This window comes from Jaculus jaculus, chromosome 12 (assembly GCF_020740685.1).
Source record: "Jaculus jaculus isolate mJacJac1 chromosome 12, mJacJac1.mat.Y.cur, whole genome shotgun sequence".
NCBI classification, from domain to species: domain Eukaryota; kingdom Metazoa; phylum Chordata; class Mammalia; order Rodentia; family Dipodidae; genus Jaculus; species Jaculus jaculus.
Window position 1 is genome coordinate 36,740,275 of NC_059113.1, and position 142,999 is coordinate 36,883,273.

At 47.1% G+C, this 142,999-nt stretch overlaps 2 protein-coding genes and 1 non-coding gene across 7 annotated transcripts; 1 reads left to right on the top strand and 2 right to left on the bottom strand.

The window, feature by feature from the left end:
- Positions 1–649: 649 nt before the first annotated feature.
- On the top strand, positions 650–30,747 carry Elac2 (elaC ribonuclease Z 2). 2 transcript variants are annotated; one of them, XM_004663112.2, is made up of 24 exons: positions 650–888; positions 1,764–1,814; positions 1,941–2,011; positions 2,714–2,778; positions 4,596–4,653; positions 7,973–8,041; positions 9,245–9,370; positions 11,433–11,491; positions 15,796–15,854; positions 15,945–16,017; positions 17,147–17,259; positions 18,500–18,595; positions 20,964–21,102; positions 21,190–21,275; positions 23,365–23,483; positions 24,605–24,701; positions 26,197–26,335; positions 26,847–26,885; positions 26,994–27,103; positions 28,278–28,377; positions 28,459–28,579; positions 28,823–28,901; positions 29,543–29,687; positions 30,125–30,747. In XM_004663112.2, exons 1-24 carry the CDS (start codon positions 650–652, stop codon positions 30,356–30,358), a joined length of 2,487 nt encoding a protein of 828 aa, XP_004663169.2. In that variant the 3' UTR covers positions 30,359–30,747. The 2 variants fall into 2 exon arrangements, with proteins under 2 accessions (XP_004663169.2, XP_044986580.1); XM_045130645.1 differs by lacking the exons at positions 650–888; positions 1,764–1,814; positions 1,941–2,011; ... (7 more) ...; positions 17,147–17,259; positions 18,500–18,595 and having other exon boundaries at positions 20,996–21,097.
- Positions 30,748–31,404: 657 nt separating this feature from the next.
- On the bottom strand, positions 31,405–112,068 carry Arhgap44 (Rho GTPase activating protein 44). Of its 4 annotated transcripts, XM_045130648.1 has the most exons (19): positions 111,994–112,068; positions 104,526–104,637; positions 101,763–101,839; positions 94,896–95,013; positions 81,117–81,185; positions 78,934–79,015; positions 78,428–78,555; positions 73,924–74,035; positions 73,214–73,295; positions 66,224–66,304; positions 63,118–63,231; positions 62,497–62,588; positions 60,438–60,618; positions 47,515–47,532; positions 46,485–46,721; positions 43,010–43,167; positions 37,918–38,295; positions 34,858–34,909; positions 32,700–32,837 (listed from the first exon to the last, which is right to left on the bottom strand). In XM_045130648.1, the coding sequence occupies exons 1-18, from the start codon at positions 112,032–112,034 to the stop codon at positions 34,902–34,904; spliced, it is 2,088 nt and encodes a 695-aa protein (XP_044986583.1). In that variant the 5' UTR covers positions 112,035–112,068; the 3' UTR covers positions 32,700–32,837; positions 34,858–34,901. The 4 variants fall into 4 exon arrangements, with proteins under 4 accessions (XP_044986581.1, XP_044986582.1, XP_044986584.1 ...); XM_045130646.1 differs by lacking the exon at positions 34,858–34,909 and having other exon boundaries at positions 31,405–32,837; XM_045130647.1 differs by lacking the exons at positions 34,858–34,909; positions 47,515–47,532 and having other exon boundaries at positions 31,405–32,837.
- Positions 68,254–68,360, bottom strand: LOC123453805. The gene has a single exon (XR_006632983.1). It is a non-coding gene; the product is annotated as a U6 spliceosomal RNA (small nuclear RNA).
- Positions 112,069–142,999: the final 30,931 nt, after the last annotated feature.

Here is a 142,999-nt window from a genome sequence, read left to right on the forward strand (position 1 = left end):
TTCTTTGAGGTAGGGTCTCGCTCTAGCCCAGGCTGACCTTGAATTCACTTGTAGCCTCAGGGTGGCCTCGAACTCACTGTGATCCTCCTTCCTCTGCCTCTTGAGTGCTGGGATTAAAGGCGTGCGCCACCACGCCCTGTTTAAAGCTTGTTCTCTTTAACCTCTGTTCTGTTCTTTCCAAACGCCACTAAGTGCAGTCGCTTGAAATGTGCTCACACGGAGTTCCACGGACACCAAGCTACCCGGTTTATTTCTCACATTTAATCTTCACAATCACCAGGCACACACACCAAACCGTTTAGCCTACAACCAATCGCTCAGCGCTGCTTTTCCCGGAAGCTTCCTTCTTGCGAATGACAGTTTCCGGGGGGGGAAAAAAAATTGACACACGGAAAGCCAGAGCAGGGCCAGGTCCGGGTTCTCTCTCTCACGACGCTCTAGCACTCCCGTACTCTATGGCCGCCGCAGACTGACAAGCCCCGAGCGGCCAGGCTCTTCTCGATTGGATGCGTAGCCTGGCGCGGGCGGGGCCTCTCGTGTCGCGGAACGCTGATTGGCTGATCTCGCCACGCTGGGAACAGGGGCGGGGCTTGTGACACGCGGACCGAGCCCGTCCCACAGCCTTCCCAGCCCGGGTGGAGAGGCGCGCATGTGGGCGCTGCGCTCGCTCTCGCCCTCGCTGCTGCGCTCGGTGGCGGGGCGCACCATGTCGCAGGGGTCAGCTCGCCGCCAGCGGCCGCCCAAAGACCCCCTGCGACACCTGCGCACGCGGGAGAAGCGCGGCCCGTCGTGGGGGCCTGGGGGCCCGAACACCGTGTACTTGCAGGTGGTGGCGGCGGGCGGCCGGGACGCGGGCGCCGCGCTCTACGTCTTCTCCGAGTACAACCGGTCAGTGCCGCCCGGCCCCTGCTGTGTCCCCTCGCGGACCTCCCGGGCCCCACCGTCCCCTTCCCCCCGCGTGTGTGTTGTGGGGCGGGGGCTCTCACTCCTGCAGGGGGTCATGGCCTTGGGTGCATGGGGCATTCCAGAGTCCCTACCTCCCTTTGTCCATGTGGTTTTCGGGCGTCCGTACAAAACTTAACTAGAACCGCACTCCCCCCGCCCCCAAAGCTGGGGCCTCATCGTTGGTGGCTGGTGTGGGTAGGTCAGGTCTCCCATCCCCACCACCCTCTGTGAGCCTCCATTCCTCCAGCCCTGGAGCAGAAACGCAGCCCAGTGTGGAGTTTTCATTGCTTGGTTGGCCTACAGTGAAGTTTTGTTTTGTTTTTTTTAATTATTTATTTGAGAGAGAAAGAAGAAGAGAGTGGAGAGAGAGAATGGGCGCGCGGGGTCCTGTAGCTACTGCAAACAAACTCCAGGACCCATGCTCCACCTTGAGCATCTGGCTTATCTGGGTACTGGGGAATCGAACCTGGGTCCTTAAGGGGTTTGCAGGCAAGCACCTTAAACGCTAAAGTCATCTCTCCAGTCCTACAGTGAGGTTTTTTTTTTTTTTTCTTTATTTATTTGAGAGTGACAGAAAGAGAAAGAGGCAGAGGGGGAGAGAGAGAATGGGCGCGCCAGGGCTTCCAGCCACTGCAAACGAACTCCAGACACGTGCGCCCCTTGTGCATCTGGCTAACGTGGGTCCTGGGGAATCGAGCCTTGAACCGTGGTCCTTAGGCTTCATAGGCTAGCGCTTAACCGCTAAGCCATCTCTCCAGCCCCAGTGAGGTTTTTTTTTTTTTTTTTTTTTTTTTTTAATGGTCCTGTTTTGCCCATAGGTATCTCTTCAATTGTGGAGAAGGCATCCAGAGACTCATGCAGGAACACAAGTGAGTCAACGCTTTGCTTCTGGCCTGGAGATGATTATGGGATTGGAAGCTGAGGTGAGAGGTTTTTATAGCAGAAGTGGTGTTTGGGCTGTCCATTTCATCTTGTTGAACCATTTTCTCTCTCAGACTGAAAGTCGCTCGGTTGGACAACATATTCCTGACTCGGATGCACTGGGCTAATGTTGGGGGACTGTGTGGTGAGTGCCTTCTTTCTGGACTCTCAGGCTGCAGGGAAGTCTGTAGGGTTGTGCCAGTTTGGAACTCCTTTTGCCCTTCTCAGTCCTGGGCAGCTGGAATACCGTGTGTGCCAGCCAGTCAGCTGGAATATCACTGGCTGGACTCAGATTTTGACAAGTTTCTTGGGTTGCTGGTTCAGAGATCAACTGGCCAGTGTAGTGGTGGTGGCTGAAGTAACTGTATTTACCTGAGCACCACCAGCAGCCATATGCAGACGGCTCCTGTGCAGAGGATCTCACTGCCCATGGCTGTTGGCTGGGGAAGGCCAAGATTGTGTTATTGCCAGATTCTGAAAGCCTAGTGGTGGTGCTAGGAAGGAGTGGTATACTGGACTAATGTCCATTTTCAGAGCTGAGCCTGGGGTGATGCACACGAGGTGCCTGGTGTACAAAACGTAGTCTTCTCACTTGTACTACCCTGAGAATGAGCATCTCCTTACATTTTTCATGCCGGGTGGCTGGCCCCTCGCCCACCACAGAGGGGCATGGGGAAGGTGTCACATCTCCTAACTTTGCTGGCATCACTTCTGTGCATGTATTTAATTGCCTCTTGATTGTGGAAGCTGGAGTGAGCACATAGGTAAATGACCGGAGAAGCACAGGGGACGGGCAGTGCATACAGGCCAAGTTGATAAGAGTTCTGGTTTCACCCATCCTTTTTAGGAATGATTCTTACTTTAAAGGAAACCGGGCTTCCCAAGTGTGTGCTTTCGGGACCTCCACAACTGGTGAGTCTCCCCTGACTCACCAACCAAATTCAGCTCCTCTTAAAATGTTAATAAGAATTTTCGTTTCTTCAAGTTAGTCTTCTGCCCTTGGAGATAGTGAAGTAAATGTGGCTGCTTTCATGTTACGTAAATGTAGATATGACCTTGAATGAGGGGTGTTGCCTCAGAGGCTAAGTTTCTTTTTTTTTTTTTAAATATTTTTTGTTCATTTTTTATTTATTTATTTGAGAGTGACAGACACAGAGAGAAAGACAGATAGAGGGAGAGAGAGAGAGAATGGGCGCGCCAGGGCCTCCAGCCACTGCAAACGAACTCCAGATGCATGCACCCCCTTGTGCTTCTGGCTAACCTGGGACCCGGGGAACCGAGCCTCGAACCGGGGTCCTTAGGCTTCACAGGCAAGCGCTTAACCGCTAAGCCATCTCTCCAGCCCAGTTTCTTAATTTATAAAATAGCTATACTGTTGGAGATGGAAATAGGCAACACTTACAAGGTACTCAATTACTTTATTAGGTGTTTGGTACCAAGGTATGTATTTACTAATGATAGCTTTCATTCTTACTAAATTCCATATCTAATTTGTCTCCAATGTAATCCCTGAAATTTGTATGTTAATGTCTCCCCCATTGAGGCTTTCAGTCTGGACTATTCAACAGTATCCTTGCACATTCATGCCTGTCTCCTGGTGCTCATCTACCACATAGCAGCCAGATTGACCTCTTTATAGCATATCTACGTATGCCACTTTCAATGAGAGTGCTTTACAACTCTGTTTTAAAATATTTTTATTTCCTTTTATTTATCTATTTGGTTTTCTTTGTTTCTTTCTCTTTGTTTTTGGTTTTTGATGTAGAGTCCCACTCTAGCTCATGCTGACCTGGAATTCATTATGATGTCTCAGGGTAGCCTTGAACTCATGGCAATCCTCCTACCTTTGCCTCCCAAGTGCTGGGATTAAAGGCGTTTGCCACCACACCCGTCTTATTTATTTATTTCTTTATTTGAGAGAGTGAGATGGGTGCCACTGCAAATGAACTCCAGACATGTGTCAATTTGTGCATCTGGCTTACATGGTTCCTGGGGAATCAAACCTGGGTCCTTTGGCTTTGCAGGCAAGCACCTTAACCACTAAGCCATCTTTCTAGCCTCTTCACAGCTCTCTTTACAATACAATCCACATACTTTGATAAGGCTTACAAGGTCCTTAGGCCTGGTCCTTGCTTACACTTCTGTCTGTGTAAAAAGCTGGTACTGTGAGGTCCAGTGCTAACCCACATGTCCATCAATCCTTGAGTTCTCCTGTATTCTCCCTCTCTGCCTTACTGAGCTGAACCTTCGGGGCTGGGATAAAAAGTCACTTCCTCTGGAGCTGTTCCTCAGCTCTCCTGACAGGTTGGTCCTGACTAAGTTTCAAAGCACTTAATTGCTATGAAGTAACATGCAATTGTTACTAAGTTATTTATGCTATCATTTGTTTTCTGTCTGTTTGTTTTAGGCTCATAGATCAAGGATTTCACTTTTTTGTTTGGACTCCTTAAACCTTGGCATCTCACATATGCTAGATGCTGTAAATACCTGTGTAAATGGCGTTCAAAATCTGCTGTGGTTTTGTGTGGATATATATTGATGCATTGCTCTATTCTATATTTAAAAAGAACTGTATCTCATTACCCATAAACCCATGGGGAATACCAGCAGTCTCACTGAAGAGGGCCCTCAGTGGAATGGGGCAGGGAGGAGGAAATTTATGGTACTGACATATGATGTGTCCATACAAAGTATATACTTAATAAAAAACTACCTATTTTATTTTTTAGGAAAAGTTCCTAGAAGCTATCAAAATATTTTCTGGCCCATTGAAAGGAATTGATCTGGGTATGTCCTTGACTATGATTCATTGTCATGTTTTTTCTTATATACTCCCTCCCTGCTTCTCAAATAAGAATCTATTTAGCACTGTTTTTCTTTTTCTTTTTTTTTCTTTTTTTTTCTTTTTTTTTTTGTTTACAAGGTAGGGTCTTACTGTACACTTACCTGGAATTCACCATGTAGTCTCAGGGTGGTCTCGATTTCACAGCATCCTCTCATCTTTGCCTCTGGAGTGCTGGGATTAAAGGCATGCGCCACCATGCCGGGTGGTCTAGGTTTGATTCTCCAGCACTCAAGGAAAGCCAGACACAAAGGGTGGCACATGCATTTGGAGTTCATTTGTAGTGAGGAGAGGCCCTGGCATGAGTGCACATGCACACTTGCTCTGTTTCTCTCAAATGTATATATATTTTGTTCTTCCTTTATTTATTTTGAGGTAGGGTTTTACTCTAGCTGAGGCTTACCTGGAATTGACCATGTAGTCTCAGGGTATTTTTTTTTTTTTTTTTTTGAGGTAAACCCAATAGACTAGATGCTTTTTTTTTTTTTTTTATGAGAGAATTGGTGTGCCACATTGTGCAACTGGCTTATGTGGGATATGGGGAGTTGAACATAGATCCTTAGGCTTCATAGGCAAGTATCTTAACTGCTAAGCCATCTCTTCAAAGCCCTCAAATAAATTTTCTTTTCTTTTTTTTGGATTTTTGAGCTAGGGTCTCAGGTTAGCCTAGGCTGACCTGGAATTCACTGTGTAGTCTCAGGGTGGCCACCATTTCACAGCAATCCTGTACCTCTGCCTCCCAAGTGCTGGAATTAAAGGCATGCACAAGGAAGAAATCCTAAATAAAATAAAAAATTTACACTGGGCATTTTGGCACGTTTCTTTAGTTCCAGCACTTGAGAGGCTGAGGGAGAAGGATCAACATGAATTCAAGGCCAGTGTAAGGCTAAAGAGTGAGTACCAGGTCAGCCTGGGCTAGAATGAGACCCTGTCTCACAAAACAAATAAATGGGGCTGGAGAGGTGGGCCAGTAGTTAAGGTGCTTGCCAGCAATGTCTGAATAACCTTGGTTTGATTCCCCTGTACCCACGAAAAGCCAGATGCACAAAGTGTTGCATGCATCTGGAGTTTATTTGCAGTGGCTACAGGCCCTAGTGTACCCATTCTCTCTCTCTCCTTGCAAATAAATAAATAAATAATATATATAAATTTGTGCCAGTTTTTGTAGTTGAGGTGAAAGATTCCTGTGGTCTCACGTTCATGTTTGATAACTTAGAGCTCTTACATTAGAGTGCAGGGTATTTGTTTTTAGAGGGCATTCATCAATGATCATAGCACGCCTCTCCATTCACCTATGATAAATTTAACACATTGCTGGAAATACAGATTATTTTAAACTTAACTTTTATTTTATCTTGGACAAGTTGATGTATTTATAGAATACATTTTATTTATTTATTTATTTTGCTTTTTTTAAATTTTTGGTTTTTCAAGGTAGTGTCTCACTCTCTAACCCGCAATTTAGGGTGGTCTCGAACTCTCAGTAATTCACTAACCTCTGCCTCCCAAGTGCTAGGATTAAAGGTGTGCGCCACCATGCCTGGCTGGATGAAGACTTCAATTGGATACTTTAGTTGTTTCACCTTAATATGTGCCTTGGATGGTGGAAGCTAGCTTTTCTTGGCATCCTTGAATCCACACAAGTGTCATATTTTATTCACTTGGTTACGTGTGGTGTGTGTGCAGAGTCTCTTGCTGCTGCACATGAATGCCAGACACATGCCCCACTTTGCATTTGGCTTTCTGTGGGTGCTGAAGAATGGGCAGGCTTTGCAAGCAAGTGCCTTTAACCACCAAGCCAACTCTAGTCCAATGTCTGTGATCATATTCACCACCCCCATTGTCTGCTCTTAACCCCTTTCTTCCTGACTAGTCTCCTTCCTAATTTCATGTCTTTATCTTTTTTGGTGACCTACTAAGTTAAATTAGGGCTGCTCACATGAACATGGGCTTTTTAATTAATTAATTAATTTTTTAATAAATTGGAGCATAGACTACCTACCAGTGGCTAAACCACTGAAGAACACGAGTCCTGTCCCAGCAGTATGAATTGCCAATGGCTTCTTATGACGGAACGTTGGCAGGCTCAGCCTTGTGCAGGAAGCCAAAGCTGCTGTGGCTTCAAGAGCGCCATGGCCATGTTGTGTGCAGAGACAGTGTTCCACAGCACTTCTCTCTGTCCTCTGGCGAGTTCCCTCTTACTTCTATCCCTTGTCAGGGGTGTTCCCTAAGCCTCGTACAGGTAGACGTACCTTGCCTGGCAGGTTCTTGTGGAGCCCACAGAGTCCATAGTGGATAAGATAATTACTGATGCCTTTTCTCCCCAAGCAACCTGTACAGCAACTTCTGATGTTGTGGAAACTAGCCAGCAGGCAGGAAGCTTCCAGCTCATTTCCAGCTCAATTTCTCTATGTCCTGCCAGTTTGGTTTGTTTATTTCCTAAAAATCTTAATCTATTCTTAGTCTTGAGTTTACTTGAGAATTCCCATAACTTCCAAGGCAAGCGGGCCATGGTGACACGTGCCTTTAATCTCAGCATTTTAGTCCCAGGGAGGCAGAGGTAGGAGGATCACTGAATTCCAGGCCAGTCTTGGACTATTGGACTACAGAGTGAGTTCCTGGTCAGCCTGGGCTAGCATAAGACCTTGCATTGAAAAAAACTTAAAAAAAAAAAAAAAATTCCAAGCCAGTTAGTTGCTTTGGTTAATGATCTTTCAAAAAAAAAAAAAAAACCAAAAAACCTCTCCCTCTATTTATACACACACACACACATACACACACACACACTTTTTTGGGGGGGTGGGGTTTCAAGATAGGGTCTCTATATTCTCAGGGTGACTTTGAACTTACAGCAATCCTCCTACCTCTGCCTCCCAAGTGCTGGGATTAAAGGCGTGCACCACCACACCCAGCTATATTTGATTTTTTTGAGGTAGGGTCTCACTTAGTCCAGGCTGACCTGGACTAAAGCTCAGGCTCCTGAGCTGGGATTGAAGGCGTGCACCATCACACGCGGCTGTAAATTGTTGTTGTTGTTGTTTTATTTGCAAGCAGAGTGAGAATGAGAATGGGCATGCCAGGGCCTAGGGCCACTGCAGATGAACTCCAGACACATGTGCCACTTAGTGCATCTGGCTTTACTTGAGTACTGGGGAATCAAACCTAGGCCATTTGACTTTGTAAGCAAGTGCTTTAACCACTCAGCCATCTTCATTTTCACCCATTTTTATTAATACAGCACCTTCTTAACTTGTTTTTCCATAGCTGTGCGGCCACACTCTGCACCAGAATACAAGGATGAGACCATGACCGTCTACCAGGTCCCCATCCACAGTGAGTGTGAAATAAAGACTTGGGTGCCTTGTTTCGTGTGCTGAGCAAGGTTAGGAATTAGCACTTGGATCCTGAGCTTAGGAGCTCACCCTTCTGTGGACCAGTGTGTTGATCTCGTGTGAGTTGCTGGGAGTGACATTGTATAGCATGCTGCCCGAAAATTGGTTGCACCCAGGTTTGCACCTTCAGTGCCATTGTGTGAATGATTTTAAAATAAAAGCCAGAATCTGCAAGAGATGCTTATTGGGGGCTGAGAGGAGTTTGGAACAGAGATGTTTTGTGTGTTGCTCTGGTCCTTGGGTCTGGTTAAGTAGCTTGTCAGTTTTAATCTCCATGAGCAGAGACAGCCTGGTGGTAGGGACGTTGGTTTGACACTGCTAGATGGCATAGGTTTGCCCGAGGTGGAAGGGCTACAGAAGAACACCATCGGAGGCCAGATGCAAGGCTTACGCTGGCCATGGACAGAAGACGGGAGGCAAGGGGTGAGCTGTGGTCTCCAACCATAGCAGCCGTGTTAAGGTCAGTGAGATGATGTTCTGAGGATTTTCCTCCCTTGCCTCATTCCAGGCTGTGTGACTTCTCTGACCTGACTCCTGGTGCTCCCGCCCCTCGGCTAGAGTTGGCTCCCTCGATTGCTTTCTTCTAGTATTCTCTTCCTTCCGAAGCATCAGTTTTCTTTTACGTGTTTTTCATATAGCAAGTGCTTGCTCAGATTTGGTGACTGATGTTTTTTTTCTTGATGACCATGGCCATGTATGAATGATATGCCTTGAGCAGACTTGCTTCTGTCGAGCTAGCATCTGTGCCTCAAGTTTCTTGGAATCACAGGATTTTTCTCCTTCATTTGGTTCATGAAATAGCTGCAAAGTTTTGATCCTTCTCATGGAGAGAGGTGTACTTGAACCTGCATTACCAAAGTTGATGGTGATGATTGATTGAACCAGTTCCAGCCTGCGGGCTTTTCAGTCACCAACACTGTTAGTGCCCTTCTGCGGGCAAGGCTCTGGGACAAGCAGAGATACGTAGCTGAATGAGGCATAAATATACAGAGACCAGGAGGGCTAGTACCTAGTTATTTACCACTGTAGAAAAAAAGAGTGCTAGTTTGATTGGCATTCTGGGGTTCCCACCTGAGGATGTCTGGGCTGTGCTGTGGATTCATGTCTTGTGGTGTGGAATTTGATAGTTTGCTGTACTGTCCAGGTACACAGAGGTGTGGGGAACACCAGCCATCGCAGAGCCCAGAAAGGCCTGTCCACAAGCCCAGTCCAGAGCAGTCGTCATCAGACTCCGGATCGACTGACAGTGAGAACCTTCCAGATGGCAATGGTACAGACTAACTGTGCTGGGGAGGGACTTAAGTTCTTATTGCTGTACTCTTTTTAAATATTATTTTTAAATAGTAGTTGTGTTTGTTTTAGGGTACAATAAGGTACACTGATTTGTGTAGAAAGATTCAGTTAAGCCAGTGAACATGACTGTCATCTTTCCAAGTTGTATTTTGTGGTGAGGATGCTAGTGATTTATTATTTAGGCTCCCTCCCTCCACCTCTCTGCCGCCCACCAGGCATGGTGGTGCACGCCTTTAGTCCTAGTTCTTGGGAGGCAGAGGTAGGAGGAGCACTGTGAGTTCGAGGTCAGTCTGGGGTGACAGAGCAAGTTCCAGGACAGCCTGGGCTAGAGTGAGACCCCTACCTCAAAAAAAAAAAAAAATAAAGCTGGGCGTGGTGGCGCACCTTTAATCCCAGGAGGCATAGATAAAGGGATCACTGTGAGTTTGAGGCAGCCTCAGACTACATAGTGAATTCCAAGATAGTCTGGGCTAGAGTAAGACCTGCCTTGGGGAAAATTAAATTAAATTAAAAGCCATTCGTGGTGGCACACACCTTTAATCCCAGCACTTGGGAGGCATAGGTGAGTTCGAGGCCACCTGAGACTACATAGTTAATTCCAGGTCAGCCTGGGCTAGAGTGAGACCCTACCTCATAAAACCAAAAGTAAAATGAAATAAAATAACCCCTCCCGCCCACATACATTGTGATGATCTTGACCCTGTGCATGCCAGGCAAGCCTTCTGCCACTGAAACACATCTCTGACCCTGCTTAAGCAACTTTGAAATGATGCTCTAACTGTGGTCATGGGACAGCAGATCACTAAGGCTGCTTAAAGCCCAACTGAAGCTTTTCTCTTTAGTTAGCATCTTCCCATCACCATCACTTTCCCATCCCTAGCCTCTGGTCACCAACTCTGTGAGACATTGGTAATTTTAGATTTTACCTAAGGGTGAGACATACCTGTCTCTGCCTATGACCTCACTTAGTGTGTCTTCCAGTTCTGTCTGTGGGGTTGACCGTGACAGTTCTTTGCCTCGTAGTTCTCGATGCTGCAGTTGTCATGGTAAGAAAGTTTTATGTGCAGGTAGATGCCTCTTCCTTGTCACGCAGCTCCCTGGTGTGGGGAGGGCGTGTGACGTGACAGTCCTCAGTGCTAAAGGCCAGCTTGCAGCTTGTGTTTGGTTTATCCAGAGGGCCGGGCCTGGCAAGATCTTGCCTACAAAGTGCTTTTGTATTTTTCATTAATGAAGCAGTAAAATGCAGAAACTAACTGCTAGGCTGACAAGTCACTGAAAGAATCAGCCTCTCTTCTCTTGAAATGAAAAATACTCCAAGACCCCCTGACTAGAAGGGTGGGCATCAGAGATCATGTTCCCCAGTGTTGAACACAGCCTGACCGGTTCCTCCGTGTCCTGTGTGTTGACCAGTCACGGTACAAGGGGTATAGATTGACACTCTTCCATTCCCTTCAGGCCTTTTAGCTGTTTCTTATTTTTGATATTCTTTTATATGTTTAAAAAGCACATTGCTACTTATTTTTTTCTTGGCTACTAGGTCATTTAAAAATAATTTTACTTGCCATTCTATAGAATTTTCTGTTTTCTTGCCTTTCCCTTTTCCTTTTCTTCCCTTATCTATCTTCCTTCCAAGAGTTCCGGGGGTGAACTTGGGCCCTGAGCATGCCAGGTAGTGTTTGCCCACTGAAGCAATACTTCCACTCTCCCTGTATTTTTTATTTATTTATTTATTTATTTATTTATTTATGAGATCTGTTATCTGAGGTCATTTTCAACTTGGTGATCCTCCTGCCTCAACCCTCCAAGTAGCTGTGTCTCCAGGTCCAGCCAGAATTTTTCATTTTCTATTCAACCACATCTCCGCGTAAGTAGGGTAAATAGAGGAAGTGCTGTTCGAAGAACAAGGTGTCCTTTAGCTTGTGCCCTGCGCTGCTCATGTCCACTTAATGCTCACATGAGGAAAAACGAGGTACCAGGAGAGTGACCTGCGAAGCCTTCGCGTTTGCTTTGCGACATTGTGACGATGTGCTTCTCCTCAGGTGTCAGCAGGAAAGCAGGTGGCAGGGACCCTTCTTTGGTGGTGGCTTTTATATGTAAGGTAAGAGTCACTTCCAAATGTGGGCAGTACGTGTGTGGCCAGGGGGCACACGTTTGGCCCAGGACTTTCCATGAGCACCTTTGCAGTCATTTGCAAGTAGCCACTCCTGAGTTACCTGTGCTGAGAAGTGCAGCTCCGTACTTTTCAAAATCCCACGCGTGCTTTTCCTCCCAGGTCTCTCTCAGCCCTGCCAGTGTGGGTTCTTGTCAGAAGTCCTTGTTCGTTTTCCTCCAAGTTCGTGGTTCACACTCCTGCAGCTCTGCTCTGGTGTTTCTGTCAGATTGACTTGACTTTATTTACTTTTGTTTGTTTTTGAAGCAGGATTTCATTGTAGCCCAGGCTGGCCTAGACTTCACAAGGATACACCAACTTGAGCTTCCCGGAGTGTTGGAATTAAAGTCGTGTTCACTACACCTGGCTTAATTTTTTTTAAATCTGTGTGTTTTTTGTTTTTTTTTTAATTTGTGTGTTTATGGGTTCATCGGGGTCTCTTGCTGAAGGTTTTGCTCCTGGCTTTACCTGGATACTAGGGAATAGAACCTAGCTTGGCGGCAGGCTTTACAAACAAACACTTTTAACCACTGAGCCCCAACTGATTTTGTTTTGTTTATCAAGATAATGCCTCACTCTAGCCCAGGTACCCTGGGACCAAGTAACTGTAAGCTGCTTCTTTTTTAAAATTACTTTTTCATTCATGTGTATGTATTTATGCAGTTTGTGTGCTGTGTGTGTGCATTTTTGTGCACATCTGTGCACATGTGGAAGACAGAGGACGATGTCACGTGTCTTCCTCGTTAGTTCTCTACCTTTTAATTTTTTTCCTTTACCTCATTTTTTAAAAAAATTAAAATTTTATTTATTTATTTGTGTATGTGTGTGTAAGACAGAGAGAAATGAAAATGGGCACACCACAGCCCCTAGCCACTGCATACTCCAGGCACATGCACCACCGTGTGCATCTGGGGTTGTGTGGTGCTGGAGAAGCAAATCCCAGTCCTTAGGTTTTGCGTGCAAGCATCTTCATTGCTGGGCCATCTCCCCATCACCTCCACCTTATTTTTTGAGACTGGGTCTATCACTGAATATGGGGCTCACCGACTTGTCTAAGATGAGCTAGCCAGCAAGCTTCAGGGGACCTTGTGTCTCTGCCCTCAGAGCTGTGCTGATGGGCGTGTGAGGTCTCGTGGCTTTGATGGGAGTGCTGGGAATCTGCTCTGAACTCAGGTCCTCGTGCTCGTGTGGCAAGCACTTATCCACTTAACCCTCTCCAAGTCCTGCCCTGGCTTTTCTGTCTCCTCCCTTTTCTGCTCCTTCTGCAAATGAGCACCAGACACATGTACCACCTTGTGCACCTGACTTACATGGGTACTGGGGAATCAAACTTGGGTCCTTATCCTTCGCAGACAAGTGCATTAACTGCTGAGCCATTACTCCAGCCCACTGAGCAACATTCTTATTATTTTTTGAGGTAGGGTTTCACTCTAGCCCAAGGTGACCCAGAATTTGCTATGAATTCTTAGGGTGGCCTCAAATGCATGGCAGTCTTCTGCCTCCCAAGTGCTGTGATTAAAGGCATGTGCCACCATGCCTAGGCTGAGCAACATTTTTGAGGCAGGGTTGCCCAGGCTGGCCTTTAACTGGGTGTGCTTTGTTGGGCTCCTCAGGGCTATTTTCTCTGGCTCAGCCTGTAGCCCTATGTCTCTCTTCTAGTAACATTATGCTTTTCAGTTAATGGTTGGAAAGCAGTACACTGAGCTAGCTCCTGTTCTAGGGGCTTAAAGAAAGAAGCTCTGAACATGAGGCCCGAGAAAGCCATGGGGCTGCTGGGGCCTCCTTGCTCACATCCAGGTTATCCTCCATTTGCCAGATCTCCGAGCTAAATTCTGCATGTGCTTTCCGCATGCAGACTCATTTGGTGTGAGATGAGAACGCTTATGGGTCAGTGGAACATGAACGTCTCTGCGATGTCTTATGTGCATGCTTAAATTTTTATATATATATTTATTTGCAAGCAGTGAGGGAGACAGACAGAATGGGTATGCTGGGACCTTTACCATTGCAAACAGACTCCAGACTCATGTGCCACTTTGTGCATCTGGGTTTGTGTGGGTACTGGAGCATCAGACATGTAGGTAGCAGCAGCCTTTGCAAGCAAGCACTTTTAACCACCGAGCCATCTCTCCAGTCCTTCAAAAATTTTTAATTATTTATTTGCAAGAAGAAAGAGAGGTGTACATACCAGAACAGACCTCAGCATGCACCATTTTCTGCATCTGGCTTTTCGTGGGTACTGGGGAATCTAACCCAGAGCATCAGGCTTTGGAAACAAGTGCCTTTAGCCAAGAGCCTTCTCCCCTGCTCGAGGTACACACATTAAGCCTGCAGTCTTTTCTTTAACTAGGTATTCCCTAAGATGGGAAAGCCTAGAATCCTGAGACTTTGGAATCCAGTTTTGGGACTTGGCCTTAAGAGTAACTTTGTTTTTTATTATTGAAAACTTCCATAATTATAGATTATAAACCATGATAACCACTCTCCATTTTCCCTTTCACAGCTCCACTTTTCTTCATATCTCCTTTCCCTTTCAATCATTCTCTCTTTTATTTTGATGTCATCATCTTTTCCTCCTATTGTACTGGTCTTGCATAGGTAGTGCTGGGCACTGTGAGGTCATGGATAACCAGGCCATTTTGTGTCTGGAAGAGTGCATTGTAAGGAGTGCTGTCTTTCCTTTGGCTCTTACATTCTTCCCACCATCTCTTCCTTAATGGACCCTGAGCCTTGGAAGGTGTGATAGAGAAGCTTCAGTGAGCACTCCTCTGTCACTTCTCAGCACTGTGGTGCCTTTTGAGTATCCCAGAGGTCACTGCCATCTGAAAAGAGAAGCTTCTCTAACCACAACTGAGAGTAGCATTAATATATGGGTATGAACATTAAGAGAAGTGCTCACTGGGTAGTTGGGTGAGCATTATATATGTATTTAGCCAGACACCAGCAGGAGTTATACCCTTAGGATTCGTGACTTACCCTGTCAGAGATTTTTAGTATCAGGGATGTATTCCCTCCCATGGAATAGTCCTTCAGTCCAGTTAAGACAGTGGTTGGTGTCCCCTATAGCAGACTTGCCACTAATGCACTCTCAGTGACCTTGTATCCCAAGCATGTGGAGGCTCAAGCAATAGGGTCTTCCTGTAATTCTTGGAGGGTATCAGGGACCTCCCTGACCAATAATGCACTAGAAGGCATCCTACCCTTGGCACTGAAAATTTAGTAGTAATCTACTGTAATCAACCTGTGGCTTCAGTTTGCACCATTGAAGAGTAACTTCTTAAGTCCAGGAAGTTAAAAGGAGCCTTGCTAGTTTATCAGGATTTAAAGAATACAGTATAGGTCAAGTTGAGTCCAACACAGCCCTTGTAACATCCACTCTGACTTTTTTCTGTTATGTTGAAATATGTAGATTCCAAAATTGTGTAGGCAGGAGTTTCAGTATAGAGCAGTGATGATGAGGGTTTGTTGTGGGTTGTTTGCCCTTCGGAAATTAGAACTTGTTTTAATTTTTTCCCATCCAGTATAATAGCAATAAAACTGTACTGCCTGATATTTAAAAAAAAAAAAACCCAGGAGGAAGAACAGCCCCATGTGTTCTGTTAGCCTTCTGGTGTGTGTCCCTGGAGCATAGTGGGTGCATCACTTTGGTCCTTCCCCGGAAAGGCAGAGCTGCAGTGTTCCTTTGTTCCTTAGTAAAGGTTGATACTATGGAACTCAAGTACCCTTGTATTTCTCCTGAAGCATCCTTATTACTAACTTTGATGTGGAAAAGAGTTACATTTTAAAAATAAGATTATACAGTTAATATTTTACTTATTAGCGAGAGAATGAGTAAGAGTGTGCGGGCCTCCTGCTTCAGCCAGTGAACTCCAGGTGCATGCGCCACTTTGTGCATCCAGCTTTATGTGGGTGCTGGGGAGTCAAATCCCGGATGCCTGGTGTTGTAAGCAAGTTCCTTTAACTGCTACACCATCTCTCTACCCACGAGTTACATTTTACTAAATTCTAAAAATCAATATTGGGAAATCAGGTATTGTTGGGGATTATTTCTAAAGCATTTAAAAATAACTTCTAATATCGTACACTTTCTTAAAACTGCATTTAAATGAATTGTAAGAAAATAAAAATAAAATTGGATATACTTCTAATGAACTTGGTTAAGGGGGGGAGGGGAAATAACCAGAGAAGAAAATTGATTAAGACCTAGCTTCTTCACCAGCCACTGAAGTTCTATTTGCATCCCTGTGTCACAGCTTCATTTGAAGAAAGGAAACTTCTTGGTGCTTAAAGCAAAGGAGATGGGCCTCCCTGTGTGAGTTTTGGGAAGAAGCTGTTGGGGACCCCCTGGGGTGCCCTTGCTCTTAGGGAGAAGGCCTTCACAGAGCACCTCCTTCTTTTTCAGTGGGACGGCTGCCATCGCGCCCATCATTGCTGCTGTCAAGGATGGCAAGAGTATCACTTATGAAGGGAGAGAGGTGAGGCTCTTGGTTTCTATGATAATTCACAGATGCAGGTGGAGCCTGGAACGCTGGGCAGAGCCACCGTCACCTTGGGCCCTACCAGTGTCATTTTTCTCTTGGCCACACAGTGGAATGCTTTGAAATATTTATTTATTTATATGAGAGCAACAGAGAAAGAGAGAAAGTTGTGCACCAGGGCATCTTGCCTCTATGAATGAGCTGTAGGCATGTGTGCCATGTTGTACATCTGGCTTACGTGGGTACTGGGGAATGGGACCTTGGCCTCAGGCTTTGCTAGTAAGCACCATTCACCACTGAGTCATCTCCCCAGCTCCGTGCACTTCCCATCCAGACTTGTATCACACATTGGCGCTGTTGTGTCTACGCAGGTCATTTTAACCTGCACAGGGCCCTACTGGTTCTCGTCTATAAGGCATGCGTGATTTGCCTCCTATTGAGCAGAGCAGTGTCCCAAAACATACAGGTGAGCTTTGTTTGGACCGCCTGAGGAATGCCACTGTGTTCTTTCTTTTTCTAGATGATTTCTCTCAGAAAAAGTATCTGGAGGGCTGAGATGGCTCCGTGGCAAAGGTGCCTGCTTACTTGCCAAGTCTACTGGCTTAGGTTCAATTCCCAAGCCACCCATGTAAGCCAGACTCAAAACATGGTACAAGCATCTGCTGTTTCTTTGTAGCAGCAAGAGGCCCTACCGTCCTTTCCCCCAACCGCACCACATGTCAAAAATAGGTAATACGCTAGGTGTGGTGGTGCACACCTTTAATCCCAGCACTAGCAAGGCAGAGGTAGGAGAATCACTGAGTTCGAGGCTACTGTGAGACTGCATAGTGAATTCCAGGTCAGCCAGGGATAGATTGAGACCGTACCTCAAAAAAAAAAAAAAGCCAATACAATTTTTTTTTAAAGGTGTCTTGCACGTCAAGCCCCTTTCTAGCACTGTAGGTCTGAAATGTTTGGGTAGCTGCCGCTGTTTTAGGGTGAGCCGCGAGCAGCAGCCCTCAGGGCAGGCCCGGGCTTGGGCGCTAGTTGTGCAGCAGCTGCCGCCTTGAAGGACACTCGACTCGGGCTGACGTGAGAGTGCTGTGGGAACGCGTCCTACCCCACTGAGCCACCGTCTGATTTGCAGATTCTGCCGGAAGAGCTCTGTACTCCCCCAGAACCTGGCCTCGCCTTTATTGTGGTGGAGTGTCCAGATGAAGGATTCATCCAGCCCATCAGTGAGAATGACACCTTTAAGAGGTAATGATGAAGGGCTGTGGGTGGTGGCAGAAGTGAGCTGTCCCTGCTCAGGACCCTCAGCCTGGTTTGTCCTGCAGACTGAGCTGTGTCTCTGGGAAGGCTGACTGCCTTGATCCTACTGGCGGGTTTGCACTGTATTGGTAGTTAGTGGGTTCTTCATGAACTCAGTGGGCTGTAAACAGCACAAGCCACTGAAGACTAGCCAACAACTTAGATCGAGAGAGCCATGAGAGAGAAATGGGGAGGAGACGAGAGACAGAGCTAGATCTAAGACTAAAACGTATTCTAGAATGAATGTCGCAAATCATTTGCCTTTTATTTACCAGTACCTTCACTCACCTGTATCAAGCCTAATGAGGTAAGGTAGAGTTTTTGAGGCCATGCGGGCAAACAGTGTAATAGGGACATTCTCAGTCCTTCGAAAATTACAACCAGTTTTATGGTTTAGCTTTAATCATAGGTAAAATTCCCTTCCCCCGTTTTGTCATAGTGTTGGGGAATGGCCGCTGAGCAATGTCTCCATCCCCTGGTTTCATGAGACAGAAGAGCATGATGTAAGCTAGGCTGCCTGTGATCTCCTGTCCTCCAGCATTACAGGCACATAGCACCACATTTAACCTTGGGATGTCTCAGCCACATGTCTGCATTTCACTTACCTTCCCATCCTTTTTGTTTTTAATTTCTTCTTCCTCCTCTCTTTTTTTTTTTTATCGTCACCTGGTCTTCCCATCCTTACTTATGTCTCTCTGACATTTTCCTCTAACTGGAGTGGCACAGACTGTTCCAATTAAGTTTTAGGCAACAGAGCTGCAAGTCACTGATGTGTCATTGGGGAGCGCTGTGCATGTGTGCAATGGCAGTGCTAGGAATAATCAAACAGCTGCTGAATGAGGATACCTCACCATGTTGCTGGGGTGCTGTCTAAATTGTGGGGTTCCAGATGATTTTCATTTTCTGTCATGGTGTTCTCGTCCTCCGGAAGGCAGACACCCATGTGGGTGTGGAGGGCAGGAGCCTGGAAAATGGACTTGACTAATGAAGGGCTTTGTGGAGGACACACTGCCAGTGCTAGGCCCACTGTCTTGGGCATCGCTGGAGCAGCTCCGTGAGACCGAGCATGAGTATCAGGGGGTCCTGTACAGCAGTGAGTGGCCCACTCCATAGCTGTATCCATCTCCTCTTGTGTATGCCTGAGTGTGCATCCCTTTGTAAAGCAAACCCCATTCTTTCTTCTACCCAGGTATCAGGGAGAGGCCAATGCTCCTGTGGCCCTCGTGGTTCACATGACTCCAGAATCTGTGCTTATGGACAGCAGGTACCAGCAGTGGATGGAGAGGTATGGAGCCCAGCCCGGGGCATGGTGGGGGGGCAGCTCTTCTAGGCAGTGGTTTATTAACTCCCTCTTTCTCAGCTAAGTTCTGCAGTACTGCCTGCCTGAATTTTCTCTGGGATTCCTGCATGCGAATACTGAGAGGTCCCATTTGTACCAGTAGGTGGCGCAGTGTCTGCATGTCGTGCTTGTACCAGGCTCCTTGGAAAGTTTCACATCCTCTACACTCTGGGTGTCTTTGGGTTGACCGGTGTTCATGTCTACCCTGCAGAGACTTGTACATGTAAAAGAGTAGCAGTAGCTCTTGCTGGCTGGGTGAACCCTCCATGTGGGCACATTTTGGATCATGCTGTGACTTACTCTTTGAGCAAGCCCTTGGGGAAGATGTTCTCTAAATTTAGTAATAGAAGCAGAGGGCCATGTACTCTTTCCTGGGCCCTCACGGCCTGAGAATGGCATTCGAGGAATATTTGTCAATGTTCTCAGGGTGAGAGGTGAGGGTCTAATTTCTTGCTTCAGGTGGATGTCCAGTTTGGCCAGCACCATCAACTGAATAGGTGGTCTTTTTTTCCAGTGTATGTTTGTGATACCTTTGTCAAAAATTAGGTGGCTGTGTCTATGTAGGTCTACTTCTGTGTCCTTTATTCCTTTGTTTCTTTTTTAAATTTTATTAATTTGCAAGTAGAAAAAAAGAGAATGAGAATGGGCATGCTCAGGCCTCTGGCCACTACAGATGAACTCCAGATGCATGCATCACTTCGTACATGAGGCTTACGTGGGCACTGGGCTATTGAACCCGGGTCATCAGGCTTTGTAAGCAAGTGCCTCACCATGCAGCCGTCTCTCTAGCCTCCTTTATTCTTTTCATTGGTCTGTGTGACTGTTTTGTGCCAGTACCGTGTTGCTTGTCACTGTGGCTCTATATTGTAATTTCTTACTTTTTTTTTCCTATTTTTAAAGAGTCAGAGAGAAAGAGGCAGATAGACAGAGAATGGGTGCACCAGGGCCTCCAGCCACTGTAAGTGAACTCCAGAAGCATGGGCCACCTTCTGCACCTGGCTTACGTGGGTCCTGGGGAATCGAACCTGGGTCCTTTAGCTTTGCAGGCTAGTGCCTTAACCTCCACCCAGTCCCTTATTTTATGGTTTTTTTTTTTAACCTTTTTTTGTTTTGTTTTGTTTTTATCGAAGTAGGGCCTCACTCTAGCCCACGCCGACCTGGCACTCACTGTGTGGTTGCAGGCCGACCTTGAATTCACCACAGTCCTTCTAACCTCTGCCTCCTGAGTGCTGGGATTAAAGGTGTGCACCCCCACACCCAGCTATTTTAACCTTTTATTGACATACATACATATGCACAATGTATCCTGATTATAATTCCTTCCTTTGTCCCTCCCCCCTCCCCATTGACCCCATGCTTCTTTCTATTACATCTTCTATTTTGATCTTTTTGTTTTTGCCCTCATTATGCAGGTCTTGTGTAGGTACAACAGCCACTGTGAGGTCATAAATGCATCTGTCACTCTGTATGATAGACAGCATTTCAAAGCACTCCTTGCCATCTTCTGGCATGTATATATATGCATATATATATAAATAAAATATAATTTGGTTTTTTGAAGTAGGGTCTCACTCTGGTCCAGGCTGACCTGGAATTCACTAAGACGACCAACCCCCCCCCCCCAGCATATTTGACTAGGTTTTCAGTATCCAACATGAATTCTTCCCATGGAGTGGGCCTCAAATCCAAGCACAGAGCAGTTTGTTTCTCCTGTAACAGACATGCTGCTCTTGGATCAGTGGGCACAGCTTGCTTGGTTGGCCAACCCTGTGGCCAACTTGCAGGGTGTACTGCTAGTTAAGATGGATGACTTTCCCTCAGCATGCTGTGTGGCACTTTGCAGCACTGTGGCAGTGGTGAGCAGAGAGGAGGCTAGGGCCAATGGAATGAGGCTTCAGGTCTCCCCTCAGCCTCCCTACCACTTTGCCTCTGCCCTCTACAGCGCCGTGGTCTTCTGCTTGTTGGTGCTTTGTCTTCGCTCGTGTGGGCTTGAGTCATGTGTACATTGCCTAGTTTCCTCATGGCTTTTTGTGTTGCACTCTGGTCTTCATGTGGTCTTCAGACGCCTATCTGAATCTCCCAATTCTCCTTGCTTTTTACCCACCATTTTTTGCACCTCACCCCAAGGTAAACACAGTAGGGGATTCTAACACAGAAGGAGCAGGATTATGTTTATCCATGTAGTAACCACTTGGCAAATGAGAGCGCTCTCTGAGCACTTCCTCCACATTAGGGCTGTTCATCTCCAGTGCCGTCTGCAAGGTGCAGTGATTCCCTGAAGCATGGTGTTCATGAATGGTCTGTCTTCATCTAGGTTTGGGCCAAACACCCAACACTTGGTCCTGAATGAGAATTGTGCGTCCGTCCACAACCTTCGCAGCCATAAGATTCAAACACAGCTCAGCCTCATTCATCCGGACATCTTTCCCCCACTCAACAGCTTCCACAGTAAGGTAGCTAGCTTCCCAGCTCTGCCCCAGTCTCTTAGCTCTTTCTGTTCTTGGTTTTCTTGTCATGGGCCTTGTTTCTGTCTCTTTTAGGAAGAAGGCCCTGTGCTTAGTGTGCCCACGGTTCAGGGTGAATGCCTCCTCAAGTACCAGCTCCGCCCCAAGAGAGAATGGCAGAGGTAGGCGCATTTCTAAACCTACAGAACTGTGTTGCCAAACCTCCTTGTTTATAAGTGGTCAGGGGCAGATGTTTTAGGAAGCTGGTCTAGTCACATGGTGTCTGTCACAAGTTGTAACTGCAGTTACAGCATATAAGAGGCAGTCAGTAGTAATGGGATTTTTATTAGCAGTTCAGATGGAAACGTTTGTTTATTTAGGATATTTTCTGTTTATAGGAACAGTAAATGTCTTATATAAATCTGTGACTAGAACTCTGGTTCCCTGCATAAGGATGACACAAATTCATGAAGCATTCCATGTTTTTTGTGATACATTCCTACGATAGTTCTTTTTAAAATATTTTATTTATTTGTTTGCACACACAGAGAGATAGAAGAGAGACAGAATGAGTGTGCCAGGGCCTCCAGCTGCTGCAGACAAACTCCAGATGCACATGCTACTGTGCCTCTGTCTTTCCGCGGGTCCTGGGGAATCCAACTTGGGTTGTTAGGCACGTGCTTTAACTGCTGAGCCAGCTCTCCACCCCTCATTTGATATGATAACCATTCTGCCCACTTTGTGCATGTGGCTTTACAAGGGTACTGGGGAGTTGAACCCTAGTCATTTGGCTTTGCAGGCACGCACCTTAACTGTGGAGCCATCTCTCCAGCCCCCAGCGTTGTGGGTTTTTTTTTTAGGTAGGGTCTCACTGTAGCTCAGAGTGGCCTTGAACTCACAGTGATTCTTCTATCTCTGACTCCTGAGTACAGGGATTAAAGGTGTGTGCCACTATGTGTGGTTTTCTTTCTTTCTTTCTTTCTTTCTTTTTAAGGTAGGGTCTTACTCTAGCCCAGGCTGACCTGGAATTCACTGTGTAGTCTCGAACTCAGGACTCATGGCACTCCTCCTACCCCTGCTTCCCGAGTGCTGAGATAAAAGGCATGCAACACCGTGCCTATCTCCCCAGCATTTTTTTTCTTTTTCTTTTTTTTTTTTGGTTTTTCAAAGTAGGGTCTTGCTCTGACCCAGGCTGACCTGGAATTTACTATGCAAGCTCAGGCTGGCCTCCATGGCAATCCTCCTACCTCTGCCTCCCGAGTGCTGGGATTAAAGGCATGTGCCACCATGCCCAGTCTCTTTTTTTTTTTTTTTATTTCTTTTAAATATTTATTTATCTGAAACAGAAAAAGAGGCAGATGGAGAGAGAGAGAGAAAATGGGCACACCAGGGCCTCTATAGCCACTGCAAATGAACTCCAGACATGTGTGCCACCTTGTTATCTAGCTTATGTAGGTGTTGGGGAATTGAAACTAGTCCTTAGGCTTCATAGGCAAGTGCCTTAACCACTAAGCCATTTCTCTAGCCTGCCCCCAGCATTCTTAACAAGCAATGGTAGCATACTTCAGGCCATGGGTAGCTAGCTGTTCAGGCTGGAGAGCTTGCTGTATTCCTTCCTCAGTCTGACCACCTTTGACAGTGTCATTGTTGTGGCCTGCCTAGACCTACTGAGCTGGGATCTGGAGAGGTTGGTTTGGGGCTCTTTTCTATAAGGTCCCAGGTGGTTTTCCTGCTCAGCCAGGTTTAAGAGCCAGTGGTCTCAGTCATCAGTACTTAGTGGTGTTAGGACCAGCATCCTCTGGGCTTGTTCGGTATGTTAGCTCTCGGGCTCCACCTCAGAGCTGCCCTGTAGGGTTCTCTGTTTCGCCAAGGCTCACTGATTAATTGTGCTGATATGCACTTCAGTCTGAGAGTCACTTGCTGGTGTCCCTGCTTCTCAGCTGAGGCCATTACGTGTGGGGGCACTGGTAATATCTGGAGAGAAGTGTAGTTGTCATGGCCTTGGGTGGGCCTAGTGGTCCTGCACAGGATACTTCACTGTGCAGAATCGGCATTCCTGCCCAGAGCCTGGTTGTTAGACTTGGGGCTGAGAGAGGTTGTGAGGGCAGGAGTTATTTAGACCCCACTTAGCTGAGAAGGTTCCAGAGGCAGAACAGAATTGCCCTGGGTCATCTTGATCTGCAAGAACACTGTACATCGGTTTATTCTGAATATCTGCATCAGTATTTGCCATGTGGCACCTTGGGTCACCAGAGATCCATCTCTCTGCAGGGATGCTATTCCTTCTTGCAATCCTGAGGAATTCATAGCTGAGGCCCTGGAACTCCCCAATTTCCAGGAGAGTGTGCAGGAGTACAAGAAGAGCACTTCACACAGCCGAGCTCCAGCAGGTGAGCAGAAGCCCCAGGTGGCCTCTCCTGAGATCTGTCCTCCGTGGTCCTTGTCCTAACCTTAAGCAAGGAGTGGACAGATACTGTAAACTGATTTTTGTAACTTAAAATGGGGGTGGGTCAGAAGGACTTGAGAATTCCAGGGCCTGTGTCCCACCCAGGCCAGTTAACTCCAGGTGTTGCTTGGGAGTGCTCAGGCATTCTTCAGAGGGGGCATGGAGCTCTGTTCACTTGGGATCTGGGTCCATGGGAGATGGTGGCCATGCCACTCACTCACTTGCTTTCATCCATCATGAAAGCAATTAGGGAATTTTGTGACCACTGCCTTAGTTTTTTCCTTATGTTTTCAACTAGTAATAGGGAATGCTGGAATAGAGGGAGGATTGGGTTTTATTGCAAACGGATGGTCTTTAACCACCTACCACCCTTTTGTCTCTGAAGAGCAGCAACAAGGTAGGCCCCCAAGGTAGCCAAACCTTCATCTCTTCTCAAGTCGAAAAACATAATTTCCAGGAGTTGCTTCACTTCCTGCTTAAGATTTCATGTCTTAAGACCTGTTTAGGCCAGGCATGGTGGTACACGCCTTTAATCCCAGCACTTGGGAGGCAGAGGTGGGAGGATCGCCATGAGTTCATGGCCACCCTGAGAGTACATAGTGAATTCTGGGTCAACCTGGGCTAGAGTGAAATCCTATCTTGGCAGAAAAAAAAAAAAAAAAAGAAAACCTGTTTAGTTCATGGCCTGCTTGCATGTATGCTGCAGGCTGACTAGCCAAGCTGGGTGAGGCCTAAGGAAAGAAAGGGACAGGGCTTCAGAATCCCTTGGTCTTTCTGGATTGGCTGTGCCCTGCCCTTCCTCAGTGGAGACCTGGCATGGTGTTCCTGTCGAGCACAGTGGGGATGGTCCATATCCCTGAGGTGTGTGATCTGGAGGCAAGGTAGGCCATACCCCTGAGGTCAGTGAGGAGAGGAAAAGACTGAGAAGTTGTTTTGCTCCTCCTATATTCCTTTCTCCCAGCAATCAGTGGGCCTCACATGGTAAGGGCAGTCAGTGCAGCTCCTGGACTCTGTTGCTTGTCCAGCGCAGGTGGAATGCTGGCTCACTCTCCGTGTACTTTCCAGAGGAAAGGAGCCAGTATCCAGAAATCATCTTCCTTGGCACCGGGTCTGCTATTCCAATGAAGATCCGCAATGTCAGCTCCACTCTTGTCAACATAAGGTATTGATTATCCTTGTTCCAGAAGCGTCCATCCACCAGAGAGCTTGCTTTTTAAACAAAAGTCTTGTTCTAGGTTGATTTGAAAACAGTGGCAGAAACCCATTCTGCCATCTTGGCCAATGTCACAGACCAGAGTATTAGGTCTTGCTGTTTTTTTTTTTTTTTTTTTTGAGACAGGGTCTTGCCATGTAGAGACTGAGCTGTCCTTGAACTTGTGCTTGCCTTCTGAGTACTGGGCTCACAGCATCTTGCAGCCTCAATAGTTACCTTTTACCTCTAGGAACCGCTCAAACCCATCCCATTAGGACTTCTAAGGAAAAGAGCAGGGAGGGAGGAAGGGATGCTGATGTGACTGGCTGGGAGTCCCATGCTCAGAACCGTTCCTTGTTCCACCTCCGCAGCTTGTAGGTTGCGGGTCTGAGCTCCAGACTGGTGTCTTAATTTGTTCCTTGTATAGTCCTACCCCCTTGTTGCTGACGTGTTTAAGAGCTTTGGGGTTTTGTCCATTTGCTTTATATTCAGTCCCCTTACTGGGTTCCCCTTGACAAGGTTTTGTACTTGATTCCTGGGTCTGCTTGGGGTCATTTTCTGCAGACTGTGTTAGAGGCGTTGTGAAATGTGCATGGCGACTCAGCACTGTGCTCTGCTCCTCAGCAGGTTGTGTGGGTGCGGTCCCAGGTCGGCTTTCGTCTCCACTGACGTTGGAGGCGCTCATGGTGTATGACACAGCCCAGTAACGCAGCACATGTGCAGAGCAGTGATGGTGAACCTGAGGTCTGAGTTTGCACTTGTAGGACATGCTTTCCACAGGCAGTTATGCAGTCAAGTGGTCTCTCCTAGGGCTTGTGGTCCCCAGACTCTAAGCCTGGCTCCTTGACCCTATGAAGCAAAGTGTGAGGCAGGAGCACCAGCTCTGTCCATGAGGGCCCTTTCCTTCGAATTGAACTGTGAACGGGTATGACCCGCCCAGTCCTCATGGCTTCTCCCAGAGAAGGAAGATGTTGCCCTTGACCTCTAAACATGCATTGGAGAATAGTACCCTATTCTCTCCCCACGAGGAGAGCTCTGCACCTGAACGAGACTGCCCAGCCGACAGCTCCCACTGGAACCTGGAGTCGCACCTTCCCAGAGAACATTCTCACAGCCTGAGGACCACTTAGAGAACACAGCTGAACTCTGGCACTCTCAGCAGGGGCAGATCCCTCTGGGGAGGAAGCTGAGGTGTGCTGTGTGGCTGCGCATTGACCGACCCAGGCCTTGGACATGCCATGTGTTCTTTGAGGCTGAGCATTGTATAGCCTGCATCCTTACAGGGCTTCTGGGCTCTGTGGGTGACTTCATATAGAGAGGATGGCTTGTCTAAAATAATCTCTATTGTTAACTTAATTGGCTTTTTTGTGCGCTTGTCAAAGGTAGCGGTAGCTTCGGAAGAAGTAGTAATTCCCACAGCTGCTGCCGTTTCTGCTGTTGCTGAGTGTCTTGCTGTCTTCTGTAGCCCAGACAGGTCTCTGCTGCTGGACTGTGGTGAAGGCACGTTTGGGCAGCTGTGCCGGCATTATGGAGATGAGGTGGACCGAGTCCTGAGCACCCTTTCTGCTGTGTTCGTGTCCCACCTGCACGCTGACCACCATACGGTGAGCACAGGGCAGACCTCAGCCTGCACTTTGGCTGTTGTCCTTGTTGCCCAACTTGCTCAGGGCTTTCGATAGCCAGTCTCGTTGGGAAAACACCTTTGTAAAACCCCAGGCTCAATGAAAATGTCTCCTGTTTGCCTTGCCAAGCAGTAGCAGCAGTAGTTGACGTTACCTGACTTTTCTTAACTCTTGCCTTAGCCAGCCTGCCCAGCAGAAATTGGCCAACTGTGGATGCGGCTGTTAAGGCCCAGTCCCATCTCCTAGGGCTTTCTGGGTCTTAGACCATTACCCTCTTTCTAACACAGGCCATGTTACTTTCTCTTATAACATTGCAAAAAGTAATGGGTCAGCATATACCACCCCAACCGCTGTGTGGGAAGGGCTGGGGATCAGCAGTGAGCTGGAAACCTCTGGGAGGTAAGGACTTCAGAGCGCCGACGAGCGCCGACCTGGAGAGATGACGGAGCTCCTGGCCTGTCACTAGCTTCCTCCTTTCTGCTCTCCTTTCCAGGGCTTGCTGAACATCCTGCTGCAGAGGGAGCGCGCGCTGGTAAGTACAGCCCTTGGCTGATAGTTGGACTGCTTACACATCCTCAGCCACATCTGCCTCGTCAGACGTATGCTGTCATCTGTTGACTGCACTGGGATTTTGTTTCAGGCTTCTTTGGGAAAGCCATTCCAACCTTTGCTGGTTGTGGCCCCCACCCAGCTCAGAGCCTGGCTGCAGCAGTACCACAACCAGTGCCAGCCAATTCTGTACCATGTCAGGTGAGCATCAGCGCATCCCAGGCTGTCAGAGTCCACTGCCGCCTCCTTGCAGGTAGTTGCAGTTGACCACAGGACGGGCGATGATGACCTACAGCCTCGCCCATTTCTCCTAGTGGCATTTCTTTCTTTCTTTTCCCTTCCCTTTTCCTTTGCTTTTTTTTTTTTTTTTTTTTTTTAAGGTAGGTTTTCACTCATTTATTTGAGAAAGGGGGGCAGATATAGAATGGACACGCCAACAAACTCCAGACATGCACCATGACCTTGTGCATCTGAGTTATGTGGGTCCTGGGGTATCAAAACTGGGTCCTTTGGCTTTGCAGTCAAGCACCTTAACTGCTAAGCCACCACTCCAGCCTTTTATTTTTCATTTACTTTTATTTTTTTTTAATTAATGACTTCCATGATTGTAAACAGTATCCCATGGTAATTTCCTCCCTCCCCCACTTTCCCCTTTGAAACTCCACTCTCCATCATATCCCTCCCTTTTAATCAGTCTCTTATTTTGATGTCATGATCTTTTCCTCCTGTAATGATGGTCTTGTGTAGGTAGTGTTAGGCACTGTGAGGTCATTATTTTTTATTTTTATTTTTCGAAGTAGGGCTTGCTCTAGCCCAGGCTGACCAGGAATTCACTATGTAGTCTTAGGTTGGCCTCAAACTCACCATGATCCTTCCACCTCTGCCTCCCTGAGTACTGGGATTAAAGGTGTGCGTACCATGCCCAGCCTCCTTGTAGTATTTCTTAGTTCTCACTGCAGTACTGTACTACTTCCTAGACTTGACCGGTATCTGCTAAGGAGACAGTTTTGGGGTCAGGTACCTAAATGGTCTAGTGCTGAGATGGCCCACTCCCAGAGGTGGGTGATTGGGAATTGGCTCAGCCCACCACACATGGAAATATGGGAAAGGAGCTCGTCTGCTTGAAGCTACCTATTGCTTGTTGCCTATACTGTCTGGGCCCAGGTTTCTTACAGTGAAGTGGGCAGGGTGGGTGTGTGGCTTAATTCTGTATTTGATCCATTTCCCTTTCTTAGTGACTGACTTAAGTCATATTTCTGTATTAGAATGATTGGAGACTCTCCAGCCCAAATCCTGGCTGGATTTTGATGCTAGGTGTTGAATGATTATTTGTACAAGCTCACTGTAGTTCTAAAAATATTTTGTTTTCTCACAGTGTGATTCCTGCTAAATGCCTTAAGAAAGGGGCTGAGGTCTCCAGTCCCACAGTTGAAAGGCTGATCAGTTCCCTGCTGGAGACATGTGGCTTGGAAGAGGTGAGGGGCGCAGCCATAGGTCTTACGGAGGGCGGGGGGGGGGGGCAGTGGAGCTCGAGTCCTCCATCCCTGCTTCTTCAGTTTCAGACCTGCCTGGTCAGGCACTGCAAGCATGCTTTTGCCTGTGCGCTGGTGCACCCATCTGGCTGGAAGGTGGTCTACTCGGGGGACACTATGCCCTGTGAGGCTCTGGTCCAGATGGGTGAGTGAAGGAAGAAGTGAGCCTTACTCCAGTGCCATGGAGGTGCATGGGATGCAGTGCATGCAGATGGGTATGTGGGTGGACCGAGGGAGCCTACTGGTTCCTGCCCAGCTGTCTGCTAATGCACAGACAAATTACTAGGCCAAAAAAGCCAAGTGTTTGTATTGGGATACAAACACTATGGTTGCCAGGGCTGTGAGCACTCATGCAGAGGACTGCCTTGATGCCCATCTGTCTGTCCAGGGAAAGATGCCACCCTCCTCATACATGAAGCCACTCTGGAGGATGGCTTGGAAGAAGAAGCGGTGGAAAAGACACACAGGTAACTGTGCCCCCTAGTCCTCGTCACACAGTCCCTCTTGACAAGTGAAAGTGGAGCAGCCTCATGCCCACTTTGGACAAAGACAGTGCTCCTAGTCATATGGCACTGGCTGGCTTCCTGACCCCATGTTGGCTCTCATGGACCTCTGCCTGGTTTTGCAGATACCTTAGGCAGAGTTCTCAAGTGAGGTATGGAGTCTTTTGAAGGAAGTCAGCTGGAGTTAAACTGTGTCACTTGATGGAAATGCCAGGGAAGTAGGGATCGTGGCTGAATGTAGGCTATTTTAAGCAGAGTCCTGGGGTGCAGCGGCAGGCCCCGAGGAGGGCAGCACAAGGAGAGCTGCTTGAGCCCCATAGCCCTGCTCCTTCAGGTTCACACCTTCTGGTCATGTACTGCAGACAGGCTGAAGTGTTTACTCTGCCCTTACCCCCAAGTACCCTGCAGTTTCCCCAGTGCCTGCCCTGACAGGCTGAGCTGGCACAGACTGCAAGCCTCCCCCAGGAAGTATGAGCAGGCTTAGGTCCTCAGGAGGCAGTTGAGGATCCCCACCCGCCCTTCTTCAGTGCCGTGAGCCACAGGCGACCAGGGGCTGTCGACTACTGCCCTGAGGCTCAGCGCCTCTTGCTTTTCTCCACCTGCAGCACCACTTCCCAAGCCATTGACGTGGGAATGCGGATGAACGCGAAGTTTATCATGCTGAACCACTTCAGCCAGCGCTATGCCAAGATCCCCCTCTTCAGCCCTGACTTCAATGAGAAAGTTGGCATCGCCTTTGACCACATGAAGGTCTGTATGGCACATGGGCAAGGAAATGGCCCTCGCCTCCTTTCTGGCCTGGGGCCATCCAGAAGAAAAAGTTTTTCCATTAACCAGCTATAACCAGCAGCAGACTGATGTGCAAGATCCATGCCTACAGGGTCTTCCTGTCTTTGTCTCCCTGGAGATTCCTGAATCTCTTCAGGCCTGGCTATTCCCATGCTTTTCCTGTGAAGAGGAGAAACATGAGCCAGATCTGGTTGTTAGGAGCCTAGGCTGCATGCCTTTCCTTTCCTGAGGCTCCTCCAGCCTCCTGCCTTTAGCAGGGAGTCAACCCTTCTTCAGCAGGCTTGCCCCTCCTCCCTCCAGTAGCCTTCTCCTCAGTTCCAGGGTGTGTAAGAAAAGATGACTCCTGCTGTGTGCACCCTGCCCCACTCAATGTGTCCCCCTCCTGTCTGGCTTTCTAGGTGTGCTTTGAAGACTTCCCAACAGTACCTAAGCTGATATTCCCCCTGAAGGCCCTGTTTGCGGGTGACATTGAGGAAATGGAGGAGCGCAGAGAAAAGCGGGAGCTGCGCCTGGTACGAGCTGCTCTCCTGTCTCAGCAGGCTAGCAGCTCAGAGGACAAGGAGCCCCAGCAGAAACGAGCCCACACAGAGGGGCCAAGGAGCCCACAGAGCAAGAAGGTCAGAGCCCAGTGAGCGTCTTAAAGAGCTCCAGACTGAAGGCTGTGACCTGCCTTTTGCGGCACTCAGATCTGCTCTCATCCTGGTGGGAACTAGAGCACATGGTCCACCATGAGGCAGCCCGTGATTAGAGTGTCAAGTTCTGCTGTGGCTTGGGCTGGTGCCATCTGCCCTGCATGCCAGGTGCCTTGGCACAGCAGCAGAATAATGCTCATCTGTGGAAGACAGCAGTTAAGCTGGTTCCAGCACAAGTCGCTCTTTAATGAAGTCATAGAAATTAAGCAGTGGTTCCCTCTGCATGCCAGAGTCAAGCCAAGGGAAAGTGATGTTGGGTGTAAGTGTGCCGGACTCCAAGAATAGTGTTTCCAAAGAATCAGATGCAATAAAGCTGAGTTGGAATCCGAGTCCTCTTGTTTCACGGCAGTGCTGCTTGGGCACCCGAAGTTCTGCGTGCGGGTTACTCACTGCCCATGATGCCCCAACGGCAGCACCACCTATCACTGTTAAAGTCCTGACAGATGCCCAGCTGCACTAGCCAATCACAATTGTTTCACCCATTTATGGAGAATTGGACCACCCTAGCCAGTGCAGATACCAGATGCAAGTTTTCATGCACTAGGTAAACATTACTGAAAGTGTAGAGGATTGTCCCATGAGGTTGGTGTTACAGGTCTGTGATGGCAACTTGTAGATGTTTGAAGTTGAATCTAGTATTGGTACATTCTACCCAGAGTATGAGTGTCACAGTAAGGACTTGGCCTTTCCTGACGACAGCCGTCAGACTTGCTGTCGAGGCAGCTTGGGACAGAACTGCTGACAGCTTTATTATTAAAGCAAGAACATGGGGCTGGAGGGATGGATTAGCAGTTAAAGTGCCTGCTTGTGAAGCCTAAGGAACCAGGTTCGACTCCCCAGAACCCACGCAAGCCAGACGCACAAAGGGAAGCATGTGCACGAGATGCACACGTGTCTGGAGTTAGATTTTAGTGCCTAAGACTCTGGCATGCTAATTATCTCATAAATAAAGGATTTTTAAAAAAAAGTAAAAACTTGTGCCATGCTCAGGGATAATAAATCTAGTTTAATAACATAACTTTTGACAACAATTTGTACATGTATTTAAAGATAACCTTCAACCCCCAGGCTCTATTACAAATTGGGGATTGAACTGCCCTTGCACAGGAACCGAGCAAAGCTGTAACATCAAAAGTCTGCAAAACCCCACTCAGAAGGGTGACTTTACAGTGTTGGGAAAAATAACTAAGCATTTAGGTTTTTTTCTTCATTGTACACCTGTACACTGGTTTAGATTGAATGGCTCAAATTAAACAAATATAGATTTAATATATACAAATATTATATCATGTATAGTTATATCTATTTTAAAAGGATAAAACTTTTGACTTTGCATGCATGGCCCAGATCTGTTCCACTCAATCCCCAAGTGCAAACTGGCTCCCGCACCTCTCTGCACACCCTCCCCAGGGCTGCATGGGCTTGGTGAGGATGACTGAGGGATGCTGGTGAGCAGAGCAGAGCAGGCCGCAGGGGCCAGGGTCACTTCCTCTACCTGTTTTGGGGAACAGAATTATTGCTGGTCAGCTGTGACCTCCAGAAGAAGAGGGGCTCCAGGCCCCCATATGCCTCCTGAACTGGGTACCTGTATGGGCAAAATTACTCTTAACTAGTGTATTTAGGGGACATGGAGAGGTACCCAGAACCCTATAAACATCTCCAGTCATCAGGGATATCAAATAAAGAGCAAAGGGAGACTTTTGTCACATGGGGAGAGCCAAACTACCAGAAATGGAGGTGTTAAGCCATTTACTTTGGAGCTGGAATTGTGGGTAGCCTACATGGTCATCTTGGCTGGCCCACCCTCTGGGATTAGGCAGTTCCAGATCTAGCCTAGCTGTTAATGGCGCCCGTCTGCCGCCCTGCTTCCCCTCTGGCCCTGAAGCTGACTCTACTACCTGAGGTCACTGTCCCAGGCAAGGCAGCAGCACTCAGGTGTCGCCAGGTATCTCGACCCTCTCCTGCACCCTCACCTTGCCAAGGACATTCTAAAGGTCCTTGGATGCAAAGGCGAATACTGTTTGGCGTAGAGACTAAAAATGGGTCAAAATAGGCACAAAGTCAAAAGGCAAAGGTCAAACAAAAGGCTTAAGTCACCACCCGAAAGGAACAAATGAAATCTGCACCAACATTCGCCACACAGATGGGAGAAGGCTCTCCTCTGCCCCACTCCACCTCGCAGCAAAGGGCCAATGGAGAATCCTGGGCAGGCCTGGGGACACTGCTCCTGGCGGTGAGTCTCGGGGGCCCATGAATGTATATACAGGTGTCAGGGCAGGTTAGAGGGCTGTGCTCTCAGACTCCTCCTCTGAGTCCCTCTTGTCAGTCACCGAATGCCGCCGTGCATGCTCCATGGGGTTCAGGCGGAGCGTGGACCCCAGCTCTATGTGGATGGAGGGAACATCGAAGTGGACAAGATCTGCAAGGTGGCAGAGAGAGAAGGAAGTGAAAGGGCTTGCCCACAGCAGCCAATTGGAGGCAGACAGCATTAGAAGCAGGGTAGCCTGAATGTTCTAGGGCTAGTTCATCAGAGGCTGGGCGCAGCATGAGCAGGATGTGGCTGGGTCTGCCGTTTCTGCTTTGAAGGCTCTGCCCCAGTCCCAGACAGCCCAGCCCCCGCACGGGGTCCTGAGAAGCGGGTGTGCTAGGGCAGGCCTCAGTGATGTCTTTGGGAGTCTATCTCAGAATGTCATCAGTCCCTCAGTGTGCAGGGCAGGGTGTGAGTATAGAATAAACAGAGGGGCTTTAAGTCTGTGCTCAGAAACAGCTGCCTTGGTTGGCAGCTCACAGATACAGAATGGAATCTTCCTCAGGATGCCAGTAGGAAGAGGAATAACGTACAAGAACCCCCTAGATTGCATCTTTATGAGGTACACTAACACATTCATCCTACCAGGGGCAAGGATGTGTGTACCAGAAATGACAGGGCTCAGCATCTACACATTGGCAAAGTTCTTTTGTTTGTTGATTTTTTTGAGGTAGGGTCTCACTCTAGCAAAGGCTGACCCAGAACTCACAATGTAGTCTCAGGGTAGCCTCCCAAGTGTTAGGATTAAAGGCGTGTGCCACCTCGCCCGGCTTGAGCAAAGCTCTTCAGAGAAACAGGTTTAGCTTAACATACCAACACACCCGACTGAAAGTGGCCCTGAAGCTGCAGACACCATCCGCCCGGCAGACCCTGGAAGACTCATCCTGAGGCCCCTGGACCCTTTTCTTTTCGCCATGTCCCCCTGTTTTTTATTTTTTGGTTTTTTGAGGTAGGGTTTCACTCTCTCCTTTTCTTCCTTCCTGCACCCAGCTTGTCAACCTAACCTGGACACTGAATTCCAGATGGCAGAGGAGCAGCCCTGGGCCACACTCAGCATGCTAGGGTTGGTTTTGGCCTTTTTTTTTTTTTTTTTGACTGCTGTAAAACAGATGTTGAGACTGTGGAATACCACCATACCACGTGTACAGACATATGCTTGGACACTGCTCTGAAAGACATCTTGCAGACACACAAGCTCTTGGACAAAGCTCCCTCCCTCCGCTAGTCCTCAGGAGGCCATTCCAGCTGGTCTGTAACTGGTTGCCTGGGGCTCCGAGGCTCAGTCCAACCAGTGCCAATTGCTTCCTTTGCAGCAGAAAGGAAGCTCTTAATGTCTCCCAGGAAACCTGGAAGCTGTGTCCCCTTTCTGCACGGGTGGTGCGGGCTGCCTGGGGCTGCCCTACCGAGCCAGCCCCCTGCTTGCATGCAGAACCATGACTCAAAGTGGGAGGGGGCTGCTGGCTCACTTTAGCCTCACCTCATTCCTTCAGGGTTTTCTTATATTCTTACCTCAGTTTCAGGTTTGGGCAGCTATTCTTTACAGAAGGAAACCAAGTAGATACTGGTAGAAATACAAATGCTCCAAAAATGTTCTACTGGGTTGGACAGAGAAGATGTTTATCTTCTTTTGTCCCAGGGTAGAATTTCTGCTGTCAGTGGAGCTCTGAGAGCCTGTGTGGACTCAGTCACAGACCAAGATGGAGGCCCTGTGCCGAGCTGCGCCTGGTGAGTCTTCGTGGGGCTACTTTCCCAGGCAAAGGGGTACACGGGATGATCGATTGCCAGGCACTGGGCACAACGGCTTCCAGCAGTTACGTATGAAGCACAGGTGATCTGTGCACTCTCAACCAGGGGAGAGGAGTACAAGTAGGGATGGGGAGAGGAGTCAGAAGGGGAGCGAGGCCCCATTGTAGGGTTTCTCTGACAGCCTCCAACAAGAAGAAAGAAAAGACAAGCCAGGGGCCTCGGAAAGCCACAGGTTCTTGGGTTAGGTGGCCCTCGCTAAGACAGGAAGGCATGAAGCAGGCATGCTTTGGTGGCTCTGAGTGACATGCAGAGAGGAGGGGGATGGCAGGTAGAGGCTGGCCAGGCAGCTGGGGGAGTGGAGTGGGGTGAGCTGGGTCCAGCTTACCCTGAAAATTCCCCTCACACGTATCCAACACTGCGTCACTCATGTCACACAGCTGCAAGAACATAATGGTAGAATTCGGAGAGAGAACACACACGGAAGACCAATGTGACAAAAAACGCTGCCCACAGCCACAGTCCCAGGTGGGCCACACTGACTAGAGTCTACGCTGTCAAGAGACCTGTACAGACAGGACAAACAACGGTCTGCTGCCCAAAGGACATGAGAACAAAACAGGGACACAGGGCCAGGATGTCACAGTCTGAAGTTAGCAGCCTCTCAGACTAGGCCACAGGAAGTGAATTTCCATGCCTGGTGAGTCTCAGGGCACTCTCTTCTTGCCTTCCATTGCCTCCTGGTGGCCCTAAACTTGCCACGCTGCTCCTTTCTGCTTCCCTGAATGGCATGCTATGCCTCGTGGGATGGACCATGCCTGGTGTCGCTGCCTGGGGTGGCTCAAAAAGTTGTCAGCCCTGCAGTGCTGAAGGAGCAGCCCCTTCCCCCACCCACCACCCAATTGCAATACTGGCTTCCAGGGCCAGTGAGGGCAGCGGGTCTGTCCCCTCCATCAGGGCTCACCTGGGAAACCCCCATCGTCCTAGAGCACTTCCAGGGCAAGGCGGCTCACTGCCGTTCCTTAGGGGGCAGTTGCCTTACGTTTTGAATGAGCTGCAGGGTGTGGTATCAGTGGAGTGCTCAACACTAATCTTGTTCTGCACTCAGTGGCCAAGTCACCAGATGGCTCTTCCCCATAATGTCATAATGTTGAAATCTCCTGACCCATCACACACACTTGCAAGTCTGACCAGCATTTTCACCGGTGGACAGGAGCGTGACTCCATAGACTGTGACTGTCATCTCCTCTGGGCTGGGAGGACGTGGTGGGGAGAAGGCAGTGTCTCTTTAAGACACCCCTGCACCCGAGGTAGGTGATACTTGTGTGAGTGTGGTGTACTATAGATGTAGGCATGTGTGTGTTGGGGATTGAACCAAGTAGAACATATGGTCTATCACTGAATTATACCTCAGCATTGTGGTATGTTGTTTGTATGTTGTATGTGTGGGTATATGATATATCTGTGTGTGTCATGTGTGGTGTATGTGCATGTGCAATGTGTACATGTGTGTATGTAGGTTTTTGTGTATATGTAGTGTGTATATGGGTGATATGTGTACATGTATGTGGTTTATGTATGTGGCAAGATATGTTTGTGTGCTGTGTGCACGTGCAGCCATGTGATGTGTATGTGATGTGTGATATGTGTGCATGCTTGCTCTACATCTGAGGAATGCGTGTGTGGCAAAAATATATATACATATATATCTATATATCGAATACATATCAAATAATACTACATATATATCTAAGTACACAAATATGTGTGCATGTGTTGTATGTATGACAATTGGTGTACGCATGAAAACGTGGTATATGCACATGGGGGTGTGTGCAGAATGTTGTACACATACAGGGAATGCATGTATGGCATAGTGTGTGTGTACTATGTGCACAAGTGGGCATATAACATGTATATATGAAGTATGTGACATGTCTATGTAAATGTGGTGCATGTACTTGTGGGCATGTGGGGGTGTGTGCCCTTGTGTGGTGCATGCACTCGGGGATGCGTGCACTTGGGCTGTGTGTGTGCACTTGTGGGGTGTGCATAGTGCACTTGTGTGGTGTGTACACTTGAGGGGCGTGTGCACACACTTGTGGGTGTACAATCACTTGTGAGTGTGCAGTGCTATTCACTGCATCTCAAGCTGCCTCGCCTTCTGCTACCAGGAACAGCACTCGACAGTGGTGCTCAGGTTCTGTCCTGTGGGGAAATGGATTGACCACTATTGGAACATGCAACCCAACACTACCTGGGTCCCTGAATAAGGAAAATACTCACATGACATTAGCAGCCACCACAAATCTGCCCCTACCTACTTTTATAATTGTATTTGGTCACAATGTCTGGGGAAACATTTCAAACATGTCCCTTATTTCTTCCACAATGAATGGTCTTACAAAATGTGGTGTGTATGAATTCATGCTTATAAACTTTATTTTATTTATTTTTATTTTTGAGGTAGATTCTCTCTCTAGCCCAGGCTGACCTGGAATTTACTCTGTAGTCTCAGGGTGGCCTCCAACTCATGGTGATCCTCCTAGATTAAAGGCATGTGCCACCATGCCTGGCTTTCATGCTTATAAACTTTTTCTGGGAGAAGGAAAACAGCCCATTCTTGTTTTGAAATTTACAGCAAAACTCAGTCAAGTAGTTGTGGGTTAGCCGAACTAGCTGGTGGAGGAACTGAGGCAGGGAGAAGGGGACATGTGCATTTTCTGAAAGTGATCCCTCTTTCAATATGTATGTGTAAGTAACTTTTAAAATTTATGAATTTTTGTTTCTTCAAGGTAGGGTCTCACTCTAGCCCAGGCTGACCTGGAATTCACTATGTAGTCTCAGGCTGGCCTTGAACTCACAGCGATCCTCCTACCTCTGCCTCCCGGGTGCTGGGATTAAAAACATGCACCACCACGCCCAGCTTAAATATTTTGTTTGTGTTTGTGAGAGAGTGCATGCATGAGTGTGTGTATGTGCGTGCATGTGTGCCAGAGTCTCTGGTCACAGCAAATAAATGCGGTACACGTGCCACTTTTTGTGCCCGGCTCGCAAGTACACTTTTCTAGCAAGGACTATTTCGCTAGCAGGGAACAATCTCGTTGGTTCTCAGCCTTCTCCTCCACGCAGGCTGGTACTGCTCAGCTGCTGGGCTCCGTCCTTAGCAGCCACCACCTCACCTGTGCTTTGCTGGCAACTGTAATCATAACCAAGCCCCGCCCCGGAGCACTCCACCTGCTACAGCTATGGAGACAGAGCCCTGGGTTTGCGGGATCAGACTAGAAGAAATCCCATGACTGTCCTTGGGGGGCAATTTCCCCAGAGCTGCTTCTCACTGAAAAAACAAACCTGGCAGGAGGCTGGGGCAGCAGCACAGGCTGCTACAGGTGCCACCCCTTCAGCCTAAGCGTCACAGGAGTGCTGCCGACGCCCGGGGCCTGGTTACCTGTAGACATGCTTTCCCCCGGAGACATGCCGTCCAGCATAGGGTGCTCCGTCGCCTGCGGACTGGAAGCCGAGAGGCTGACCGTGGGAGGCTGAGGCGGCGGCAGGGTGGGCCGCTGGCGGGGCTTAGGGGTGGGCCGGGATTTGGCTAAAGTGCTCGTAAAGACGGAAGGAGAGGCCAGGGGAGGGGCTGCAGCAGGGGACAGCTGGCCTGAGGCCAAGGAGTACCCTGGCGGGTAACTCAGTCCATAGGGCGACGGGGTGCTCGGTGGGGTGGGAGACAGGCTGACCGGAGATGGCTGGCCGGCGGACTGGTCAGTCACAGCCCCTGGCTGCACGAAGGGGACCTTGGGAGGAATTGGTGCCAGCTTCTTTGAAACTGAAAGAGAAAACACAACACAGCCCATGGGGGTGGCCCGACAGCGCGTCTTCATGGCTCAAGGGGCCACTACCTCCTGTCCCGTCGAGAACAGCCGATACAACTTCTAAAAGCAAATGTAGCCGGGCGTGGTGGCGCACGCCTTTAATCCCAGCACGCGGGAGGCAGAGGTAAGAGGACTGCTATGAGTTCGAGGCCGGCCTGGGACTACATCGTGAATTCCAGGTCAGCCTGAGCCAGAGCGAGACCCCACCTTGAAAAACCAAAAATCAATAAATAACAGCAAACGTACAGCTCCAATTTCCTTTAGCTCTCCATGGATTCCTGTCATGAGGACAAGTCTCCTTCAAATGGCAGCAGGTGACGTCCTGGGAGAAAGGTGACATAACCACACTCTGGGGGTGAGTCAGTGGGGCTGGCTGTACCAGGGACAAGTCCAGTTCAAGGCGTCACTGCAGAGCACTGACGGGAGGTTGGGGTGTCCTGGGGCAGGAAATGACCTTGGTCTGAAGGGGCACATGATGAGGTGGCCTCTGCCTTCCACAGTGGCACATGAACAAATGCTGTGGTTATAGAAATCCCTGACCCATGTGCTCAGGGTCCTGCCTCAAGCGTGTGCTTGTTGCTCAGACTTTTGTAATTTTTTTTTTCAACTGGCAAATAGCATTTGTACTTTCTTATGGGATACAGTATTGTAATTCAAAACACGAATACAATGCATAATGATCAAATTATAGTAATTACCATTTCCATGTCCTCAAATATTATCACTTCTATGGGCTGGGAACTTTCCAACTCTTCTCCTCTACTGATTAGGAAATGTGTAATTAATTGCTGGAAACAAACTATGGTTACCCTAGTGTGCAACAGAACATTATAACTACGCCCCCACTGCTGTGCTTGGGCACTGGCTAATCACTTTACAGTCCTTCCTCCACTTCCCAACCCATGGCATGAATTGTTTTTACTTTCAAGAATTGTGCCCTGTATTGTGCATGTACTGATTAAATTTTCTGTGTTTTCTTTTCTTTTTTAAAAAAAAAATTTATTTTTATGAGAGAGAGAGAGAGAATAAGTGCATCATGATATCCAGCCACTACAAATGAACTCCAGACACATGTGCCATCTTGTATCTGGCTTACCTGGGTCCTGGGGAAATTGAACCTGGGTCCTTTGGCTTTGCAATCAAGCACCTTAACTGCTAAGCCATCCCTCCAGCCCTGTGTTTTCTTTTTATGCAGTGCTAGGGATGGAACCCAAGGCCTCACTCATGCCAAGCAAATACTCGACCACTGAGCTACACCCCAGGCTGACTTGACTTTTTTTTAAATTTTTTTGTTCATTCTTATGGATTTATTTGAGAGTGACAGAGAGAGAGAGAGAGAGAGAGAATGGGCATGCCAGGGCTTCCAGACAGTGCAAACAAACTCCAAATGCATGTGCCCCCTTGTGCATTTGGCTAACGTGGGTCCTGGGGAATTGAGCCGCGAACTGGAGTCCTTACGCTTCACAGGCAAGTGCTTAACTGCTAAGCCATCTCTCCAGCCCCTGACTTTACTTTTGAAGGTCATTACTGTCCCAGCCTCTGTTGTGTTGCTTTCATTTTCCTCTAGATTTATTCCAGGCTGTGAAGGATGCCCAGTGCCTTGAATTGAGAATGAACTGGTACTGACAACAGTCAGGCATTCAGGAGACCCCGCTGGTGGACAGAAGTCCCTCATAAGAACACGATCACCAGTCTGTCATGCCTAAGTGAGGGCTGGCTATGGGTACCAAGAAAGCGTCTTCCCAGATCTCAGAGGTATTGGGGCATCTTCTCTGACCACTGGCACTCTCTTCATACCTCGTGTGTTTCCCAGGCTTGTCCAGCTTCCAGTGAGGATGATAAAAAGACATGATCCCTAGATTTGTTTTTTAAGTTATTTGTTTGCAAGGAGAGAGGGGAAGGGAGAGGGGGTTAAGACAGAGAGAGAAAACGAGGAATTTCAGGCCTTCTAGCTGCTGCAAACTCCAGATGCCTGTGCCACCCTATGCATCTGGCTTTACATGGGTACTGGGGAATTGAACCCGGTAGTTAGGCTCTGCAGGCAAGTGCCTTAACCACTGAGCTATCTCTCCAGCCCATGCTGTGTAGATTCTGTACCTACTTGGGATCAAGTTTGTATGCTGCAATTCACCTGCTATATACCCTGAGGGATATTCATTTAACCCTCTTCTAAAAACAAGTAAGCCTCTTCTATACAATGGAAAGAATATTTTTCTTCATACCCTTGTAATACTTAACTGGGATTGTGTAAAGCACCATAGAGTCATGATCTATCTTTTAAAATTTATTTATTTAAAAAACTTTTTATTTTGTTTTTTGAGGTAGGTTCTCACTGTAGCCCAGGCTGACCTGGAATTCACTATGGAGTCTCAGGGTGACCTCGAACCCACGGTGATACTCCTACCTCTATCTCCCCAGGGCTGGGATTTAAAAAGTGCGCCACCATGCCTGGCTATGATCTATTTTTTTTTTAACAGTGGATATTTATTAATTTATTTGAGAGGAAGCAAGAATGGGCACACCAGGGCCTCTAGCTGCTGCAAACAAACTCCAGACGCATGAGCCACCATATGCATCTGGATTACGTGGGTTCTGGGGAATTGAACCTAGGTCCTTAGCCCGTTGGCAAGTGGCTTATGCACTAAGCCATCTCTCCGGCCCTCGTGATTTTGTTTTAATTTTTTTGTTTATTATTTATTTATTTGAGAGTGACAGACAGAGAAAGAGGGAGAGAGAGAGAGAGAGAGAGAGAGAGAGAATGGGCACGCCAGAGCATCCAGCCACTACAAACAAACTCCAGACATGTGCGCCCACTTGTGTATTTGGCTAACATGGGTCCTGGGGAATGGAGCCTTGAACTGGGGTCCTTAGGCTTCACAGGCAAGTGCTTAGCTGCTAAACCATCTTTCCAGCCCCCTCATGATCTTTTAAAGACTTTTTCCACCCTTCCTAATCCACCAGGATGTAACTAAGCTCCTGCTGCCATGCATGGACCTGCTCCAGGGCCCAGGCCTTCCTGCCATGATGAACCGAAAGCCCTCAAACATCAACAATTTAAAAAGTCCCTTCTCCCTTAAGCTGCTTCTGTTGTTCATTTAGAACGAAATGAGGGCTGAAGAGATGGCTCCGTGGTGAAGGTGTTTGCCTGAAAAACCTAATGGCTTGGGTTCGGTTCTCCGGTATTCATGGAAAGCAAGATGCACAAAATGGCTCATACATCTGGAGTTCCTTTGCAGTGGCTGGAGGTCCTGGTGCACCCATTCTCTCTGTCTTTCTCTCTCCTCTGTCTGCTTGCAAATAAATAAAATTTTTTTTTAATTTATTTGAGAGCGACAGACACAGAGAGAAGGACAGAGAGAGGGAGAGAGAGAGAATGGGCGCGCCAGGGCTTCCAGACTCTGCAAACGAACTCCAGACGCGTGCGCCCCCTTGTGCATCTGGCTAACGTGGGACCTGGGGAACTGAGCCTCGAACCGGGGTCCTTAGGCTTCACAGGCAAGCGCTGAACCGCTAAGCCATCTCTCCAGCCCTAAAAAAAATTTTTTAAATGACACATGACTTTGGATGAGAGAGAGGCTTTGCTGAGGGATAAGTGACAGAAACAACCCCAGGAGGTTCTGACGTGCTGCACATGCTCAGTGGCACCCGGCTCATGAGGCGCTGCAGCAGTGCACGCCTGCGGCTCTGGGGAGTGACTCTCTGGGCCTTTACTGTGCGTTCCAGTGGCGACAGGTCAGTGCTACAACTCTCAGGAATCCCAAATGTTAGTCTCAAAGTCTGGAAGTCAGGCCTGGAGCTGAAACAACCCAGACTCCGTCCTCTTCGTCCCCTGTGCACAGATGGGGAGAGGCAGCCAGGCAGGGTTGGCACTAGAGGCTGGGCGCTGATGTACATGTCCCCGGGAAGCTTTTTATTCTTTAAAAAGATTTTTATTTCCTTATAAGCTGAGAGAGAATGGAAAAGAATGAGAATGGGCATGTCTCCTGTCACTGCAAAGGAACATGTGCCACTTTGTGCATCTGGCTTTTATGTGGGAACTGGGGAACTGAACCCTGACATTCGGGCTTTGCCAAGCAAATACCTTCAACCACTGAGCCACCTCTCCAGCTCTTGTGAAGCATTTAAAATATTTATTTATTTATTTTTATTTGGTAGAGAGTGAGAGATTGAGAGAGAGAAAAAGCGGCAGGTAGAGAATGGAAGGTCTTCAGCTGCTGCAAATGAATTCCATATGCATGTGCCTCCTTGTGTAGCTGGCTTACCTGGGGTCTGGGGAATCGAACCTTGGCCCTTTGGCCCTGTAGGCACGTGCCTTGACCACTAAGCAATCCCTCCAGCCCATTGTAAGCTTTTTAAATGCTGGAAGTAAGACCTGGCAAGTCATGGAAGACATATGCCACCCTGGATGCTCTCTGTGCTGCTAAAATCATTTGCTGTATCAAAGTATTGTTCTATGGCTGCCTCTCACGGACACACTTTTCACAGGACCAAACTGAGGAATGATGGCGAGTTGATGTTTCGTGTAGTTGGCAAATTTCTCCAAATGCCCAGACTATGAATATGTCACAAAGCAACAAGGTTTCCAAATATCCATGCAAATGAGAGGGATTAGCTTTCAGGAACCCAACAGCCATCCCCGCCTAAGTCTGGCCATAGGATGTGACCTACCTTTCCGGAGGGTGTGAGGACTCTGCTCTGCAGGTAGCTGGCTGGGGCTGGCACCTGGCTGTGGCCCCAGCTGCGTCCCTGGGCAGGCTGTCCCCTGGCCGGAGCCTGGACTTCCTTTCTGTCCAGACCCTGGAGATAATTCCTTGCCTTTAGATGTGCTGAAACACAAGCAGAAGACAGGGGAGCCTTGAGCACAGTTCACTTCACTGTGGTCGCCAGGTGTCTGGGGACAACTATACAAGTCTTGTCACAGCACAGCTATCTCGGTTCAGACCCTCTCTTCCTGGAGCCTTGATGGCCTGGGTTCCAATCCCAGCTCTATGGCACTTGGCACTCAGTGCCAGCGTCCTTTACCACACCTCTCCCTTCAAGCGAGGAAAGGGCACGCAGGCGGACCCACTGTATACTGTCAACAACCAGGGAATTGTGGGACTTTCTGGTACTGGAACACCTGAGTGTTCTTGGTCCTTCCACCATCACCGCAATGCCAGAGAGAAGGGGACTTCCTAGACTCGGCAGGGCTGATGATTGCATCCCTGCTAACCCTGTGGCTATGGCTTTTCCACTGTTAGCTTGGAGCCTCTACCACAGCTCCAAGCACAGGAGGACTCTGGGAGCCATCCTTACACTCAGGGACAGGCCCAGCAGAGAGATCCAGGCTGTGCTGTTTGATGGGGCCAGTTCTAACCCCACTCTTTCAAACCTGGAGGATCCCTGGCCTCTGGAGTCCCTGAGACTGACAAAACGGTGCATCCAAGGTCACCAGTTCCCAAAGAGGATTCACCCTCCACGAGGCTCTTCATCTCTCTCCCAAAGATCCAGTTCCAGTCAGGAGACACCTCACTGAACTCTGCTGCGTGGGCCAAGGGCTACAAAGTATCACAGACCCCTGGTGCCTCCCACGTGCCATCCACAGGAGATATCGCTAATGGCTCCACATGCCACCCTGGGCTTCTTCCCTCTGTTCAACAAAATACTCCAGAGAGCATCCAGTGAATCCAGGCAGGTGTCCTGAAGTGTATTGCTGCGCATCATCACCCAGCTGTATTCTGTCTGATTCTGAGGCCATTATAGGGTGTGGCTTGGGGGGGGGGTATAGCTACCCAAACCTTCCAGCTATAGCCTATTTCTTCAATCATCTAGAAAACTCTGGATGTAAATATGAAGGAAATACCAGCGGGAGGATGGCACCCTCGGCCACTGTGATCTGCTAAGGAATGACACCAGGGATGTGGGAAAGATCTCCAGTGTAACTTTCCCAACAGAAAGAAAGAGAGTGAGAAAGGAAGGAAGAAGGAGGGACTGGAGAGATGGCTTAGTGGTTTAGGGACTTGCCTGCAAAGCCTAAGGACCCAGGTTCAATTTCCCGGTACCCACAGAAGGCAGATGCACAAGGTGGACCATACGTCTGGAATTTGTTTGCAGTGGCTAGAGGCCCTGGAGCACCAATTCTCTCCCCCTCTCAAATAAATAAAACATAAAAAGAAAGAAGGGAGGGAGGTGGAAGGAAAGGTCACAGTGTTGATGACAGCACTTTTTTTTCCTTTGCAAGATGAGATTTGCACACCGTTCTACCCCAGTAAAACAGAAGAGCAAAACTATTGTGCTAATGAAAAACCACAAACCACAGCCAGGCCCGACAGAATGAGTTCCAGAGAGACCCTATCTGGGCGGGGCGGGGCGGGGCCACGTCACACAAGCTGGACAAAGACTTGCCTCGCTTTCTTCCTCAAGCTCGAGGCACCTGGGAAGGAATAAACATCTACCCCCGCACCCCCTGCCTTCACTTCTACTCACCTCTGCCACCCCCCACAGAATTTAAGACAGGTCAGTCATGGCGATGCGACTAAGTGCCTGGAGGGCGCGTGGCAGAGCTTGAGGGGGGAGGATGGCCAGTGTCCATGTCACTCAGTGAAGTAGGGTACTGAGGTGAGTTTTCTGAGGACAGGGCCTGGGCCAGAAGAGTAGGGAGGGCCTGCTACCCTCCAGGGAGGACAAGCTGTGTCCAAAACCCAGCAGTCGGGGGCACCACCACCTGGTTTGCGGATGTGCAGGAAACAGATAATCTAATGGAAGACCTATGTGTCCCGAGAGGAATCCATCTGGGGTAAGAAGAGCCAGAACAGGACAACAGAGCCTATTAGTACCCAAGGAAAGAGACACAGTAGGCGCCCGGGACAGCAGAGTGGCACGGCCCAGCCTTTTAGTAATCTGCACGCGTGGGTAACGTCTTCCAACACAAGGGACCCTGTGGGGCCACCCACCCCTAACAGCCCTGGAAGGCCTTCAGAGCCTGCAGGGGGGGGGGGCGTCCTCAACGGGCCTTTTATAAAAAGATCAGTTATACAGCACACACTGTTCTATGAAACGGAGTTTCCTAAGACAGGAAACATGGGAGAAGAGGTGAGTGCCCTGTGGAGGATCGTCTCAGCCCATCTGGCTACACGTCCATTCCAGCCCAGTCAGCCCATCTGGGCCACTGCCCTGAGGCTTGGCTTCTCCAGACTCTCAGCACGCAGCAGATGTTCCCTGAGCTGCAGTCATCAGTACCCAACCCGGCACACTACAGTCTTCGTGGCTGTTGCTTTTCTCCTTAGTCATATTCATGGGTCACAGTTCTACTCATTACAGAAAGGAAGGAGGAGGAAAAAGATCTGTTAACGCATGTAGGGGGTCAGTGTGTGTGTTCTGGGAAAGACTGAGTTAGAGGTTTGGCTATTCCTCCTGACCACGGGGACATACGTGTCTCCCCCAAAAGAAGGCGTAGCCGCCTGGCACTTAAGTTCTCTCAAGGGCTGTTTGAGAACAGATAGAAACAAACTGTTCTGCAAAGAAGTTCTCAAGCGCAACTGCCTGTACCTCACCATGCATGGTGTCCTTCTGTCCTTCCCTGTGCCATTTATGCTGTCTGCTGTGACCTGTCAAGTGTCTGCTGGCTCGCTGGAATGTGAGATCTAGGACAGACATACTACCTTACTACCTCTGGACAGAGAAAGTTCTGGTAATGATCGCAGAAGGGGCCGTGGAGCGCACTTGCTCTGCGTCTCTCCCTGTAAGGACGGCGCAGCAAGCAAGCCAAGGGCATCCTCCCCCTGCCCCAGGCTGCCACCTCCGCTCTTCTGGTAGGGGATGGCACTCGTTTTAGCAGCAAAAACAGCCTGCAAACGTGAAGGCGGAGGAGAGAAGGGGAGAAATGCTTAAAGTATAACGTATTTCGACCCAGGGAACTTATAGAGGCTAGGAAGAGGGGACATGGATGGTGGGAACTTACATCCCCGTAATGCTCCTTAATAAAGTGCTGCTTGGGGCTCTGCATGGCAATCAGGGATGCTGCCGCAGCTGTTTGGGTACCAGCAGGATGCAGGAAGCCAAAACACGGATCCTTAGAGGCGAGGGCCGCGCGGCATAAGCGACTGCAAACGCCTGGACATCCCTGCAACGCGCGCCAGCCCCCCGGGGCCGAGGCCCAGCTTACCTGGGGCGCTCGGCGGCTGCAGGCTGCAGGCTAGCGGCAGATGGAGAGAGCGCGGGCGCGGGAGCAGGAGCGGCAGGGCTGTCTGGGACCTGCTCCGGCAGGGGCGATGGCAGGGGTGTGGCCAGCTCAGCGGGCGGGGCAGGAGGCTGCATGGAGGGTGGGGCACAGGATGCTTTCCGACCAGCTGAGGAGCCTCTTCGAGCCACCCAAGATGTATCCATGACCCTCACACCCATGCTGGCGAGGGACACAAAGACATCTGCTTACCCACACGTGACGGGGGAAGGGCTCCCTCCCCCACGAAGCAGAGACATTCAAGCAGTCTGGGCTAGAAGAGCGGCAGGCTTTAGCACCCTCTTGGGCCCCCGGCGGGGTTTGGAGGGGGAGAAATGGTCATGGTGGGAGGGCACAGCCAGTGAGACTCCAGCACCCAGGCTGCGGGTGATCCAGCTGACTCCCGAGCCCAGCAGCCCAGGCCTGGCATGAGTGGCTCTCCCACGGTGCACAGCGGGGCACAGCCAGCAGTTTGTGCCTACAAGCTGTGCTGCCGCCCTTCGCCAAAGCCAGCCGGCCTAAGAAGCACCCTGGGTGTGGAATCCAAGCTGTCCTCAGAGGACGGGGCCTACTTGGGGGGCACAGAAACAGTGGCTACTCCCAAGTGTGACTGGGAGGCAGGTGGGGCAGGGACAGACTCAGCACCGGTCCAGAACAGGAGCCAACCAGCAGAAGACCCCGGAATACACATCCTTACTGTAAGGCGGGGGTCTAGCCCCAGCTCCACCACTCCTGGGGACCCTGGCCAAGGCACAACCTCTGCAGGCCACACCAGCTTGTCTACACAGCGGGGAAGGAAGGGGCTGCTCATGCCTCTAGGCTCTCGAGAGTCCATTTTGATGATGGACACACAGCTTCAAGTTAAGTCGGCCAAGCAACCAAACACGTCACATTCACCCTCTTGCAGAGCTCACTACGACACAGCTCGCTTTAAGAGATTTGAACATGGCCTTGCAGCTACCAGAGGATACTGTACCTTTGGATTTTCCTAAGGCTGCAGGGACAGAAACATACAGATATTAGTGTCAACAAAGCTACACCTCCCTTTGGACATAAAGGTCGTCTGCATGGGGTCTTCTGCCAAGGTCAAGTCCTGGCATAGGGCTTTTGCGGTGCCATGGAACTATTTCAGTTAAGTTGGTTTCTTTTATATCTGTAGAGGCTCTAATCGGATGGGTGAACAGAAAACAGCTGCAGGTAACTACTCTGGGACAGGGGAGGAGAGGGAGCCATCATGGAGTGAAGTGGGTTGAAGTAGCCACATGCCCATCTCTAAGTGACGAGAGCACAGAGGCCGTCAGTGCCCTGTCTTTTGGTCTAGGAGGTACCTGGTCCTGTGTCCCTGGCAAGGGCTTCACTCATGAATGCAAGGACTCCCATTTCTAGTGTGAGAGAAGGCACAGGCACTTGTGCAGGGACAAGCCGCACTCCGGGCCAGCAACTGTCTCTAACCTACGGAGCGTGGTGGGGCAGAAGGATAAAGACCATTGCGTGATCACCACGTGATCATCTTCCCGCTGGTGGCAGAGGAAACACCAGGCTATCACACCCTGACGTTCTCTAAAATGGCCACCTTGTAGAGGTGCAGCAATAGTTAAAGAAGAACTAGTTTAAGCATGGGGATCAGCGAACAGTCATACCAGGTAGGATGTGGGTCTCTCACGACAACGTGCCTCAGAATGGACCTGCATTGAGGGGTGCTGTGGAGGAAGGTTGCTCACACGAGCACACCCCGGGCTGGTGACAGCTTTCTGACCTGTGCACGCATGGTGCCATGGCTGGTGTCTCTCCTCACCACCGATGGTTTCCAGGAGGCAGCTTGGAATGGAGGGAGGTAGGGGAGAGACACCTTTTTCTAGGACCCACTGGCCTTCAAGACATGCTGCACTTGGGAACCTTCAGCAGGGTATCTGGTAAACTTCTTGTGTGTTTGGGGGGGGGGGTTCACTGAAGTCTCGGCCAGATTCTAGTGTGTGCCCCCTGGGATCTGTTCACAGAAGCCTGGGGGAAGTTGTCAAGTTATGTTCTCGGGCTTCAGAATTGATCAGAATGAAGAGAAAAAGAGGCTTTCCGTGCCACAGGGAAACAAAAGTGACCGCGCTCGGTCGCTGGTGTGCACGGGCACTGCAGTCTGCAGGAAGAGCCTTGAGGGATGGAAGACCCTCCTCTCTGCTCTTCCTTGCCTTGCCCCCTTCCACCTGGGAAGACCTTTCCTGTACCCAGACTGGAAGGCTGGGCCTCAGGACCAGGGTTGGGGGAGGGCACCTTCTATGTCAAGGGTAAGTGCCACTCCAGTGAATCTCAGACCCCAGGCTACCTGGTGATCTGGCTTATCCATAAAAGGAGCCAGCTTGGGCACTGGTTAGGTACCGAGTGAGCTTTGCTAAGTATCCTTGACAAATGCCAGCACCTGAGAACTAGAGGTGACTGTAGACTCTGCCATTACAAGAGGCTGTGCCTATCGCAGTGACTGACAGGGATAGCAGCATGTGCTCAGTGAATGCATACAAGGGCCACTGACATGCTCCAAGTTACAGAAATCTCCCAAACAACTCAATCACAAAGGCAGCAACTACGGAAACATAGCTGATGTATGAAGAAACAATTTGCTATTTTTGAACGTCTGAATGGCTAGATAAACCTCAACCCAAAGGCAGAAATTACAAAAATGCTCAGAATGTTGCTCCAAAGGGGCTATTCTCAGATGACGGAATGTAAGTAGAAGCTAGTACTGACAGTTCACTGTTGTGTCTCAGAAAGAAGTGCTTGAGGCTGACTCAAGGAAGTACGCATGTTTCTTAAGAGATGAACGTAACAGAGGTAGACATCATGGAAAACTGACTCCAGTACTGGCCATTGTGGAGGTCCCAACTCCCCCTTGGCCTTTGCCTCTCGTGAACATGGAGAGGGACTTAGCGTCAGATACTTCAAGTAGATTATTGCAGGTATAGGCTAATGTGCCCAGCCATTTCTGAGGTTCACTATAAATCACTGTGGATTTTTCCTGAGACTTTAAGAAAGAATAGGTCTGAAAACAACCAAGCCCCCAGTCCCAGTTAAACCATGGATTTGGCAGGGACTCACCAGAATAAACTGGAAACCTCTCTCCTGCCTCCTTCATCCAGGAGGACCCTTTTCCAATACTGGATGTGGTGACAGACGTGGCCCTTGTCTGGCTGCCTGGTGTGGAAGTGGAGTGGGGATTTGATGGACTATGGCTATGTGAAAGATGGTGTGCAGGTTTGGATTCCTCTAGAGGTAGAATTAGTACAAGGATCCTTTGAAGAAACAGATGTCATCCCAAGGACTCTGACTCTCACAAAAGAAATGTGATGGAAGAGCAAGCCTGATCCTTGCGCCTCCCTGGCTGCCAACTTTGCCACGTGCACGACTGCTTTCACGTGCACTGCTTCTACACGGGACGCAGCCAAGAGGGCCGGCATTGGATGGGAAGCTGAGAAGATGCTGACGCCATGTCCTTGAGCCTCTAAGTCTGTGAGCTACATAACCTTTACTTTACATATTACCTAGCCCCAGGTTTTGTGTTATAGCATCAGAAAGGAGCCAATATAGATGAACTATAAGATACGTCTAAGAAGAGGTCTGCCTAGCTAAACGACTGTATTTTATGGGATAAAAAGTTGAGGAGTCAGAAGATGAGAGTTCATTCTTTCGGCTTGTGTTGTCTGTGGATGAGGTCATGACTCCACACTTCTAATCAGTACAGCACAGTGGGCCATTTGGTATGAGCCTTAGGTTTCCCAGTTCCTAAGGACATGATATAGGTGAATCACCTCTGAGCATCTTGTATGAAATGAGATGTCATCCTTTCCCATGAAGCACCGAAGGAACAAGTGGAGCCATATAGGTAAGGTCCTCAGCTCCATGAAGACTACCAAACAGGATGAGCATCCTTAATGTGGAAACGCAACATGCAAACACTTCAAGTTCCACAAGTGGAAGCTTCCACTGCTGACGTCAGGTGATGACTGGTAGTCAAAACATAGGTGCCCCAAAAGTGTGCAAGACCACCTCCAGGTGCTGTGCAGGGTGTATATAAGACATGAATTTCATGTTTGGAATTCAGTCCCATACTTAAGATATCTCATATTTTCTGGGCATGGTGGGGTACACCTTTAGTCCCAACACTAGGGAGGCAGAGTTAGAAGGATCACCGTGAGTTTGAGGCTACCCTGAGACTACACAGTGAATTCCAGGTCAGCCTGGGCTAGAGTGAGATCCTACCTTGAAAAAACCAAACCAAACCAAACTACAAAGAAAGACATCTCTTATTTATAAGGAAATATTCAAAATCTGAAATATTTCTGGTCCTAAATATTTTGGATAAGGGACACACAATCTTGAAGAAGTGTCAACAGGGATAGCACTTGTCAGTATAGACACCAAGTATATATGATTTTATAAAAACCTAGTTGTAACAAGTGAAAAAGGGCCTTAGTCCTTGCCTAGCATGTTTTCCTGGGTTCAGCCGTCAGCAACACACATACACACACACACACACACACACACACACACAATTTGTGGCAGGCCAGTTAATGGAACACAGCTGATCTGCTTGCATGCTTCTTTACACAGGAGCTGTATTTCTTTGCATAAAAAGAATTTTGGGCTGGAAAGATGGCTTAGCAGTTAAGCGCTTGCCTGTGAAGCCTAAGGACCACAGTCTGAGGCTCGATTCCCCAGGACCCACGTGAGCCAGATGCACAAGGGGGCTCACGCGTCTGGAGTTCGTTTGCAGTGGCTGGAAGCCCTGGCACACCCATTCTCTCTCTCTCTCTCTGCCTCTTTCTCTATCTGTCACTCTCAAATAAAAATAAACAAAAAATTAAAAAAAAAAAAAAAAGAATTCTGCTTCCATGGGCTGAGGAGATTGCTCAGTGGCTAGTGGGGCTTACTCATAGAGCCTCCCAGCTCAGACTTGATTCCACAATGTGGTGGTTTGAGTAGATGGCCTCCAATATATATTCAGTGTTTCATTAGTTTGTAGTTTGGATCTGCAGCCACCTGGCTGGAGGAGATGTCACTGGGTGGATCTTAAGGTGTGGTGGTGGGTCTGAAATTCCAATATAAAGATATGCAAAGTGCCTAGTTCCACCTGGAGTTCCTGAAGTGTGCTCTGTGGCTTTTGCTTATGGCCTCCCCCCGCCCTCCTCTTGGACCTGTGATAAAAGGCCAGCTGCTTCTGACCATTATGAAACTTCCCCTAGATCTGTAAGCTTCAATAAATATCCCTTCCTCCATAACTGTGCCTGGTCTGGAAGTTCACCTCAGCGAACCTGAAGCTGTCTGCTACACCCACTATCCATATAAAGCCGGATGCTCCTGCAATCCCTTGCAGCAGCAAGAGGACTTGGTGTGCTCGTTCTCATGGCCCCGCCCCTGCTTATGCGCGCGCACGCGTGCACACACACACACACACACACACACACACACACACACACACACAAAGAATTCTGCTTCAAATTCAAAGATGAACCATATTTATTAAAGGGGGGGGATTCTGTGCAAGTGAATTGGGGAAGCATGAGGTGAGCTGGGAAAGATACCAGCTACGTGGTTTTACAAATTTTTGTTTTTCAGTTTTTCAAGATAGGGTCTCACTGTAGCCCAGGCTGACCTGGAATTCACTATACAGTCTCAGGATGGCCTTGAACTCACAGCAATTCTTCTATCTCTGCCTCCCCAGTGCTGGGATTAAAGGCATGTGCCACCATGCCCGGCCTTAAATTTATTTTTTATTGACAACTTCCATAATTATAATCACTAAACCATGGTAATTTCCTCCCCCCCACCCCAACTAGGTTTTGAGTCTGCTATCAGACCTCTTTCTTTTCCATCAGTGGCCCCAAATCTCAAATTTGGGTGGCCTCTGTCAAAGTGGGGAATGGAAGTGGATACACGAAAGATAGGTAACTTCAGGGTCCCTTTGTTGTGAGGGCTCTGATGAGCTACATGAGGCAAGATGGGTGTTTGAGGGAGGGATCCTAAAAGCTCACTTAGAAGATTCCAGAATTAGAAATGGAAAAACAAAGAGGAGAGTCAAACAAATTCTCCTGATAGGGTTTGGCTAAATAGCTCCCAAAGGTCTGTGTGTTGAAGGCTTGGTCCTCAGTCTGTGGCTGTCATTAGCGGTGCTAGGGACCAGTAGAAAGAAGTTAAGGTATTAGGGGCATGGCAGGATAGGGTGCTGCCCTTTCTCTCTCTCTGCTTCCTCTGCCATGTGCGCCCACCACGAGGTTCTGTTCTGTCTTAGGCTTAAAGGCTAATGAGCCCAGTGACCACAGACTAAAACCTCAGGTGATCCACAATAAACCTTTCTTTTCTTTCTTTCTTTTTTTTTTTTTTTTTTTTTTTTTTGAGGTAGGGTTTCACTCTCCCTCCAGCTGGCCTGGAACTGTTTGAACTCACAGATTATCCTACCTCAGCCTACAGAGTGCTGGGATAAAGGCATGTACCACCATTCCTGTCTCTACAGAAGTCATTTCTAAGTCATGGAAGCTAACTATAACCTTCAGATGTTTTTGGTCAATTTGGTTTAGTGTATTTTATGTTGCAGAATTAATTCAGGTGAGTATGTCCCAGCAGAGATAGGTTAAAAAAACCAACAACAAAAAAAACAGCTGTGATCACGTTGAGCGTGGTGGCGCATACCTTTAATCCCAGCACTCGGGAAGCAGAGGTAGGAGGATGAATTTGAGTTCAAGGCCAGCCTAGGATTACAGAGTTAGGTCCAAGTCAGCCTGGGCTAGAGTGAGACCCTACCTCATAACAAACAATTAAAACCAACCAACCAAACAAGGAAACATTTGTCATATTGAAAAGGTAAAGGAAAGGCTTGATCAGGATGCCTTGTTCACAGAAATGTGGCCCCAGGTGAGTTGCTACCCTAAACATATGAAGATATCATTAGAAATCTGGTGTATGGCTCTTAAAGAACTGCCCCTCACACCACACACACACACACACACACACACACACACACACGGGGCTGAGGAGCTGCTAGTTTTCAGCACAGTGCCCAGCTGAAGCATGAGGCGGGGCCCTCAATTTCTCTCCAAGAGGATGGTTGGACTTCCTGCAGTAGAAGCCAGGTTCCAAGGCTGAGTGTCTCGAGAGATGCAGGAAGACTCCGCAGCACTTCTTTGGATCCAGCCTTAGAAGTCCCAGAACCTGATTTCTGTCCCAGAGTGAAGTGACTCACGAAGACCAGTGCAGATGCCAAAGGAGACCCCAACGCTCAATGAGGGGAGAGCAAAACTGGCGGCTCCCATCGTGACCAGGCTGCTACTGCAGTCGCTGGCTGCTGTAGTCTCCTGCAGCTGCTAGAGCAAGTGCCGCGAAGTTGGTCAACGGCAGAAACACATCCTCTTACATTTCTGGAGTTGTAGCATCTGGAGAGCTGTGTCCCCCTCCTGTGATCGTGGGGACAGTCTTACTGTCTGGCTTCCAGCTCTGGTTGCAGCTGGCATTTTGTGGTTTGTAAAGACTGCCTTCAAATCTGAGTTCTACTTTGTTTCTGGTGGGGGGTGGCAGTTTTGAGGTAGGGTTTCACTCTGGCCTGGGTAGACTTAGAATTCACTATGGAGTCTCAGGGTGGCCTTGAACTCACGGTGATTCTCCTACCTCTGCCTCTCAAGTGCTGGGATTAAAGGTGTGCACCATCGCACCCGGCTGAGTTCTACTTTTAAATCCTGTCATTGCAGTCAAGCGTCGGTCCCTCTCTGGTAAGGATCACATGTAATGTAGGGCTCCTTCAATCCTAGTAGGGTTCTTGTTTTAATCACCTCTACTACAAAGACCATTTGCTCTCTCTCTCTCTCTCTCTTTGAGGCAAGCCCAACAGACTGGACTATTTTTTAAAGTTTATTTTTATTTCTTTCTTCTTAAAATATTTTATTTTTCTTTATTTGAGAGAGAGGGAGAGAGAGAGAGAGAGAGAAAATATAGGCAGGGAGAGGGAGAGAATGGGTATGCTGAGGCCTCCAGCCACTGAAAACAAACTCCAGATGCATGTACCCCTTTGTGCATCTGGCTTACGTAGGTCCTGGGGCATTGAACCTGGGCCCTTTGGCTTTGCAGGGCGGTGCCTTAACCACTGCACAATTTCTCCAGCCCTGGCCTATTTTTCTTTTTAATGCAAGAAAGCGAAAGAAAGAAAGAGAATTGGCACACTAGGGCCTTCAGCCACTACAACTGAACTCCAGCAGTCACCTTGTGTGCATGCGTGACCTTGACCTTGCACACTTGCATCCCCTTGTGCTTCTGGCTGACACGGGACCTGAAGAGTCAAACATGGGTTCTTAGGCTTCACAGGTGAGTTCCTTAACTGCTAAGCCATCTCTCCAGCCCAAAGACCCTTTCTTCTAAATATCATAACTGATGCAGGTTCTAGTAACTGTTGGAAGCCCATTGTTCTGTGTACCGTGCAATGATGAAGAATGTGAGCTACTGAACCTGACTCCAAAATGCGCTCAAGAAACTCGGCTGTTGCGAGCTCAGCACTAAGCGAGACATCTGTACCATCCCCTTCAAGCCCCAGGGGCCATTGCCAAAGAAGAGGCAGAGAGAATGCAAGAGATGAGTGTTGGGAGCTGCAGGTGGTCTTTAATCTCTTAACACAAAGGCCTAATCATATAGCCTAGGTGAGAAGGCGCCAGACACAAAAGCATTATTTAACACACAGCCTAGGTGGAGTGGGCATCAGACACAGAGGCATTACTATATGGCCCTGGTGAAGCTGACCTTGGGCACTGAGGCATTGTCGAGAAAGTTTTATCTTCTGTATATAAGCTTGTGTCTGCCTGAATAAACCTGAGTCTTGATCAGAACTTGTCTTGGCTCCATTCCTTGTGTTCTTGTCTCAGATCCATCCCCACTCCCTCCTTCGAGGCCTGTTTCGACTCTCGTGCTGCAGGCCAGCACAATAAAGGACAAAAAGTGTTTTGGATTGCTGCCTCCTAGACATGATATGGTCATTGCATTCATGACCTCACAGCAGTTGCCATTGCCTGCACAAGACCTGTATGATATTGGGCCTATCAACATCCCATCATGGATAATAGAGGAGGGCAAAACATCAACCACTGGGGTGACTCAAAATGCACCACAGGCTGGGCATGGTGTCACATGTCTTTAATCCCAGCACTCAGGAAGCAGAGGTAGGAGGATTGTTGTGAGTTTGAGGCCACTCTGAAATTACATAGTGAATTCCAAGTCTTCCAAGTCAGCCTGGGCTAGAGCAAGATGCTACCTTGAAAAACCAAAAAAAAAAAAAAAAAAAAAAAAAGACAAACAAAAAAGCAAAAAAAAGCCTCACCACAGTGCTGAGAAGTAGGGACAGTGGAATGTTCAGCAATGAGGCATCTCTATCACACCCTCCAAGTCTTCCACCATGGTGGAAAGAATGTAAGAGCCAAAGGAAGTGAGGGACTCTTTAAAACACAACCTTCTAGACACAAAGTGGCCTTGATATCATGACCTGACAATGGCTGGTACTACCTACATAAGACCTGCATAATAGGAGGGAAAAAAAATGATGATATCAAAATAGAAGGGAGACTAACATGCAACTAAAAGGGATTTATTGGAGGGAGATTTATAAGGGGGAAGTGGGAGAGGATTATGACCATGATATAGTGTCTATATTTATGGAAGTTGCCAATAAAAAGTTCACAAGAAGACATCAGAGCTGGAGAGATGACTTAGTGGTTAAGGTACAGCCTGTGATGCGTAAGGACCCAGGTTCAATTCCCCAGAACCCATGTAAGCCAGCCAGATGCCCTGGTGCAGGAGTCTGGAGTTCCTTTGCAGAAGCTAGGGGCCCTGGTGTACCCACTCTCTCTCTCTATCTCTCTCCCATAAATTAACAAAAAAAAAAAAAAAAAGACACCAAAGCAAGAAAAGGGACTAGTTGGAAGGAGCTGGAAGAAGGATGGGAAGGTGGGGTTTGAGAAGTTGACGGGAGGGATTATGATTACACATTACATATGTATGAAAACTGTCAATCAGAGCTGGGTGTGTAGGTGCACGCCTTTGATCCCAGCACCCGGGAGGCACAGGTAGGAGGATCAAACTGAGTTCGAGGCCACCCTGAGACTACAGAGTGAATTCCAGGTCAGCCTGAGCTACAGCAAGATCCTACCTCAAGAAACAAAAAAACAAAACAAAACAAAACAAAATTGTCAATAGAAAAGTTGAAACAAACTCAACTTGCTGTGTTACTATGAATCAGAAATCTTTCAAAGCCAGAGCCCAAACTCTTACAAGAAAGAAATTACCGTAGATGACACTAGGGTACAGAAACCATTAGCCAAGGAAACATCGCTGCGACTGATGGAAAATTTAGCACTTTTGTACAATTTTATCTAGTTTATTTGTTCCAAATTTTCTTTCTTTTTCTTTCTTTCTTTCTTTCTTTCTTTCTTTCTTTCTTTCTTTCTTTCTTTCTTTCTGTAACAGCTTTTTTTTTTTTTAATTTTTATTTATTTATTTGAGAGCGACAGACACAGAGAGAAAGACAGATAAAGGGAGAAAGAGAGAGAATGGGCGCGCCAGGGCTTCCAGCCTCTGCAAACGAACTCCAGACGCGTGCGCCCCCTTGTGCATCTGGCTAACGTGGGACCTGGGGAACCGAGCCTCGAACCGGGGTCCTTAGGCTTCACAGGCAAGCGCTTAACCGCTAAGCCATCTCTCCAGCCCCTGTAACAGCTTTTTAAATGCTGTACAGTTTACATTTTCTTTTTAACCTGGCCCTAAAATTCTGTTAACACAAATTTTATTTAATTTGCTAGCATTTCAGTGGGTAATAAGAAGACTTTACAATATTGCTCAAAAGATTTTAAAAGCTCAGGAATAAGGACAAGGGTGAGAACTGACTGACAGAAGACAGATGTAGACATTCCTCTCTCCCCAAACAATGCAATACGTAGGTTTCTCTTTCTTTTAAAGTCAGTTCAGAACTGATTAACATGTTCATTGTATCTAGATACCTGTTGCTGGGCCATGTCATTGTGTTATGAACATCACAGAATATACTTATAAACTGTGGTGGCAATGACATCACAAGGTGGCTGTCACATATGTCATCTGTCACTGCCCAAAGACAACTGGTTGAGGGTTAGTTGAAACTGGTAAGTTTGCCACCTAATTTAATATGGAATACGAAATTTTAAATGTACATCATGCATTTTACTTTGTGTTCAACAATAACTTCCCTAAGCCCTAGCAATTTCAACTTTAGATCAGAATGTCACACCGGATGGACAGCTCATCCACAAAGTACTTGAGCAATGGACTTCAGCAGAGATAAGGCAACTGATTAAACCATGCCTGTGCAAGCTGCCCCATCTGCTGGAAGCTCTAGGAGGCCAGGGCGCTTGGGAAAACCCAGTGATTCTGAGTAGCTAATGACCTCATCCGGGGCACATGGATTGCTGTTGGGGAGAGTCAGACCAGGTTTGGCAGGAGAGAGGAGGAATACTATGATGTGGAAACACTTGGGGCAAATGTAAGGTATTCTGTATTGGCCTGTCTCACCAGCATCGACTCTCCAGGGCAGCTCAGCAACAGGTCACAAGGATGCACTACCAAGATGGAGATTTATAAACAAATTCCAATGTATTCTGTAGCCCTAGCTGGCCCCAAACTCACAGCCCACTTCCCCAGCTCTATTAGATTCTAATTTAGCTCCTTTTTTGTAAAATTTTTTAAAGAGTTATTTTTATTTATTTATTAGAGACCGAGAGAGGGGGGAAGGGAATGAATGGGTGCACCAGGGCCTCCAGCCATTGCAAATGAACTCCAGACACATGCACCACTATGTGCATCTGGCTTATGTGGGACCTGGAGAATCGAACATGGGTCCTTAGGCTTCGCAGGCATGCACCTTAACCATTAAGCCATCTCTCCAGCCCTCCTTTTTGTAAATTTATGATTTTGTTCTTCTACACGTCAATGTCTAAGAATTTTTGTCATAAGTCTTTTTACTAGACAATATACAATAGCAACACACACACACACTCCTATGCACCTCGCACATGCAGATGGCTCATGAATAAGGGACAAGGGACCTTGGTCATTTGAAGATGCCACCTCCACCATCATTACAGGATATAGGCTTAGGATTCCTCTGCCAATTCCAGTTCCCAATGTTAACTCCCATTCAGAAAGTGGAGAAGGGAAAGTATGACTCATACCTCTATAGTCCCTCCTAAGCCCTTTGGGCCATCTGCCTTTGAAACATCGTTCTGGCTCCTAGTGAAGGGGAAATTTACAGCAACTTGACTTCCTGCTACCTGAGTGTCAGAGACTCCCCCTCAGTCTACACACCCCCATCTTTCCTCAAATTTTCTTACATGCTAGTAGATTTTAATTCCAAATCAATTTTACTGAACTGACAAGGCAATCCACTCCTCCGGCCCGATGGACTGAGGTCTTTTGCTGTCCCTCGCCAGTCCCCGGCCGCCGGCTGCCAGAGCGGGGCTGTTCCTCCCCGTGACTCAGCAGAGAGGACCATGGGACCTGTTTATGCCTACTTTCCTCGCTGTGAGAATGCTGCTGTGTAGTTACATCTCAGGTAAGCTGATTTCTTGTGAGTGTGGGGAGGGTTGGACATACTTACACACAAAGTGAGATGTGCTTATGAGCACTGTAACTGCATCAAAGTAGGTGCAAGTATCAGCAAGGATATGAAAAGACCTGGGAAAACTTAGGGAAGTTTTACACTTGGATCACATCATGGCTCAGGTTTCCTTTCTACCTTCAAGATACTGAACCCTGGGATGTGAAGCCATGCGATCGAGGTACTTCTAAGCATGGTGCTGCTGAACACACCTCCCGCCAAAATGAAATAAAGCTGCCCAAGAATCAAAATATATTTATGCATTGTGTTTTCCTGGAATTGTTATATTTTTAGAGATTTAGTACAGCACCTGGCATATGTAGCGTATGAGTTGTACCATTGAGTTACAATCCCAACTCCACATTTATGCATTTTGAATCCAAATAAAAACCTTATGGGCTGAACATGTAGTTCTGTTGGTAGAGGGCTTGCCTGGCACATGAGAGGCCCCAGGCTTGGTCCCCAGCACAACAACCGAGTGCGCTGTGCATGTCTGCAATTCGAGCAGTTTGGAGGATCAGGAGTTCAAGGTCACCCTCAGTGACACAGCCAGGTCAAGGTCAGCCAGGACTATATGAGATGCTCCCCCCAAAACAAAACATAGGAGTGCTCTCCCTCTCTCTCTCTCCATATGTGTGTGTGTGTGTGTATGTATGTATGTATGTGTGTGTGTGTATATATATATATATATATATATATATATATATATTTAATTTTTAATTTTATTTTTTGGTTTTTGAGGTAGGGTTTCACTCTAGGCCAGGCTGATCTGAAACTCACTACGTAGTCTCGGCAATCCTCCTACCTCTGTCTCCCAAATTTTTTTTGTTTTTGTTTCTGTTTTTCAAGGTAGGGTTTCCCTATAGCACAGGCTGCCCTGGAATTCACTATGTAGTCTCAGGGTGGCCTGGAACTCATGGCAATCCTCCTACCTCTGCCTCCCGAGTGCTGGGATTAAAGGCAGGTGATGGCCAGGCGTAGTGACACACAACTTTTATTTCTGTGATAAGAACTAACAATACTGACGACAGTCACGCCAGCTAAGCAGGCAGTACTCACCTTCATCACAAAGGGAAGCAAGCCAGAGACTTGTCCCAGAGAGCGCAGAGGACGCCACCCACGGGATCACACAGCTTGGCGGCTCAAAGTCACCTGAACTGTCACAGTAAGCACAGCCTTCCTGCCAATCGTGGATCTCTTATGTTCCCACCCACAACCTTCCCAACTCCCAATATTGAAAGAGGGGCACTAGCTCATACCCATCCTTTTTGTAAAACTCCAGCATCATGTTATCCGTGGCGACGCTGAGGGGCCGGCGGGCCTGCTCTGGCTGGCGCCGGTCGGCAGGGTCCATGTCTGGGGAGGGCATTGAGCTGTAGTTGGCATTATGATTCACGTGGACTGGACTCCCATAATTGCCTGTAATGTTGAACTCTATCTCTGCAGGGAAGAAAGAATCAGTGATGTGATCTTCTGGCACGTCATACTCTTCCTGAACAGAACAGGGCCTCTTCTCTTTACTCCACCCTTGGAAAAATTCACCTCATAGCTGTGCACCAGCTGATCTCTCCTGGTGTTTCCTCATCATACCAATAGACCCAAAAAGAAAAATACTTGTGATCACGTACTTGTATTATTAAAGTAATGCTCATTCCTATTAAGAAATAAGACAACACAGGAACAGAGGACATTTCTTTTGTTTTGAAAAAGAAATCATTTCTCAAGTCTCATATTTTGTAGTAAAACACCAACACATTCCAAATTAAACTAGGCATGGCCATGGCGTTGACATTTGAGAAGTACGAGCCAATGGAATTGTCTGAGCAAATGAGACAATATCTGTGAGTGATAATAATGTCTTACTGTACAGCCAGAGGCTACAATAAGAAGTTTACAATCACAAGAGACTTCACGGACGTTTTTGCTGGCTCTCAGATAGACAGAGCTTCTTCTGGCCAAAGGATGGACAGTTCTCTGTACAGTCTTGTCTCTCTGCCTGCTGTGGTAATGACTGAGCACACCCTCACAACCTACAGATTAGTGGCTTCAATACCATCTCTTCAATACCATCTCCGGTAGTTGAACCTGAAACCTACTACCTTGATAGTGTTTTGTGTTATACCCAGACTTCTTTTTTGTTGTTGTTGTTGTTGTTGTTTTGTTTTGTTTTGTTTCAAGGTAGGGTCTAGCTCTAGCCCAGGCTGATCTGAAATTCACTATGGCATCTCAGAGTGGCCTCAAACTCATGGCGATCCTCCAACCTCTGCCTCCTGAGTGCTGGGATTGAGGGCGTTTGTCAGCCTGACAGTGCTTTCAGGGCAGAACACACAGGGAAAGAGATAACCCAACTGCCTTGAGGTCAGATCGGCACTACCTGATGAACTCTGGTGGCGAGCGCACAGAATCAACACTATTAGGTTCACACACTAGTTAGCAAACTGTTTCTGCCAAACTAACCCTTGTCATTTAACATACACTTCACCTGATGTACCACAGCTCCATCTCACCACTGAGAATCACACGCATAATGATTCTTCCATGACACAGAAACTCCCTCACAGGAAGCTGTCTCAAGCGCCCAATTTTGAACTAAAATCTAAAAAAGTGTCTTGGGGTGCTAGAGAGATGGCTTAGCATTTAAGACACTTGTCTGCAAAGCCTAAGGACCCAGGATTGATGCCCCAGTACCCATGTAAGCCAGATACACAAGGGGGGGACACATGCTTCTGGAGTTTGTTTGCAGTGGTTAGATGTCCTGGTATGCTCATTCTGTCTCTCTCTCTCTGTGTCTCTTTTCTCTCTCTCTCTCTGCTTGTAAATAAATCATTTTTTTTTAAAAGTATCTCATTTCTTTGGAGCTCCACCCTTGCATGCCCAGGGGCAACTCAAAGGGCACCACTTAGGGCAGTGAGAGCACAGTACTAGGTGGTGTGTGAGCCCTGTCCACTTCTGGCTCAGTCTCTCTCTTTTTGTCTACAAACTGAAGCATTTGCATCTTAAACTGTGGACTCTCTCTCCTTTCTGCACCAGCTTTCCAGGATTCGCACGCTTGCAAACACCAAGTTATGGAGGTTACCCAGGGTAACGCATGGACATGCCGAGCACATACCAGGAGCAGCCGCGTGCCCGAACTTGCTCTGAACATGGAAGAGGGAGGGGAAGCAGCCTTGACTCTAATGCCTGGTACGTGCGCAGGATAAGAAGACCACAAACAAAGCCAGCAGAAGCCCGGGCACAGTCCGCATGGCTTCCCAGGCCAAGAACTTCTTGCTTCCCCCCTCTGCTTGCTCCGCCACACGCGCGCTGACACGCACGTACCCCCGGGGAAGAACCAGTCCGCGTGCTGGATGATGGGCTCCACAATGCCAACGATCTGCAGGGAAACCGTGGTCATCATCTCGGTGATGTTCCTGTGAGCACGAAGCAGGGGTGTGGGTCACCAGCAGGCCCGGAGCTCCAGGATCCCTCGGATACCTAGCCTGTGAAGGGGCCCTCGACTGGAGGCCTGCCAGGCCCCAGTTTATGAGCCACTTTCTTACAGGAAGGACACTACCCTTCTACCCATGCTAAGTGGGCAGCATCACTGTGAGCCCCTTTCCCGACAGTTCTCCATCTTTTTGAATCTGGATGCCAGGAGACATCCTCTTACAGAGCGGGGCCCAGCGGCATTGGCCTTGCCTAGTCCTAACACGAGCCCTGGCCCCTCCCTGTTCTCAGCACTGACTTAGGTGAGCTCACAAGAGACCCTTCCTTCAGACAAGTGGCTCAGAGATGACCAGTGACAAACAGCAGCAGTTTCTGCAGCTCATCCTGAGCCTACAAGAGGAGCGAGCCAGGATAGAACTGGGTCTTGAAAACTAGCAGGTCGAAGATGATGAAGGCCCTGGCTCCTGTGGCAGCCCACCTGTGTACCCCAGGGCCTCTTGTCCCCGTACTCACCCTTCTGCTTGTGGCCACAGCAGGTTGGGTCCCAAGACAATCGCCATGTTACTGGGAGTCATCTTGTTTATATCTTGATATTCTGACAGCTTGGATAAAAATTTGATCAAGTATCTGAAAGAAAAGCAGAAGGACTAGGCTTAATTAGGGTTCAACACCAGTCACGTGCCCCCAGCACTGTGCAGAAATAAATATCTCTTGTGTAGCCTGGGACTGACAAAGGGCCTTGCCTATCCTGTAGAAGAAACAGTAGGTATCATGAGGCAGGAATTCTGGATTCTCTAAGACAGACTCAGCTCTCAGTCAGATTTTTTTTTTCTTTTGAGGTAGAGTTTCTAGCCAGGCTGAACCTGGAACCCACTATGTCGCCTCAGGATGACCTTGAACTCATGGCAATCCTCCTACCTCTGCCGTCTGAATGCTGGGATTAAAGGCATGAGCCACAATGCCTGGTTCCTTGATTTTTTTAAATATATATTTTTTTCTTTTAATGTTATTTATTTATTTGCAAGCGGGGGGGGGGGGGGAAGAGTGGAGGACACAGAGAGAGAACAGGCACGCCAGGGCCTCCAGCCACTGCAAATGAACTCCAGATGCATGTGCTGCTTGTGCATCTGGCTTCCGTAGGTCCTGAGGAATTGAACCTAGGTCCTTTAGCTTCACAGGCAAACGCCTTAACCGCTAAGTCATTTCTCCAGCCCCCCCCCTTTTTTTTTAATCTGACAGAGTGTTAGAAAGAGAGAGAGAAAGAGAGAGAGAGAGAGAGAATGGGAATGCTAGGGCCTCGGCCACTGCAATCAAATTCCAGATATGTGTGCCCACTTGTGTGGATATGTGGCCTTGTGTGCTTGCATTACTTTGTGTGTCTGGCTTATGTGGGACCTGAAAAGTAGAACACGAGTCCTTAGGATTCACAGGCAAGTGTCTAAACCACTAATCCATCTCTCTAGTTCTCAGTCAGATGTTAACATCTGTTTCCATAAGCATAAGCCAGAAAAAGTCTCTGTCTTTCCTTGTGCTTCAATACACCTGCTGACCAAAGTGAGCCTCATCCAGTCCTATCAACTGCCACCCCCTCTGCGTGCAGACATGATCATCAAGGTGTCTGGGGATGGGGACATCTAGAGGATAGGGGTGGGATGCTTAGGAATTCTCCTCAGTCAGCTTCTGGAAAGATCCAACGAAGGAAATATTAAACATATTCACAGGACACAACCATGAACACACTAGTACATGAACACCCAGAGCAGCATTATGCGTGGTAGCCAAAAAGTGGAAACCATCCAGATGTCCGTCAAGGTACGGATGCTTCAATGTAGTGCATTATGCAGCCATAAAAAGGAAGGAAGAACTGACACATTCTTTCACAAGGAAAACCACTGGGAACATTTCAGTACCCAGAAGGAAATACACACTAAAGGCCACATATACTGCTATTTATGTGAAATGTCTAGCACAGGCAGAATGCACCATTAGCCTCTATGAATTTGACCACGCTGAATACCTCACGTGAATGGAATCAAGCACTGTCCTTTTGCCCAGTTTCTTTAATCTACCACTCTCTCCTCCAGGTCCCTCCATGTTGAAGAGCTGCCAGCATTTCATGTGTTACTGTGCAAACACTACATTTGCCTAGGGACACTTGGGTTATTTCCATTTTGTTTACTGTTAATCGTGAATGTAAGAGTACAAATATCAAGTTCTAGAGTATAAGATAATTCTAGGTTTAATATATTTTTTACAACTTTTGTTTATTTATTTCAGAGCGACAGAGAAAGAGGCAGACACAGAGAGAGAGAGAGAGAGAGAATGGGCGCACCAGGGCCTCCAGCCACTGCAAACGAACTCCAGGCACACGCCCCCTTGTGCACCTGGATAACGTGGGGAATCGAGCCTCGGACCAGGATCCTTAGGCTTCACAGGCAAGCGCTTAACCGCTAAGCCATCTCTCCAGCCCCTAGGTTTAATTTTTTTTAAGAACTATCATATTGTTGCTCCTAAGATTTTTTAAATATTTTTATTTATTTAAGAGAAAGAGGGAGAGAGAGAGAAATATGGAGATAGAGATAGAGAGAATGGGTGTGCTAAGGCATCTAGCCACTGCAAACGAACTGCAAATGCATGTGCCACCTTGTACACCTGGCTTAGGTGGGTCCTGGGGAAATCGAAACTGAGTCATTAGGCTTTACAGGCAAGCAACTTAATGGCTAAGCCATTTCTCCAGTCCTTAGGAACTTTTTTTATTTGCAAGTAGAAAGGGGGAGATAAAGAGAGGGGATAGGGACAGAATGAACTCCGGACCTATGTATTGCTTTGTGCATCTTGCTTTATATGGGTCCTGGGGAATTGACCCCAGCCCTTCAGGCTGTACAAGCAAGTGTTTTTAAATGCTAAATCATCTCTCCAGTCTGCTCTTGCAATTCTTAGCAAGGAAACAAAAAGAATCAGGCAGATGACAGCAGAAGCTGAAGATCCACACCCTAGGAAGCAGAGAGGAGAGGCAGCAAGGCCAGAAGGAGGCTGAAACACAGTGTGATAAGGAAGGTGTGAGAGCTAGGAGCAGAAGCTAGCCCTGGGTAAGAGATCTACAGGAGAAGTGGGAGGAAAAGCCAGGTGGTCCCAAGAACAGAGGCAGACACGTGGGGACAGCAGCGCCTCATGGATGGCTGCCTGTAGAATCCTCTTCCTCGCCTCCCTTCCTGTGACTAGTTCAAGGTCAAGCCGCCTCTTCCTGCTCAGGCTCTGAGCAGCTTCTTGCAGAATCCCATAAGTCCCCAATGTTGTAAAATGACTTGCATTATTCCTTGTTCCTTACAAATTGAGGAACTTCACAAAATTCCCCTCTGCCTGGGGGCAGGGGGGGGGGCTCCAGTGACTGGTGGCTTGAGTCCCTTTTCTTATCAGCAAAATGTGGGAACTATCCCTGCCTTATCTCATAGGTCGAGGCCATGGATGCGGAGCCTGCCTGTACACCACAGTGCCACCCCGTGGACCAGGTCATCGGACCATGCAAGGTAACAGGACCTCGGGTCCCACAGAGGCCACGCATGCCAGTGTGCAGTATGCAGGGACCTGTCATCAGACCCACTGTGAACGGCCTGCTTACCGGATGTTGTTATGATTGGCCTTGGGCAGCTTCTCGCAGGCGTTCCACAGAGCCTGGAGCCTCTTGTCTTGCTCCTGGATACTGAGAGATGGACAGGAAAAACAAAACAAAACCCACAAGTTGAGCATGACTTGATGAAAACACTCATCGATCAACAACCCTACTAACCAGCCAGCGACACTCAGGACAGGAAGGAGCACACAGCTGCAGCGCACCTGGCCATGAGCCCTTGTTCTTAAAAGTGCTTGGTGACTATCAACCCCCTTCTCTGTGCTCCTTCAGTCTCACTCTGTGTATCTTCACGAAACTCTTCTGCGCAGATCACAGGTAGTAAGGGAAGGTATGACATGGTAGCAGTGAGGGTCTGGCGGTTTGATTCGGGTGTAAACTTAGGTGTTCTGGATGTTAGGTTCCCCAGCTGATAGCAATTGAAAACTAAAGCCTCCTGGAGGAGTGTGTTGTTGGGGGCAGGCTTATGGGTGTTACAGCCAGTTTCCCCATGCCAGTGTTTAGCACACTCTCCTGTTGCTATGGCCCATCTTATGTTGGCCAAGGGGTGATGTCCACCCTCTACTCATGTCGTCATTTTCTCTGCCATCGTGCAGCTTCCCCCTCAAGCCTGTACACCAAAATAAACCTCTTTTTCCTACAAGCTGCTCTTGGTTGGGTGATTTCTAACAGCAATGCAAATCAGACTGCAACAGTAAAGTGGTACCGAGGAGTGGGATTGCTGCTAGACACCTGACTGTGTGGCTTTGGCCTTTTGGAGCTGATTTTCAAGAGGAATGTGGAAGGAGTTGAAATCTTGGCCTAAAAGATACCTTGCAGTGCTGTAAGTACAGCTTGATGGACTATTCTGGTCACAGTTGAAAGGCCTGAATGCAGTAAGAACCATGGACTGTGAGATTTGGCTTATGGGGGTGAGAAAGAGCTTTGCCTGGACTGGGCTAGCAGTTTGTGTGGGAAGCTTGCTCTTATGCCTGGGTACTGAGAAGTTGTGCAGGGTTGCTTTGTCTAGAAATGAACTGGTGTGAGCAGAGGGATATGGCACAGAAAAAAAAAAAAAATCTTTGGGTGAACTATTACCCATTCAGCTGCAATTGAGAGATTGCAACCTTTGAGACTGGGCTAGCTGACCTGCACTGGGGCAACCGGAAGAATGTTGATTCTTTTGAAGGGGCCTGAGGGCTCAATGAGTGTCCTGTTCTTCAAAGTCTGCTTTATTCCCCCCTGAAATAAAAAATTGGCACCCTACCTGGCATTGTGGACTATAAGAAATGCAGGAGAGAGAGGGTCATTGGGTTTGTAACATGGTCTTGTGTTTTGGAAATGGCCATGGGCAGTGTGAAGCAGGTTTGCTGGTTGCCTGCATGGAGACCTCATGGGGCCATAAGAATGAGCCCTGGATTGCAGTGGAGACCCAGTGGAGATGCCGGGACCATGAGATGGCTGCCAAGGAGCTGCCGGCCCCGGTGAAGTTTTCCAGGACTGTGAGTAGCCTAGCTGGAGGGGTGGAACCGTAATACTAGAGACTTGTTGCTGGTTAGAATTATGGGACTTGGAGATTTGTCACTGGCTAGAGTTGTTGGGCTTGAAGCTACAGAGTTTGATATTTGCCCTGGTTGTTTTAAATCATGTATTGGCTGAATGTGGAGCTTCCCGTCTTGAGTTTGTGAGTGAAACTAAACCTCTTTTTTTTTTTTTTTCGCCCCCCACAAGCTGCTCTTGGTTGGGTGATTTCTACCAGCAATGTGGACTTGACTGCAACAAAGGGCAAAGGCCTAGAGTCCCGCGGAGGAGCACAGGAAGGCGGGGCTGTCAGGAGGCTGCCGGCTTGGAGCTCAGCCCTGCTGCACACGGCAGTGGCGCTCTCACGACGAGCTCAGTGGATGTTTCAACTACACGCCCACATTCTTGGACAAGTGATGCTCGGTAACAAAGAAATCTGACCTTTCAAAACTCAGCTTAGGGAATGGATGACTGTCACTAGTTGAAGAATCTTCCACTGCATAAAACACTTTTTTTTTTTTTTAAATATGGAACGCTTCACGAATTTGCGTGTCATCCTTGCGCAGGGGCCATGCTAATCTTCTCTGTATCGTTCCAATTTTAGTATATGTGCTGCTGAAGCGAGCACAAAACACTTTTCTTTTTCCTTATAAGCTTCTCTGAATGAAAACAAGCAAACATACATATGTGGCGGGGAGAAGGCTCAGTGGATAAAGTGCTCGCTCTGCAAACAGGAGAACCCGATCAGAGTCGGCTCTGCAAAAGGAGGCTAGCTTTCCAAAAGCGGGAGACTCATAACCAATCCTAAAATGCCACATGCTCCTTTGCCAGAAAGACAATTCCTCCTGGGGCTAAGGAGGTGGCTTAAAGCGCTTACTTACAAAGACAAATGACCCACGTTCAGTTCCCAAGTACCCTCGTCAAGCCAGATGCACAAGGTGGCACATGCCATTTGCAGTGGCTAGAGGCCCTGGGGCACCCATTCTTTATCTCTCTCTTTCTCACTGTCACTCAAAAAATAAAAATAAAAATTTTCAAAAGCAATACAAAGGATAGTTCCTTCTGTTTCACCCCCTATAAAGGGAGTCACTTTGAAATCCATTTTGGGTTGTTTTCTGTTTCTTTGGCATGTTTCTGCTTATAAAACCAATTGTGCAGCAGTTACTCTCTCATCACAGGGACAAAACTACCTGACCAGAAGCAGCCTATGGAGGGAAAGGGCTTTCTGGCTTGCAGGTTCTGTTTTTAATATTTTATTTATTTGGGTGGGGGGAGAGAATGGGTATGCCAGGTCCTCCAACCACTGCAAACAAACTCCGGATTCATATGCCACCTTGTGCATCTGGATTATGTGGGTACTGGGGAATCAAACCCAGGTCCTTTAGCTTCTTAGGCAAGTACCTTAACTGTACAGTTTTGAGGGGAAGCTTCACAGTAGCAGGGAAAACATGGTGTGCCTGAGCAGGAATCCTGGGACTCATCTTCACAGCAGCCGGAAGTGGAGAATGAGCTTGCTACAAACACTCGGTGGGGCTGGGCTCAAAGCCTGCCCCCAGTGACACAGGCCCTCTAGCAGGGCTCGAGCTCCCAAAGGGTCCGTCCATGAGCTGGGGATCAAGTATGAGGCCTGATCACAAACGCATGAGGGGAACAGCTTATATTCTGCTTAGCGCACTGAAAGACTCTCTTGTTTGGAACCAAGTACTGCCTAGTTCTAAAATAAATGGGAGATGAAGCTGGGCATTGGGGTGCACACCGTTGGTCTCAGCACTTGGGAAGCTGAGGTAGGAGGATCACCATGTGTTCAAGGACAGACTGGGGCCCTGGCATGCCCATTCTGTATGTTTGTCTGTCTCCTTTCTATCTCACTCTGCTTGCAAAGAAACAAATGAAATATTTTATTTATTTATTTATTTTGAGGTAGGGTCTCACTCTAGCCAGGCTGACCTGGAATTCACTATGGATTCTCAGGGTAGCCTCACACTTATGGCAATCCTCCTACCTCTGCCTCCCGAGTACTGGGATTAAAGGTATAAACCACCATGCCTGACTTAAAATATTTTTTCAAAGTTCACAAAAAAAAAAGGAAAATGAAAGTCAAGCTTGTTAGACTAAATTTATCTTCTGATAAATCGCAGAAGATATCTGACCTCTCATTCAATGAAAATCAACAGACTTATTGAAATAAGTCTCTTGTGTGCCAGTCACCACCCTAAGGGCAGGCACAGTTGAGCACTCAGCTATGCCAACAGCCCCAAACATGGACTATCTGCCTTGTGTGACAGGCTGGTTGGGGAAGGCTTCTCTGAGGAAGGTGCTGGCCAGGCAGCAGTCTCGGGGAACACTCCCTCAGAGGATCAGCCAGTGTTTCTGCTGTGAGGAAGGCTTCCTTGGCCTGGAACTGGGTTCACTTTTGTACCCTCCTGCAGACTCTGAGCTATCCTTTGCCTTACTCTGCCCACTCCAGCATGGGGGCACTCAGTTATGGGGCTTGCTGAGATGTGCCCTCAGAGCCTCAGTTAGTCCTTCACTGTCCCAGTTATCTCTAATTTAGACTTGCTCCTTTGATGGCTCCTTCTGCCTCTGTCCTGGATCTGCTCATGTCCTGCTGGGTCTGCCTGGAACACAGTGTCCTGTTCAGGTGAGAGGTGCCCTTGCAAAACAGCTTCATCACAGAGCTGACGTGATCCACCCAGCAGCCTTGGGTGCTTTGAGATACCACGGAACCCTGACCAATTCAATCCAAATCTCTGAAAGTCAGGTCCAGACCCTGGTATCCTTTAAGAAGTGTCGCAGGAGACCGATGCACGGAGGGTTGGGAACAATTCGTCTAAGTGAAATCCCTTTCTTTATATGATGAGACTATACAGGACAGACACCGCCATTCACCAAGAATCTTCAACATTATCAATGGTTATCATCCAGAAGCAAAAGTCAGCTCTCATTTTTCTGTGGCTCAAAAACACTATTTTGGAGTCTCGTGGATCATTTGGGCCTTGTGATGGGACCAGACTTTGTAACTGAAGTGAGACTGGAGTGTCTTATCAGGTGGGCAGTGGCACACTCTGCTGTTCATTTCTCATCAAGAACACTTACCTATTCTGTGAAAATCCAGGGACAGTTTCTACAAAGGACACATTCTTCCCCAATATGCCAGCCTTGTTCTACAGAGGCACCCAATGCCATGACTGTGTGCATGGAGCCTGGGCCTCCTTGGATTCAAATTCCCACCCTGCCATGTGTTAGCTGACAAACAACCCACCACCTCAGCCTTTTCTGTACCCCACATTCCTCATTTGCAAAGTGGGGGAAACAGTCCAACCCATGTCACAGTGCTGCTGTAGAAATTAAAAAAGAGTCAAAAAAAGAATTATAAGGTTAAAGCAATGGCAAGCCTCTAATAAGAACTCAACAGAGTACCAATTATTAAAAGCATCCATGGGGGCTGGTTAGATGGCTTAGCAGTTAAGGCACTTGCCTGTGAACCTAAGGACCCAGGTTCGATTCCCCAGGCCCCACGTAAGCCAGATGCACAAGGTGGCACATACATCTGGAGTTTGTTTGCAGTGGCTAGAGGCCCTGCCAAGCCCACTCTGCCTCCCCCTCTCCCTCTGGCTCTGTCTCAAAAATAAAATAAAAATAATAAAAGCATCCATGGAACCCAGCATCCACTGGTCTTGTTAAGATATTAGAACCATATATTCAGCATTGTATGTGCTCTAGTCTACTTTGGGGGGGAAAGTGTCATACAATGTGATTGGAGAAGGCTTTCTCTGACTTAACACACTGAAGACTACCTTCACTGCCAGGTCTGCTGGGCCTCTTCCAGGCCCCAGTTCTTCAAGACATAAAATGATCAATAATAAACATCTTTTGTAATGGATATGCTAATCACCCTGTTTAATCATTGAAACATCACGCTATATGCCAAACATTTGTAGAATTATTTTGTCAATTAAAATGCATAAAGAAAAAAATGCATAAAGAAGGACTTCAAAAGGTAAGCCATCAACATTGTTGTAGGTTCCAGGGTTCTTTCTAACAAGCTAAACTGGCTGCCCCAGAGGACCAAGTCCCATGAGTAGAGATTACTAGAATCATGGACACCTTGGCTCCCCACTCCCTGCCCTCAGAGAACATTCTCCCCGTCTTTCCTCTCTTCCACTTGGATGGTCTCTGCTCTCACCTCCTCCACCTGGCTCTGGTGCCACTCTCCAGCCTCCATGTTGTCCATTTTCCCACCACACAAGGTTACTTGTAGTTTTAAAAGATAGCTTTTTCCCATAGCCGGAGAGGACATAGGATGCCCTCACCAACACACGCACAAACCAGAGCAGGCTGCCAGGAACGGGAAAGTCAAATCACACAGACAGCCATGACTCGTGACTCTGTTTGCCTGCAGGCTGTGCCAGTCTCTGGGCCTGTGTATTCTCCATTATTTACTGCCCACATGTGATGCCCTTATGTTACTACTTCGTTAGTTGTTGCTAAAATACTCTCATTACAGGCAAGGGCAAATATTCTACGACTACCCTTGTCCTACTCTTTTCCTCAAAAGAACTCACCGTCACTGAGTGAGTGAACCTTTTTTGTTTGTTTGTGCTTTGAGGCAGAGTCTCAATGTAACCCAGGCTGACTTGGAACTCACGGCAATCCACCTACCTCTGCCTCTCGAGTGCTTTAGACTAAAGGCATGTGCCCACCATGCCTGGTTCATATTTTTGTTTTTTTGGGGGTTTTTTTGAGGTAGGGTCTCACTCTGGTCCAGGCTGACCTGGAATTAACTCTGTAGTCTCAGGGTGGCCTAGAACTCATGGCGATCCTCTTACCTCTGCCTCCCAAGTACTGGGATTAAAGGCGTGCACCACCACGCCCAGCTCTGGTTCATATTTTTAAAAGTTTACAGAGATTTTATTAAATTAAGAGAAGGAAAGAGAAGAGAGTATAAAGAACTCCTGTCCATGTGGGATAAAGTCTACCTGGAGACCCAAATTGGGGTAATTTATAGGTTCAGAATGGGGGCTCAGTTAACCAGCCCTGATGCCAAGCTTCATATTTTTTCATATTAGCTGGAATGGCTCTATCTACTGTTTAACTGCCTCGGAGCATGCACAGTGCCCTTATTCCCTTACCCAGTGAAACTCTGGTACCGTCTAGGCTTCTGTTACTCCCAAATAATGCTGCAACTGATATTCTTCCATATGCCTCTTTGGGAAGATGTACCAACAATCCTTCATACTGGAAAGTAAGAAAAGCGGTTCCCTCCTACGACAAAGACTTCTATACTTGCAACAGATACAGCCAGCCTTTCGTCTGAAGGTTCTAGAGCATCTGCAGTTCTGTCCACCATGGATGTTGTTCTACACGGGGTGGTGCATGGTGGTTGCATCTATACTGAAAAACGTACCTACGCCAAGGGAAGAATGAATGCATTTCCCCATAAACCCCAACCCACCATGCACTCCGACACAAGGCACTCACTTGGAAGCTTGGATCCATTCATCATAGAGCTCAAAGGTCATGAGGGGCTCTGGCAACTCTCGAAGGTAGGACTTCAGAGCTCCTGGGCATAAGCACAGTGTTGACAGTGAGCTGCTATGGCACAGTGGGGATGTGGAGCACCAGCCTGCATCACCCACAAGGACACCATGTGCGGGCATGACTCCATGACCAACATGACTAGATCAGTTGTGGGGCTCAGCAGTGGGACCTGGACTTGATCACTTCCCACCCCTTTTTCTTCACATTACCCCATTTTCTTTCTTTCTTTCTTTCTTTCTTTCTTTCTTTCTTTCTTTCTTTCTTTCTTTCTTTCTTTCTTTCTTTCTTTCTTTCTTTCTTTCTTTTTTGGTTTTTCGAGGCAGGGTCTCACTCTGGTCCAGGCTGACCTGGAATTAACTCTGTCATCTCAGGGTGGCCTTGAACTCACGGCGATCCTCCTACCTCTGCCTCCCGAGTGCTGGGATTAAAGGCGTGCGCCACCACGCCCGGCTACATTACCCCATTTTCAACTGGACCATGGGGTCTTCCTTCAAGGGTCAGAACAATCAGGCCTGGAACAAGCCCCCCTCTGCTCTCCCACAGCAGACACATTTGTAATCACTGGCTCATGTGTCCCTGACATGGAGCCGTGCCCGTCCATGCTCATCCCTCCCTGCGAGGCCTTGCTCAGAGGTGGTGGGGGTGCGCACCTGCGATGGCGTGGGGGTCGGCTGAGTACTCCTGCACGTCCACCACGCAGCAGTCCAGGGCAGCTTTCAGCTTCTTCAGCTTCGAGGCCGAGGGAGCTACGCGGAAGAGGCCCTGCCAACAGGACGGACAGTCAGTGGGTGGCTGGCCGCACCGCGCGTGAGAGCAAAACAGAGAGCCAGGGAGCCCGCTCGCCCTCCCCCCCGAGCCTCCGCCGCGCGTCTCATCCCACGCGGCTTTCTGCTGTTGCCTCCTTTGCCATCCTCAGCGTGGGTGCTCACTGCACTAGTTCAGTCACTGTGTGGGGTGCCTGGACCCCGGGCTCTCTGACGTCATGCTCATACACACTTCAAACAAATACTGGGGAGGAATCTGCCTGACATCTGGTCAGATGCAGAGGTCTAATCAGTTCTATAGTGAACGTGCGTGCATGCGTGTGTGCACAAGCGTGTGTGCACGTACATGCATGGATACACACTGGGAGGTACCAAATAAACAGTCAAATGAAGTCTATGTCCTGAGGCGGAGGGCACAAAGGTTGGTATCTGAGGCAAACATCGGGTTCCATTCCTAGCATTACTTGGGAATCACTACCACTTCACCTGTACCTTGTAAAGCATGCAGAGAAAGAGAAGGTAAGGACAGGGGTGTGTAGAAGATGAATACTGGCCCCAACTGGAAAGGAACCAGGACTAGGGAAGCGAGACATGAATCCCTCTGGGTTTCTGCAGTATCTCCTTAGCTCCTTGCAACTCGTAATGTACCTCCTGGCCTAGGAACAAACTGGAAGATGTTCCTTGCTCTTCTGCTTTTCGACAGCAGCTCACCCTTTGAAGTTCCTTTAGGACGGAATGCCTCTGGAGCTCTGGGGCTCTGGGGCTGCAAAGTTGGCTGTTCCCTTCTGGGTGGTGGATATGCTGGACAGATGTACATAGCAATCTGGCACATGTGTCAGGAGGTTATGCGAACATGTTTGGAGTAATGTGATTTATAAGATTGCTATGATGAGGTGGGACAGGCATAAAGCACATAAAAGGAGTGGCTTACAAGTTCGTAAAGCCATGTCACAGCCATTCAAGAGGAGCCTCACTTAGTATTAGACAATACCAAAGAGAAGAAAATAAGCCAGATGTGGTGAAGCATGCCTTCACTCCCAGAGGTAGAGGTAGGAGGATCGCCGAGAGTTTGAGGCCACTCTGAGATTACCAGGTCAGCCTGAGCTAGAGTGAGACCCTACCCCAGAAAACAAACAAAACAAACAAACAAACAAACAAAAAACCCACATAAACGAAAACCACAACAAAAAAGAAGGAAATAGAGCTGTCACATACAGTAGTTCTCCCTTATCTCTACTTTTCCTTTCCACAGTTCCAGTTACCCATGGCCATTCCCAGTCTGGAAACACTATACGTAAAATTCTAGAAATGAACAACCTGTAAATTTTAAATAAGTTTGATAACAACTTCTTGTTACAACCATTCTCTCTTGTTATTGTGCCTGATTTCCAAAGTAAACATTCTCGTAGGTGTTCATGTACAAGAAAAAACAGTAGGTACAGGGCTTGATGTTATCCATGGTTTTGGGAATCCTCTGGGAGTAGGAACACATCCCCTATGGATACAGGGGAGCAATCTCTATAAGCACTTAAGGTTGGGCTATGTAGCCAAGTGGACTGTCTCACTGAGAGATACTTACTAAGGTAGCTGGTGGGGCCAGTGTCGAGGGATAAGGGGAATTTGCCTGAAAATGTTGGAGAATGATAGCAAACACAGGAAGGGTCTGAAGCACAGCTCAAAGAGACGACAGCACAACTCTAAGATGGATAGAGAGCAGGGCAGTGTCATAGTCAGCTTTACGTTGAGGTGAACTTCCAAACCAAGCACAGTTGTGGAAGGAAGGGAATTTATCTGAAGCCTGCAGATCCAGGGGAAGTTCCATAACAGCAAGAGAAACTGGTCCCCTTTCACGGGTCCACGCCGAGAGAAGCACCACCACCACCACAAACAGAGAGGCTCCAGGAACCCAGGCAGAACTCAAGTCCTCTTTAGTCTGGAATTCTAGAACCACCTCCACACCTTGGGCCTGGATCCTAGGATCCACTCACAGTGACACCTCCTCTAGCCAGGTAAGCTGGAAATCCAAGAAGCTTTATTAAAACTTCTGAATCAGATGGGGGACATCCATTCCAACTACCACAGCAAGCACCCATGCTCAGCTGGGAATGCTGAGTGCCCTGCGGTCCTGGTGAGAAGATAGCCTCAGTCTGTAGCCTGGCTAAAGAGGCTGAGGCTAGGGACCCTGGGGTGGGGATAGAATACTTCAAGAAGAACAGAGAGGAAGAAAGTAGTGGCAAGGATGCACAGACCACAAGAGTTACTAGTTTTTTGTCGTTGTTGTTGTTGTTTGTTTGTTGAAGTACAGTTTCACTCTAGTCCAGGCTGACCTTGGAATTCACTATGGAGTCTCAGGGTGGCCCTGAACTCACAGCAATCCTCCTACCTCTGCCTCCCAAATACTGGGATTAATTAATTAATGCACCATTCCTGGTGCATTAGTAGTTTTTAAGGAATATTGTGATAAGGAGCTAGGCAGCATAAAAAGGGAAACTGAGGAACCAGGAAAGGATCATGAGGTCATGACAGAGTTGAAAGAAGAGACTCTTTCTGAGGTAGGAGCAAACCCAAACACAGCCGCTGCTAAATAAATAAATAAACAAACAAACAAACCTAATATGAAGTGAGGGGGAAAAAGGTGAGGAGAGTCTAAAGGTAGAATGGCCCAGAAAGGGCACAGAGTAGACAGGTGGGGACAAGATAGAGGACCTAGAGGTCCATCATCCATAAGACAATTTATGCTGAACTAGATAGTTGATGGCGCTAATAAATTACTATTACTTGTTACATATAAGAACTGTAGCCACAGTTTGCTCCAAAATACTCAAGGCATGGATTAGGGGCATGGGAAACCAGAGGTAGAGATGACTGCTGGGTGACAAGACCAATTACTTTATGTGAATTTTTCCATAGGTGAAAAAAAACGCCAAGCCAGCTGGGCATAGTGGCATAGGCCTTTAATCCCAGAATTTGGAAGGCAGAGGTAGGAAGATCACCATGAGTTCAAAGACAAAGACACCCTGAGACTATATAGTGAATTCCAGGTCAGCCTGAGCTAGAGTGAGACCCTACCTTGAAAAACCAAAAAAAAAAAAAAAAAAAAACAAATAAAAATAAAAATAAAGTTCAGAAAAAAAAAAAAAAAAGATAGCAAAGCCAGGCGGCGTGGTGGCACACGCCTTTAATCCCAGCACTTGGGAGCAGAGGTAGGAGGATCCTCATGAGTTCAAGGCCACCCTGAGACTATATAGTGAATTCCAGGTCAGCCTGGGCCAGAGTGAGACCCTACCTTGAAAAACCAAATAAATAAATAAATAATATAAAATAAAGTTCCAGGCCAGCCCGCACTAAAGATATAGTCTCAATCAAAATAAAACATGGAAAACATCCGAAAATTAACAAAAAAATAGGGAAGGAAAAACCCAGCTGACCTGTTCCATAAAACTATTTTTTGAAGATCAAAAAGACCTTATTTTTCATTGATAACAACTGTGAAAACTGTAATTATATAAAGAAAAAAATTAAACCAAATATATTTGTCTTTCTCCTTCTGTTCCCTTTGAATATCCAGCATCCAGATCACATTTGTCCCAGAGGAAGCAGCCACACTCATGTGAACACCTTTGGCCTGCCGAGATTGCCCTATCTGATCTTGCATTTAAGGATTACAGCCTGTCCTGGATTAATGATGCTCATGGCACAGATGCCAGGCCCTTAAGTTTATAAGCCTCATATGCCAGTCTTGTGTTTTGCTTAGTAATAAATACATAGCCTGCCTCAAATCAATAGTGGTTGATCAGATCAAAGGAGGATGAAATAAAGTTGTTAAAATAGTCCATGGATGAAACCGCAGACTTATATCCTGACAAAAATTAACACAGTAAGAAAAACTACAGCCTCCCACTCATTTCTCATAGACCGATTTTTACAGGTGACATAGAAAAATACTCTCTAATGTAACTAGACATCAAATATTGACACAATGGAATGGTGGCATAAAAGGTTAAGTGCTCCATTTTGAAGCTTGGAAACTTACTAAGCAAGAGGAAGAGGCGGCAGAGGAGAAAGGAGGTAAGAAAGAAGGTAAGATCAACAGTAGTAACAGCGGCAGCAGAATGCCACAACTACCAAAGCACATCAACACGCTGAAGCAACGGCCAGAATACGGCTAGACAGGGCCACCCTTCCACAGCCCTCAGCTCTCCCTGTGAACACGAAGACCTTCAGGAAATGCACGGTCTGTCAGCATCTACAGACAGACAGAGCCATAGCTCCTGTCTCCATGTGCCTGGTATCAAGGGCTCAAGGTTGGGGTGTAATAGGAGAGACACCCCATAGGCTCTGCCTCCCAGAACAGCCCCACTAGGCACCGAGTTCACCACGCAGTACCTACCTCCTCCTGCATCCCGCACTCCAGCAACATCGTCACGCACGCCTCGATGGGGAAGGCAATCTCACGGCCGCTGATGGTGAGGTGCTCCTCCAAGGGCTTCCCGAAGGAAGGCTTCTCCACCCAGGCCTCTGAGGCAAAGAAGGCAAGAGTGCATTGAGACAGCAGCTCTCCCACACTTGTCTAGATTCTTCTTAGAATGCCAAAGAAATGGAGGTGTAGGTGTGCCTCCATTCTTGTGGCTGTGGGGAGGAGAATGACAGAGACCACTGGAGAGGGTGGATGGGCAGCCAGTTGCATCTGGCACCGCTGGGGGAAATGTGCCACCCTCATCCATACACCCTGGGCTCGTCCCCATTGACACGCGCTGTGTGGGAATGAGCTCAGCTACACGTCACTGGTCAGCACCAGCCTGTGACAGGTCTAAAAGCGACCTGACCAGCGAGCACAGGCGGGGAGGTGATCTTGGCTGGGAAGACCTCCTTGGTCCAAGGAAGGCTTGCACGCACCTTGCTGTGCTTTGATTTGAGGTAACACAGCCTGCAATAGTGTCAGCGATTTCCTGTGGTACTCGGCTTGCACTTCTATTAGCTGAGGAGACAGAACAAGCATCACCATTGGCTGGACGGAAGGACCACTGCTGGTTCTGCTGAAGGCACTCACGGGAAGCAGACAGAAGCCCCCCCACCCCAAGCCTTCCTCCAGAGGGCATGCTTTAGACAGTGTGGCAGAGGGAAAACCCTAAGGGAAACTGGGGAGGCGGAGAACCAAGGAATAAGAGAGGAGTCTGCCCTAAGCTGGACTAAGGGCCAGGGAGCTCTCTTTAGATGCCAGCACGCCTCACCTGGCACCCATCCTCAAAGAAACAGGCAGCAATTAGAGGGACAGCTACAGGTGAGTATAAATGGAAGACACGTGCAGAAATCCGTCTGCCTATACAGACACAGGTTAAAGCAACCTGCATGTGTCCCGGCTTCTGCAAGGTAACTGAACACGTAAGTGACAGGAAAGGCAGCTTGAGTCATCCTTTCTCAAATACGGGCGGGGCTGCGGTGGTCGTGATGCAGCGCCAAGAACCACCGCGTTCAAGGTGTGCTGTTGCTCTGCGCTGTTAGTTAGAACCAGCCCCCATGCTGCCCAGGCCAAGGAAAACTCGTGAGCGAGCGTGACTTCATTCCTCTGATTTCCCTTCACCCCATGGGTAGAGGGCGAGTCGCTGTCTGAAAGCCCGGCACGGAGAGTAAACGCTTATAACTCTAACATAAAACTGGCAAGGACCTTTGTAAAAGGAATCCGAACACTGAGTTAACAGGAAACGTCTAGGACGCTTCAGTGGTTTCCCTTGGAATGTCAGTGATTTCACCAGTTTTAGGGACTCCAAGCATCACCTTCATGAATAAAACCAATGAAGTGTATTTGAAAGCGTACTACTGTTTTAAAATGGACTTTCCCCACTGGGAGTGTATCTGGAAGCGCTTTTGCAGAGTGGAACAGACAGTCTGTGCTGCTAATGGTGATTGGGAACTGCTAACTGCCCACAGCTGTTCTACCAAACTTCTACCAAAGCACTTTGAACCACTCAGTCCCTCTCATGCTTTCCTCCCTCCTTTCCCATCACTATCCTGATTATAGGTTTCAGTTTTAGTCGTCTCAACTTTCAAAGCAGGTAAGCTTAATTGCTGTTCGAGTTCTGCTAATGCATTTCTGTTTGCTGTGTTTATTTTTGTTTAGTTCCTCCCTGCCTCCCCCCGCCCCGACTTGCCTTGCATTTGCCTTGGTAAAATGGTAGTCCCGTGGTAGCACTTGCTTGCAAAGCCTACCAGCCTGGGTTTGAATGTCTAGTTTCTATGTAAGCACTTGCTTGCAAAGCCTACCAGCCTGGGTTTGAATGTGTAGTTTCTATGTAAGGCAGATACACAAATGGTGCCTGTGTTTGGACTATGTTTGCTGTGGCATGGGGCTCTAATGCTCCCCCCCCCAACTCTTTCTCTCTTTCATGCAAATCAATCAAACAATCAATCAGAGCTAGGGTTCTCAGCTAATGATCTGAACTGGACTATTTAAGTTTAGATGACTCCTATCCCACTTCTCAGCTCTAAATGTGCTTCACTGAGGAGAAGCCAGCTAACAGGCTGATTCGGACAAGCTCAGGCATGTTCAGGAGGGTGTGGCTGTAGACACAGGCTGCATCAATCATTATTTATCTACTTGCCACTGAACTTGGCAAAGATCTGAAATAAACACAAATATTCCCTCAGGGTGAGATAATTATCTGTGCTACCACAGAGGAAGGGTTCTCAGCACAAGTCTTCCTGACATTGCAGTCTGGTTGACTGCTGTAGGGGGACACACTGGAGCAGGCTTAGCAGCCTTCCTGGGCTCCACCTCCCTCCAGCTGTGAAAGTGTTTCCGGATCCTGCCAATGTCTGCCAGGAAGGGAGCAAAGCTGCTCTTGGCTGAGATTCTCTGCCACAGACAATCAAGGGGCGGAGTTAGGTTTGGAAGAAATCCACACACAGAATATGGAAGCCAGAATGCATCCAGAGATGATCCAAAGGGGGGGGGAGGGAACCACAAACACCCCAGCCTTTCCCATGATGTGTCCACCCATAGCCCAGAGACCCTCCTTCCCTTCCAGTTCACACCATGAAACCTACAGTCCCGCAACGTTCTCAGCTTTATAGACACTTACCGTTTGAAAGTAGTTTGCATAGTCAATTTCTTTGGCCACAAAACTGTACATGTCTGCGGAGAGCTGGTCCTGCACAAGGTGAAATGTCAACAAGGTAAAACATGAAGCAAGAATGGCTAAGGCCAGGGTCCACTCAGCATGGGAAAGGGGGGCATTACGTGGCACAGGGGCTGGGAAAATGGCTCAGCAGTTAAAAGTGCTCGATTTAAAGTGCCAGTCCCTGGGGTTGATTCCCTAATGCATAATGCCAGATGCACGTGCATCTGGGTTCATCTGCAGTGGCAAGAGGCCCTGGCGCAACCATGTACACACACACCCATTATCTCCACCCTCTCTTCTTGAAAACTAAATAAATAAGTAGTGGCACATGACAAGCATTTCCCATGGGACTTACAGGGTCCTCAGCCATGGTTGAAGAGCATGACTGAGTGTGAAGAGTGTCCCAAGGCTTTTAACTCCTGGGCCAGTGAGTCTAAGCTGGTGCAGGGAAGGGAAGCGGGAGGGCCTCCCGCGCATCCCTGCAGCTTGGGCCACATACACACCTCTGCTCTCCTCCCAGTGCCCTGCCATCCCTTGGGTAGCATCTCTTTCCTGCTCTCTCTTGTTCTCAGTACCACCTGATGACCATCGGCATGTAGAAACCCTGGATAGGCGGGACTGCAGGCAAAGCACCTCTGATTCAAAATTCGGCCCTCCGGACTCATGCCACGTTGCACACCATCTATGGTGTTTCCAGTTTTAGTCATTCAGCCCTCCATCCACTTGGCGGCAATGACCTAATGCCGCACTGGAATGTATCTGGACCTTTTTGTCTTGAGAAGATTGGATTTCAGGTCCAGAGAAACACTCAAAGAACGGTGTGATAAATGCACATTTGAGTATGACACAGACTCCTCTGCTGGTTGTTTTTTTTTTTTTTTTGAGTAGGGTCTCGCTCTAGCTCAGGCTGACCTGGAATTCACTATGTAGTCTCAGGCTGGCCTCGAACTCATGGTGATCCTCTTGCCTCTGCCTCCCCTATCCCAAGTGCTGGGTTTAATGCGCCGTGACATCCAGCTAAATGTATTTTTGAGTATGTCATGTGCGTAAGTCATCTGGCAGCCAGAGGGGCTCATGAGCACCGGAGCAGGTGCTTGCTGAGAGGAGCCTGTGCCCAGGTGAGGTAGAGGAGGCATATGAAAGCTGACTTGGATATTGAGCCAATGGCAGTGGCAGCCAAGAGCCTGCTCATGCTCATGAGACCTCAAGCAGTTGGCACCAATGACAGAGCTCTCAGCCTCTGGCTGCCCACTGAGCTAGCTCCCCGTAGGAACAGAGGGACGGGCAGGATCAGTCAGTCCCCTTTGTGAGCTCCTTCATGGGTCTGGGAACATCATTAAAGAGTTCTTGCACACCAGGCAATAGAACTCACTCACAGAGATAGCAGAGGATTCGTCCTCTGAAGGACTCTCTTAGGAGCTCATCTGCACTGACATGGATCAGGCTGGGCTGTGCCCGATCCAGATTCTGATCACAAAGAGAGAGGTGAGTTAGCATTGACTCAGCACTGTCCACATGCCAGCCACAAGGCCACAAGGAATTTTCAGCTAGTTGTTTCAGGTAAGGTTGCTGTTTGTTTGTTGTCCCCCCTCTTGAAAATAGCCCTCAAATAGTCTACCACCTGAGTCAGGGAAGATGGGAATAAATCAAATAGTAACTTTATTTATTTGCTTTTGGTGGAATTGAGTCTAGGATCTTGCATAATGGTAGAGAAACATTCTACCTCTCAGCTATATTCACGGTCCCTTATGTAAGAATTAGGTTTCTAATTATGGATCAGCATATTACAGGGTTCAAGGATCTTTCCTGACTGTTGAACACTGTCTCAGTATGTTCAGCAGAACAGGAGCTTAAAAACCATTTGGTATGGGCTGAAGAGATGGTTTAGTGGTTAGGACACTTGCCTGTAAAGCCAAAGGTCCCAGGTTCAATTCCCCAGGACCCATGTAAGTCAGACATATAAGGTGGTTCTTGTGTCTGGAGTTCATTTGCAGCAGATAGAGGCCCTGACAGCCTATTCCTTTTTCTCTTCCCCTCCCTCCCTTATTCCCTCTCTACTTCTTTGTCTTTCTCTCAAATAAATAAAATATTTTTAAAAACTATTTAATAAATGAAAAACAAGGACATGAAGTCCCAGAGAAGGCAAATTTCCCAGGCTCATTACCACCCTAGCTCTCTTTCCCTGGTCACCTCTTAAAACAGCTTTGCAGGCTGCCAAGTCCCTTGAAAGTTTAAGAGAAATGATTACATCTGGAATCCACCTTGAATGCCATCCCTGCAGGGGGGTCTGTGAGGAGATAGTCACAGGATCACTAGAAATGCTGCACGGTGGCGCAAGTCCTCTGATGAATGGCCTGGCTGGAGAAGAAAGGAGGAGAGCCCCCAAGGGTCAGCTGATGGTTCAGCTATGCATTTATATGTCATTCTCCCTCGACTGCCACAAGGCTGAGAAGCAGTCAATTTCCCGACAGTTGATCTTCAGAAATCAGTATGTTCTATCACGAAGATGAAAAGATTTATAAAGGCAGGATTGGATCACTATATCATTAAGGAACAGTGCAGATTCTGAAGATCCCTTGTTGTAGACAAGAAATAAAAGTGGAAACTAAGTCCATTTTCTACTTATCAAAATCATTCGTAAATTTTCCATTTTTATAGAGAAAACATAAACCTCTTACATCAATATGATAGGTGGTCTTGGTTGTCAACTTGATTGGATTGAGAGACTACACCCACAGATAGTTCTAGAGGGAAAGACTCTCATAAATACATAGTTCCAGAGGGCAAGACTCCACCCATAGATAGATAGTTCCAGAGGGTAGAGAGCTCCAAGAAGGAACAATGGAAAGGCCACTTGAAAAACATTCATCTGCACCAAAAGAACCTGTGAGCATTCTGCTCTAGCAGGGCTATCTAGATAACTAAGAGTTCTTTAGACTGCTGAGGTTGCTGGCTTTATCAAATGCTACAAATATTCACCTCAAATGTGTAATTTGTCTTCTGATGCATTACAGCTCTTGGAGGTCACCATATATTTTTTATAGTTTTATGTTGCAGAAATAACCACTGGAGATTTTTGTTTGTTTGTTTGTTTTTTCAAGGTAGGGTCTAGTTCTTGCCAGGCTGACCAGGAATTCACTATGGAGTCTCAGAGTGGCTTCAAACTCACAGTGATCCTCCTACCTCTACCTCCCTAGTGCTGGGATTAAAGGTGCACATCACCATGCCCAGCTAGATTTTTCTCTTTGAGATTCTGCTTTGGTTATGTGCTTAGAGCTTCTTAACCAACCATATATATATATATATATATATATATATATATATATATATATCCACATATATGTCCAGTAAAAGAGCATTTAAATGTTTAATAAACTTGGAATTTGTTTTAGTACTTATCTCAGACACTGATTTTTTTCTCCACAAAGAATTAATAAAATGTCCCAGGATTGTTCATGAAGAGAATAGACTGGATTAGAAATGCAATAGTTGGGCTGGAGAGATGGTTTAGCGGTTAAGCGCTTGCCTGTGAAGCCTAAGGACCCCGGTTCAAGGCTTGGTTCCCCAGGTCCCACGTTAGCCAGATGCACAAGGGGGTGCACGTGTCTGGAGTTCGTTTGCAGAGGCTGGAAGCCCTGGCGTGCCCATTCTCTCTCTCTCCCTCTGTCTTTCTCTCTGTGTCTGACGCTCTCAAATAAATAAATAAATAAATAAAAATTTAAAAAAAAATGCAATAGTTACTACAGAAAATTTCTAATATTACTGGATACTCTTCAGCCTGCCCCCTCCAATTTGTAAACAGTACTTAAATTTTAATTATTTGGCTCTATATTTTAAAAGATACTAATTCAAAGCTCTAAGATTTCTCCCAAATTTAAAAATCTTTTATCACCATTTGTAAATTTTACTACAAATATGCCTGCTTACCATAATACAACCAAATTAATTTCAAGAAACTCAAACATTTAAAATAATGACCTACCATCCAGGATCATCTCTCAATTTTATAGTTTTTTTTTTTTCTGAAATTCCTTAGCAACATTGCACCATTATACTTCATGATTTTACAGTACAATTTGGAATCTTCTGACATGGGAGGGGGAGACATTTTTTTAATGGTATATCCACAATAAGTTGACCATAACAAAAAAAAAAAAAAAGAAAAAAAAAATAAGTTGACCATGCTCTGGTCAATAACCACCTGTGCTTATTAACTCTTTGAGTCACATAAAGAAGACATGGAAATAGAAGGCAGATGAGTTGGCAAGAGGCAGGGAACCAGTGGGACTTGGACGGGTACAAGTGAAAACAGTAGGATGAATATAATCAAAACACATTATATACATGTGTGAAATTGTCAAAAAATAACAACCAACCAGGCATGGTGGCGCACGCCTTTAATCCCAGCACTTGGGAGGCAGAGGGAGGAGGACTGCCCTGAGTTCAAGGCCACCCTGAGACTACATAATGAGTTCCAGGTCAGCCTGGGCTAGTGTGAAACCCTACCTCAAAAAACCAAAAATAAATAAATAAAAATAATAATAAAATGGGGAAAATCTCTAATATATTGGTCACAAGTATTTTTAAATATTTTATTTATTTCATTATTTATTTGAGAGAGAGAGAGAGGGAGAAAGGCAGACAGAGAGAGTGAGTATGGGCACCAGGGCCTGTTGCCACTGCATATCAACTCCAGATGCATGCCCCACTTTGTATATCTATATTTTTTTTTCATGATTTCAAATAAAATCTCAGTTTTTATTTGCTGACTTTTCTGAGTTCGTCCAGTATGTAAGGAGTTCAGCAGTACTTTTACAAGCAGGACGCGGAACAAACAGAAAAAGCAACAGTTCTTCTAAGATCAGTGTAGTAAGGCCAGGACACTGCTGTCCCCACACTGGGGGTTGTCAGAGAAGCAAGCAAGGAACCCCATCTACAGGACCAGGAGTCCCAACAGAAACCTGTGCTCTCCTGGTCTGCAGCAAAACTCGAGCTGGTGGAGGCTCAGTGTGGACAAGAGTGGACAGAGGGCCAAGGGGGCTACTTAGGCCTCCAGGAACTCCACCAGACTCTCATGGTAAATTTCAGAGAAACATTCTCTCATAAACATAAACCTCTTACATCAATATGATGGGTGGTCTTGGTTGAAACTATGCAAGTCCCTTCTACTCTTAACAGGGCCGGCCTTTGTGGGAAATTAAGTTTAAAGGGCCCAGACCCTACAGCCTAACTAGCCCAGGAGAAAGGAAATCATAGACAGTCTAGTCATTCTGTCCCACGTAAGAGAGGAATAAAAATCTCAGAGGCACTGGTGAAATTCACAGCTCAGAGGCAGATGCTCTCCAAAAAGCTGGCACCCGTCGTAGGACTACAGACTTTTGCCTTCCCCGGCACACGGCTGCTCTGTTGTTAAGGCCTCATTGCCATACTTCTTAGTTGGTGAACCTTCAGCCATACTTTAAAAACATACTGAAAGATAGTGCTTCCTGCCCCAGACTGAAGAAACCAAGTAAGATTCAAACCAGAATCATGCAGAACAGCAGTGTTGAAAATCAGTCTAGGAGTCGGAAAAATGACCTCTAATTAGCATGGTAAAAAATTGAATGAAAAAAATATGCAAGGACAGAAGGAAGAAGGGAGCTAACAGATGGAAACACTAAGAAAGACTCAAACAGAAATGGCCAAGGTCAGGCTGGGTGTGGTGGGACACACCTATAGCCTCAGCCCTCTGGAGGTAGGGGCAGGAGGAACCAAGTTCAAGCCTAGGTGGCATGAAGAATTCTCTGTCAGCCTGGGTTACCTAATGAGCTCGTGTCTCAAAACACAAACAGGAAAAAGAAGGAGGGAAGGAATAGCAAAACAAAGCTTCAGAGATCAATAGAATCTGAGCAGAAACGAGAGCAGCGCTGATGACTCACTATGCACTCAGCTGAGCAAAGACTCGTGTTGAGGGGATGACAACAGAAGCTTCAGGTCAGCTGGGCACGGTGGCTCGCACCTTTACTTTCAGCACTCAGGATGCTGAGGCAGAAGGATTCCTGTAAGTTCATGGCCAGTGAGCTCCAGATCAGCCTTGGCTAGTGTAAGACTGCTCACAAAAGGAAAAAAGAAATCCCCTAAACTGGAAAGCTAAGAAAAAAAGGGAACAAAGTACTTAAATATTATGGGACAACTAGATCAGTTGTTAATATCGGCATAATGAACATAAGGGTTGAGCATCCTTATTCAAAAACCTGAAACTCTCCAAAATTTTAATCAATTTTGAGCATCAACATGACCTCCTAAGTGGAGCAGCCTACACATGACCACATGTGACAGATCACAGTTAACACACAAATACACTAAAATACTGAATAAAAATTCCCTTTGGGTAATGCTTACAAGGTATATATGGAATATAAGTGAATTTTGTGTTTAGAATCTAGTCATAGCATCAACATATGCCATCATATATATATATAAATGAAAATATTTCAAAATGTGAAAATATCAATTGAAAATGTTTTTATTTAGTCCCAAATATTTTTGGATGATGGCAGGTGGCAGAAAAGAGAGAATAGAATAAAGTAAGCTTTAAAGCAGCAATTGCTGTGAATTTTCCCCAGACTGTCAGAAACCAATCCACAGATCCAGGAAGCTCAGAGAACATACCTACCATGTTCAAACCTCATATGATCACACATGGAAGAAAACCCTTGGGGTGGGAAGGAAGCCAGATCAAGAAAAGTGTCTTATCTATAGGACAGCAAATGTAAGAATTACAGCTGAGCTTACCTCCGAAGTCAGGCAATCAAGAGTTAAGAGCATGAAATATTTAAAGTATAAGAAAAAAAAATGAAAATGCTAACTTAGAATTCTATACATTAAAGTTATCTTTCAAAAGTGAAGAAATACAGACGTTCTCAGACAATGTGGAGGCTTGAATGTAGAATATCCCCCATTAGACTCCTGTGGTTGAATACTTAATCCCTCCCCGGTGCTGCTGCTGTTCTGGAAGGTTGTGGAAGCTGTAGGACCTGGCTGGAGGAGGTCTGTGGCCAGGGGCAGGTCCTGCAGTGTTACAGGCCAGCCCTGCTAGACCTTCTCTCTGCTTTGTCTCTGCCGATGTGACACGCCCTGCCGTGGTGCAGTGCATGAACATGTGTGTGCACATGCCCCGCCCATGTATATGCAGAGGCCAAAGGAGGGCGTCAGGTGTCCCCATATTCATTCACATCTTTCTTTCCTTGAGACCGGGTCTCTTCCCAACCCAGAACTGTTGACTGTAAGGGAGGTGAGTCCCAGTGATTGATTCTCCACTCCCGACCCCTCACCCCACTTGGGTGACCCTTATCTGTTTTTCTACAGAGTTCTGGGGAGTCAAACCTGGCAGTGTCTGGCCAAGAGGCCCTCATGTTTAAGGGACTAGCATTCTTACCTGCTCAGCCATCTACCCAGGCCTGAGGACTATTTTTTTTAATCTTTAAAATTTTGGCTATACCTTTCCTGCCCATACTGAAATAATCTTTTCCGAACCTAAATTCTGTCTGCTGTAAACTTCATGACCGAGCTACCTGCGGGCTGGGTGGAGAGGAGCCGGCGGCACCATGGGAGGGTCCTGCAATTGAAGTCATGGCTCCAGGGTGATGAGGAAGATGACAAAGCCTCCTTGCACTGTGTCGTCTCACGCTGGGCAGGTGGCATGGCTATGCCCTGCCTCCATGTTACTATTCCTGACTAGACAGAGAAGGTCCTCATCAGTGGAAGCCGCCATCAGCTGGATTCCCGTTGGGTGTGGTTATTCTTACCCTTGGATCTCATGAGACGGATTCTGCTTGCAAAAGCGAATCCAAGTATCATCAGTGCTCCGCAACTATTCTAGAACCTTCTATTTTGAGGAAATAGTGGTCCTGCCAGGATCTCATGCACTTATTTCCCACAACATTATACTAATTTTTTAGTAAGAGGAATTGCAGGTCCAGACTGAAACCTGTTTGCCCATGTAATAAGAACGTGTGTTTAAGTCAGACTATGGGGGAGACAACGTGGGCTAGATATTATCTTCCAGGTACCACTCTTCCTAGACTTAGTGAGGCAGTTAGGGTGACTGGCCCCCAACAGCAAAGGCAGGAATATTCTTAAGTCTGCCCTTGCAATCTCTACGTTGCTAGAGATCAAAAGATGAACTGACTTATCTCTTGCCTAAAGGAATTCCCTAGATCTGTTTTTCCACAAACAGCCTGAGCCCCTCCTGGGAGGGAGATTCCTTTTCCTAGAATTTATATCTAACCTTGACATTGTGGTTGGTCAAGCGCAGCCCCCAGAACTTGGCATCATGTCTGGCCTCTTCCTGAGCCAGCCTCTAGCCCAGAGCAATCAGCTGTCTCTCAGGCTCACCTGAGCCAAAAGGCAAAGCCCCCCCCCCCCCCGCCACACACAGTAAGGTTATAAATAGATGCTACCAGGGGACAAGTTCTCTTGGCTGGCTTCCTAACTTCAAGACTCTGATAAGCTTCCCCCGACTTGACCAGTTGGGCTGAGAAAGGGGAGACCCCCTTCCCGCCATGGGCTCCCTACTCCCTCCCACCTTTCACAGGGGCTTCCTTCTGTTAGTCTGTCAGTCTAATAAAGTTTCTCTAAGCCTTACCCTCTGATCTATGATTTTTAATTCTTTAAATTTGTAAGACAAGAATCTGGGGTACCCTAAAGTTATTGGTGTGTTGGCATACTGGAGTATTGGCAAGGAACCTCCCCAAATATTCCCATTTCTCTGGGCTTCAAGTAGCAAAGATTATATGGTGGGGGATAAATTCACAAGAAGAGAAAGAAGTTAAAAGAAACAGAGGGAAGATAAGGAAAGGTGGGTTTGGTGAAGATAAGAATTTAAGTGATGAAAACAAGGAAGGTGAAGTCAGTAAATAAATACCACCGCCCAGAGAAACTCCAGGACTGCCCCCAGGCTGCGCGGCACAAAACAACACTGGTACTGCACCACCAAGTGAGCGCATTTCCCAACCATCTCTTTTCACTGGTCCTTCCTTGTTTCAGGTCCTCCTCCACCTCCTCTCCTGGCAGAGGATTAGCAGACGCACCTCCCTGGAGTGCTGGTGAGGAGCTCTTTCACACAGAGCCCCAGGAAGAAACAAAGGCAGACAGCAGTTGTGAGCAGAGCCTGTCTGTTCTTGAAATATGGAAGTAGGGTAGGGATGGGATGGCATGCGTTTCTACATGAACATAGGCAGGGGATCGGGCATCTGCTGTCCCCTGAGGTCTCGGCAGGTCCCACTCTGTGGAGCCCTCTCTGACCGGCTTTTCCAGGTGGCTAAAGTCTGCTCCGAACATAGAGTCCTGCATGGTGCTCTCCGTGAGTTCCTCTCTAAACAAGGAGCTACTCAACTTTGAACCACACACATTCATTTTGCTCATTTGCCACAAAGCCGAGACATATGAAGCTTATCTGTCGAGGAAATAGAAAACCATGAAAAGATAAGAAGTCCATTCAGTGAAGGTGGAGACAGAGGAAGACCAAGGGTATTAATGATAGCTGACAACCAAAGAAGTAGAGATAAGTCAGGAGACAACATTAAACAAATAACAACAACAAACAAACAGTGCTCTCAAGATCAGCTCAGCACACAAGACTCCCTGGGCCACAGTGTGGGTTAGTTACGGGGTCTGACCATTGCAAAACTTCACAGAATTAAATTTCTATTGCAGACTATCAGGGGAACTGTGAGAACGGCAGGGCAGCCTTAGTAAATACTACTTGCTGTGAAGGCACTGTGATGAATAAGTTCTGTGGTCAACTTGATCAGATTAGGAATCCACAAACTCTCCTCTTGAGTGGGCCTCTGAGGTTGCTTCCAGAAAGGCAGGATTGACTGAAGGAATAACTTCTCCAGAGTGAGTTGCCCTCCTGGAGGTGGGCTTTCTGTAAGGAAGCTCTGAGAAGAAATAGTCCCTGCTTCTCACCTGGCTGCCTGTGTTTCTTGGTGAGTGCCTTCACCTGCACACTCATCTATCCTGTTTGCTGTTCTTCCCAGGCATTGGAACCAAGTTTCCTCAGCCTTCCAATGTGGAATGAAGACCAGCGGCTCTCCAGGAAGCCTCCAGGTCTTCAGTGCTGGACTGGGTCTGCTAAGGCATCCATGTGTACTAAGCAGCTATTGGGGTTCATTAACTCTCAGATAGATATTGCTGGACTGCTGTAAGCTAATCCAATACATTTCCCTTTATTTTTAAAATTTTTTTGAGGTAGGGTTTCATGCTAGTCCAGGCTAACCTGGAATTCATTATATAGTCTCAGGGTGGCCTTGAACTCATGGCAATCCTCCTACCTCTGCCATACCTGCCGACATTTCCTTTTTAATACCAATTCATCCTATTGGTTCTCTTCCTCTACAGAACCTTAATACAGTCATTATAATAACATTATACACTATTGTGGGTTAATAGACACAGAGTCACAAATAAAACAGAGGAATAAGGCGGCACTTCCAGTGGAAGTACGAATTTAATAAACAGTGCTGGCACAACTGATTAGAAGAAAACCAAAATCAAAGGCATCTGCCACATGCACATATAACAATTAATTTCTGCTGTCTTAAAAATACATAAGAGAGGTATATATAAGCTGCATTAAAACATTCATATGAAAGTATAAAAAAGTGATGTATCCTTTGAGTAGCACATACCTAACAGACCATACAGAGCTTTTGCAGGCAAAGAAAGTGTATGCAGAGGATTAGGTTTTGACGGCAAAAGCCAATGAAATGCCTGCGACCCAACAGAAGGAGAAAGGCCAAGTGTTTCTAATGTATAGGAAACTTACCTAAATCAATACTTTAGAAAACAAGAGACATACTGCACCAATTGCCAATATAAATAGCCAATTCCACAAACTTGGAAGGGATATCAACAGATGAAAATAGTTCAAAATTACATGAAAATGCATCAATCATGGCTAATAATGAAGAAAATTAAAGCTACAACAACACAGATACATCTTTCTTCCCCACCAGACTGGCAAAAACTGAAAAGGAATACAGAGCCTAGATAAAGATGAGGAGAAAGTGTGAATTTTTACATTGATTTTCATTGAAAATGTAAATTATAATCAGCTTCCCAGGGAGGTCAACTGTCAAAATGTATAGAGTTTGACCTAAAAATGTCATCTTGTGATATCTACCTCACAAAAGAAAATTTACCAAGGTATAATTACATTGACATGATACTTACAGAATCATTTAGAAGAAGGGTAAAAATAAAACCAAAATACAACAGCTTGGGCGGGAGAGATGGCTTAGCAGTTAAGTGGTTAAGCGCTTGCCTGTGAAACCTAGGACCCTATTCCCCAGGACCCACATAAGCCAGATGCACAAGGGGGCGCACGCATCTGTAGTTTGTTTGCAGTGGCTAGAGGGCCTGGCACACCCATTCTCTCCTTCTTTCTCTCTATCTGCCTCTTTCTCTCAGTGTTGCTCTCAAATAAATTAAAAATAAAATAAAATACAACAGTTTGAATGTATCCTCACAGGTAAATAGCTAAGTAAGTCATAATGAGTGCATGTTGTGTGGGTATATGTATGTATGTATATAAGTAAAACTATATACACATATATTTCTCTGCTACAAAATATTTGGGTACTTTATAAAAAGATTCAATTAATGGGCTGAAGCAACGGCTTAGTGGTTAATGTGCTTGCCTGTGTAGCCTAAGGGCCCATGTTCAACTCTCCAGATCCCACGTAAGCCAGATGCACAAAGGCGAAGCAAGCACAAGGTTGCACATGCCTCCTAGGTGGCACAAGCCTCTGGAGTTCAATTGCACGCAGCATCCCCTCTCACCACCACCTTCACTGATCCGTGAGAAGCAGCATTTTAAAAGAAGATTCTGAACTGAATGATGCAGGCCGTGGGAGACAAGGAATACATGAGAAAAAGTGAAGTGCAGAGTGGAGTTAGACGTACAATGTCACACCAGCTAGACATTTGCCATCAGTCAGGAGGTAGATGACAGATTAGCTTTACTCACAACGAACCTGGATAGGAAACACTTGTCTTACTTTGCTTGGTTCTACAGGACTACAGCCGGGGAGAAATGAAATTTTCAAAAATCTTTCAATGTTTCTAACTAATTCTAAAGAAAAATTCTATCTGATTTTGAATGTCCTCTGGATAGAAGTACGAAGACACTTGCTTAGGGTGGTTATAGAATAAGCCAATGGAAAAGCTACCAAGAGAAGGCCACAAAGAGGAGACGTCCACATGCAAAGTGGTCACTTTCTTCTTAAAAAAATTATCTGTGTGTGTGTGTGTATGCGCATATGCTTGTGGGCATGGGTACACCAGGGCCTCTTGCTGCTGTGAACTAACACCACATGCTTGCACCACCCTTGACAACTGGTTTAACATGGATAGCTTGCGAATTGAACCCTGGCCAGCAGGTTTTGCAAACACACTCCATTAACCACCGAGCCATCTTCCCATTCTTCAATGTGGTTACCTTCTTTAGCACTGCATGTTAGGGCAGGCCAAGGATGCAGCTCAGTGGCAAGTGCTTGCCTTGTGTACAACAAGTCCCTGGGTTCAATCCCCACCATGGGAGGGAACGCAAAATCCCCGTGTGCGAGTAGGAAAGCAGGCACATAAAGTACTTAGAGAAACCTGATCCTTCTGCTCCTTGGATCCAAATGTAGTTGTGGTTTCCTTGGGAAACCAAACTGACACACGTGTATGCAAACAGATGTACATATGCACAAGGGTGGCACAACTGGTGTGTGACTAATGAAGTCCTACAGAATGTGCGCAGGGAATGTAGACTGCATGGGTGAGTGCAATGTAGGACATCATCCCACAGGTACAAGGTCCTGGTTCTTAGAATTATGCATTTTCTTGGGCTGGAGAGATGGCTTAGCGGTTAAATGCTTGCCTGTGAAGCCTAAGGACCTTGGTTCGAGACTTTTTCCCCAGGACCCACATAAGCCAGATGCACAAGGCAGTGCATGTGTCTAGAGTTTGTCTGCAGTGGCTGGAGGCCCTGGCGCACCTATTTTCTCTCTCCCTCTCTCTCTCTATCTGCCTATTTCTGTCTGTCACTCTCAAATAAATAAATAAAAATAAAAACAAAAAAGATTATATTAAAAAAAAGAATTATGCATTTGCTCTTAAAAGCAGGACACAGATGGGCATGGTGGCCACACCTTTAATCCCAGCACTTGGGAGGCAGAGGTAGGAGGATCACCAGGCCACCCTGAGACTGCATAGTGAATTCCCAGTCAGCCTGGGCTAGAGTGAACCTCTACCTTGACAAACCAAAACAAAAAAGCAGAATGCTTTTTTTCTGTGCCACCACATGGCTAGTATTTCTACTTCACACACAGGGTCTTCCCATAGACACAGATAGCTAGAGTGATTTATGAAATATTAAAAGGCAAATGAGAAAATAAACAATTTAATATAACACTGAGTCAAGGTCCAAAAATAGTCTCAGGGGTCCTACAATGCACTCCATGGGGCTCAGATATCAAAAAGGTTCCCAGAGAACATGCAGATCTATGCTGTGTCCCCGTCTAGATCATCATCGAAACTCTAACTCTGCATCTATCCTGCACTCTTTGGGGACATGAGCAAGCAGGTTTGGTAGCATTTACTTCAACTAGACTCACTGTTAGAGTTTAAGAAAATCTAATGAACAAAATTGGTACCCCAAGGGCTCCCCAGGCTGTCCAATAGAGAGATAGGTACAGAGAAAGCAGGTACCCTGCAAATCTCCACTCGGTTGGCAGCCTCCTCCATCTCTTCCCGGAGGGCATCAGCTTTGGCACCTGCAGGCTGTAAGCTGCTGGACAGCCCTGAAGACTTGGAAGTCTGCTGCCACCTGATGGAAAACCAGAGAAAAAGAACAGATGTGAAACAAGTAAAGCCCCCGGGATATCTATCCTTGCTTGCTGTGAAAAAATGCCTGGCTACAAAGACGACACAGAGAACTGCACACCATTGCCAGAAAGGACCAGGAATGAGAAGGCACCAGGAGAATGGGCTCACGTCTCCACCTCGTAACTGCCGATGAGTGCTGAGGATCCTTTACACAAAGGATAAACACCCTAGTGTGCCACCATTCCTTGACTGCCTTCCAAGTGACAAAGTCAAGTGGCAATCACTATTGCTATCTACTTTTCATTGACGAATCATAGTTGTTCACACTTACAGAGTCCAATGTGACATGCTGATACAGACCCGTGATGTGACCTGATTAAGTCAGCCTAATTAGCATACTCATTGCCTCACTTTTTATCAGGAGATATAAAAATTTAATTTAATCAGGCTCTCCATAACTGTTTTTGGCTTTACATTTTTTTAAATTATTTCATTTATTTATTTGAGAGAGAAGAAGAGACAGATATAGAGAGAATGGATGCTAGGACCTCCAGTGACTGCCAATGAATTCCAGACATATGTGCCACCTTTTGCATCTGGCTTATGTGAGTACTAGGGAATTGATCTTGTGTCCTTAGGCTTCCCAAGCAGGTGCCTTAACTACCTAACCCATGTCTCCAGAACTTTTTTGGCTGTTTGAGGTAGAGTCTCATTCTAGCCAAGGCTGATCACTACATAGTCTCAGGCTGGCCATGAACTCACAGAGATCCTCCTACCTCTGCCTCCATAGTGCGGGGATTCAAGGCGTGCGCCACCATACCCGGCAGGCTCACCATACTTAATGTATTTTATATTTCAAAACACGTATTGCTGCACCACCCTGTGTTTCAATGGAGTTCCTCATGGGTACCTGGGTTTAGAGATTAACCTACTTGGCTGAATCCAACAATGATGCTAAGTAAAAAAATCTAAAAACAAACCCGGAAGCAAAAAACCTCCACTGTTGAGCACAAAGCAACTTCACATCAACACTCAGGTACCTGTTATCTTTCCATCAACATCTATCTTTGCAGAGAGAACCCTGCCTTCTGAGGAAGTCACTCAGAAAACATTCAGGGGAAAGTGATGATTCTTCTGGCTGTCAGGCCATTATCAGGGACTCACCAGAAGTGAGCCCTGAGAGAAGGTTCCCGTAAGCCTAGAAGGTAAAGCAGGCCTCAGCAAGCTTCTTCTGGTGAGCCTATGAATCCATGGGGACTAGCAGGGAGGAGAAAAAAGCTGAATAGGTTGTCATCTTAAAAATTAGCCTATCGAGGAGTCTTTTATCTTCTACTTGTAACACAGAAATAGGAGACCGTTGTATAGCAAATTCCTCCAAACCGAAATACTCCCTTCTGGAGGGAGGAGGAAGACTCAGGAGGTCAAATGTGGAACAGTTGAAACTTAGAGTGTCACAGGACCACCGCCCAAGGTTACAGGAGCATAAACTACTGTTGAGGGGCAGACTCTGACCAGCACTGTGTAGTAGTTTTCTCTGAACTGAAATCTTACCTCCTGGAGGAAAGATGGAGGTTGGGAAGAGAAGGTCAAGTGTGGGTGAGCTGAAAGTTAAGTTTGCAAGACCCTTCCCTAAGGCTACAGGAAGAGTGAATAACAGATGAGACTCTCCGGACCAGCTGGGCTGCCTTAGTGGGAAGTCACACGGTGAGTGTGGGCGTGTACGGGAAGTCACACAATGAGCTCCAGAGACGCAGCTTCCCTGAGTTGTCACCTTTGAGTCACCTCTGTGACCCCTCACCCTGTTCTGTAACTAACCCATGAGCTAACGAACTCTCTGGTTCACCAAAACCGATTGTGATGCAGTCACACACTGTTCTGTGCTCTGTATCATATCTGAGGCGACGATAAGTATCCTTAAGGAAAAAAAAAAAAATACACCACAGAGAAGTGGAGCTATGGGTAGGCTGAAGGAAGCACAATAGGGCAATCAGGATAACGTGTGGCAGTCAAGCCTGACTTCGGTCTTGGGAGGTCAGGAGGGAGGCGGGGTAAAAAGCAGGAGAATCTGTGGGAAGTGGCCTGCCTGAGATGGAGCAGGGGACAAGGTCCAAGGAGGAACTTATGTGGCAGAAGTAGGAATGTGTACAATGGGGGGGGGGGCTGTAGCCTGGCCCTGCTTCTAGTCAAGCTCTGCATCCTGACTGGCAGCAACCCCCTCCCTCACAACTCCAGCGGCACAGCCACGAGCTGCCCCCGCCATCACGCTTTCCTCACCACCAGCGACTGTATCCTTGGAACTCTGAACCAGAATGGATCGTTCCACCCCTAAATTACTCTTTGTTAGGCATTTGGTCACAGCAACAAGCAAAGCCGTCAATAGAGAACACTGGGGGCAAGAACTGGAGTCACTGCTGTAAGAATCCTCTAGTTAAGCTCTCTCTGCTTCCTGACTGGCAATGTGATGTCGCCAGCCACATGCCCCCACTCCCGCAGCCACGAGCGGTTCCTGCCGCCATGCCTTTCCTGCCAGGATGAACAAAGCCCCCCGAATAAGTCTTTCCCCCACATAGGTTGTTTCTTTCGGGTATTCTGTCACTGTGATGAGAAAGTAACTATCTCCAGGGCCCGAGTAGTAAATACGAATGAATGCATACTAGATCAAAAGCTAAGAAATGTGTTAAATCATGGGTGAGAGGATGCTAACAACACTTCCCTAGGCTTTTAGGCCACTGATGTCACCACTGCAAACAAGACTAGGCAAGACGGGCCGTGGCTGTGACTCAGTAGTTACTCTTTGTTTTATAGGAAAACCAAATAAAAAAATGTTTGAGGAGGATCTGAGAACATACTTCACTACTAACATCCAGTCTCCTGGCCAGAGCTCTGAGCTAGAAATTCAGGTTTACCTTGTGTAAGCAAAGAAGGGGGTGGGGGGAACAAACTCTGAATAAAGGCCCATGCTTTTATAGAAGGAAATGACTCCCAAAGCCAAGCAACAGGGTGTTCACCTCATCAAAGCAATGATAACTTACATGCAAAGTTTACATGACTCCCACACCACAGTACTTGAACACTTGTATCATTGGATGCAGTTTTATGCAATACAAAGGCTTTGAAATACCAGAAAACCCATATTCCTCATTCATCTTGCTCTCTATTCTGTTAGATATATGAAGGAGACTACCTCAGAGGAACATCTGGCTCTTGTCAACAGCTCTCCAATCCCTCTTCCTTTCCCACAAAGGGATGGCAGTCTTCTACAGCCAATAGGATCTGAGTTGTGATAACACTGGTTTTGTTTTCACCCATTTACTTTTAAGCGTATCTGGTATTTGTAGTAAATGGCATTACTTTCCAAGTTTTGGTAGTGCCATAAAATTTGTTTTTAAGAATGTACTTATTTTCAAAAAGTAGTCATCTCTTAAAAGGATGTACAGAGCCAGGTATGGTGGTATACACATTTAATTCCAGCACTTGGGAGGGAGAGGCAGGAGGATCACCATGAGTTTGAGGCCACTCTGAAACTACATTGTGAATTCCAGGTCAGCCTGAGCTAGAGTAAGATCCTACCTCAAAAAACCAAAATTAAATTATTCTTTTAAAAAAGGAGGTGCAGACATAACCCTATGAGCTACTCAACTGGCCAGCCAGACAAGATGTGCCCACTAGTATATCTGATGTTGAAATGACCAACTGCTCTCTGACTGGATTTGTGTCCTGCTCCACTGGAGGAAATTTATGCCTGGTCCTGAAAACCAAGAACCTAGTCAAAAGCCTAAGAAGTTGGAAGGTCATAGGCCCTAGGAGGGAAGCTACAATGGTTATTTGGCTAAGTGAATATGTTGTTCCCATAAACTTGCTCTTAAGATATTTGTTTATACTTAGAGATTACTGCTGCTCTCACCCTTGGTTTGAGAAGCTTCTTTATGAAGATGACAGTAGGGACACTTAAAACTTGTCCAGGTGCAGAAAATAAATGACTATGAAGTGCTTAGCACCAAAGGAGACACCTCTTTCACACTCTCTCAGGCTCAGGGAACATTGCAGGAGACTGGGAAGAAAAATAATGTAAGAGCTGAAGGACGGGGAACAGTGCTTTGGACATGAAGACATCATGAACTCACAGTGATTGTCACTCCCTATGTAATACTGGGCCCAGAAGCACGGCACCATGGGTCATGGAGAACGGCCAAAGAAATGACATCAAAGGCCAGGTGTGGTGGTGTACGCCTTTAATCCCAGCACTTGGGAGGCTGAGGTAGGAAGATCGCTATGAGTTCAAGGCCAACCTGGAACTGTAGAATCACTTCCAGGTTAGCCTGGGCTGGAGCAAGACCCTACCTCAAAAAAAAAAAAAAAAAAAAAAAAAGACATCAAAATAGAAGGGGGACTAGTTGAAAATAAGGGGTCCAATAGGAGGAGGATGGGAGACGGGGACAAAGGATAGTAATGGAAGGGAATCATGACCAACTACATTAGGCACCTGTATGAAAATTGTCAAGAAAACGTTTAAATTAAAAGATGTTTAGGCACATCTGGCAAAAATAATTCAGGTGGACTAAGACTTGGGATCCACTAAGTAAACTAATGAAGTTCTTGTTGCTCTAGTGATTTAACCCATTTTATTTCTAGTCGGAGTGCCGTGGCTTACAGCTTTTATTCTCCCAGCTGTAGAAACCTTCCCGGGGCACCAACTAGTTATAGTACAGGCTTTTTGTTGAAAAGCACTTGGAGAGTGATGTGACACACATTATATCCTTGACACTCAAAACTACCTCCTCAGGTGACACACACTGTCACTCCCTGGCACAAGTAGGAAACATTCTGGGACGTTAAGTGAATCAACCAAGGCCACAGGGAGTAGATCTGGATCTTTGTTCCTGACTGATTCTGCACTTCATATAGGTCTGTCTCTGTCTCCCTGTCTCTGCACACTATTGGCTAAACTGCCTAGCCAGAGAGCTCTAGGGATCCACTTATCTCCACCTCCCAGTGAGATCAAATGGTATGTGCCATCATGACCAGTATTTTACGTGGGTTCTGAATACTGACCCATGCTTGCAAGGCAAGTACTCCATCAACTGAATTACCTGCACAGCCTCCATCGCAGGATTTTAATCCCAAATCCCAAGAGCATTTGGCTTTGCTTCTTTATTTCTAGGAACTTGAAATGAGATATGGAGTCTATTAAGATTGACCAGACGAGGGTCTAGGGAAATGGCTCAGCAGCAAAAGGTGCTTGCTCTGCAAGTCTACGGACCCAAGTTCAATCTCTGGCACCATGGAAAGTTGAGTGCCAAGCCGCACTTGTATCTGTAATCTCAATGCACTTATAGCAATGGAGGTGGGGGCCAAGAGAATCCTGAGCCTTTAGGCCAGCTAGTCTGACGAATCCAGCAGCAAAACCAAGAGAGACCCTGTGGTAGTTTGAATGCATGGCCCCATAGATTCAGGTGTTTTATTAAAATTGAGTTTGCAGCCTAGCAGGTAGATCCTGCTACAAAAGGGCGTGTCACTGGTGGAGGTCGGCATTCCAGTGCAAAGGTATGCTGGGATGGCTTGAGCTCTGGGGGCCTGGCTTGCTGCTTTGTGGTATTTGCTGGCTGGTGATAGTTTCTCTGCTTTTACTTATGAATGGAAGCCAACATCTGTCATTGATCTTCCCCTAGACCAGTAAGCTTGAAATAAATCCCTTCTTCCCATAAGACTGTGTTTGCCTGGATGCTCATCCCAGCATTGTGGAGCTGTCTGCAACAGACCTGATCTCAAGCAAGGTGGAAGAGGAGGCCAGTGCTCTGACCTTGCCCTATGACCTCCACACACATGGTGTGGCACACCACACACAAATAAGTAAAATAAAATTGATGGACAAGGAGCCTATGGCCAAAGCACTCCCCTCCACCTCAATATGCATGAACTTGTATTCTTTCAACATACATACATATATATAAATACACATGTACACGTGCAAACACATACAACACCGTAAGCATGAAGGGCCCATCTCCACATTTCACAGCCACAGTCAGTGACATCGTGGAGCTGCCAGTGCCTGCCCGCCGAGACAGGAAGATTGTCTACCCTGAGCAGCATGCACCATAGCCAGGTGGGACCTTCGTCCCGTTGGAACAGCTTCAGCTCTGCAGAAGGGCCACAGCGGGGGTGGGGAACTCTACACCACCCACTCCAGAAGGTAAACACGCCCCTGCATTAGCAATGCTCCTCTTGTTGCAGACATGAGGTGTACCATCTGACCACCCTCGCCTGTGTGCCTCTCCCCAAGCCAGGTGGCCTTGACTAAGCCCGTTTCCCTCACCTCAAGGCCTTCGCACTTCCTGCAAAGGTTCACACCAGCCCTCCACCTGGCTGCCTCATCATCATCACTGAAATCTCACAGCAAGGGACACCTCCTCAAGAAAGCTCTCTGTTTAATGCATCTGATGCAGACACATCTGTATCCATCGTTCCTTTCCAAAATTACCCTGTATTCTTTTCTTTTTTTTTTTCTTCTTTTCTTTTTATAACGATGGCTATCTGAAATTGTCCTGTTGCGCAGTGTCTTCCTCCAAAACTCAACTGCAGCCTCCATAAAAGTAGGGACCCATGTCTCTGGTCACTGCTATTCTTTGCAGTGCCTGGCACACAGTAGGTATTAAGAAAAACCTAGTGAATGAGAACATTCGCCCCCACACCACCCTCAAACATCATGGTCCCGTTAAAGAAGCTGAGGAGGAGCCAGAGAAACTGCACCTGGTCCGGGAAGAATCCATGTCCAGCACCAGCTTCGCTAGATGTTTCCTCTGTTTTTGAATGTTCGGGATTTCCACCTGTGGGAACAGACGACGAGACACAATAAAACTGCAGGTCAAGGGTTGTACTGCAAGAACTCGGCTCCAGAGTAATTCTTTAAGAACTAAGATCGGGCAAATGTGTGGCAAGCTATTTCCAGATCTTTTTGTTATTGTTGTTGTTTTTTCAAGGAAGGGTCTCGCCCTAGCCCAGGCTGACCTGGAATTCACTATGTAGTCTCAGGGTGGCCTCAAACTCATGGCGATCCTCCTACCTCTGCCTCCTGAGTGCTGGGATTAAAGGCGTGCACCACCACACCCAGCTTTCATATCAGTTTTGTCCTTGTCACTGTCTTGAGGCGTAATTGTTAAAAGAGGAATTACGTTTCCGCTGCACAACCTGATAATTGGATGTGTATATACGATCAAGTCAATGAACATAACCACAACCTTCTAGAGTAGCCCATATGTTAACATGTATTTGTGTGTGTGTTCAAAAAAAAACGGGGCTGGAGAGATGGCTTAGTGGTTAGGGTGCCTGCCTGCAAAGTCTAAGGACCCAGGTTCAGTTCCCCAGTACCCGTGTAAGCCAGATGCACAAAGTGGCACATGTATCTGGAGTTTCTTTACAATGGCTAGAGGCCCTGGCACACTCATTCATTCTCTTTCTCTCTCAAATAAACAATAAATAAAATAATAAAAACCACATCTAAGAGTCATGTTCATAGGGGATTTCAAGTTTGTGGCATGATCTAGTCACCCCACACTGACCACTAAGTCTCCAGCATATACCCGGCAAACAGGAAGTTCTGGATCTTTGACCAGCATTGTATGAAATTCCTGATTGCTTCCCTTACATATGCTCTGGCCTCTTTGCCCTGGACATTCAGCAGGATCCTCCCCAACTGGGGTCACCTCAGAGTTCTGCACATCACTGCTTGCCTGGCACGGGCCACACTCCTGTTGCCTCACACCCACCCCCTCCCCCAGGCAGCAAAACCCAGGCTCGCTCACTTCTGCATCTACTTCCAGGTTCAAAAGCAGGAGAAAGGAATGGAGCCCACCAGTCAGGTCAGAAGCAGACTTAACAAAATGAACAGTGGAGGATGGAGAGAATGCCAACAGGATGCATGTTTTCTATTTACAGAAAGCAGGCATGTTAATATATTTATAGAAATGAAGTAAACAGTGAGTAACCATGGCCTCCTTGCTTTGTCTCAGCAACGACTTCTTCCATGTTGGTGGTATGTACATGTTCTTTTTATAATTTTCTTTCTAAAAATGACTTCCTTGAAGATTCCAGGGCAAGAATTTGGTTGCAGGCCCAGCAAAAGTAGGGCAGGATATAAGAATTAAAAAGGAAAATTGGCCATCAATTGGACTAAAAAATCACGTGGGGCTGTGGAGAAAATGTAAGGAAACCCAGTGTTCTTTGAAATGCTTCTACTCACTCGGCTGAGCTGGAACAGAGTGAAACACCGACTAGTGACTTCACACAGGGAGGAGGAGAGTGACTTCCCTGGCAACCAGAGCTTGCAGAGCTCCAAGGCAGCGCCGGACAGTCACAGAGGCACGCGTACAAGTCGCACCAAGGAATTCTGGGCTCTGCCTCGGGGTCAGCTTGCTTCTGGGGGTTGCTTCAGGCTTTTGCCAGAGCCCCAGTCACACTCTGAGGGGCGGGTGGCTTCTCATGAGTGGTCCTGGCCAGGGGGAGACCTGAATGATGGCAATGGGTCAATCGACTCCATCCACAGGGTGGGATCTGAGAGGCCCACAACTTGACTGTCTATATCAAAGCTTCATATTGATGACTTTTTCTCTCTGATTGCCTTTAGGTACAGAAGTAATTATTCATCCGTACCTCTGTCTGAGAAAATGGACCAAGAGATGTGGAGGTGCTAGAGGTGGCCTAGGGACAAAACCAGACACGGTCCAGGGCAGAGCTGCAAAGCCTCTAGTCATGTGGACTATCAAACTTTCAATTTCAATTAGCAAAAATTGATTGAAATTGAAACAGCCATGAAAAACTAGGAGTACCAAACTACAGATGCAGAAGTTCCGGTTCTTGAGGGGAACTCCCACGCAGGACACTAGTACTTTACTTATTTATTTATTTTCGAGGTAGGGTCTCACTCTGGCCCAGGCTGACCTGGAATTCACGATGTAGTCTCAGCGTGGCCTTGAACTCACAGAGATCCCCCTACATCTGCCTCTCGTGTGCTAGGATTGACGGAGTGTGCCACCACGCCCGGCACTAGTTGGGTTTTGTACAGCTGGTGGAAGACCACTGAGGGTCTGGGGCTGGAGGCCCATCAAGCTCCCAACCACGCCTTGTCTCTGTGGATGGGAAGCAGCACTAAGACAGCCTTTGAAGCACACAGTTTAATCCGGTGTCCTTTAAACCCCAAAGACAGAAGTCCATCACATCAGCCACAGGGGCCTTACAGAGAATCTTGGACCAGGTTCCTAGACTACTGATCTTGGGGTGCGGAAGAGGGTGACATCTTTGCCCATCAGAATGTCCCACGGAGGAGACTGGGTGAGAGAAGGCGGCAATAGGCAGCTGAAAGGCATGCCCTATTGAGGAACCTTGGTTATGTCATGAGTTATGGTTCCTGATGGAAAACAGGACCGGGGAGAGGGATGGAAACAACGTGAGGCTGGAAGGAGAAAGAAGGATTCTGTTCTCGTCTGGTCTCCAGCCCAGCCTCATGCGGCTTCTTACCTCAGCCAGCAGAAACAGGGGCTCAATCACGTCCCTCTCGACTTGCAGCTCAAAGTGGATCAGCTCTTGAGCCAGCTTGTCCTCTGTCTCTCCACAGAGCTTCAGCATTTTCCTGCAACCAGGGCGGGAAACCATGCTGAGAGTACTGCAAGACCACACCGCCTCCATTAGCTCCATTGCCTGCCTGCCTGCTACTACTAGAATTTCCCAAGTCACAGTATGAACAAGCTGGTGGACTTCCATAGCTGCCAGTGGCTGAGCTGCTCCAAGGGTCTCCATGTCTCAAAAAAACTCTTCCAAGCAGTGCTGAGTACTCAGCATGCGCCTGGGATCAAGCTGGATGGGCAGGGAAACATACCAGAAACAAGGACACAATCCTCTCACACATTCCTAAGTGACACCCTGGGAGCCCTGGAGAAAGCCGACTTAGAGCAACCTCCTAACAGACCACCATCTTGAAACATACCCAGAACTTAATTCTGAAGGGGGCTCAGAGAAGGAAAACGCTTGCTCCTTCCTAAGCCATGAAAACGTAATGAGAAGCACTGAGGGAGTTCCCTGCCCATTTACGTCCCCCTGGTGTCAAGTGCTGTGCGTTCCTTTCCTTGTTTCCATGTACCTGATTAGACCTGAAACACAGCCATCACCACACCTGATGTTAATGAACTTATCTTCTCCCCCCTGCCCTCCGGAGGTAGGGTCCCACTCTAGCCCAGACTGACCTGGAATTCACTACGGAGTCTCAGGGTGGCCTCAAACTTGTGGTGATCCTCCTATCTCTGCCTCCTGAGTGCTGGGATTAAAGGCGTGTGCCACCACACTAGGCTGAACTTAACCTTTTAAAATATTTTTTGGTGTTTCTCATTCTATCCTAGGCTGACCTGAAATTCACTATGTATTCTTTTTCTTTTTTTTTTTTAATTTATTTATTTGAGAGCGACAGACACAGAGAGAAAGACAGATAGAGGGGGAGAGAGAGAATGGGCGCGCCAGGGCTTCCAGCCTCTGCAAACGAACTCCAGACGCATGCGCCCCCTTGTGCATCTGGCTAACGTGGGACCTGGGGAACCGAGCCTCGAACCGGGGTCCTTAGGCTTCACAGGCAAGCGCTTAACCGCTAAGCCATCTCTCCAGCCCCACTATGTATTCTTAAGGTGGCCTTGAACTCAGGGTGATCCTCTGATCTGTCTCCCAAGTGCTGGCATTAAAGGCATGTACCACCATGCCCAGCAACTTTGCTTTTCAAGTTTACCTCTTCTGGACCTGGGTCAGCCTTCACTTTCCCTCCTGTCCCCACCACACAGCTATCTGCCGGTACCGCTGGTGGAAGACCACTGAGGGTCTGGGGCTGGAGGCACATCAAGCTCCCAACCACGCCTTGTCTCTGTGGATGGGAAGCAGCACAAGTGCCACACAGCATTTCTGGGATTCCCTGTTCCTCTGCCCTAACTCATTCATTATGAAAGCACATTTGGCTTTAGCTTACTAAAAAAGTACAGCTCCAGATGTTATAACAACAATTCCCCCAGCTCACATAGGACAGTGAATTTTTTTATTTTTTATTTTTTATTTTTATTTGTTGGTTTTTCGAAGTAGGGTCTTGCTCTAGCCCAGGCTGACCTGGAATTCATTATGTAGTCTCAGGGTGGCCTCGAACTCATGGCGAACCTCCGACCACTGCCTCCCGAGGGCTGGGATCAAAGGCATGTGGCACCACGCCCTGCTGGACAGTGAATTCTAGGCCAAGATTCCCTCCAGAATGGGCAGGTACAGCTTTACCCCGCTGGCTTCCCTTGGTGCTTCCCTTGAGTCTGGAGGCATTATAGAACTTTTTATCAAAGTTGCCAATAAAAAGTTAACAAAAAACCCAATAAACAAAAAACATACACACAACGTTTTTCTCAAAGGTTGTATAATTTTCTGTCTCTAGTGTTTGTGATATTAATAAGCCTCGGCTAGGGTTAATTTTTCTGTTGTCTTGGGAGCTTAACAGGTCCCCTCACAGCCTAAGTCCTCTGAGCCTGGAAAATGCAGCTGGAAACTCCTTTTTAGAATAATAGTAATAACTCCCTCTTTCTGTTTCTAACTTCCCTCACTGGCCATAATGACTTCCTGAATTGGTCCTTTTATTTTCTTTCTTTTTTTTTTATTTTTTATTAACATTTTCCATGATTATAAAACATATCCCACGGTAATTCCCTCCCTCCCTACCCCCACACTTTCCCGTTTGAAATTCCATTCTCCATCATATTACCTCCCCATTACAATCATTGTAATTACATATATACAATATCAACCTATTAAGTATCCTCCTCCCTTCCTTTCTCCACCCTTTATGTCTCCTTTTCAACTTACTGGCCTCTGCTACTAAGTATTTTCATTCTCACGCAGAAGCCCAGTCATCTGAAGCTAGGATCCACATATGAGAGAGAACATGTGGCGCTTGGCTTTCTGGGCCTGGGTTACCTGACTTAGTATAATACTTTCCAGGTCTATCCATTTGGTCCTTTTATTTTCTAACATGGCCTGATTGTTATGTCTTTGTCTTTTTGCCTGGCTTTCAGGTTGATGCCTCACAAATCGTCTGCTGAGAATTCATATCTGCTGTCATTATTTTTTTCCATTTCCCTGAGCTTGCTTTGGATCTCAGAATGTTCTTGTCCTATAAACATTTTGTACTGTTATTCTGTTCTTGTCCTGTGGATGTACCATCTTCCCTTACCACTTGAAAACATTCACTGATCATTTACCTAAAATCTTCTGCTCCCCTCCCCGACAAACCCCATCTGTTTCTTCCAAACTGCATTTCTGTCCCTGATTGAGGCTGGAGACTTGCCTCAGATGCCTGGTGACATCTGGTGCCTGCCTCTGCTTAAGGGGGGAGACTAGCGAGCTCAGAGCACGTGAGGAAGGCGAGCCAGCTCACCGTGTACATGAAGTGAGACCTGGCTGGGCCATGCGATGGGCACTGCTCCTCGCTAATGTCCCCTGAGCTTTACTTCCTCCCTTTGGGGCTGCTGCTGTTCACCAGAGATGACACTTCCCATTTCTTCCCAGGAGGCCTCCTGGCCCTGGGTGGGGCTGAGGGATGAGAAGTACCATATCTTTTACGCACAGGACCTCTTGAACCTCCCTTTAGTGAGAGCACCCTTGCATTCCACCATGCTTGGAGTCCCCTATTCTAGAGGTGATTTTTTGTTTCCTTCAGATTTTCAAGGTAAGTGTCTCACTCTAGCCTAGACTGACCTGGAATTTGCTAGGTAGTCTCAGGGTAGCTTCAAACTCATAGCAATCCTCTTACCTCTGCCTCCCAAGTGCTGGGATTAATGGTGTGCGCCACCACGGCCAGCTCTAGTTCCTTGTTGCTGCTGTTGTTTGTTTGTGTAGTTTGTTTTTTACCGGGGATCGAACCTGAGGCTTCCTCAATGCTAGCCAAGACTACCACTAAGCCCCATCCACAGTCTGTTGTTCTTAGTCGGCCTCACAAAATTATGCGCTGTCTTTTTTTTCTTCCTTTATGTACTACTGTTATGGAAATTCTCTGGAAAAAAATCACTCTAACACCAATAGAGGTGAAAGCATAGTAGTTTATTACCAGAGGGCCAAAGAGCCTAATGTAGCCCTCCAAAGAAGCTCTGGCCCCGAGCTGAGATTTTATTTCCATTTTATAGTCTTCATAGCCAAGGGGGAGGGGTAAGTGAACAAACAAGATGTGGCAACTTGCATAGCAATCATTTCTGTAGTCAGGCCACCCTAAGAATGAATTCCATTTTACTTGTTTTGCCGAAACTTTTTTTTTTTTATATATATCATCCCTTTGGGCCCTTTCTGGACAGTTCCTTCTTTGAGATCTGTCCATCTGGTAACAAAAATAAATTTTAACTCCTCAACAATTAACTCTTACAGTAACTTAATAAATCAAATTATTTTTTAACTTCTTTTTCTACCACACTATCACTGGTGGGAGTATGCTTCATAAGGGGGGAGGGGAGACTGTGTTATAGCTTTTGTGGGCTTTGGAAAGAAGCAAAACGTTGCTGCTTCACTGTATTTCAGACATGTCTTTCAGGAGCACTGTGGCACAGGATTTCACGTTTAGCCTCTCAACATGCTCTGCTCTTCTATTTATTCCATTCCCATCTGTGATGGCCAGTGCCTTACGCACAGTGCTTTCTATCACCTTTTGTGTTAGCTGCAGTTCTCAAATGTGACAAGCAGCAAGGAGGAAGGGCTCATCTTGGCGTTGGCTTCCCAGGGCGGGGCAGGCAGGTCTTTGGCAGTGGGAGAGTGAGGGTGCTCACCTCTCAGCACAGCAGGGAACGGGGATGGACTAGGGAGCTGGCACAGGGCTACCACCTCTCAACCCCTGCTCCCCCGCCCAAGATCTACTTCTTCCAGCTGCTTTCCATAGTTTCTACAACCTCCCCAAACCAAATGTTCAAACATATAGCCTGAGGGAGACATTTCACATTTGCTGTTTTCTGTCCAAGTGCTTTTCTTATTTATGCTTTTGCTCTTCCAGCCTCTTATTTGTCTTCATTTTCCCTTCTATTCATTGCTCTTTCTTTCTACTCATTTGGAAGATGTACATTTTATTTCTTTAAAAAAAAGAAAAAAAGAAAGATTCCCATATTTGTTTTCAGACTTGCAACGATGCTCCTGCGTCAGCCTGAGTGATGGTGTTGGAGTGTGAGCCAGCACCCCGGGCTTCCTGCTCTATTTACAGTTATCCTCACAAATCAAATGCACACATTTGACTTTAAATTTAAATGCAATATATCCTTCTCTTCTTTCAAATCCTATAAGAGGTAGAAACATGGATTTCTTCTCCAAAGCTTCAGGTTGTTGTTTTCTAATATTTTAGATTTCCCTCACCTATTAGCTCACAAATTCATAATCTCTATATTGAAGTGCTTTGTGGGGGGGGGGGGTGGTGAGGCAGGGTTTCACTTTAGCCCAGGCTCACCTGGAACTTACTCTAGCCTTAGGCTGGCTTCAAACTCAACGGCCATTCCACCTGTGCCTCGTGAGTGTTGGGATTAAAGGTGTGTGCCACGACGCCTGGATGACATTGCAGTTTTTAAAATATAATACTTCTACTTCTTTCCTCCCAAGGGTAGTAGACAATGCCATCCAAACATACAACTTTGGCATAGCAATTGTTTTGAGGTGAAGGCAAATGAGAACAGATTAAAGACGGGGAGCTTTCTGCACTCCCTTATTGCCTAAGAACAAGAAAAAAATATTTACAAACATGCTCCCTCCCACTTTCTATCAGGAAGAGCAGGAAGTAATCACTGGAGACACCTCCATACCCTTATTAGCCCTGAGACGCAGCCGGAGGATGTACCTGACCCCACCAGCTGCTGTCTCCCTGTGCTCCTCATGTCTTTACGTAACAGTCTCCCACCCAAGCAACTCCTGCCCTGTTGTCTTGTCGCTTCTCCCCAAACCGCTTCCTTTTGTTAAGATGTTACGCGAGCCCACGTACTAACCCCCTCTTTGTTACTCATCTCCACGGGCTGGTGCTACACATGTCGGTACAAAGTGTCTGCTTTTGTCTTGGCAAGCAGTTGGCTATCAATCTACTCTGGAGAGCCCTGGCTGAGGAATCTATAATGGCCTGAGGGAAAATAATCTTTTCTCTTCTGGACAACTTTTTTCTTCAAATTATTTATTGACAACTTCCGTAAATATAAACAACAGACCATGATCATAATTCCCTCCTACAACCCTTTCTTTTCCTCCTCCCAATTACCCCTTCCACTGAATTATTTCTTTACATCTGGTCTCCTATTTTGATGGAAACATTTTTTTTTCTTCCCATTATGTAGGTCTTGTATAGACAGGATTAGACACTGTGAGGTCATGAATTTCTGTGTGTCTGGAAGACAGCATTGTAAGCATTCCTCCCCTTGTCTTAACTATTACATTCTTTCCTCCATCTCTTCTTCAAGGGTCCCCAAGCCTTGGAGGGTGTGATGGCAATGTCCCGCTTTTCCTCTCACACGTAAATAGGAACTTAGAAAAATTCTAAGTTTCTTGTCATCCTCAGGAATGTCATCCATCTCTCTTTGAGATAGTGCCTCACAGAGTCTTTGGAATCCACTGATTAGGCCAGACGTGGTGCCCAGCAAGCCTCAGTGACCGGCTTGTTTCTGCCTCCCTAGTGCTGAGATTACAGGCATGCACCACACCTGACATTCCACCTGGGTGCTGGGGTCAAACTCAGGTCCTCCTGCTGACTGAGCCATCTCCCCAGGCCCTAATGTCTACTTTTGTAAAAAATATATTTTATTTTTATTTATTTAATTTAGTGAGAGAATGAGGCAGAGGAAGAGAGAGAGAGAGAGAGAAAGAATGGGGTGCCAGGGCCTCCAGCCACTGCAAACAAACTCCAGACACGTGGGCCACTTTGTGCATCTGGTTTACATGGGTCCTGGGGAATCGAACTGAGGTCCTTTGGCTTTGCAGGCAAGCACCTTAACCACTGAGCCACCTCTCCAGCCCTAATCTCTTTTACATCCAGAAGTGAATTTTATCTTGTAGACTTCAAAAACAATTTTTTATGGTCCTTAAATTTTAAAGACTTTAGTTTTTCTATTCACTTGCAGATGGAAAAAACTCACAGATTTCTGTTTCTTGCTGTGTCTTTTCTTCTTTAGGATTTCTTAGTGTGGATGGCTCACTTATGGCTCTATCCCCAGCATCTCTCAGCATGAGTGCAAACCCATCTCTCAGTGTGTGCGTATAAGCCCATCCTACACGTCACTGTGCTCATGCTGGAGAACCTCTCTCAGTGTGTGTGCAAGCTGCCCTCTCAGTGTGTATACAAGCTCATCTCTCATAATTCCCTGCGCTCATACTTCCCATCTGTTCCCACGTTTACCAACTCAATCTCAAGTTTCTCTCAATTAAGGTTCATTATCAGACTAATTCTGATTTTTAATAAGTTCTACTTGACTTTCATCATTCATTTTTACTCATTCATTTTTATATTACTTGCTGTTAGTCAAGAATTTTCCTTGATTTTAGTTCATTATAAATTTTTACTTTGTTATTTCGTACTATCTTCGACATTGCCCTTCAAACACTGGCTCAGTGGCTGATTATGAAAAGATGTGCTGGCAACTTCGGGAAGCCTCTGGTCTTAGCATCCCGATGAGTAAGGCTTGTCCAGGTGATCCCTAGATCCTGTCACTTAACAGCGATTGTCCGTTGGCTTCCACTGAAGTCTCGGGGACTCAGTTGTCCTTCACAAAGCTTCTGCTAACTTACTCGAGGATGTTACATCAGTGTACAAACAATAAATTCTGGGCTGAAATTTTTGACTTTTCACTGGCAACATTTTCTCCTTCTCCACCTAAAATTCGGGTTTGCTCGGTGCTCTCTGAAGAGTTCTAGTCCCCTTTTTACAGATGGGGACTTACCTAGATTTGGCTCAAACCCACGCATGGTGTCACCTTACCCAAGAAGTGTGTCATCTCCCAGGATGGCTGACCCTTCCATCAAACACTGAGCCAATGTCGTCAAAGGCAACTTTTTCTGAAAAGAAAACAAATGCTGTACTGAAAAAAAAAATGCTTTCAATAGCATATTTTCACCTGCTTTCTTTCTCTAAGCGAACAAAGATTAAGTGCTTGACTCCATATTATATCAGGTAGGAAACACAGTAACTTTAAGATATGTTTAAACCTAAAGGTCTCATCATATTGAATGATGGGTTCCACCTCAAGATGACAACATTCAGAAAATTCAAAATTAATTAAATTTACCCCTTTGGAAAATGAGCCTAAAGTTCAAGTAGGACAGCAGATGATTTAAAGATTATGCTAACAAGTGTTTGAGTACTGCAATAGTTTTCCCCAAATCTTTTACTAGAAAAGCCTGTTCATCTTATTTTATAAGAGGCAAGTTATGATGAACAGAGAGAAAGTATTTGTATATAATTGCATACAATTATGGTGTATGGCATAGGAGCTGAGAGGGAGTCAGGTAGCTTTGTTAGGTAGTTTAGGGTGAGTAGGCCCCCAAAGTAAAAAGCAGAAATGTTCTGAAGTCTGCCCTTGCAATCTCTACTTCACTAGAGATCAAGAGAAGGACCTCTCCTCTCCTTAACTCGTGATTAAAGGAGTTCATTAATCTTTTTTTTAATTTATTATTATTATTATTATTATTATTATTATTATTATTATTATTTTGGTTTTTCAAAGTAGGGTCTCACTGTGGTCCAGGCTGACCTAGAATTAACTCTGTAGTCTAAGGGTGGCCTTGAACTCATGGTGATCCTCCTACCTCTGCTTCCCGAGTGCTGGGATTAAAGGCGTGTGCCACCATGCCTGGCTAATCTTATTTTTTCATAAACAACCTGAGCCCTTCCTGGGAGAGAGTTTGCTTTCCTAGAATTTAAATCTGAGCTTGGCATTGTGGTTGGTTAAGCTCAGCCCCCAAAACTTGGCATCACGACTGGCTTCTTCTTGAACCAGCCTGTAGGCCGGACCAATCAGCCTCATTCTGGCTCACCTGAGCATAAAGGTAAGGTCCACAATAAGGTTATAAGTAGCTGCTCACCAGATGGGCGGGTGTCTCTTTGCTGGCTGTTCATGTCTCCTGAACTTCCAGGTCCTGGTAAGCGTTCCTCACCTGGACTCTGCGCGGGCTCTTCCCCCATCCTGCCCTCCACACGGCAGCAGCTCTCTGTACATCCACCTCTTTCCTTCTCTTTATCTAATAACGTCTCTCTAAACCTTACCCTCTGTGGTTTTTATTCTTTAAATTAATGAGATAAGAATCTGGGGTACCCTAAATTTATTTCTGCATTAGCATATTGGTAAGGAACCCCAAAATTCCCATTGCAACTTTCTTACCATACTTCTGTATAATAATTTTTACATTAAAAAGGCCAGATTAAGCAAATCTATAGAGACAGTAAGTAGATGAGCAGTCACCAGGAGGTGCAGATGGTTGTGGGGGCAGCATGTTAGACTTTTGAGGGTTACTGGCCAGACTCAGTTCTGACTTGAGCACTCTGCGTCTTGATGACCTGTGATGTGCGCAAGCTCCTGCGGCCACACCTCCTCCATAACACGACAGACCGCCATCCCTGAGAAGTGCAGCTACGCACGCCGCTCTGGGCTCTGCCAGCCCTTTCCACGCAGCAGGAGCTTTCATGACATTTCCTATGATTACGTATAGAGTTGCCTTTTTTTTTTTTTTTTTTTTTGGTTTCTCAAGGTAGCTTCTCCCTCTAGCTCAGGCTGACCTGGAATTCACTATGCAGCCTCAGACTGGCCTGGAACACACAGTGATTCTCCTACCTTGGCCTCCCAAGTGCTGGGATTAAATACGAGCAACACCATACCCAGCTCCCCACACAACAGATAGCGTCTCACTCTAGTCTAGGCGGACCTGGAACTCACTTGGTAGTCCAAGGCTGGCCTCAAACTCACAGGAATCCTCCTACCTCTGCCTCCTGAGTGAGTGCTGGGGTTAAAGACATGTGCCCCCACACTTGGCCAATTTTTTGTTTTAATTTAGTTTTATTTTTTCAAGGTAGGGTCTTGTTCTAGCCCAGGCTGACCTGGAATTCACTATGTAGTCTCAGGTTGACCTCAAACTCACAGTGATTCTCCTACCTCAGCCTTCTGAGTGCTGGGATTAAAGGTGTGCACAACCATGCCTAGCCCATTCATTTTTTTAAAATTTTCACTTTTACTTATTTATTTGAGAGAGAAATAGGCAGGTGAAATAGAGAGAATGGGTGCACCTAGGCCCCCAGCTGCTGCAAATGAACTCCAAATGCATGCAACCCCCTGTGCATTTTACCTGGCTCCTGGAGAATTGAACCTGGGTCCTTTGGCTTTGCAGGCAAGCACCTTAACTGCTAAGCCATCTCTCCATCCCACACATTCATTTTTTTAAATAACAACATAAATCACTGAAGGTATTTATGCAAGTCCTTTGACAGTATTATTATCCCTCTAAGATAGGTGTGGATATCATGGATTGGAGGGCTTGGATCCACTGGCAGGATAAGGGTTAATGGTTCAATCTCAGTAGAAATTGATGTTTTGTTTCACATAGAGAGAGGACTTAAGAGCAAAGACATCAGAAGAAAGCCATCAGTGACATGTCACAGGGAGCAGATAAGGACAACCAACCCACAATCTAGGCAGTATGAAACATGTTCATGGATTATAACCCAAACAGGCTACAAACCACCTCCAGTTCTGAAGAAACTCTGTAGTAAGGGAGCACACACTGCAGTCATCTCACGACCTGTTCACTTTCCACCACTGAAGCCTTCCTTGCTCCCTTCTGTCCTCTGCCCAGCCTCGCTTTGTACACAGGGACATCCAGCAGTGAATCTGGATCTCCCACATCTAGACACGCGGCTGCATTTGTTTCCCTCTCCTGGGAAGGACGCATGTGAGAGCTGATTCAATCCACGGCAAATGTTATTGAGCAACATAGCCAACTTCATGCTGGACAGCAATTTTTCAGGAATAAACTGTTAAAATGTACTTTTCTCCAGCTGAGAAGTTCAGATAGAACCTTAAGAACAAGACAAAGAAAGACAGAACGTCCCAGGGATTGGAGGTGTCAATCTGCCGTATCTGAAAGGACTGTTCTTTCTGAAGCTGTTTCGGGCTCAAACACCATGCTTCGGAGGATGACTCAGGCAAAAAGCCTCATTCTAATACCTACTCTGCTCCCAAGCACATCCATATTCATATTCTCTCTCTGTCTATGAAAACTGTTTTCTGTCTTCTGATTCCAAGCTCAGGAAATTGGTTTTTGTGATTTAACCCTCAAAGAATACAGCCTGGGCTTCCCCTCAGCATAGACTGGTTCTTCTGGCCACCTGGGCTGAAACTGGGGTTTTCCTATGAGCTCCAGGCTGCATCTCCCCAGTATCTGTGTAAGCATTGCACAGCTAGACCAGAGCCATCATGCTGAATTGCCTGGTAATTTACAGGAAGAGTTCAAATTGCTGGGCTGGTCAGGCATATCCTGTGCCTCAAATACTCATGGACTGTCCACTCCTGACACAGGTCTATTTTTGTCACTGTCTGCTGCATGACAGGCTGTGTTTTAGGTACCGAGAAGTCAGCAGCTCGAGAGACAAGACAAAGCCCCTGCTCCAGTGGGGCTCACTTGTCCCCGACAGAAGAAATCTGTGGCCACAGTGCTTTCAAACATTAATCTGTACTAAAGAAAAAGGCAAAATAGGGAAATGGAGTGGGGGAGGAGGAGCACATGCACAAAGTGGCTAGAGAAATGCTTCTGAGATGGTGGCTTCTGAGTGTGGATGTGAGCGACTGGAGACACTGGTCTGGAAAGGAGAGTAAGTGCCACACAGAGGTCAGAGAAAATGCAAGGGGTGCTGGCAGGATACTCAGAAATGTGTCAGCATGGCTGCAGAAGGATGAGGGACAGAGCAGGGCACAAGCCAAGCCCAAGTGCAGAGACCCAAGTTCAGACTGTTTTCTGATGGGTGGAAGCCTTTTGGTAGGATTCAAGTAGGAGAGGAGCATCACGTGATGTCCACTTTAAACACCTGCTTGGGTGATTGTAGAAGATGGAACATGAAGGAGGAGGAGAGGTGTGGATGGAGGGGGAGGAGAGGAGAGGTGTGGATGAAGGAGGAGCAGAGGCGTGAAGCAGGAGGAGAGGCAGGGGAGCAGAAGACCCCACTCACACCACATGAGGACAGCTCGCACAATGACAGTAGTACACGTCAAAGCAAAACAGAACTTCACAGAGGAATACTGGATGCCCATCTGAGGACTCTGGGATGGCAAGAGTCAAGGAAGGTGTCTGGGATGGAGATGGAGGTGGGCAGACCTTTGCTAGATCCTCCCAGCAGAGCTTCCAGAGCCGCAATTCCTCAGCTCGTCACTCTAAGTCGGTTTGTCTTCTCATTGCATATTCCACTTGGATGATCTCCACTCTGTGGAGCCAAGAGGCCAAAGCACATGGAGCCCCTCTTCACTTTTCATGCTTTGTACCCATCCAGACACCAAGTCTGTACACCCTACCTGCGGCACCTGCCAGGTATGCTGGACCCACTGCATCCTTGCTGTTCCGTGCACCCTCACTTTGGTTGTGCCCTCACTCTACCAGGGTCCTTAATCTTTCCTCCCCACGAAGGTCAGCAAACATGATGATATGCCTCCCATAGGGATCAAGTCTGCATCCTCACCACAGCTCATCAGGTGTACAGCTGTCCCCTCTTAAACCATTTCCCTCCTCAATTTCTGCAGCCTAGCTCTGGACACCCTTGTCTCTGAATAATGCCATGTTCCTACCTGTCCCTGGGAATGCAGTGCATGCTGGCCCTTGTCCCAGAAGCACCTGGACCCTGCTGGCACTGACACCCTGTGGTTGGCCCTCTCATGGCCACTTCCTAAAGCAAACCTCCTACATCTGAGTTCCTAGTGAGCTGGTCTTAGCACTGCGCCTCGATTCAAAGTGCTGACACTCACTATGACGCACACTAGGGCCTGCTTGCCTTAGCCTGAGGGACAGAGACAGGGACCCTGATGAACTTCTTGGCACAAACACTGTCTTAGATGGCAGACAAGAGGCTTTCTAATATCTGGGAAACAAAGGGCAGGAAAGCACTTTCACATGCTAACCATTTTTTCGGATGTGACCTTCTTAAGAGACATGCAGAGATCAGAAGCCAAAGAGCCTTATCCCAAGATTCTTAAAACCTATTGACTAACCAGCCCCTAGCCTAGATTAAGGAATGCAAACTAGTAATTTAATTCATATTCTTACCATCGTCCATCCTCTCTGAGAACACACTCTAACTCAGCATCTATAGGATGACGTGGTTTTCTGGTCTCTGAGGTGACCAAAACGCTCTTTTCCACTCATTCTTGTCTGGAACCTAGCCAGAGTAGCAGGGATGAACTTTTAAAGGGTTACGTGAAGCAATATTTAAGGATTGAAAGTTTTAAAACTCAATTGCTAAGAGGCTAATGAATTCAACGCAGTTGCCACCAAAAATTCTACTGACATTCTTCACAGAACTAGATAAAAAAAATCCTAAAATTCATTTGGGATTACAAAAGACTCCAAATAGTCAAAGAACTCCTAAGGGAAAAAAGAGCAATTCTAATGTCTCACAATACCCGATCTGAAATTATACTACAGAGCTACAGTCACAAAAAGTGCATGGTACTAAACAGAAAAGACATAGAGACCAGTTAAATAGAAAAGGCATATATCTACACAGCTACTGCCATTTAATTTTTTTTTTTTTTTGCCAGTTAATTCTTGACAAATATGCCCCAAAGTATATGTTGGAGAAAAGTCTCTTTAACAAATGGCACTGGGAAAATTGGATATCCACATGGAGAAAATTAAAACTAGGTTTTTATCTCTCATCCCATATAAAACTCAACTCAGAATGAATCAGAAACCTTAAGGTAAGACTTGAAATGTTGAAATAACTACAGGGAAAACACTTCAGGCACAGGCATAGGCTAAGCGTTTCTGGAAAAAGACCCAAGCGTGCAGGAAAAATTAGCAAGAATTGACAAATGAGTTTGCATCAAATTAAAAAGCTTATGCAGAGCAAGAGAAATAAACAACAGGGTGAAGAGACTACAAAATGAGAGAAAATCTTTGCCAGCTATTTTTCTGACAGAGGGTTAACTTATAGAATATAAAAAGAACTGAAAAATTAAGTGCCAAAGTAAGAACAACAAATCCAATGAATAAGTGGATAAAGAAATTGAATAGACACTTTTCAAAAGAAGTGTAAATGGGACTGGAGAGATGGCTTAGCAGTAAAGGTGCTTGCCTACAAAGCCAAAAGATCCAGGTTCGATTCCTAAGGACCCACAAAGTCAGATGTACAAGGTGGCACATGCGTCTGGAGTTCCTTTGCAGCAACTGGAGGCCCTGGTGTACCTATTCTCTCTATCTGCTGCTTTCTCTCTTTTTCAAATAAATAAATATTTTTTAAAAAGAAGTACAAATGGCAATAAACACACACACAAAAATGCTCAATGTTTTTAGCCAGCTGGGAACTGAAATCAAAGCAACTCTGAGAGCCCACCTCACACCAGGGAAAATAACTGACAAAGAAACACACGCGTGCTGACGAGGATGTGGGTGAAGAAAGCCTTATGTGTTGGACACAGGCAGGGCCCCAGGTTAAAGCAAGCTTAAGCTGTCTGACATGTCTAAGGGCCCCAGGCTGTGGAGAGGTCGCCGCAGCGTGAACCAAGCATTAACTTAATCCAAGATGCAAAAACACATACATTATAACACAAGAAACACTAAAAGGCAAGACGATATAAATCCACCTGAAAGTATTAATCCATCAGAAATTATCTCCAGTGAGAATGAGTTAGAGGAAATGCCTGAGAAAGATTTCAAAAGAATGACTGTAAATATGTTCAAAGAACAAATCAAAGGAGTCAAAGAGGAAATCAAAGGAATCAAAGAAGATGCAGGACACCAATTTCATGAAATAAAGAAGGCAATACAAGACATAAATAAGGAAATAGAAATAATAAAGAAAAACCAGTCAGAATTACTAGCAATGAAGAACACAGTTAATGAAATAAAAAACTCTGTAGAAAATCTCACCAGTAGAATGGATGAAGGAGAGGACAGAATATCTAAGCTAGAAGACCAGGTGGCAGATCTAATATAGTCCAACAAAGAGAAAGACAAACTTACAGAAAAGTATGAGTGGGAATTTCAAAATATTCGGGACACTATGAAAAGATCAAATATAAGAATTCAGGGCATCGTAAAAGGAGAAGAATTCTACTCTAAAGGCATAGTAGGTGTCTTCAACAAAATCATAGAAGAAAACTTCCCCCAAATTGGGAAAGAGGTGCCAATGCAGATACAGGAAGCCTTTAGAACCCCAGCTAGATAAAACCTGGAAAGAACCTCTCCTCATCATATTATAATCAAGCTAACAAACACACAAACCAAAGAAAAAATATTGAAAGCAGTTAGAGAGAAAAATCAAGTTGCCTACAAAGGCAAGCCCATCAGGATTACAGCCGATTATTCAACACAAACTTTAAAAGCCAGAAAGGCTTGGAGTGATGTATTCCAACATCTAAAAGATAACAGCTGTCAACCAAGGTTACTTTATCCTGCAAAGCTATCCATTCAAATAGACGGAGAAATAAGGACATTCTATGACAAAAGTAGGTTAAAGGAATATTTGAAGACAAAACCAGCTCTATAGAAAATACTTGAAAGAATCCTCCATGCTGAAGAAAAGGAAAAGCACACATATAAGGAACATGGAAAAATTAAGCAATACTCAAATCCTAGTTAACACAAGACAGCAAAGGTAGAACTGGAACCACAAAAAAAAAAAAAAAAAAAAAAAAGGTAAACATAAATACACACCTTTCAATAATATCTCTTAATATCAACGTCCTCAATGCCCCAACCAAAAGACATAGGTTTGCAGACTGGGTTAAACAGCAGGATCCTACAATTTGTTGTCTCCAAGAAACTCACCTTTCTACAAAGGATAGACATTATCTTAGGGTGAAAGGTTGGAAAAGGGTGTTTCCAGCAAATGGGCCTAGAAAACAACCAGGGGTTGCTATCCTAATATCTGACAAGGTAGACTTCAGTACAACATTAGTCAAGAAAGATAAGGAAGGTCACTTTATATTGATTAAGGGCACACTCCAACAGGAGGACATTACAATCCTAAACATATATGCACCTAACATGGGGGCTCCCAAATTCATCAGACAAACACTATTAGAACTAAGGTCACAGATAACACCAAACACAGTGGTGGTGGGTGACTTTAACACCCCACTCTCATCAATTGACAGGTCAAAGGCAGGCTTAGCTCGAGATCCCCATCGGGCACGGCACAGCAAATGGAAGTCCGGCTTTAGTCATTCCAAAGGTTTCGTACCTGAACCGCTTTCGAAAGCTCTCCCTTTAGACTGCTCAGGGTCCCCAGGCTGAGGATGTTTAATTCCCACCATGTACAAGTGATTCCTGCTGAGAGGCTGAGGATCCTTAATCTGGCAATCTAAAACTCCGAGTATTTCGAAATCTAAAATTGTGAGCACAGAACGAGCGAGGCCACCAGCGACAGCCCCGTGCTGAGTGCACGGCAGGTTAGTTAGAATAGAGAGGCGCTGCACTGTTTAATAAAACTAAACCAGCGGTGGGGGCAGGTGGATGTGAAGTATAAACAAATCTCATGTTTAGAATTACATCTCAGCTCATCTTGGACAAGGAGGGAGCTTTGAGTGCTTGACGATTAACAGAGAAGAGACTAAGGCACCCAGGACATAGGGGGTCATGGGTCAGCAAAAGTCAACCCTAAGGCTGGGTCAAAAAGTAATCTAGGGGCTGGAGGGATGGCTTAGCGGTTGGGACGTTTGCCTACAAAGCCAAAGGACCTCGGTTCAATTCCCCAGGACCCACATAAGCCGGCTGCACAAGGTGGCACATGCATTTGGAGTTCAGTTGCAGTGGCTGGAGGCCCTGGTGTGCCCATGCTCTCTCTCTCTCTCTGCCTTTCTCTCAAATAAATAACTAAAAATATTTTAGAAAAATAAGTAATTGAGGCCTGGAAGGATGGTTCAGTGGTTAAGATGCTTGCCTTCAAAGTCCAAGGACCCCGGTTCGATTCTCCAGGACCCATGTAAGCCAGATGCACAAGGTGGTACATATGTCTGGAGTTTGTTTACAGTGGCTAGAGGCTCTGGTGTGCCCATTCGCTTTCTTTCACTCTCTCTCTTATAAATAAATAAATAAATAAATATATTTTTTAAAAGTAATCTAGGGCTAGTGAGATGGCTCAGCAGCTATGGCACTTGCCTGCAAAGCTTAACAACCCACGTTTGATTCTCTACTGCCCATGTAAAGCCAAAAGTACAGTGGCCCATGCATCTGAATCTGCAGTTTGTTTGCAGCAGCTGCAATGGTGGCATGGCTGTTATGGGGGAAACCAACTACTCTCTGATTAGATCTGAGGCCTGTTCCATGGGAGGAAAGTCATGTCTAGTATTGAAAACTTAAAGTCAAAAATCTACAGCTGGTAAGACACAAGCCCAGGCAGAACACTACTACCATTAGTTGGCTAAATGGATATATTTTGCTCACTGAGTTTTCCTCTGAATGTCTACGCCTATCTGTTAATGCCACTCTCACTTTTGGCTATAGAAGCAGTGACTACTGGAGAGCCCCAAAATTCATCAAAGTGCTCAGAAAAGTGAGCATTCAGCACTGAGCGACATCTCTATCATCACCTTCAAGGCTCAGGGACCACTGCAGAATAGGTGGTGGAAAGAATGTAGGAGCCAAAGGATGGAGAGGAGTGATTTGAAATGCTATATTCCAGACACAAAGTGGCCATGGAATTCATGACCTCACAGTGGCTATCAGTATCTGCACAGGTCCTGTATAAAATGAGGGCAAAAAAAAAAAAAAAAAAAAATGAGTAGATAATGCTAGAAGATGGGGTAATTGGCAGGATGAAGGGTTTTAGTGGAAAGGGGACAGTGGAGGAGAGACAAAAGAGACTTGTTGTAAAATATTATGATCAGGGCCCATTGTATCTTTGAATGGAGATTGCCAATGAAAAGCTATTTAGAAAAGAATAAGGGCTGGAGAGATGGCTTAGAGGTTAAGGTGCTTGCCTGCAAAGCCAAAGGACTCAGGCTTGATTCCCTAGGACCCATGTAAACCAGATGCACAAGGTGGCACATGTGTCTGGAGTTTGTTTTCAGTATCTGATGGCCCTGGTACAATCATTCTCTCTCTATTTGACTCTTTCCTTTTCTCTCTCTCAAATATACATACATACACATACACACACACACGCGCACACGCGCGCACACACACACACACACACACACATATGTTTCGAAGTAGGCTTTCATTCTAGCCCAGGCTGACCAGGAATTCACTATGTAGTTTCAGGGTGGCCTTGAACTCACATTGATCCTCCTACCTATGCCTCCCGAGTACTGGGATTAAAGGTGTGTACACCACACCTGGCTAAAATGTGTAGCCTAGGCTGGCCTCGAACTCCTGATCCTCCTGCCTCCACCTCTTCAGCAATATCCTACCAGCATGTACCACCAAAACTGGCTAAAAAAATAATTAGTTACTTGTGTTCTTCCTAAAGTCAGAACAGGGGAGAGCAAAATATTTACACTGCGTACCAAAAATCATGACAAAATACAGTTTTTCCTGTAAATAACCTGCGATGTTGGACGACAGGTGAGCTACCCTCTAATGTGACGGGCATAGACCTAGCCCTGTTCCCTGGCTGCCCTGAGTGACTGTCTGCCAAGCAACCTGTGAGATCCATGCAGGCAGGAGGCTCTTTCAGTGCTTATCAATACACCCAGCCTGCTTCCTCCGGAGGATGTGAAGAGTTCGTTCTTTCTCAGAAACGCTTTGGGTGGTGGCAGTGTGTCACTACCAGGCTGATGTAGGACACTGACAGCGAAGGTTCCTGTGGCCCTAGTGTTCTCTAGTCAGCACCCGTCACAATTGCTTGAGGAAGGTTTGTAGCAATGACAGCTGCTTGCACCAGAAGGATGACCCTGCCACATGATTGAAAACAGCTTGTGTGTGATGATGCCCAGGTAATCATGCCTACCAAAGCCAGAACGTGAGCACTTCCACTTGTGGTCAGCAGAGGGAGAACTGTGGCTGGTGGGAGAGGGGAAGCAGGTGATTGACTGAGCTCAGGGGGTTCAATTATTCAATTATGAAGGTGTCCTGTGACTACTTTCATGGGGGAATCCTCTCTGGTCCTCCTTTCATCTCCAGTAGTGTGGGATGAGCTAAGGGCATGAAGAAGGCAGTAGTGGTAGCAGTAATGGCAAGAGACTGCAAGTCTTCAGGCCAAGATTTCTGACAACCCAAGACCAGAGCTGTAAGGTCACTACCACCTGGGCAGGGGCCAGGTCTGCAAGGACGGCAGCAGAGCCTGCACTCTGCAGTGGAGGACACCTGCTGCTGGGTGGGGTCAGAACAGAGGGTGTCAGAGCTGTCCAGCACCCACCAGAAGAGATTCTCCCCACGTCCCCAGCTTTAACCCAGGCCTAGCAACTCGACCCAGCAGAGAGCCAGATGCACTGTGAGAGGCACAGCAGTGGCTCCCCATGAAAGGTCCCCACACGAAAAACAACACGAGAAGCCCTGGAGCTCTTCCTCCTTCGCGCCGGAGAGACATTCTGCTCAAGGGTCTTCTTAAAATTTGGTGTCAGAAAACTTATTTGAAGGTCAAATGGATTTTTACAATTCTAGAACATGCCTCACTGCCCGAGAAAGCAATTGACAATATAGAGTTGGAGGAGGCAAAGACGGGCCCTAGGAAACAAGTGGTCCTCCAGGCTCTGCCCCACAGCAGGCGGACCCAGAGCCAGGGACGCCGCTCTGCAGAAGCAGGCAGCCAGCTCTCAGCCAGGCCGCAGCAGGAACGCTGCGGGGTCAGACCTTCGTGACAAGCACAAGGAAGACCTGCGCCGAGCCCTCTCCATCACCCTCCGAGTGAGTCACACGACAGGTGACAGGCACTGTGTAGGTGCCACTGGGTACAAGCCCTGACTTGTCTGAATTTACTTTAATTTTCTACTCCTCAGGCTACAAGCAAAGCAGCGCCATGGCAAACCGGTCTAAAATTGTGCAGCGGCCTATTTCTAAGCTTCAGGAGAACTACGCGGGCCCCAGGAACCTCCACTGTCAGTGTCATACATGAACGAGGCAGTGGTCACAGTGCCACTGCCCAAAGTGCCACTGAGAAAGAACAGACTCTTCACACTCTCTGGGGGGAGAAGATTCCATGCGTAGATGAGTTGGGGAAACTCTGAGTCTACTTTTCTTTTTTTTTTTTTTTTTAATTTTTGGTTTATTTTTATTTATTTATTTGAGAGTGACAGACACAGAGAGAAAGAGGCACAGAGAGAGAGAGGAGACAGAGAGAGAATGGGCGCGCCAGGGCTTCCAGCCTCTGCAAACGAACTCCAGGCTAACGTGGGTCCTGGGGAATCGAGCCCCGAACCGGGGTCCTTAGGCTGCACAGGCAAGCGCTTAACCGCTAAGCCAGCTCTCCAGCCATGAGTGGGTCTCCTTTAACAGCCCCATTAAAACTTTACAGGCACTGGGCTGGAGAGATGGCTTAGTGGTTAAGTGCTTGCTTGTGCAGCCTAAGGACCCCGGTTCGAGGCTCGGTTCCCCAGGACCCACGTTAGCCAGATGCACAAGGGGGCGCACGCGTCTGGAGTTCGTTTGCAGAGGCTGGAAGCCCTGGCGCGCCCATTCTCTCTCTCACTCTCTATCTGCCTCTTTCTCTCTCTGTCGCTCTCAAATAAATAAAAATCTTTAAAAAGGAAAAAAAAAAACTTTACAGGCACTGAGAAGTCCCGCAATAAACAAAGCAGTCTAATCTTTGCTACCCTGTCACCTCCGCCCCGTTTATAAGAGTCTTCAAATGACAATCAGTAAGTATGGTGCAATTGAAATACTGACACACACTAGGGAACGTGGAGCTGAAAACCCCCGACACGTGACTAGAGGTACCGGCTTCGGCAGAGAGCGCTTCTTACTTGGCGTGGGAGCAGAGCAGAGAGGGCTGGACGGATGCACATGGCAGAGTGGTGAAGGAGAAACAGGAGAAAGCTAGCTTCTTTTAGGCAGTTTCAGTGAGAAACTGGGGCCCAGAGAGAACCAGCTGATGCCACCCAACTTGGCATCTCGTCCAGGCACAAGCACAGAAGCCTTGGCAGGAATGGAACTCATGTCTGACAGGGACTGAGCTGCAGCGCCACCTGCTGCCCACAGCCGAGCACGCTACCTAGATCAAAGGCCCAGGTGGGCTGCCCCGGGGGGCCCACCCTCCAAATCTACAAACCAGTCAGGTCTTCCCCCGGCATACATGAGTCTGATGAAAGAATACCTTTTCAATGTCTATAAAGGCTGCAGCCTTCCCCTCCTTCCCTCCCTCCCTCCCTCCCTCCCTCCCTCCCTCCCTCTCTCTCCCCGGATTCTCCTGCCCTTATCCTGTGCTGCTGCTTATATACACGTGAGCCTGGCCTCTCACCCTGCAACCCAGCTAAGCTAATATTGTTTCCTGACTAATTCTCTGCTTGCCTCTGTTTCATACCTTTGGAGGGGGCACTTTAATTGCATGTATGATTTCCTCTGGTCTTTGAATCTACCACGTGCATATTTATTTCCCTTACATTTCAGATGTATCACGTGGGTGCCTTATCTAACCCTAGGCCTGTTACCTGTGTGATTTCTCTAAACTCGGGGTAGCCGGGTAACATTCTCCTTATTACTCATTCTTCATCTAAACTTTTTGGTCTCTGCTTTAATATTTTCTCTCTACTGTTCTTTTTTTAAAATTATTTATTTATTTGAAAGCAGAGAGAGAGAGAGAGAGAGAGAGAGAGACAGAAAAGAAACAGACAGAGAGAATGGGCACTCCAGGGACTCCAGCCACTGCAAACAAACTCCGGACGCATGTGTCACTTTGTGCATCTGGCATTACGTGGGTATTGGAGAATCACACCTGGGTCCCTTGGCTTTGCAGTTAAGAACCTAACTACTAAGCCCTCGTTCCAGCCCTCTCTCTGCTATTCTTCCTTAAGCCCCACCATTTCCCCTCATAACTTCCATGCAGAAGCACAAGGCAGATGCTATGTGTGTTTTTTTCTAAATCTCCCTATACATAAACCTGAGTCCTATCTTCTATGTGACTGCGGCTCTACTTTAAAAACCTCAATTTCTTTTAAATGAGCTTTATGAACTATCCTCCACGTGCTTGTGGCTTTACTCTAGTCTTTCCTTAAAAACCTCAATTTCTCTTAAATGAATTGCACAGACTATGCAGTGTTTTCCACAGGAGTGCGTGTTTCCTGCATCCCACGGGCTTGTGACTCTGCTCCGGCCTTCTTCCTAGATCCCAATCTCCCTTAAGTAGACCCCATAATTAGTGACTTCTCCCTAAATAAATGAATTCGTAATTTATCCTTCTTGAGTTCATTTTGATCAATTCTTTGTTAAACATAGAACAGTACCCAAATTTCAACTCATAAACTTGGGGCAACAGGCAGGGGGCACAAGGGGGCACAGGCCTTGACTGTGGGAAGGAACCTGAGGGCTGAGAAACCAGGGGCAGGCTTGGGGCTGGGGAGTCGGAAACAGTTGGCAGGCCCAGACAGGCAGGCACAGCCTGGCCAGCAGAAGAGGCGGGAAGGGTGGGGGCAGTCTGCTTATCTATTGTGTACATGGCCTTGGTTCAATCCTCAGCACGAGGAGGAGGGGGGCATAAAAAACAAAACCATATTGTTGTTCAAGACAGATCCCCTTGACACTGCACTAGAGACACTCAGCCACTGCGAGCGGAATCAGACCACTGCTAGTAAAACAGTGTCCAGTTACCGAGCACCTGCTGTACGCGGGGCAAGCACTGTGCTGAGTGCTTCGCTTTTCACTATTTGTTTATTTATTTATTTATTCCGATTTACTCCTTCCAACACTACCTGGCAGAGGTTGCTTTTATTGTCCTTATTCTAGATAATATTCCCAACGCTAAAAGAGGGGAAGCAGGGATTAGATTTTATAAAACGAAAGCTAGACACCCCCCTCCTTTTAAACAGGAAGGCAGAGGGCCCAGCCTCCAAAATAAAGATACAGAAATACGTTGGTACAGGACATACGCACATCCTGAAAGCACCTGTGAGGTGCTGTGTGCATTTTGTTTTCACACGAGAAAGCCAAGGCTCTCTAAATTCAGCCTGCCCAAGAGTGGAAACTTGCTAGAAACACACATTCTCCGGCTCACAGAGACCAAGTGCTGGGGTCCCGGCCTTTGCCCTCCCAGCCATTCTGAGCACGTGGGAATCACCCATGTGTGCAATGAAATCCAGCATCTGGCCCTGGGGCCTCCCCACACCCCAAGCCCACCTCTTCCACCTCTTACTGCCCCATTTCCCTGCATCTGCCACCTCATGTTCCTGACTGTCCCTATGAGCACAACCCCTCTGCCGCGGTCTGGCTTTCCATGCGAAAATTCAAGCTAGGTCTCCTGAAGCCAAGGTCTAGCCCTGCTTCCTTGAAGTCTGGAGAGTCCCAGTTTCTCCTGATACTGGGCACATCCACGAGACCCAATCTTAGGCCATGAAACTAAAGTGGAAGTGTACCGCAAGGCCATTAAGGGGGAAAGCAAGCTTTCCTGATCAAAACGAGGAGGACACAGCCACGGGGCTCTTCCTCTTCTTCCGATGATGAACAGGAGGGCCACAGCGTCCTCCAGCAGCTATCTTATACCCATGAAGGCTTGACAAAGAAAACTGTAGAGATGTCAGACTTGCTATCATTGAAACATGGACCCAACTCCTCCAACCACTTACACGTGGACTTAGATAGCAATGAAATCTCGCCAAAGACCTTGTAAGTGGGGTTTCTAGGCAAGTACTCTAGCCCAGAACAAGATCCCCGGCCCGCCCTAAGTGGGGTTTCTGTTATTATAGTTCAATGCAATCCTAGCTTACTAAGCTAGCAGCAGAGGATCACATTTTTAGCTATCCTGGGACGAAAGTGGCCTCAGGCCATAGGCTGGGCATGCCTGCTACAATAAACAGTGTGTGTATTGTACCATGTATTGCAAAAGTAGCCTGGGGAGGGGAGGGTGTCCAGGTCCCACAGTTACAGAGTTTCAATCTCACAAGAAAAGTGAACAGTCTGCCCCTCCTCCACAGGATAACTGCACAACAATGGGAATGAACATAAAACCAGGGAACATGCCCTGTGCTGTGGTGGGATAGAGATGGTGGGATAGTGCCGAGTATGCTTTGCCACAGTTAAAACAAATTGGAAAATAACATAAACTGGAATAATTTACATAGTGAATGTGATGCTTATGAACAAACCTAATTATTGATAACGTATTTGAATACTGCTAATGTTACCCAAATGGTTACATTTGTAAAGGAGTTTTTAAAACATGGTATCGTTTTCCCTAGCTCTAAATGGAATTTTCATGCTGTTTTCTCCATTGTTCTCTCAGAACTTCCAACAACTTGCATCTTTTTAGCCTTGGGTGACTGTCTCCTTCTTAAAGGGGAGAGGGTCCAACTTCACATGTCCTGACAATACACTAAATCTTTAAAGACGGATTTCTTATATCCTCAAAATACTTTTGTTTTTTTAAAGGCTGACCCGGAATTCACTATGTTGTCTCAGGGTGGCCTTGAACTCTCAGCAATCCTCCTACCTTTGCCTCCCAAGTGCTGGGATTAAAGGCATGTGCTGCCACACCCAGCCTCAAAATACTTCCATGCTCCTTTTTGGGTAAAAATATTATGTTTTTCTTTTTTGCTATAATGTGGTGCTGGGGACTGAGGAAGCTAGGGCCTTGTTTATAGCAACACATGCTTCCTCCCTGAGCTACATCCCTGGCCCCCTCTGCATTTTTCTCATGCGTGTATATTCTAAATGCCTTCTGAACCTTTGGCACTCTCTTAGCTTACAGCACATGGACCAGGGCTGGGAGCTTCCCCATGGTTTGGTTCTGGGTACAGTGGTGCAGGCATTACCTAATTGCTGTGGTGGTTAGAAGCTGAGTTGTGCCCGCCCCCCTCAAATTCTCTATGTTGAATTCCTAGCTGTGAGCACCCCAGAACATGACTTCATCAGGAGGAGGGTCCTCAAAGGGTGGTTAGGATGGCATGTGGCCCACCCGATCTACCATACCTGGTGTCCCTACAAGATGGCACAGGGATGCAGACGCTCCAGAAGACAAACCACCAGCAGAAGACACTACTTTCTAGCCAGAGGCAGTCCACAGAGGAAAGCAGCTGACTACCTCAGCCTGGCGTTGGAATGCAAATGTCCTCCATGTTGTCAGGTGTTTGCAGTAAGCTTCCTACCTACAGAGTCCCCACTTGGTGGAGCCTTGCAGGAGAGGGGTGTCACTGGGGGAGGATCTTGAGTGCAGCCTACCACTGTGTACACAGCCAGCTCACCCTGGCCATTCTCTCTCTGGAAGTGAAGCAAACCTTTCTCTCCCAGAAACTGCCTCTGGTTGGGTCCCAGCAACGGGAAGGGTAACTGCTGCACTTTGGCTTCTGGCCTCGGGAATGGGAGACAATCACACGTGGTGCTCTAGCTGCGGCCGTGGGTCTGAGCTGGGGAAACGCGTGACGAGTCACCTGGGGGTGCGTCTTCCCTTTCCACGCGGGCACTGCTGTTGCGGGCATGCTGAGGACATGGCCCAGTGCCAGCGTGGCCTGACGGCTGACTTACTGTAAAGCACAGAGCACCAGCCCAGATGCACAGTGATCCGTTGATAAGCCCTGTGTCCCCAGCCATGGGGCCTTGGCCGACACTGGTGACTGACAGCAGAAGGTGACAGTGACTGCAAGTACAGAAGGTGTCCCAAGAAGATGGTTGAACCCACAGGACGGCCAGACTCTCCACAGCGCTCCCGAGTCCCTGGGGAACAGGCCTCTTGGGGGGAGCTTAAGCGTCGTCCCTTTCCTGTGTGAGGGTGGCCTCAATGACTTGTCAAGGTCTTTTTCTGGTCCAGGACTCTGGCACAGTTTTAAAAATAAACCTATGGTTAAGTCCAACGGAAAGTGGCTTGTAAATATAGGTCTGCAGGACCAAGTCTGCAATACTGAAAATAACAACAACAACAACAAAAAAAAAATATGTCTTAGAGCCATCCCTAGATGACTTGCAGATTTTACCCAGGGAAGCCTACCTTGGGCCATATTCAGTCCAACAAGAGGGCAACTGACATAGCCAGGGGGGTTCTCTTTCTTCTCCAACTGCCTGTGTGACACCCCGACCCAGGAACAGCAAAGAGGGGACTGGTTCAGGGCAGCCAGCCCGTACCAAGATCTGCACAGTCTAGGACCTTATAGAAAGTAGTGGAGTATCTTCACACAGCCTCTGTATGTCTTCCTGTGCATTTAAATCACTTCTACATCACTAGTGACAACTGTGTAAGGTGAGTGGCATGTTGAGGTGGTTTGAATCAGATGCCCCCCCATCAACTCATGTGTCCTGAATGCTGACCCCAGTGGTAGCAGTCTGGGAGGAGGAGCCTTGCTGCAGTAGGTGTGTTGTTGGGGGTGGGCTTAGGGGTGTTACAGCCAGCTCCCTCTTGCCAGAGATCAGCTCACTCTCCTGCTGCTGTTTTCTACTTGCTGTGGCAGAGGTGATGTCCAGCCTCTGCTTATGCCATGATTTCCCCTGCCCATCATGGAGCTTCCTGTCGATGCTATAAGCCAAAATAAAAACCTTTCCTCACATTAGCTGATTTTGATTTGGTGTTTTATCCCAACAATGAGAAGATAACTACAACATATGTTAAGAATTGTCATGTTATATTATTTAGAGAGTAAAGAACAGAAATAAAAATAAGCTTGGCATGTTTGGGACAGATGGGATGTTGTTTTTTCATGTTTCTGAGCAGTGATGGTTGAATCAGTGGATGCCGAAGCCCAGCGCACTGTGCTAACAAGGCCGCAAGTCCTTGATCACCTACACCAGGTGGGAGAAAAGTCCGCATCTGTAGAGAACATGGTGCTGGGGCTTTGTGGCTCCCCCTGTGCCATCTCCCAGAGCTCTTCAGAGACTGCACTGTCTTACTGTGTGTGAACTGTCGTGTTGCCTTGTGAATGACAGAAAGCCACTGCAGATCCTTCCTCTCACTCTCTGTTAAACGTGAGTCAGTTTCCAAGCCACGCTGCTGGAGGGGACCAGAATATACTGCCCCGGAGTACACAACCACGGCCTGAGGATGGTTTAGAACTGGAGGCAACTAAGAATCAGCAGCTGGAGAAAGAAGCCTTCCCCAAGCCCGTCCGATCTGACCCAAAGCAAAAAAGACTCCTCGAACAAGACCTGCCCCGAATCTTCTCTCCTGGTAAAGCTCACTGGCACAAAGAGAACAGAAAACGGGTGCCAAGATGGACTTACACAGACTGACAGGCCAAGGTAACTGTTGGAGAGCAATTTGCTCAGCAAGTTCCATATTGAGACACAGTCTCTCACGGCTCAGAAGCAAAGAAGACTGAGAGAGTCTCACTGTCTCTGTAAATTCCAGAAACTTTGGAAGGTTCACAAGCCTGCCCCAAGGCCACACAGGGAACAAGAGCCATTCTGAAGGAGGCTCCTGCCAGCTGAGCTGCCTGTAAGGTGTGCAGTAAACTCCAGACATGCAGCTTCCACGGGTGGCCACCTATGACATGGCTGCCTTTGAATTGAACCCCGCACCCTGCTTTGTAAGTCACCTCAATGAACTCACTGTTTCTCCAAGCCAGACTTAGTTGAAATGGCTTCTTTGGTCTGTGGTTGTTGCCCTATCTGGGGGTGAGCAGACATTTGTACACGGCACCCCAGAAAAGGTTTAATGTAACAGTACTTCTTATCTTCCCATAGCTTGCTGCCCTAGAAGCCCAAACCTTCTTACCTCATCCTTTCACCTTGTGACACTTACTCTGTTAAAACACCTTATAAGGCTGAGGTCGAAGAAATGCCTCGAGACTACTGGACTTTGAGCCCCAGGACCCACGTGAACAGCTGGGTGTGGCCATGCTTGTCTGTAACTTTAGTCCCATGGGGAGCAGAGACTGGAGAACTGTTGGGGATTATGGACAAAACGGCAAGCACGGGATCAGTAGGAGGGCGTGGTTCAAGAAAGAATGGGCAGAGGAGTGAAGGAGTGGGACACTTGTTCCTCCCTGGCCACCATGGGGTGCAGACACATGCCTACACTGAAGGAGAATTAGGAGAAAGCTAGCGTCTTCCAGGCAGTGTCAGTTAGAAACTGAGGCCTAGAGAGGACCAGAAAGGGGCCCCCTACAAGCCGACCCTTGGAACTGGTCTACAAGACTCATCTACCACCAGCTCCAATGCCCCTTGCCGCCCAGGCTCTCACATATGACCTACGTGGGCTGACTCTGGGGTCCAAATCTACAAACCAATTGCGCCTGCCCCTTACATACCTGAATCTGAGGAAAGAATACATCTAATACCATAAAGGCCACAGCATTCTGCCCATCACTCTCTCTTGCCTGGCTCTCCCCGCTCTGCCCACAGGGATATGCCTGAGTCTGGCTGGGTGGTGGGGAGACCATAATACTGTTTTGTGGTCTGGGGAGACTTTTTTGGCTTGCCTCTCCTTTATAGTTTGGGGTAACTTCTCACTTTAATTATATGTATGAGTTTCCTCTGGTCTATAAATCCACCACTTGTGTATTTCTCTTATGTGCCAGATCGGCCCCACGGAAGCTTGCTCTGACTCTAGGCCTGCTCCCTGTGTAACTTCTCTAAACTCGAGGTAGCCATGGGCAAAATTCTCTTTACTACTCATTTCTCATCTGAGCGTTTTATGCTCTGCTTTGCTATTTTCCCTCTGCTATTCTTATTTTTTTTTTTGTTCATTTTTTTAATTTATCTATTTGAGAATGACAGACACAGAGAGAAAGGCAGAGAGAGAGAGAGAATGGGCGTGCCAGGGCTTCCAGCCTCTGCAAATGAACTCCAGACACATGCGCCCCCTTGTGCATCTGGCTAATGTGGGTCCTGAGGAATTGAGCCTCGAACCAGGGTCCTTAGGCTTCACAGGCAAGTGCTTAACCGCTAAGCCATCTCTCCAGCCCTCCCTCTGCTATTCTTCCTTAAGCTCTCACCGTGTGTCCTCTTAACTTTCTTCCACAGGAAGCATAAGGTGGATGCTATGTGTGTTCCTTGTAAGTCTCCCTATGTACTACCTTCCACGTGCTTGTGGCTCTACTCCAGGCTTCCATTAAAAACCTCAGTTCCTCTTAAGTGACTCTCACAGACTAGGCAGCGTTTTCCACGGGAGGGCATGTATCCCACTTCCCACGGGCTTGTGACACTGCTCCAGCCTTCTTCATCGACCCCAATCTCCCTTAAAAAGACCCCCACAAATTGTGCTTCCTCCCTAAATAAACTCAGTAATTCATAATTTATCCTTCTTGAGTTCATTTTTATCAATTCTTTGTTAAAACTAGAACAGGACGCAAACTTGGGGATCATAAACTTGGGAAACCCACTTTGAACCCTCCAAATCCTGCATCAACACCACGCACATCACATACCATACCACACACGTACAGTGCATCACACACATGCAAAAAAAAATTTAAACACTGAATTTAAAAGAAAAAAGAAGGAAGAGGTGGAGGGGAGAGAAAAGAAGAGGAGGAGGAGGAGCAGACGCTGGAGTTCTCGCTCCCTTGGGCATCTCACCCTTCAGTCCATCCTGCATGTATGCTTACCACACGTGTTCATAAATTCTGCCTTCCTTGTGCTAATCTTTTTATAATCTGATTTCCAGTGCCCCAGCTGAAGAATCTAAGAGGGGAAAGCAAGAGGGGCTTTAGGTTGTTTTCCTCCAGACTGTGAAGTCATCTTGGACCGGAAGCCATGCATAAAATCTGGCGGACGGTATGCAGGGCAAGGCTGTGGGGTGCCCCATGCCAAGGCAACATCCCCACTCCAGAAGGAATCTCTGCCTTCAGTAGGCAACTTGGTGGATTCCCCTCTATTCCTGTCCCCTTCGCGACCCGTCCCCAGTGCGGGTAGTTCTGCTCGGCCACCCCTCTGCCCTGAGCTGTGCCAAGAAATATTTGAACATGTTTATTTGCCCAATGTTGCTCTGCTATCTCCAACTTATTTTGCTGTCTTCTTGCTTTCCCGTCTCTTGATATCCTATGGGGCTTGGCATTTCACCACTTTCCCCTGTTAAACCACACAAATTATAAACTCTAAGGCCTCATGCTCTTGATAAGGTGGCTCACACAATGCTTATATAACACGAAAAATAGTTACATGAGGACTCAAGACACCATCTTGGCATACCGGTTGTTTAAAAAAAAAAAAAAAAAAGTTCCCAAGACCCAAGAGAAAAAACATGTACCACACTTGTAAATCTACACTTATTGGGCTGAATATAGGATTGCATTCTAGTGCTGAGGAATTGAACCCAGAGCCTTGAGAATGCATGATAAGAATTCTACCACTGAAGCACATTTCTTTCTTTCTTTTTTTTTTTTTTTCCTGAGGTTTCACTCTAGCCCAGGCTGACCTGGAATTCACTATGGAGTCTCAGGGTGGCCTTGAACTCATGGTGATCCTCCTACCTCTGCCTCCCGAGTACTGGGATTAAAGGCGTGTACTACCACGCCTGGCTATATTTCTAGCCCATGACATAGAATTCTTTAGTCACAGTTTTTCCTCCAGTGCTGGGGGGCGGGGTTTGGGCTGTACACATCTAGACAAGTGGCTTAGCCCAGCCCACAATCCTTTTGTCCCCGTCTTCAGCAACAATATTCCATTCCTTCCACTGCTGCTACCAGGAATCTGATCGAATCCAATTCTTTACACTGTGTCTATGTGCACAAAACTTATTGTAAAATTTTAGAATTTCTCCCAAAAATGATAATTCACCTAATCTGGTTCAAAACATTCAAAAACTGTACCTGACCGTTCAATGGCAAGAACTCTTCTCCCACTTTTAACTACGCCATCCATACTAATATGTGTTTTCTGTCTTATTTACGCATTTATTTACTCATTTTAAAAATTATTTACCTGAGAAAGAGAAAGAAGGAGAGAGAGAAAGTGAAAAAAAGGGGCACACCAGGGCTTCCAGCCACTGCAAACAAATTCCAGACACATGTTCCACCTTGTGCATCTGACTTGGGTGGGTGCTGGGGAATTGACCATGGGTCCTTAGGTTTCGCAGGGAAGCACCTTAACCGCTAAGACATCTTTCCAGGCCCTGAAAAATATTTTATAACTAGCAATCCATTCTGTCTCTTAACTCTATACTTACACATCTCACTGCATTTTGTTCAAGTCCTCTCCCATCTGTGTTGGGACCTACTTGGACAGGGCATCCTTCCTACGTGGAGTCTGTGCTCATTCTTTCAGCATTCTGAGCCCTTCTCGGTAAGTCATGGCCAACGGTATCCAACAATCCTTAACCACACAGTGCTCACGTTGAGTCTTCAATGCCGTTCTAGCATACCAATTGTAAAAAAACAAAAACAAAAATACTCAAACCCCAAAAGAAAAACTTGCCCCAGCCCTCATTTGTGATGTCATGGATAAATCCTGGCCACAGACACAAGTGCCATGACCAGTACATCAGTCCCTCTACCCAGTCATGACCTTAGACTGCTTCCCAATAGGAGAAATAGGTTTCCTTCTCCTTGAACCTGGAAAGGATTCTGACTGTTCCATCAAATAACATCTACTCTGGACCCCAGCCTCTATGCTATGAGGAAGGTAATGCCATATAGTGGCCACATGTGGGCTTTCTGTGGAGAGCCACCATGGACAGGCAGATGGGGCGTGACGAGCCTTTACATATCGGCCTTGGTGTTAACACTCTGTAAACCGTCCCAGTCCTTTATGGGGGCAATCAGAAGGGCTATTTGGAGCTCTGGCAAATAGCAGTTTCAGGAGGAAAACAGATGTCAACTAATTCTTGTTGGTTTGTTTTTGCTTTTGTTACTCAAGGTAGAGTCTCTCTCTAGCCCAGGCTGACCTGGAATTCACTATGTAGTCTCAGGCTGGCCTTGACCTCACCGTGATCCTCCTACCTCTGCCTCCCAAGTACTGGGATTAAAGGCATGTGCTACCATGCCTGGCTCCGATGTCACTAATTTTAAGCCACTAGTTTTGGAGTAGTTTTTTTTACACATTGAGTCACCAAAGTAGTGATGGGTTAAGTGCTAATCAGCCTGTGCCAGCAAAGAAATCAGGAGTATAACTAAGACTGGCTTCCTTCCTGAGTCCTTCAGGCTTCAGCTGATATTCTGATGCACAACACTACTGCTTTCAGGAGCATGCCAGGTGGCAGCACCGGCTCAAGATCTGTCCTTACTGGCGTCTTTGAGAAGATTCTGGAGTCATCTGCTTCTCTGGTACTAAAATAACCGTCAATGAGAGTTAAAGTAGGGAGAAACTGATATAATATAATAACTTTATTTCATCAAAATACACTTAGAACCCGTAGACAGGCAAAGTGTTGTGTCAGCTCTCAAGCTGAAACTCAAAACATCCTGAGTGATCTCAGAGAATGACACTAGGTTTTACAAATTGTTAGGGGAAACACCCTCGTGAGAATTCTCTTAACTAGGTCAAGGAATTCCAGAAATGCGGTGCCATGGATTAACACTCCAGGCTGTTTCCAGAGAATCTGCTTTTCTCCTCATGGTCACAGTTCCCACGTCTGTAAAGGAAGTAGGCACAATAACCTCTAAAAGGATCCTTCCAGCTGGGTTATGCCTCACAAGTATAACGGTTCATGGGGACCAAAACTCATCATTTCAAGAATTTGAGAGGTTAGTAGACAAAGGGAAAGACAGGGCCCAAAGGAAAGAAACAGAATTCCCAGCCCAGGAAAAAAAATGTGCCACCATAAAACCCTGCCCATGGGCAACCCAGGCAGATGTGTCCATATCCAGCTGTGCCCTATGCTTGAAGTGCAACAGAAGGAGGCATTCATGCCCAACCTCAGTGGAGGAGCATAACGATGGAGGGCTACGAACCAACTGACCCAGTGGTTGAAAAGTCTGACAGTACAGCCAGCCTCAGTGGCCTCAGGACATCATCAAGACATGGCCATGGTTAAATTGCCTCAAGTGGGCCATCTTTGGGAATCTCCCCATATAGTTCAAAGATGGTTGCCTCAGCTCCATATTAAAGCCCATTTGCTCAGGAATCCAGAGAGAGGAGAGAGAAAGAAAGAAAGGATTCTCTTCCTAGTGGACTCAGCAATATCTTTACAACTGAACCTCACCAGCTGTGGGAGGGGAAAGGATGGCCCCCTAAAAGATAGACACATGTTAGTTCTCAGAACCTGCACAATAAGGCCTCCGGGGGCAAAGGCCCTTCACAGGTTAGCTAAGGGAGGTAAGCAGACTATCTCAGTTATGCAGGGGAGTCCAACGTCGCCCAACTCCAAGGGTACACAAGAGGAAGCTGAGAGTACAGAAGGGCCAGGGAGATGTGATCTGAGGACACAGCCTGCTGCAGCTGATGCTAAAGGGGGGGGGACAGGCGCTGGGAGACAGGACACGCAAGGGAAGCAATTCTCCACAGAGACCCCAGAAAGGAACACCTTGATCTTAGCCAGTGAGATCAGTGGTAACGTCTCACTTCCCAGAACTAGAACATAACACATCTACGCTGCCTTAGAAGTCAGTATGCCTGTGATAATTGATCAGAAAAAAAAAAAAAAAAAAAAGTCATACCATGGCTAGGACAATTTGATTCACTTGCTCAACCAAAGGTTCAAAGAATCTGAATCAAATCAGTACTAGCCAGCTTTCAGTTACTATGACAAAATATTTGAGATAATATACGAGTGAAGAGAAGAGACTTATGCAGCTTACACACAGAGATTCGAAGCAGCCCGTGCAGCTTTTGGGTCTGTGTTGAGATAGCATGTCATAGTGCGGGAACGCAAAGGTGAGCCAAGCCGCCACCCAGCCCACAACCAGAAAACAAAAAGAAAACGTGAACGGGGACCAGGTCCCTACCACCTCCTCCAAGGCGACCCTCTCAGTTACCAAAGGATCTGCCCCGCAGGTCCCCCACTTCCCAATGGTGCTGTCCCAAGGACCAAGGCTCCAACACTGAGCTTTTGGAGGGGACTCAACATCCAATCCTCCGCAGAGCACGCCCCTAAATCTGAGAGAGGCCAACCCCACTTCTACCAAATGAGGGGGAGAAGTGGCTCACTGACAACTGGCAGGAGGTTGTCACCAGAGATGTGAAGAGTAGAAAAGGCAAGCAAACAAATATCCAGGCTCTGAGGACACAAGAGAAACTCATAAGAAAATTCGACCGCACCAAAGAGAAAACAGACTGCAGACAGCTCTCCATCTTCTCTCCTAAGAAGGTCATGGTTCCCAATCAATGAGGGAATACCCATGGATGGACAGTGTCAGGTGACAACCGGACTCCAACGGGAGCCAGTCTGTGCCCTGTAGATGACAGCAGAATACACCTGCCAGGAGGCTTGCAAGCCTCAGTTGGAACTCTGAAAAGTGTGACTAGAGGAGGAAGCCAAGAGGCACCTCACCGTAACTAACAGGACAAGCTCACAAACTCCTCCTTTGCTTCCTGTATTCTCCCCCCTCACCCCATACGTAATGGGTATGCACACGTATGTGTGTTTGTGCGGATGTGGGCACCCTGCACACACATGTGGAGGACAGAGGCTCATGTTAGATGTCTTCCTGGAAGTAGGAAATAAGATCCCACCTCATAGTAACGAGTCTGAGAGACTGAGTAGCAAAGACGAGACGGTTTTCTTTTCAATGCTGCAGGACTGGGGACACTCCAGAACAACACCCACCCGAGCAAGGAAGGCAACTATTTCAGTGTCTGCGCACTTCTCCCTGTCTCCCACCGGCTGGGCTCTGGGGAGGTACAGTCTTTCTGGTTTTCTCACATAACCCTCACCCTGAATTTCTTTTTCTAAAAATACATTTTCATTTATTTATTTATTTGAGAGGGAGAAAAAGGCAGAGAAAGAATGGGTGTGCCAGGGCCTCCAGCCACTGCAAACAAACTCCAGATGCATGTTCCTCCTTGTGCATCCGGCTTACGTGGGTCCTGGATAACTGAACTGGAATCCTAATGCCTTAACTGTTAAGCAATCTCTTCAGCCCCTGAATCTCTTGAGTTTTTTTTTTCTTCTTTTCAGCTTAACTTAGGTTTGGTTTCACATTCCAAAAGCTGGAGGTTTTATCTCTATTCCTGTGTTTTAAGATTCACAGACCCTAAAGCAAGTCACAGAAGAGAGAGACTTATTAATCAAGTCATATGTAAGGCACCTTTGTACACAGAAAATGTATTGTCATCACATTTCATTTCCTACATTGGATCATTCTCCCCCAACCCCTTTTTTTGTTGTTTTTTATTTTTATTTATTTGAAAGTGATGGACACAGAGAGAGAAAGAGGCAGATAGAGAGAGAGAGAATGGGTGCGTCAGGGCCTCTGGCCACTGCAAACGAACTCCAGACGTATGCGCCCCCTTGTGCATCTGGCTAATATGGGTCCTGGAGAATCGAGCCTTGAACCGGGGTCCTTTGGCTTCACAGGCAAGTGCTTAACCACTAAGCCATCTCTCCAGCCCCCCCTTTTTAATTTTTTTATTTATATTTTTAATCTTTTTCACAATTTTATTAACATTTTCCATGATTATAAAAATTATCCCATGGTAATACCCTCCCCCCCCAACTTTTGCCTTTGAAATTCCATTCTCCATCATATTCCCTCCCCATCTCAATCATTCTACTTACATATATACAATACCAGCCTATTAAGTATACCCCCCCCTTTTATTTAACTGAGGGCAGGGCTCTCACTTGCACCCAGAGCTCACAGATTTGACTGGTGCGGCAGCTTAGCGATGACAACAGGCGTCCAAAGCAAAAGCAAGGAGTGTCGTGAGCCTGCAGGAGGAGAATCTGGGCTTTCTTCTCCTTTCCCCTAAAGTTGTCCTCCACTTTGCTAGAGGTCAGAAATGCCAGAAGGGTTTGTCCTTTCCTTGTCTTTTCTGCTCTACGGAGTCCTCCTTTCCTAGAAGAGAGAAGGTGACACTTTTCCTGGGGGATTTAAGATTCCTGGGAAGATTGTCCCTTTCCCTTTCCCAGGAAATCTGATCCCTACTTAGCAACTTGGTGAGTTCAGTCATAAAAGACCCCAATCTGGGTCTCTGGGTGGGCTTTCTCACTTTCCAGGAACGCACTCTTTCCTCTCTGATCTAGAGCTCTGCATCCCTGCCTTCTCTTAAGCTCTATCTATGCCCTCCCTTTCTCTGCCAGCCCATCTCACTTCCCTGTGGCCCAGCTGGGTTCTGTTTCCAGTGACTGAGAATATGACAGAAACAGCACTCCCCCACACCAGTGTGTCACACGTGAGCAGAACAAGTGCTTGGGTGTGTGTTGAGCGGGAGAAGACAGTGGCTGTGGTTCAACAAGGACAAGCGGGGTGGGCCCTTTCCACGAAGGGGGAGAATCACAGAGAACAGTTGGGAAAGGTCTGCAGGCTGTGGGGCTGGGTCAAAACACTAGCAGCTCCAGCAACCTTGAGATGCTGAGTGAAGGCAGTAAGACAGACTTCTGGCTGAGACCTGACCTGAAGAAGGCTCACACCAGGAAGAGGAGGGCAGACCCTGGGGCTTGTGAAGGGTTCCTGGGTTAGCCCACAGCATGTCAGGTGGGAGGGCTCACTTTTTCACTGTGCTGAACACCGAGTCTAAAATCGAGGCACGCGCAGGTCTGGCTCCTCTCAGGCCAGCAAGGGAGAAGTTTCTCCATGCCTCTGGTGGCTCCAGGCACCTCCTGCTTTGAGATGGTGGGCTCCCTTTGTCATGCACCCCAACATCAATCAGAACAAGCCTGTCTTTGTCCACAGGTTCCTGTTCTACGAGGACTTCCACAGCCATCTGGGATTAAAGCTCACCCTAATGACTTCATTTTAACTCCATCATCATCTGTCAAGCCCATTTCCATGTTAGGTCACAGTCACATGTCTTCAGAGTTTTACCCTCAGCTGAAGGGATATCATTAATCTACACGGGTTTAGCATCCTTTGGTGTCATTTTTCCTTAATCCATCCACATTCCTTTCACGTGGCTTCCAAAGTAAAACACAAAAATCCAAGAGAAAGCCATAGGCTGAAACAATAGGAAAGAGTCGGCTGTAGATGAAAAGGAATTCTTTCTTTTTTTAATTTTTTGGTCTTTTGAGTTAAGGCCTCACTCTTCGCTCTAGCCCAAGCTGACCTGGACTTCACTATGTAGTCTCAGGCAAGCCTACAACTCTTAGAGAGCTTCCTACCTCTGCCTCCCAAGTGCTGGCATTAAAGGCGTGTAGCACCAACACCCAGTGAAAAGGAATTCTTACATACTGCCACGTCACAAACATCGCAGCCGCACCCCAAGCCAGCCAGGGGAAGGCTCTCCTGATCTTGCCTCCTGAGCACCAGAGAAGACAGTGAGAAGAGCTGTAGCTAGAGATGTAGGGGTCCCGTCACAATGCATGGAGGGCACAGCAGGTGAAGGAAGGGAACGGCATAGAGCAGTGGGCACCGGCGGAGCTGGCTGACCTGGCTGAGACAGAAGACTCCCTTGGTACTTTCCATTCACAACATTTCTGTGCCCACACACCATGGGTTGTTACATAGCCAAAGGCTTACTACAACTTGGCATAGGATTTACTCCTTTTCTTCCTTCCAAGCTCTAGTAAATCCTGGCATCTCAAAATACAGTTAAAGGAGAACCAACCAGGGCCCTCACACAAGGGACCCGAGGTAATGGGCAAGTAGCGTCAGCGGCAGCCAAGCCACTGACAGCAGCTGCACGCATCTTGCTCGCAAGTGACTTCAGCCTCTAAAAGCAGACCGTGTCTCAGATCAAGGGGAATCTTTAGCAGCAACTGGCAATGACTACTGAACAAACCCACAACACCCCCCACCCCCCGCACCGCACTCCCGGGACAGAGCAAGATATAAACCAGTAAATAACACAAACCCCCAAGGCAATGCAGAATGGCCAGGAGGGTGCCCTGCTATGGGAAGCAGTCACGAGCCACTTCCTGAGAACATCAGCTGGTTTTTCCAGCCATCACCGAGCATTCTTACCGGGTCCGCGACACTGGAAAGTCTTCCTTTTTCTGAGAACACGAATCTTCTCAAATAGAAAAAGCCGTCTGTCGCAGTCAGGTTTGCACTGCTGGCAGAAATCACCCGACCAAGAGAAGCTTTGGGGGGAAAAGGGGTTTATTTTGGCTTACAGACTCAAGGGGAAGCTCCACTAATGGCAGGGAAAATGATGGCACGAGCAGAGGGTGGGCATCACCCCCTGGCCAACATAAGATGGACAACAGGAACAGAAGAGTGTGCCAAACATTGGCATGGGTAAACTGGCTATAACACCCATGAGCCCACCCCCAACAATATACTGCCTCCAGGAGGCATTGATTCCCAAATCTCTATCAGCATTCAGAACACCTAAGTTTATGGGGGTCACCTGAATCAAACCACCACACCTCCAAGACCATGCACTAAGAAGCAGGTATCTGTGATTACTGAGGGGCCGGGACTATGGCAAGAACCCACAGTATTCTAGTTGGGTCCGGGCCAATGGCCCACTGCCTGGTCCCTGGCGTTCATATGTACCTATGGCTCAAACATGGCTCAGGTTAGCTGAGATATTCATGACCCCCAAGTGCTGACTGGAAGGAACATCATGAACTGCGGCACTTACTCCTTAACACGGGTTTGACTTTTCAATAAAGCACTGAAGATAACCCTCCCCCTGTACCTTTGGGCTGTTGTAGTACCTCTGTAGACACCAAGACCCAAGGCTGCTCGAGTCCCTCGTATAAATGAAGTGTTTGCCTGTAAGCCAAGCACATCATCCAG

Bases quoted from the DNA above. Each gene is read 5' to 3' on its own strand.
- Arhgap44 (XM_045130646.1), bottom strand. From the start codon at position 112,034: ATGGAAGGGTCAGCCATCCTGGGAGATGACACACTTCTTGG. The intron at 104,638-111,993 runs GTAAGGTGACAC...CCCTGGTTGCAG, and splicing joins GGAGATGACACACTTCTTGG to GAAAATGCTGAAGCTCTGTG. The intron at 79,016-81,116 runs GTAAGTGTCTAT...CTGTCTCCTCAG, and splicing joins ATGCAAACTACTTTCAAACG to CTAATAGAAGTGCAAGCCGA.
- Elac2 (XM_004663112.2), top strand. From the start codon at position 650: ATGTGGGCGCTGCGCTCGCTCTCGCCCTCGCTGCTGCGCTCGGTGGCG. The intron at 1,815-1,940 runs GTGAGTCAACGC...TTTCTCTCTCAG, and splicing joins AGACTCATGCAGGAACACAA to ACTGAAAGTCGCTCGGTTGG. The intron at 23,484-24,604 runs GTGAGCAGAAGC...TGTACTTTCCAG, and splicing joins ACACAGCCGAGCTCCAGCAG to AGGAAAGGAGCCAGTATCCA.